General features: G+C 40.7%; 3 protein-coding genes and 1 long non-coding RNA gene across 9 annotated transcripts; 2 read left to right on the plus strand and 2 right to left on the minus strand.

The window, feature by feature from the left end:
• Positions 1 to 5,187: 5,187 nt before the first annotated feature.
• Positions 5,188 to 17,906, minus strand: SMIM19 (small integral membrane protein 19). 5 transcript variants are annotated; one of them, XM_038559929.1, is made up of 4 exons: positions 17,753 to 17,906; positions 13,213 to 13,350; positions 11,184 to 11,308; positions 5,188 to 6,706 (listed from the first exon to the last, which is right to left on the minus strand). In XM_038559929.1, exons 2-4 carry the CDS (start codon positions 13,344 to 13,346, stop codon positions 6,642 to 6,644), a joined length of 324 nt encoding a protein of 107 aa, XP_038415857.1. In that variant the 5' UTR covers positions 13,347 to 13,350; positions 17,753 to 17,906; the 3' UTR covers positions 5,188 to 6,641. The 5 variants fall into 5 exon arrangements, with proteins under 5 accessions (XP_038415857.1, XP_038415856.1, XP_038415858.1 ...); XM_038559928.1 differs by having other exon boundaries at positions 17,653 to 17,848; XM_038559930.1 differs by lacking the exon at positions 17,753 to 17,906 and adding an exon at positions 17,324 to 17,460.
• Positions 17,686 to 118,336, plus strand: SLC20A2 (solute carrier family 20 member 2). The gene is given in 13 exon segments (XM_038559927.1): positions 17,686 to 17,818; positions 75,642 to 76,191; positions 80,868 to 81,008; positions 82,303 to 82,388; positions 86,093 to 86,189; positions 93,705 to 93,821; positions 98,046 to 98,249; positions 99,312 to 99,388; positions 99,390 to 99,551; positions 99,553 to 99,905; positions 107,302 to 107,487; positions 108,363 to 108,447; positions 116,887 to 118,336. Coding segments are annotated over 12 exon segments (1,962 nt in total). The 5' UTR covers positions 17,686 to 17,818; positions 75,642 to 75,902; the 3' UTR covers positions 117,052 to 118,336.
• An 8,663-nt stretch (positions 118,337 to 126,999) lies between these two features.
• Positions 127,000 to 140,010, minus strand: VDAC3 (voltage dependent anion channel 3). Of its 2 annotated transcripts, NM_001251965.2 has the most exon segments (10): positions 127,000 to 127,530; positions 127,972 to 128,029; positions 128,857 to 129,007; positions 130,310 to 130,537; positions 132,615 to 132,667; positions 133,500 to 133,652; positions 135,758 to 135,760; positions 136,723 to 136,772; positions 137,461 to 137,529; positions 139,933 to 140,010. In NM_001251965.2, coding segments are annotated over 9 exon segments (855 nt in total). In that variant the 5' UTR covers positions 137,528 to 137,529; positions 139,933 to 140,010; the 3' UTR covers positions 127,000 to 127,438.
• Positions 140,011 to 140,328: 318 nt separating this feature from the next.
• LOC102156835 lies at positions 140,329 to 143,938 on the plus strand. The gene is made up of 2 exons (XR_005371072.1): positions 140,329 to 140,548; positions 142,823 to 143,938. It is a non-coding gene; the product is annotated as an uncharacterized LOC102156835 (long non-coding RNA).
• The last annotated feature ends 241 nt before the right edge of the window (positions 143,939 to 144,179 follow it).

Below are 144,179 nucleotides of genomic sequence, written 5' to 3' on the forward strand. Positions count from 1 at the left end.
AATTTGTAAAAACAATATCATACACCAGGTCTATGCTTTCAAAAAAGAGAATTGATCCTCTCAAGAGTGTCTGAATACCAACTGGCAAATTTGTAGATTAGCTGTAACCTTGTCCCAGTCCCAGGCTAGTGCCTTTCCTTTGGAATTCAGATAGCTATGCACTTGCTGGTCATTATCATTAGGTATAATGAGTTTATGAGGTTGGAAACCAATTAAAGTACTGATACAGCAAAACTAATTTGGAAAGGCAAATGTATAACAAGCAAAAAAAAGTCAATATTTTTGAATTTTTTTTTAATTTTCCAGCTAATCACTTTCAACAGTGTAATGAATTGAGATTTAATTGCTGAAAAAAATTTTTTTAATAATTATTTATTTATTTGAGAGAGAGAGTGGGAGAGAGTGTGTGTGAGCAGCGAAGAGGCAGAGGAAGAGGGAGACAAGGAGACTCCCTATGCATGGGAAGTCCAACATGGAGCTCAATCCCAGGACCACTGAGGTCATGACGTGAGCCCAAGTCAAGATTCAGATGCCCACCTAACTGAGCCACGTAGGGACTCTTTGAAAAGTAATTATGTATTTTTAAGAAATTGTAATGCCTTAAGGATATAGGGTATATCATGTTCTGGAATATTGTAGAGAAAAAAATCCATCCTCCTTTTTCGCTTTATGGAGGGTATTAATATATACAGCTCACATGGCAGAGCACTGAGGTCTCCTGCCAATAGCCATGTGAGGGAGCCGTCTTAGGAACAGCGTCCACACCCTCAGCTGAATGCAGCCCCATCCTCATTGCAACTTCATGAGGGACCCACAGCCACCCAACTACACTACTCTTGATTTCTTCAGCTGTGGAATCATGTTGGTCGCTTTAAGCCACTAAAAGGAAAAAAAACTGATAAAATATGATGAGCTGTTGGGATTTAACCACTTTCACAAAGTATCCTGGACTTCTAGAAAGAGCTGCAAGAGTGGTAGAATCACTGTTGCTCTCTGTTGCACTGGAAAATTTTTTTTAAACTTTCAAAACAGTGTTATTTCAAAGGTCTGAGTCCTTTCTGGAAAGCACAACACTGGGTTCAACCTCATCTAATTAAGCAAATATTTGTTAAACATCTCATATTTGTAAGGCACTTTAGGAGATTACCAAAAAAAAAAAAAAAAAAAAAAGTTGACACCAAAGGAAAGGAAATCAGTCAGTGATTACTTGTATGTATGCTTTAAAAAAAAAAAAAAGTCCTACATCTAAAAAGTATTAATAAACACAGTATGTTTGTCAGAAATTCCCTTGCCCTTTTACATACCTGCCTTCATACCTCTCCTGTTTGCCCCTGGAGGTATTCTTCCCACCTAAGCTTTACATCTCTCAAAATTGCAAGGGTCCAGGACGGGGAGAATCATTTGCATTGTTCATGTTTACTCCTTGTAAGACAGTACTCAAAAGATCATTATCTGTTATCTGTCTTGCTACCTCACAGAGGAGACAATAAAGCAGAGTTGACTATCCTTGTTTTGACAGATACAATTTTTGGGGAAGGAGTTCCAATGCATTTAATCATTTTGACGGGGAAAGGGTGACCTTCTGATTGCTAAACTAAGATGATGAAGGAGGGCAGAACTGGAAATAGTAGCCAAATGAATAGGAGGAGTTGAGCTAAGTGCTCACATGATATGATTTCAGTGGCCATAAAGCCTTTTAGCCCTAAAAATTACCACTGCTCTGTAATGTCTGAAATCTTCATCTCTCTCCAGTTGAAGGCTCTGTTAAAATGCAAAACAAATGCCCTGTGAGAAGTAACATTTTAATTGTGATCATTTATTCCTTTGTGAAAGTGTGTATTAGATTGTTTCTTAGCAGTAGATTTTGATCGAGAACATTGAATGCTACTGTAGGATGAGGTAGAGAGTTCTAGGTATCTCAACTATTGGACTAGGAAATACCTTCTGGCAAAAACCCCATTTAAACACAAATCTCAACCAATGCAGTCTTTTTCTTTCAAGTGTCCTTTTCCTTCTGGTTTGTCTGCTTACAGTTACCTTCAAATAGTTGTTTTTTATGTTTGTTGTGAACTCATAATCATTATCTGTAACAGCCTTATACAGTTATTCTTCTATTACCAGAAGCAGAATACATTTTAAAAACCTAAAAATTAATACATCAATTCTACAAATTGTTACAAGTAAACTAATTAGATACCTGGGCGGCTTAGTGGTTGAACATCTGCCTTCGGCTCAGGGTGTGATCCCAGGTCTGGGGGTCGAGTCCCGCATTGGGCTCCCTGCGAGGAGCCTGTTTCTCCCTCTGCCTATGTCTCTGCTTCTCTCTCTGTGTCTCTCACGAATGAGTAGGTAAAATCTTAAAAAAAAAAAAAAAAAAAAAAAAAGATTGTAGTCCACTATAAATGGGCCTGGTTTTTAAAATATCAAAATAAAATGTTATCGAGATCATGCAATCACTTCCCCCCAAATGAATACACTAAATGTATATGTACTTGTTCTGTCATAGATACTTTACCCTTATAGGGTGCATTTAAAAAAAATCCTCAGAGGCCAGAAGCATTTGCAGTTAAGTTTAACAACACCAACAGTTGGTTGCAGTTAAAAACCTCCCCGTTTTCATCTTATTTTATTTTTCCTTCCCTTCCCCTATGTTCATCTGTTTCATTTCTTAAATTCTATACATGAGTGAAATCTTATGGTATTTGTCTTTTTCTGACTGATTTCACCTAGCTCTATCCATGTCATTGCAAATGACAAGATTTCATTCTTTTTGATGACTAAAGTAATATTCCATTATAATATATATGTATATTATATATATATATGGAGAGATAAGTATTCCATTATATTATATATATATATATATATATATATATATATATATATATATATGGACAGTCATCTGGGCTCTTTCCATAGTTTGGCTATTGTGGACATTGCTGCTATAAACATTGGGATACAGGTGTCCCTTTGAATCCCTATCTGTATCCTTTGGATAAATACCCCAGTAGTGCAATTGCTGGGTCATAAGTAAGCTCTCTCTCTCTCTCTCTCTCTTTTTTTAAAGATTTTATTTATTTAGTCATGAGAGGCAGAGAGAGGCAGAGACACAGGCAGAGAGAGAATCAGGATCCCTGCAAGGAGCCCAATATAGGACTCGATCCCGGATCCAGGGATCATGCCCTGAGCTGAAGGCAGACGCTCAACCACTGAGCCACACAAGCATCCCAGGGAGGCTCTCTTTTTAACTTCTTGAGGAAGCTCCATGCTGTTTTCTGGAGTGGCTGCACCAGTTTGCATTCCCACCAGCAGTGTAAGAGGGTTTCCCTTTCTCCACATTCTCACCATCTGTTATTTCCTGACTTGTTCATTTTAGCCATTCAGACCATGTGAGGTGATATCTCATTGTGATTTTAATTTGTAGACAAACCATAAGAGACTCTTAACTCTAGGAAACAGAGAGTTGCTGGAGGTGAGGTAGGTGGGGGGGTGGGGATGGGGTAACTGGGTGATGGGCATTAAGGAGGGCACTTCATGGAATGAGCACCAGGTGTTATATGCAACTGATGTATCACCAAATTCTACCCCTTGAAGCTAGGAAACAAGACAAAACCCAACTTTCTTCAGCTAGTTTGAAATGCATCAAATGTTTTTTCATAAACATCCCTGCAATGGAGCCACTCCTTCCTCATGGTGAAACCCCTGTAGTTTCTCTATTCGGAAGAGAAGACACTGGGGAACTAGAAATATCCAAATAAAAGTGAACCACACAGTGGGCCCTCAGCATCAAACCAGGGTCTAAACTACTACCAATAAGTCTGGACAGTGAGCAGCCAGCCCCCTCTTGGATTTCTCTCCCCTTCCTATCTAGAATGGGGCATGTTCCTAATCTCCATAATTGGCTTTTGTTTTTCACTATATCTGAATAAAATAAAGGTGGATAATGCATCGGTATGAAATCCAGTGCTAAATGCCATTCATTTACTTTGGGGTGAGAGGTCAAGGACAGAAGAGAAGCTGGGTTTCCATATGTGCCTCAGGACTGAGTAGGGTTTAATCACCTTGGTTCTGGAGCCTCTGGCCTCATCCTTATTCTCACATCCTCATGTAAGACTGTGCCACGCACAGACTTACGGGGGGCTGAAGAGGGACAAGAAGGGATGGAATTTTTTTTGCTTTGTATAGTTTTGTATAAGATTGGCTTTGGCTTTAGTGGGGGCTCCAGGGGGAAACTTTAAGCTCGAGTTCCTACTCTGTGATCCTCACAATTTTGCATACAGGTTGGAGGTGAGCCAAGTGTCCTTTCTATTTCCATTTAGTTTTTCAGCCCCTATTCCTGTTCTGATTCTGTTCGTAGACTAGAATAGCCTCTAGATCACATACAGCCAGCCTAGAGTCTATACTCCACAACTATTTGTTGAATGAAGTACTTGGCTCCATGTAATATACTTTTGTCCCTTCTTTCTTTAATTATATTTTCTAAGTTAAATTTATTCTTATCTTAATAACAGAAATTTTTTATTATGATGCTTTTACCTTTGATTTTTTTCTACTGCATACTTGAAATAGTTGACATTATAGCAATTCTATGATAAACTCTGTATTTCATTTATCAATCATAAATAACTCCACCTGAATAGGTCAAGAGCAAACATCTATACTCTCTGGAGGCGAACTTCTTCCTTTAGTGCAGCTGGCTGGCATTAGCTAAACATCCAATGATTTACCACAATGCAGCTGTGTACCAATAGAGGCTGCCCAGTGCTTACCACTGAAGATCTCATGCACTAAAAGATAGAAGAAATGAGGAAAAGAACACAAGTGCTGGTTAGCAGTTTATTAGTCATTTCAGTTTTCTTCCAAAGAAAATAGTTCCACTGAATCCATGGATGGTGCTGGTGTGGTGGGCAGAAGCAGGATAATCAGCTGGCGTGGCTTTGAAGTGTGGTGGCAGGGCTTCCACCCCTTTCCCAGCTCAGCTGTTGAAGCAGAGAGAAACTTCAAAGGCAGACTTGCTGTTGTTACTGCTGGTGGGGGGTTGTGATTCCCTTCAATTGGCTTTAGAGAAAAAATGAGGAGGAATTCATCCTCTTCCTTTTCAAGGTTTAATGCTCACCAAACGATATACAGCTTTTAGTTATGACTATCTCTATCTAATGGATGCAAATAAAAAACAACCACAGTCAATTTCATTGTGATGTACATTTATTTAGGAACAATATTTTTATAAATCATCTGAGATAGCCAGTTTCTGTAATTCGTCCAGATTGTGCAACACGTCAGTGATACAAGTAAACTCCTCCTAATTACATTTTCTGCTCACAGAAATATATGGTGGTTTTCCTAAGAGCAAAGCAAAGTGTAAGATCGGCCCCATGCTGTTATATACCCTGCCTGTAATTATGACTGTTTACAATCCTGTAGTCAGTTTTTCATTCTATTATCTGCAGTACACTCAAACTCTTCTGTGAGTCAAAAAAGAATTATTCCATTAGTCAGCAATTCACCTTGTACAAGAGAGACATTTTTGAATAATATAATTAAAATTTAAAAGCAAATGCAATTTCCCTCAATAATTTCATTTGGTCTAAACCTTTCCGTTTAAAATTTATGTTCTTTACTTCATAATTATAAAGGGAAAAGGAAACAATGCTTGAAATATTAACTCTAACTCTTAAAATTAGGAATGGCTTTGATTCAAAAACTTCTTGGACAGGGATGTGGACAGGGAAATTCCCTTGCCACTACCTCCCACCAACTTTTATCTAAAGAAATATGAAAAATTAGATAAAAACATTTCAGCGTAAGGTACAAGATATGAGAGTCTTCAGTGAAGCTTATTATGCTAAAAAAGTGTAAGTAACCAGACAGTTATATTAAACTTGAGAGTTACATGATCAAAAAAGCAAGTTGCCAACACCAATATAGACGTGTCCATTTATTCAGCAGCATGGCTCCAGTATGGTCCAAACAAGACTGTTCTGGTGGGAATAGAACTATGGGATTGAAAAAAAAAAAAAGAAAAAAGCAAACAAACTCTTGGGAACACAATGAAGGGAAAACATTCCAATCACAAAAAGCTTCCACAATTAGCAGATAGGAATGCTTCATGACAAGAGTAGAAAAGGCAGTCTCCTGTGCGAGTTCATTTGGAAGAAGCAAAGATCGTTAATTCAATTAAAGTGTGGTAACAACAGCAGTAAGAACACAAATTCATCCATTATCCATATGACATTTATCACAGAATACAACTGAAAAGGATGATATTCTTCCAATGACTGGATTTTTACTTTGTAATTTTGCAAAAACGTTTAAATCAAAGTGGCATAAGCTCCAGATTCTCACTTCCAAAGATGTATTTTTATTTCTGATTGTATCCTGAAGAAATGAAAGGTCCTAAGTATGTGCAGATGGCCTGCGTCCAGGTCTTTTGACCCTCCCCCCCACCTTTTTGGTATAACAAATAACGTGGTGATGCAATTTTAAAAAGCAAAATAACATACAAGGGAAAAAATGACAAGTAAAATGGTTCTATGAAGATAGGGTTTTAAAAGAAATGCTGTTCATGACTTAGTATATTTAGGAGCTTACTACCAGACTGTTGAACAATTACTTAGGTTGTTTGTTCATTTTCTGTGATTTCATTCCAACGAGAGTTGCACACTGTCAGCTTGGTTTTGTGGCTGCTGATAGTCATACTTCCTTGCTATTAAAAAACAAAACACAACAACAAAAAATAAAATTAATAAAAATAGCAAATAATTATTAGCTAACATCATTAAGTCACAGTCAAGTCATGATTCTCAGTAAAGAATTAGCTTAGAATTAAGTAATGTTTTTCATTAAAGGAAATGTATTATACTTTGTGATCCTCTAATTTCTCAACACTGTTGATATCCATTTTTATATATTTACTATTATTATTTGTATATCAGGCTTATTCAGAGCTTTAAAATAGAAGGTAAACATTAAGCTATTAAAGTTAAGAATTTTTTTAAAAAGATTTTTATTTATTTATTTGAGAGAAGAGTGCATGTGCATAAGGGGAGGGGAGCAGAGAGAGAAGGACGAGCGGACTCTGCTCTGAGCACAGAGCCCATACAGGGCTCGACCTCATGACCCTGAGATCATGACCTGAGCTGAAATCAAGAGTCAGATGCTTAACCACCTGAGCCACCAAGTGCCCCAAGTTAAATTAACATTTTATCATTTCCTTCTTTCTTATTTCCCACTTCCACCTTAAGTAAATAGTAATGCTTTTGTTCATAGCATAAGGAATCTGTATTTCTACTTTTCAGTCTAAGAGACCTATTATTGAACGTTGTCTTTGATATAAACTAGAAGAAAAGACCAATATGCATTCTGTATTTTTTTTTAAACATTTTTTTCTTTTTTTTAAATTTATTTATTCATGATAGTCACACGGAGAGAGAGAGAGAGGCAGAGACACAGGCAGAGGGAGAAGCAGGCTCCAAGCACCGGGAGCCCGATGTGGGATTCGATCCCGGGTCTCCAGGATCACGCCCTGGGCCAAAGGCAGGCGCCAAACCGCTGCGCCACCCAGGGATCCCTGCATTCTGTATTTTTTTTGTACTTCTCAGAAATGTTTATTGAAGAAGCATGGTTTTAACCTGCAACTAGAGAAAGTACATGGTTAAAATCTTTGTGAAAGTGATTCACTACCTAGAGTTAAAACTTTCACTCTCTTCCTTAAGTTTTCACTGGCCAAGAAAGAGATACTATTTATTTATGCTACTCAGGGTGCATCCACAAATTTTTGTGGACTAAAGTTTATACAATTTTGGGAGTCCTCTTTAAGAAAAAGAACTTTGTTTGCTATTTCCTCTTGAACCACCAGATTGTCAGGACTACCTAGGTCACAAAACACTAAGAGTGATCCAATGTGATGGGAGTCATTAAATGTGCAATTCCACACATATAGTATTTATAAGAAAAATGGCTTTTTAAAAAAGATTTTATTTATTTATTCATGAGAGACACAGACAGAGAGAGAGAGAGAGAGAGAGAGGCAGAGGGAGAAGCAGGATCCACACAGGGAGCCCAACGTGGGACTCGATCCCGGGTCTCCAGGATCCCGCCCCGGGCTGAAGGCAGCACTAAGTCGCTGAGCCACCCAGGCTGCCCAGAAAAACGGCTTCTAAAGATGTTTGCATCCTAACCCCCAAAATCTGTGACTACATTATTTCATAGGACAAACAGGACTTTGAGATGTGATTAAGGTAAAGACATTTCGAGTGGGAGATTAGCTTGTACTATCTAGCCCAACCTAATCACATGGGCCTTAAAAATTAGAGAACCTTTCCTGAGTTCAGAGAAAAGACTAAGAAATAAAAAAGGAAGAATGATCTGAAAGATTAAATGCTGCTGGCTCCCAAGATGCAGACCATAAACAGAGGAATGGGGGTGGCCTCTGGCAGCTGGAAAAGGCAAAGTCACAGGCTCTCTTCTAGAACCTCCAGAAAAGGAACGTCTGGATGGTTCAGTCAGTTAAGCATCTGCCTTCGGTTCAGATCATGATTTCGGGGTCCTGGAATCGAGTCCTGAGTAGGGCTCCCTGCTCAGCAGAGAGTCTGTACAGCTCCCTGCTCAGCAGAGGGTCTGCTTCTCCCTCTGCCTTTCCTCCCCGCCCCTTCGTGGTCACTCCCTCACATACTCTCCAGCTCTGTCTCCCTTAAATAGATAGATAGATAAAATCTTAAAAAAAGAACAAACTTCCAGACCTTCAGAAAGAAAAAGTACGCTGCTGACACCTTGGTTTCAGCCCTGTAAGGCTGTTCTAGGACTTTTATGCTATGAAATTGTAAGATCATACATTTGTTTTAAGCCACAGGATTTGTGGTAATTTGTTATAGCAGCAGTAGAAAACTGACATGCCTTACAAACACAGGAATTCTGATAAATTATATTTTATGGCATTCCCATCAAAGAAAAAACCTGTGCACTTGGATTATATGTTTATATGATATGTTACTGAGTGTATTACTGATAGGAAATAGCTTTGTTTTGGCTAGGCATCAATGGAAACTTGATTCTTCATAATTTTCCATATAGAGCTTGTAGCTTTGCACTTTTGTTGTTTAGTATTTATATTTTTTAAAGAATTTTTTATTGTAGTAAAACCAAGTGCCCCAACTCCATACCCATTAAACAATAATTCCCCACTCCCTCCTCCTCAGGCCCCTGGCAACCACCATTCTATTTTCTATCTCTATGAATTTGCCTCCTATAAGTAAAATATTTGTTCTTTTGTGATTGGTGTATCTCCCTTCATAGTAAGAATAATTATGAGACATAAGGTCCTCGGGTTCATCTGTGCTGTATACCATGTGTCAGAATTTCCTTCCTCTTAAAGATTGACTAACATCCTATTGTATTTCTATACCACATTTTGTGTATCTGTCAGGGACACTTGGGTTGTTTCCGCCTTTTGGCTATTGTGAACAATGCTGCTGTGTTAAATTTTACTTCTTATTGGGAACTGGTAACATATGCAAAAGGTACAAGGAGGAAACAGTAAAAAGCGTATCTTCCTCCTACCTGATCAATCCTGCAGCTACCCAATTCCTTCTCCTAAAGGAAGAGGTTCTTAGGAGAAAACTTATGCTTAAGACTTTAGAGGTTCTTGTAAAAAAAAAAAAAAAGACTTTAGAGGTTCTACTTGTGTTTATTCATGTATATATATGTGTGTGTGTGTATATACATAGGTGTATATACATACACATACATTTTTCTATTTTTAACCTGAAATTCTATTCTACCCAAGACATATACTAGTGATATCTTGCCATTCTTTCTTGCTTTTTTCTATGCACGCACACATGTATACACACACTTAAGTTTTTACTGTAGGCATTCTTTAAAAAATGTCCAGTATTTTCCCCTTAAATCCCACACAGTCCCATCAATTTAAGGAATGTTAATAATCTGATGCATAACTTTCCAAGCCCTCCTCCATGCTTACATAATTACATAAAATATTATATTACACATAGATTAAACAAGGGATACTTTGGTCATTTGATTTTAAAAGAATAGCATCCTGGTATATATACTATTTTATCTTATTCTTCTCATTTAATAATACACCTTGGAAACCACAACTCATTCTTTTACAAGACCAGTGCTCTAACCCCTGAGCAATGGAGCCAACCACTACTCACTCTTTTAAATGGTGGCATAAAAAGCTGTGACTTAGATGTACAATTCATTCTGGCTCCATACATTTTAAACTTTATTTCTTCTCCCTGACATACATACTCATAGTGTTCGGTACTATATGACATATGAATATTGAGACATGACCTCTGGCTTGTACATTGATATCACATGCCATATTCCTGAAAGCCATTTTTTCTTTCTATTTTTTTTTAAAGTAGGCTCCATGCCTAGTGTAGAGCTCAATGTGAGGCTTGAACTCACAATCCTGAGGTCAAGACCTGAACTGAGATCAAGAGTTGAATGCTTATCAGTCTGAGCCACCTAGGTGCCCCTGGAAGCCATTCTTTTTTTTTTTTTTTTTTTTTTATGATAGTCACACAGAGAGAGAGAGAGGCAGAGACACAGGCAGAGGGAGAAGCAGGCTCCATGCACTGGGAGCCCGACGTGGGATTCGATCCTGGGTCTCCAGGATTGTGCCCTGGGCCAAAGGCAGGCGCCAAACCGCTGCACCACCCAGGGATCCCCCTGGAAGCCATTCTTATATTGTTTTTGCTTACAGTAATTTAATTATACTAGAAATGACTGCAAACCCCATAAATACAAGATTCAAACCCAAACTAAAGGCAGCTCCAACCCAGCTACCCCTCAGCCAGATCCCCAAATGCTTTTGGTCACTTCAATGCTACTCCACATGAGGGGATGTGTAGAGGAGGGCAAATTAGAGCAAAAAGAGATAGCAGTCTTAACTGATGGTTAAAATAGCTAATTTTTGCAAAATTTATAAAAGTATCATCATATGAACACTTTGCCAGGCTGTATAAGCAGAGAGGGTCTTGAAGCTTCAACTTCACGGCAGATCTACTTTTTGCTAATGCTGTGCTAAGTATCTAAAAAAGGCATTAAGTTTTCATTACCAATTATTTCTGATAACCTTTTGCTAATTGAACTCAATTCCAAAAAAATCTATTTTAAATATGACTATATTCAACACAAAACATACTTACAAATGGAGTACATTTCCAGTTGCTGTCTTAAACGAATTTTGCTTATTGTATCATAAAAGCTGCTCTCTGATAAAGTTTCTGCTGTTGGTGGCACACTGAATATTCTCATAATTTTCCTTTTATTCCTTAGACACAAAACCAATAGGGAAGATAGATTTACATTAATATCTATAGGACTGTTAATGGACTTGTGACTATAGTAATCAGAAGCTACATTGAAAGGATGTAAGTAACAATGAGCTTATCTCTTTTGTCTCTGTGAGATGCTTTCTTGGTTCAAGTGTTCTTGCTTTCACTACAAAGTATGACGCTGTACATGTATGGCCACAGGGCTCAAAGAAAGAAAAGAAAGCTGAATACAGCCACTTAATACAACCACATGAAGTACCTCTGTCATGCTTTCACTCCTATCCCCCATCAAAAGCCAAGTATTATACAGAAAAATGCACAAACAAGAAAACATCTTATTTTTCTCCTCCCTCTGGTGTCATCCAAATAAAGCCAAATTACTGGGTTAGAGAATAAACAGAATGTGAGGAGATCTTAATTTTGGAAAATAATGAATCATCACATTTCTTAAATACAATAGCATGGCCTTAGTGGGCCCCTCTACTTAAAATTAACAACAGTGTGTCTCTGTTTTTAAAACAGGAGGGTGGAGAGGAGGTGGTGGCTATTTTTGGAGAAAAGCTGTTACCTGCAAGTGGATGGGGGATGATATATGGAGCCCTCTCTCAGCCACCCCTGAGTCCAGGCTGCCAGTGGGCCAGCTGTTCCAGGGGTCACACGGCCTGGAAGGGGAAACCTGCTTGTCTGATGGCAGGTGCTCTCCAAGCCAAACATCAGTTATTTTTCAATTACTAATTACTTTGAACTAATGCTTTTTTAACCTTGGTAGAGAATACCAAGAAGCACATGGCTATAAGGAGAAGCAGTTCAGTCCAACTAATACTGCTTTTCCCCTCTCTCTCTCTCTTTGGAAAAGAATAGTTAAACTATGCTACAACATTTGGAATTAAAGCAGGAAATACTTATTGAGGATTTACATGATGTGACACAGCAGGGACACAAAGGTTAAAGGTTAAAGTCCTTGTTCTGAAGGAACTAAGGTTTTTGTGGGATGGACAAATAGTCAGATAATACCATTATTATTCAATAAGGGCTATGATATGGTCGTGTATAAGAATCAGAAAGGAAAACTTAAATGTGTGAAGAGGGAATTGCTAAATACATAGGAATTGGTGTTTCTGCATTTCACAGACATGGGCCAAAAAAATATGTTCATCCAAGAGTGACAGTGAACCCAGGCTGGATGATAAAATTGAGCTATACTAGAAATGATAGGAAGGGGGTTACCTGGGTGACTCAGTGGCTTAAGTATCTGCCTTTGGCTCAGGTGGTAATCCCAGGGTCCTGGAATGGAGTCCCACATTGGGCTCCCCACTCAGTGGGGAGTCTGCTTCTCCTTGTATCCCTATGCCCTGCTTGTGATCTCTTGCTCTCTCTCTCTCAAATATATATATAATCTTAGAAAAGAAAAGAAAAGAAAAGAAAAGAAAAAAAAGAAAAGAAAAGAAATAGAATGAAAAGGCAAAACCAGAGTGCCCAGAACTGCACTTAAATCTCCAACTCTTTTTTTTTTTTTTTTTAAGATTTTATTTATTTATGATAGACATAGAGAGAGAGAGAGGCAGAGACACAGGCAGAGGGAGAAGCAGGCTCCATGCCGGGAGCCTGACGTGGGACTCGATCCCGGGACTCCAGGATCGTGCCCTGGGCCAAAGGCAGGAGGCTCACTAAACCAGTGAGCCACCCAGGGATCCCCTAAATCTCCAACTCTTAAAACAACAGTCTCTTCAAAGCCAAATGGTGTCCAGAGCTCCAGAACAGACCCGAGTAGACAGTGCTTTCATAGCAGAAACAAAAATGCTGATGAAATTATTTTTGTGCATTTAATTCGGAACAAACAAAAATGTGACCTTTTTAAAAGCCCAGTTTCTTATCAATCCCCAAATACTAAAAACTTTACCTCTTGGCGTACATGAAGAGAACAAAGCTAACAAGAATCACTACCAAGTAAACATTGGTGGCTTCATTCCAGGCCTCATGAACACTGTAATCCATAGAGCCATCGTCACCCATCACCCCGTAACCTCCAGGCATGGGGCTGGAAGAAAGAAAAGAGAGCAGGGGTTTTCTTAGTTAGGGGTGGTACCACTGTCTGAAGAGAAGGGCTGGCAAACATATGGCCTTCTGGCCAACTCTAGCATGCTACCTGTTTTTGGATGGCCCAGGAGCTAGGAATGGTTTTACATTTATAAACAGATACATTTTGAGTGATTTTAAGACCTGTATAATATCCTTGATTTTTGCTTCCAGCTCTCAAAGCCTAAAATATTTACAATCTGGCCCTTTAAGAAAAAGTTTGCCAACTCTGGCTTAGATAACTAGGGCGTGTAACATATTTCCCCTTACTTTTGATTTTGAAACATTTTACCTTCTCCATGAAGGTGAAAACTAGAGTTTAAAGATAATATTACAAAAGGGATATATGGTTGAAATGTTTTGTACAGTTTCTAAACTGTAACTATCACCCAGATGAAAGCACCCAAGTATTTTAAAACACATATCCAGACAACTGGCTATGATGTTAAAAAAATCATGTCGTGCTCACAACAGCAGCTTAGAAAAGATGAGACCGGCATCGCAATGTTTCTCCCACTGGCCTCCCATGCAAGTGGAAAATGTCTGGAGCTTTATCTAGTTTTGGCCTCCTAGCCAAATGTGGTTGAGAGAAGGTATGGGATAAAAAGTTACTTTCTGCTATTTACACAGCTGTGACTTCAAGGAAATGCATTCTTTGAACATTCCCACAGAAAATAAGAGTAGTAAGAGCAAGTGTTATCAAATAGCAAGTAAAAGAGTAATGGTGTCCTCTCTGTATTTGAGAGGTAGTTGAATTTCTCCTTAAAGAGAAAGTTACCTCTTGTGTTGGATATAAAAGTTAAGTCTATGGGATCCCTGGGTGGCTCAGTGGTTTGGCGCCTGCCTTTGGCCCAGGGCACGATCCTGGAGTCCCGGGATCGAGTCCCACATCAGGCTCCAGGCATGGAGTCTGCTTCTCCCCCCTCCTGTGTTTCTGCCTCTCTCTCTCTCTCTATCATAAATAAATAAATAAATCTTTTTTAAAAAAAAGGTAAATCTAATAAGTCAAATGACCTAATATGAGAAAGAAAACCAAAAGCATTGTTTTAGACATTCTATAAGAGGGAGAAAAACTGAACAAGTGATAGGTGATAAATGTACTGTAGTTTCTAGGAATAAGGCAGTCATTTTTTAACTCCAAGAAAAAGAGTATCTGAAATTGTCCAAGAAATTATTTTGCAATTTTTCTCTAGACATCCTAGAACAATGAAGGCCTAACAGATATTCTTGCACTAAAATATCTTCCAACCTCCTGTGAGCCTCCAAAATATTCTGTAATGTAGATCTGGCTTAGTAATAAGTAAACTTATTAAACTTAAAATAAAAATAAGTTTAATAAAACTTACTAAATTTTATTTTACCTCTGCATGAAAATCAAATGTTCCCATAACTCTACTCCTAAGCCAGGTGGCATGTTTTCCCTGTTCTGACTCGGAAGTTTTTGTCAGATGTAGAGGACATGTCGTATTTCATTTACAACAAAGTGAGTATCATGAATGATCATGATACTTAACTTTAGACACTGAGGTCAAGAGTGAGCTCTCTAAAAAGATCTATTAGTATCTAAGGAATATAAAGACTGGTCTTGTAAAATTAGCCAACTAGTAATAAAAACAGAACTTACTTAAAATCATAAAAATTTATAGATGCAAGATCTAAATATTATTTAAACATTATACCATATCCAATTCCTTGATATTAAAGACTGGCTATGGATTTTTTTTTTTAAGTGAGTAAGAGACACAGGGAGATTTTTCATTGTTATTTAATTCTTATTTCTTAAAACTGAACTCCAGAGTTTCTCTGAAAGTAACATTATGATTCATAGTAAGTAATCAGCCTATTTTAGAAATGGAAACTTTTGAAAGACAACAGACTATAATTGTCTTTATGATTTATGGAATCTAGAATTTTGCTGGTGCTGAAAAAGTAACAACGAATGTGTTTTTGGCAAAAAGAGATAACTTCAGGTGTCTGATTTGAGATGCTGTAGAAGACCATGGACAATCATGCCACAGGGTGGTAGGTTTCAGGATTGGGAGCTATTAAGACTTTGAGAAGAAACAGGGAACATACAGCAATAGCCACTAGAACATTTTGCAGGTATCCTTTTCCTGACAAATTACAGAAGTGTTTCCTACCTGTTTTCTAATACCTGAATGGATCTGAGCCAGGTTAATTTCTTGCTTTGATTTCTCACAAAATTCATGGGCCACTTGATAAGTGGTATATTCCTACCAAGCTTGTCTTCATCCTGCCACAAATATGCCAGTCTTTAATTGTATCTAGAGAAGGATTTTGTCATTACTACTGACCCAGAGTGTTAAAATTTTAACGTGTATTAAATAACATGTATTATACAACATCATTGGTATGCAATGAGACTACCATTCCAGTTTCAGGGACACGCACTTGAGTTATTTTTAGTACTGTAGTTGTGAAAGATTTGCACCACGGGTAGGCCTTTCCTGCTCAGTTCTCCACCATGGCCAATGGTGTGACTTTGCAAGACTGCCAGGAATAAGAAATGGCCTTGTCCAGAGTCATAGCACAGACCCATGGCCCACATGTGGCATGAACTATGACCGTCACCTCCCAGCACGCTAGTCTAACCAAGCCTACACACATACCAGTTACTTCATACCACACTGCCGTCTACAGCGAAATGCCCAGGGGCGTTACAATGTTTCTTTTTCTTTTTTCTTTTTTTTTAAGATTTTATTTATTTATTCATAGACACAGAGAGAGAGGGGCAGAGACACAGGCAGAGGGAGAAGCAGGCTCCACGCAGGGAGCCCGATGTGGGACTCGATCCTGGGTCTTCAGGATCACACCCCAGGCTGCAGGCGGCGCCAAACCGCTGTGCCACCTGGCAAGTTAATATTTCAGCAAGATCACCAATGTAGCTGGCCACATGCTTGGATCCTCACTCAGGGCTCTTTTAAGAAAAACTTATTTTTTTTTTTTATTTTTTACATATTTCTCCTGGAGGCGAATGCTTAAACAATTTTGGTGAGGAGATTCTAGGATGAGCTTAATTAAGTCCCAAGTAAAACATTATTATCCAGAGACAGAGTTCCCAAAAAATGGCAACTAGAGTTTGGTTTTAGTTTGATGAAGTTTTAAGTTGAGAACTAGGAGAGGTTTTCCAGGGATCAAGTGACTACATTATACGTTTCAAAATTAGTTTCCTGATTTTAGGTTCCTGATACCATGTCTAAAATTGAGTATCGCTTGTCATTATGCCTCCAAGGTTATCATATTTGTCTCTTAGAGCTTTGCTATCTTGACACAAATTCAGGGTAGAATCACCCAACAGGGACCCCTGGGGGGCTCAGTGATTGAGCATCTATGTGCCTTTGGCTCAGGTCATGATCCTGGGTTCCTGGGAGTCCTTCATCAGGCTCCCCGCAGGGAGCCTGCTTCTCCCTCTCCCTGTCTCTGCCTCTGTCTCTCATGAATAAATAAATAAAAATCTTTTAAAAAAAATCACTCATACAGTTCCTTACAACACGATTCACAGCATTCTTGTGATTTCCTTTTTCTGTCCTCTGAAACACTGGAGGTTTGGGTTCCTAAAGCGGAAAGGTTCTAAGCAACAGGCCTTCCACCGAGAGGAAGGCAGTCTGAGGACTCATGATGGGCAGCGCACACGCTGAATTTCTGCACCCCGCCTGCTGGGAGGCACCGAAGTTCCATTTCACGGAAGGAACCGGGAAGGTGGTGGTAGTTACGTAACGCGGCCGAAGTAGCGCGGGCTCGGGAGGGGGCGGCCGCACCGCTGTCCGTGCACCTGACGCCCAAACCCGCGCCCCTCCCGTGGGGACGCCGGTGCCGTGACCCCGGCCCTCCGGTCGCGCGGGTATGAAGTACACCCCCCCTCCCCCCCCCGGCCCCGGGAGTGGCCACCGGCAGCCTCCCGACCGCCGGCACACCTGCCTCCCCGCCGCCCGCAGGCTGTGGCGTCTGGAACCCCTCGCCCCGCGCCGCCTCTCCCCTCCTGCGCCCGCGCGGCCCACACGGCGGCTCCGGGGCTCTATCCTCGTGACCCCGAAGGGCTCGAAGCGGCGCAGGCGTGCGGCAGCCGCGGGGGCCGGGGGGCGGGGGGCGGGGCGGCCCCTTCGGCCCCTTCCCCTCTCTCCCCTCCCCGGAGGGGCCCGGCGGGGCGGGGCGGGGCGGGGCGGCGCCCAGGCCGAGGGGGGCGGGGCCGGGTGACGCGGTCCCGCCCCGGGCCCGGGAGGCGCGGAGACGCGGGGCCACTCACGCTGCTGGCTCCCGAGGCGGCGCGCGGCCAGGCTGCTCCGCGCGGGGCGCTTTCCCCCCGAGTCGGGGCCGCACGCGAGGGACCCGGTCACCGAACGGACCTGCACGACCTCTGCCTTCGTCATTTCCTGCCGGCCCGCCGGTTTCCGGATGGAACGAGGAGCCAGGTCTTTCCCCCCGCCCCCGTCCCCCTTTCAGTCTGGGAACGCGAGCGACGCTGCGAAGGCCCCGGTGCCGCCCCCGGCGCGTGAGTGCAGCCGGGCTCCCTCCCCCCGCGCCCGCCCGCCGCCCGCCGCGCGCCCCCGGCCCCGGCCCCGCGGGAGGGTCCCGCCGCCCCGCCGGCCCGTCCTCGCGGGCGTCGCCGCGGTGCGCCCGGACCGGCGGCAGCAGCGGGGACCGGTCGTTCCCGGAGCCGTGCTCGTCCCGCCCCGCGTCTGCGCGCCCGGCCGTGACTCAGAGCGCGGGAGGGGGTGCGCATAGTCCCACGCGCCGGCAGGGAGCTGGAGACACCAGCGTGTCTGCTGTCATGACGAGGACGTAGACCGACTTTAATAATTACTCTGGTAACTCCTTAGGAAGGCGTAGGCTCTCCGAATGGTCTTTCCAGTCCCACCGGCATCACGCGATCAAGTGATGCGTGGCCGGGGCTGTTGAGGTGTCCTAAAAACGGAATGTGCCCAGGATGCTGCAGAATTGTCCGTTGAAGTGATTTTTGTGTATCTTTAAAAAAACATCGTGTATAGGGACTTGAACAGTATCTTTTCTAGCAGGAGACAGATAATGAACTTATGCAGGGTTTCAGCATCAGTGTGGACGTCCTGAGATTTCACTGGTTGGTAGCAGCCTTGAGAATAAATGATCCCTTGTCCACGTGCTTGAGGTCTTAACTGTTTATGTCGAACTAGTTCCCTAGGGTCAGCTGGCTGTTCATTGTAATTCATACTAGACCTGGTAGAAGTTGTATTCTTTTTTTGTTTTTGTTTTTGTTTTTGCTTTTGCATCGGGCCGCTTTATTTAAGGGCTGGTGACTGACAGCTATCCCCGGCCCCGCCCCTTCCTCCTCTAAAAAGCAACTACACGTGAAAGGGGCTGTTCGCCAGGGCCCAAGGGGACTGTGGGATTATTCTTAATTAATAGGCAGAGGTAAGACCTAACGTTTAACCCAAAGCCCTTAGCAAGTTTTCCCTGCCTTTTTTCATGGCTCTGTTCTGTTACAATTAAGCTCACGTTTGTCTGAAGAGACTTACTTAGTACAATAAGGTACTAACTTTACTTACAGTATTAGTTTCTTATGTATTATAGATACATAATCACGACCATACTTTATAACCTTATAGTTTTGACTCTGAAGTTGGAAAATTAGAAACAATGATAAGGTTGATGTTGAGTACTGTTTGCCAGGCGTGTGCCCAGTGGTACCTGGTTTATTTCATTTAATCTCCTGGGATAGCTTTCACATAGGCATAGGTTGCTCAGAAATTTTTGAATAGATGGGTTTGATTTGAATGTCTTAAATGTGGAGTATGTACATTAATTACTTCTGTTTCTACTTTTGTGAAAAAGAGTGTTGGCAATATAAAATGACTCAGTAAATTAAAGTGTTTTTCAAGCCTGAAGATGTCTCTAAAATTGCATACAACAGCAATTGGTCCCTTTATTTGGGTGTTCAGTAGTTTCTAAAGCACTGTGTCTCATTTATCCAAGTTCCCATAACACGTCATCATCACCCGATGAGCAGGCTATTGGACCTTGAAAGAAGAGAAATGTTGGGGAAGTCGTAATGACCGTTCTGCAGGGCCCCCTCTTACCATATTTTTCTAAGTGACATTCCTGATTAGGTTGACAAATGACAGTGAAACAGGAAGAGTAATTTTTCAATACCGAACCAAGGAAATACAAATCAGTGGGTTGGTTATTACTTTGTTGATAAGTCTAACATTCATGGGTATATGAATGTTAAGAATGTTGGGTTATCTGTATTGTAGGGTCTCTACCTAATTTTTCAGTTTGCCTTTAAATATCGTAAGCACTTTGTGCTTTATGCATTAAGCACATAAATCTAGTACTTTGTGCATTAAGAAGTTAGCATTTTTGATTGAGTAGTACTCAATTAAACTGAGTAGTTTGACTTCCTTAGTCAAGAAGTTTCTTTTGACAGTGTTTCCAAAAATGCAATATAGAGATTTGTAGAGACATAACAGTGATGAGATTAATAGTGAAGTCTAACAATTTGCATCTTGTGAGAGTAGAAGTAGTTGAAAAGGATGGGAGAGGACAGCAGAGGGGCTTGGAAATGTGTCTTAGTTTGTGATGAAAGTATATTGGACTTAACCTGTCTCCTGATCCTAGTGGTCCATCGTTGGAGAGAAAGAGATTGGGATGGGGGAGATTGGGAGAGGAAGAGATTAGGGGCCGGGCCACTCCAGCTTTGACTTCTCCACAGAATCTGCAGCCCACAATAAGCCCTTTGAATGTTAGCTGCTTATGTGACACAATTTGGCATTTAATCCTTTATGGCCTTATACTGTTGCATAAGCATTTCTGTGTTTTGTCTTGGTTTGTGATGAAAGTATATTGGACTTAACCTGTCTCCTGATCCTAGTGGTCCATCGTTGGAGAGGAAGAGATTAGGAATGCTTTGCCAGTCAGTATTTATAAGAAGGTTCCTTTAACTCCAGGCCTTTTCTTTGGGGGAGGGGATGAGTGGAGAGTTGTCTTCAATGGAAGGATAGAAGAAAAAAATGCACACATTTTCTTTTGGAGTTAATACTTCCACCCATCATGACTAATTGATTCGTGTCATCTTGTTACCACATGCATCTTCAGGCATTTTCACGGTAGATATTTGATATTTGTGGGCAGCTGCTAGTAGATCGAGTAAAGAAAGGGAAAAGAGTGGATTGAGGTAGAGACAGAGCACAAGGGTATATGCAGCAAAACATTAATAGGCTTTTCATTTGGGGAAAATGGAAACTGGGGCTCTGGTGGCCTCTTATGAAAAATCATTCCAATAGTATTAACTTTGTGTGTTTAAAATCTCTTATATGTTATTTGTATCCAGAAATATGGAGAATATCCCTTTGATGTGTTTTATAAACAACAGAACATTTAGAACGCAGTACATGAGAGTTACTGAATTTTTCATGGCAGCCGTTTCTGTATGTTTGTCATCATTAGAAAGTCAGAGCAACCATGATGCCAGCATTGGCTCCTATGTGTAAGGCATTTAATCATTTTGGAAAACAAGTTCTTCTCATTCCTTACTTCAAAATGTGGCTCTCACATGGAGTGCCCTAAAGCTCCAGAGTGCAGAGATCTTTTCTATCACTCATTGCCATATTTCCAGAGCCTAGAACAGGACCTGGCATATGGAAGGTACTCAGTAACTATTTGTGGAATAAACAAAAATACATTGGAATCCTCTTTTCTTTCCACTGCTGAAGATCCTACTTAACTTTAGGGAAGTTTTAGCATTTTTTATTGGATTTAATTGAGTAGTTTTGACTTCCTTAATCAGGAAGTTTCTTTTGACAGTGTTTCCAAAAATGCAATGTAGAGATTTGTAGAGACATAACAGTGATGAGATTGATAGTGAAGTCTAACAATTTGCATCTTGTGAGAGTAGAAGTAGTTGAAAAGGATGGGAGAGGACAGCAGAGGGGCTTGGAAATGTGTCTTAGTTTGTGATGAAAGTATATTGGACTTAACCTGTCTCCTGATCCTAGTGTTCCATCGTTGAAGAGAAAGAGATTGGGATGGGGGAGATTGGGAGAGGAAGAGATTAGGGGCCGGGCCACTCCAGCTTTGACTTCTCCACAGAATCTGCAGCCCACAATAAGCCCTTTGAATGTTAGCTGCTTATGTGACACAATTTGGCATTTAATCCTTTATGGCCTTATACTATTACATAAGCATTTCCGTGTTTTGTTTCTCCACCTAAAATAGAGGCTGCTTGAGGGCAGAGAATATGTATTTATAAGGTACTATGTTTCTTTGTTTATCCAGTATGATAATAAATGCAGAGTAGGTTTATGTATATTTATTGAGTTGATGTTAGATACCATAGGGGAAATGTCAGAGATACCGAAAATGTGGTTCCAATCTTCAAGTAGATAATATTTTAGTGGGGCAAATGTATACAGTAGGAGAATTTGTAGCTAAATAAAATAAAAATGATAGCTAACATTTATGTAGTGCTTAAAATGTGCAGATACACTCCTGTTCCAGGAGCCTTTGGCTGTTAATTTATTATGAATCTCTCATAACAGTCTTTTGAAGTAGTTGGTACGGTTAGAATCCCATTTTTAAGGTGAGGAAATTGAGGCACAGTAGGGTAATTAAGTCACTTGCCCCAGGAATGCCACAATGCAAATAGTGAGGGAGACTGGATATGAACTCAGGTAGTCTATCCCCCAAGTTAGGGTCAATTTCTGTGGGGAATTTACTTCAAAGAGGAGAGATCTAAAATTGACACTATTTTTTTCAAGTGTAAAAGGCTCTCTTTCTCAGATTTCAAAGTAGCATAAAAGATTGCAGTGATTGCGCTACAGAAACAGGGGTACTGTGTTTTGAAATGACCAAAGGCAAGGGGAGAGAAACTGAATTTTGAGTCTCAGAGCTGAATGAGGATTATAACTCTTTATAGGTATTGAATCCTAGTACAGTGATTCACTGGGACATAGGACAATAACTGTTTATTAATTTAGTGTCAAAAAACTTACAAAATATAATATTTTTTTTTTACAAAATATAATATTGAATGATACTTGATGTCTTACTGCTTTTCTTTTTTAAACAGTTACTAGATTTAATCCCTAATGATAACAATTTACCAGGAAGTGAGTGTTACTGGACATTTCCTGTGTACTTCTATCCATTTGCTTTGTCCTTACGTGGAACACTGTTGGGGCCAGGAGGAAACCAAGAAATACTTCTTTGGTGGAAAAAAATGTAAAATGGTGCTGTTGGTTGGGTGACAGACCTGCAGTGAAGTTGTTTTGAAACTGTGTGGAATTAGATGAGGGACTGCAAACAAAATCCAGCAAGATGAAGAAAAATGGGATTCTTCGAAAACCCACTCTTGTGTCCCTTTTGTCAGGAGCTGACACTATTATTTTGGGGGTGTTGGGCATCAACAGAGTCACTGAATCTAAACGACTGCAGAGATAGGCGAGTACATACATCAACATACCCACTGTCCAGGAATCAGAGGAGGAAGTGCCCTTGAATGAAGCATGGGCCACAAACCTGGTTAGCAGCCAGGGAGGACACACACGCTACAGGTATAGTATTCTGTGTTATAGATTGTTTCTGCTGGGCAGGTGGTCATGTCTGTCGTTTGTCTTGGGGGTAGCTGTATAATTTGAGTCAGTAGGTCATCGATGACCTACTAACGTCATTTTAATATCAGCACATACTTGGAGATGGCCTGTCAGAGAAGCAGCTTATAACTACAGATACTGGCATACCCTTGCATTCTTTTTAAACATCCCAGAAAATAATTGGAGTTAAAATAATCTATGTTGAAGTGTTTATACAATTGTCACATTAGCTTTAATCTTAATTTCAGGTTCTTCTCTGAATGGGAGGTTTTAGGGAAAGAGAAAATGAAGCACAGATTTATTTAGTTCTGTGCTTTTATTTTAGTTCTATCAGTATGGGATAATTTCATGAAATCTGTACTGACCCATTTAATGAATTTTAGGGTTGCACAGCTGAATCCTCAACGTGATCTAGTGTGATAGTTCTTTATGTAGGAGTGTTCATCAGAATGACCCAGGGTTTTTTAATGAAAGTAACAGCTTAGCCTAACCCTAGAGATTCAAATTCTTTAGACCTGGGCCTGGGCATCTGCATTTTAAACTATCCTCAAGTGCCCTCCTCCCCCTGTAAGTACCAGCTTTGTGCTTTATAGATAAGAAAATTAGGGCAAAGTTAGATGACTTGCCTAGAGCTGGTTCAGTGGTACCAAGATTGTATCATCAGATAACATGTAATTTCAGAATTTTATGGATGAAAGAAATTTTCCAAGTCAACTCAGTAGTTCATTTTACAGCTTAACGTAAACCATACTTGTTCATAGAATTTCCAAGTAATATATGAATGCAGAAAAATTATGTTTTCTCAGGGACTGTCTTTTATCCTGGCCATGGTAAAGATTAAAGTGTCAATCACCAGAATTCCTTTGCAATTTTAACAGATGTTTTTGTATTAATTTCAGGAGCTGCCCATTATTTGCAGTATTTTTATTGTGTACTTTGTGATACTGTTAAAGTTTTTTGAGAATAGAGTATGTATATTTAAAACTGAAGTGAAAGTTAATATTTTTTTATTTGAATTATTTTTCAATCTTAGATAAGATGTAGTATTGTGTGAGAATGTGTGCTGCTTTATTAGAGTTTTGTGTTTTTAAAACTTGGTTGATTTTTAACTTAAAAAAATTTTTTTTTTTAAGGCGTCTTGTTTTGGAAACAGCACAGTTTGGCTTCCATGTCATCTCTGAGTATGAGAGAGAATCGTAGTTTGAACATGTCCTCAAAAGAGATCAAAGAACCAGGTTTGTTCCTTCAAGAAGTCTCCTAAAGCCTGTGGAGCAGCATCTGTTTCCAGAAGTCGATAATGATGTGTTCGTGATGCCTGTGAATGGACTATATGGCCAAGCGACTCATTAAGATATTCATGGAAGAATGGTAAAAAAAAAAAAAAAAGAGAGAGAGAGAGAGAGAGAAGAAAAGGCAAATTTCAAGAAGCAACCCAAATATCATTTAGGATTTTTGAGGAATTGAAAGAAGATAGTTCTGAAAATACGAGTGACAAGACTCTAACACATGTCTTTACATGTTTCTTACAAGACTTCTGTTCACCCAGCTTATTTTGTATATAATTTGAGTTATTTTCCTCTACTACAATAGCTGGTAGTCCCCTCACAATCAGAGTTTTATTTTGGTTGGATAGAGCTACAGTAGGAGAAATGGGAACGGTTCATTGGGATGTTGGCCCCAGAAACCAGCTCTGGCTAGATAATTACTAAAGTGATAGGACGTTGGTGAATTGCTTCTTCATAATGTACTACTGCTTGTTCACAGCGTTTGTGGCTTTAGATTCATCTTCTTTTATGTACTCTCAGCCTCTCTATGTGCCCCTTTTTTCTTGTACAATTTTTTAGCCTGAAGATATAATGACCATATTTTTTCGATTTAAAAAGTAAGAATTATTATCTTCATAAATAGACCTTTGGTATAGTTCTCTCCTACCCTAAGTTATTTTCTAAGATCAAGAATAGAATATTTCCATTCATTTTCACATTTGCTTTCCTTTATTACTTTTATATTCTTGCTCAGAGTTTCATTTCCCTCTATTCTTTTTGGGTGGAGATGAAGGATGATCTCTGTATTGTGCTTTTAATTATCTAGGAGACCAGAATAACATAGGTCATAGAAATTTATAGGAAATTTACAACATCCTTTAACCATTACTGTTTTCAACTTGTTTTAAACCTCCATCACACTTCTTTTAAGCAATGTTGATGGAGATGTGACCTTCTTACTCTGCTCTTTCCTTTTTGGGGGAAGCAGTGAGAAGCAGGGATTTCTCCAAATGCTGATAAGTGCAGAAAGAAAGAGAGAGAGAAAGCTTTTGTACCTAACAAATGAAGCATTTGGTCATTAATGTGTATATATACACATTGTCAGTATAAAAATTAGTTTGTGGCTTAGAACTAAGATTGTTAAGTAATAGTAAATTTTATTGTTTTCAACTCTTTTTACTTTGGTGACTGAGTCAGTTGACCTGATCCATAATTTTCTTCTTTGTACATTAAGGACAACTCTGTTCTTACGAATCAATTTGTACTCAACAAAGAGAAATATAAGCAAAAGAGCAGCTTTTAAATTTTAATTTAATAAAATGAAATTCCAGAAACCATTTTTTATAAGTATTTCCTTCCTTAGTAGGCTGTTTACTTCACCCTTTTATCTCCTTTTTACCCTGTCTTCTTATCACCTAGTGTCAGTTCTACATTTTTTTTCATCTCTCCAGAAGTTCTTGCTTAGTACCTGTGTTTTGCCTACTGTCTTTTCCGTGATTCAGCCTTCCATTAAAAGTGATTTCTGGGGCAGCCCGGGTGGCTCAGCGGTTTAGGGCCGCCTTCAGGCCAGGGCGTGATCCTGGAGACCCAGGATCGAGTCCCACATTGGGCTCCCTGCATGGAGCCTGCTTCTCCCTCTGCCTGTGTCTCTGCCTCTCTCTTTCTCTGTGTCTCTCATGGATAAATAAATAAAATCTTAAAAAAATAAATAAAAGTAATTTCTGTTCTCCTTACCATCTATTTCCTTGGGTGAGCCTCCTTCCTAGTCACTGCCTCCAGTGTTCTGTTGTTATATCTCTTGTAATTCAACTCCTATGATCTCTAGCTCCTGCCTGTGTTACCCCTTATCTCGTCTATCTCACTTCCTGTCCACTTGCATCCCACTGTCATCTCCCAGCAGTGGTGATCTCGTCACTTCCACTGCCTCGGTCTGTCTATCTGTAAGAAGCTTACTGATCTATTGTGTTTCGTGCAACTCTGATCCCTTCTCATCTCTTAATTGCTGATGTTTTCTTTCTGTTCTCTATGGTCATTGTGTATTTGCCCTGTGAGCTCTTTTTCTATTTTTTTTTGTCACAGGGTGATAGGTACTACTAGATGGATTTGTTGTCAGTATTTGCATAGAACACAGATCTTTGCTGTGTATTTCCTGGGTAGCCAAGATGAATCAATTATTATTAACTTTTCTCGGAACATCGAGCTTCCTGTGTCTTCTGCCTCTCAGAATTAGATTGGTATTCTAGAAGACTAATATTACTTTAGAGAGAGTCAGGATAGTCATGTGATGCTATCACTTTAACTCTTTATTCCAGAGTTCATGACATTTGAAGTCACTCCCTTGTTTTGAAAGGTTAAAGAAGATATCTAAACCAGATTTGGAGTAGGAGTAGGTAGAAGGAGGGAAGAGAAAGATAAATACCAGAAAAGGATTCATAGTCAATTTCTAGAACTGGAAAGAAAACTGAAAACACCACATGCTTTAACATTTATTAAGTAAAAGATCCCCTAACAGACTGAAAAATATAAGTAATTCTGTCATCTGTATATTTACATTTCCATTTAAGTTCTAATACCTTTATTTAATGTTTAACAAAAACTTGATCTTGTAGATACTCATTTTATTTTGAGAGACTTGATGTCACCTTAAATATTAACCTGTGTCATTTTATAATTAGACTGTAACATTCTCAAAATGCCATTAACATCTGACTGTTAGTTTCTTGTGGGGGGAAAGCATATAAATTGGATGGTTTTCCACCTCTGGACTCTGTAGTCATGTTGTAATGAAAAGGTAGCTTATTGGCAAACTTTTATTTTATGCTGTTGATGATTTATGTTGTTTTATGTTTTCCTGTAATTCTTGTATATACTATGAATATGGAGTGATCCTGTAATTGAAGTTTTCTATGTGCACAAGCTACTGGAAGTAGACTAATGTAAGTGTAGATACAGCTTTATGAAACTTAAAAATGAAGAGCTTTCTACTGCATATAAGGTAGTGCTTCAGATTTTAAGAATAACCATACAAACTAGGGTTGATCACATTGAACATTCTTTCTGCCTGAGCCTTCTCTGATTGTGGCGGTGGTTGTTGGGCATCTTGAAGCCAAAGGAATGGCTAATGGTCCAATGTTTCTGTAATGTTCACCACCTGTGAGCAGCTAATAAAAATAACATCAGAACCCTAGATAAGCTACTAAGAAGAAATTTATGTAGATGTACTAAGTACAGGACTGTGTTCTGGGATGACAGAGATGAATATAGTCCGTTCTCTCTGGAAGCTCATAATTGAGTAGGGAAAATTGGTAAGTAAACAGTTGCATTACAGTGTGGCAAATGCTAAAGTACACATATGTAGCAGCTATTATAGGAACAGGCTAATTGTGTAAGTCAAAAACCTAAAAAAGCTATAATACATATATAATTGTGTGTATATATATATATCATATAAAAATTCTGACTGTGATGTAATTGCTGGTGTATTCCTTATTACCTGGGCAGTTTACTTAAATCACTCACACTCAGAATCTTCCCCTTAAAATGGTGATAATTATCTAGGATTGTTACATGGATTAAATGAGATAATATATAGGAGATACTAGTATGGTCCCTTATTCAAGTATTTAGAATTTGGAGAACATGATCTAGGATTATACTCTCATTGCATAGATAGTATAGCTACTCACAATGCTTGGAATTCATATTTTAAAATTGCTTTCAATAGTTTTTAAGAAAACTAAACTTCTTTAAAACCTTGTAGTCAGTCTCCCTTTTCTTAAGCCAAAAGAGGTTTATTTTATCTGTCTGCCAGTTGTAGTTCTCAGTGATGGTTGTGTATTCCCATAAATCCAGTCTATTCTCAGAGAATTTAAAATTTGCTACAATTAAACCTATTTGATGAAAGTGTGCCACAGGCCTCTAAAGTATTTAGGAAGGTGACAATATCATTGGAATAGGTCTTTGTAATGACTGCTTTCGGGAAAGTTGGGATAAGACTTATTAGAGAGGGCAGCCCCAGTGGCGCAGCGGTTTAGCGCCGCCTGCAGCCCCGGGTGTGATCCTGGAGAACCAGAATCGAGTCCCATGTCGGGCTCCCTGCATGGAGCCTGCTTCTCTCTCTGCCTGTGTCTCTGCCTCTCTTTCGCTCTCTCTGAATAAATAAATAAATAAATAAATCTTAAAAAAAAAAAAAAAGACTTATTAGAGAGAAAAGCTTTTGAATATGTTATAAAATCAGGCTTTGTAGCCCTACTGGATTATAATATATATAATATAATCCCACACTGGATTATATACACCAACCTGAATATATTTCCTGAATTGTATCTATGTTTTTGTTATTTAAAAAGGTGTTTAACTTCTTTTAACAGTACCAAACTGAACAATCTGCATTTTCTTATGTAGCAGAAGAAATTGGCACAGTAATTTGATATTATTTTGTTAGTGGTTGATTAATTTCCTCCTAAATTAACAGTTCTTTAAAGGTCTGTGTCCTAGACTGTATGATAAATCAGGTCGGGTAAACTTTTCACTTGATGAAACAAATTGATCTTTGGTTCTGGGTCATTTTGCCTTGTTATAAAAGTCCCATTAGGTTATAGCGTGATTAGACTTGTCTATCATTGTGATTTAAAGATGCCGGTATTGAGATAACACAACCAGCCAAGAATTTTGTTACAGATCAAAATATATGTCTTTGTTTAGAGCTTCTTTATTAAAGCTCATTATTTACAATCAAGAGATTTTTCTTTAAGATTTATTTAAATTTTTATTTATTTGAGAGAGTGAGCAAGGGAGCAAGAGAGAGTGAGAGTGAATGCATAAGCACAGAGGGAGAGGGAGAAGCAGACTCCCCACTGAGCAGGGAGTCCGACATGGGACTCGAGCCCAGGATCCTGGGATCATGACCTGAGCTGAAGGCAGACACTTTACCGACTGAGCCCCCCAGGGGCTCAATCAAGAGATTTAAATCAAGAGATTTAAATAAGTTTAGTTTGTATCTTACAGCTGGTATTTCTTTTTATTGACATTACAGTCATGGATAGGAAAACTGTTTCCATAGAAAGGGAAACTTGATGTATTAATATTTCAAAGCTTAGTTTAAGCTGGTTATGATTAGAAAAATGACTTTCACTTGTATTCTCTGGAAGATTCTCAGGTCTATGGGCATGTTACCAATGACATTTTTAACGCCCATAATAAATATTTAGTTAGCAGAAATGTTTGGGGAATTGCTGCAGATGACATAGAATGAGCTAAGGTATGGTTTTGTCTTTTACTGTTTTGTCCCTGTTATGTTCTTAGAGAAACAAAATTTTTCTAATAGTATTTTATTTCTTTCTTGGCTTTTTATTTATCATTACCAATAAGAATAATGGCTGCCATTATGGATCCTCAGTAGGGCCAGACTCTTGACATCATTGAACTCTTTGCTACTATTAATGTAATTCTTTCTAATAAGATTTGATATCATGAAATACATTTTATATAAGAACTATATGTTCTTATATAGTATATAATTTGTGATTATATTGATAAGTAGATAAGCGTTAGGGCAGTTCTGCAGAAAGTAGGTTTATTAAAAAAAAAAAAAAAGTAGGTTTATTGTGTTAACATATTTCCCACCGTAAAATGAGAACATTAAGAGTTATTGAACTGCCCAAGAGTGAAACCAGGAATATAAGTGAAGTCCAGTTAAATCTCATGCTTTCATTCTTCTACACTGACTTTTAAATTATTTCCCCTTGGGGCACCTGGGTGACTCAGTCACTTAAGGATAGACACTTGAGACTCTTCGTTTAGACTCAGATCATGATCTCAGGGTCCTGGGAAAGAGCCTCAAGTAGGCTCCATGCTCAGTGGGAAGTCAGCTTATCTTCCTCTCTCTCTCTTTCTCTCTCCCCACCTCCCCCTGCTCATGCGTATGCTCTATCTCTCTCAAATCTTTAAAAAATAAAATATTTCCCCTTGGAAAAGTAAAATTTATTCTTTTATAAGTGCATGTTATTTTGGACTAAGGAGCACTTAATTCTGTACTGTATGCCGAATTTTTTCCTAAAATCAAAGAACTTTGTTTATAGTTTATAAACAAGGAAGGCTCAATATTCAAAGTAATCAATGCTTAGTGGAAAGAACAAAGTGAGATAATACAGAAAAGTATAAAGGGGGTGGTGAAAGTCACTGCTGATTCTACCACCCAGAGGCGTTAACATTTTGATGTATCATCATGCAGACATTTTGGTAATAAAATACATATATGTATATTTTTATTTTTTTTTAAGATTTTATTTATTTATTCATGAGAGACACAGAGAGAAGCAGAGACACAGGCAGAGGGAGAAGCAGGCTCCATGCAGGAAGCCCGATGTGGGACTCGATCCTAGGATTTCAGGATCACGCCCTGAGCCAAAGACAGAGCTTCAACCACTGAGCCACCCAGGGACCCCATATATGTATATTTTTAAAACAAAAATAGGTTAATAGCATGGATATTGTCTAGTAATATTTTTGTTTATTATATATCAACCATCCACATCATTGTAAGTTTGTATCTTACTAAATTTTTTTTCATTTTTTAAAGATAATCTTTTTATTTTAGCACAGTTTGGATCTATAGAGAAATTGCAAAGATGATAGAGTTCCCAAATTCCCTATTATGAACCTCTTGCATTAGTGTCGTGCATTTGTTTCAGTTAATGAACCAAACCTGATTCTGAAGTTCTTGCTTTATTGAGATTTCCCTAGTGTTTACCTCATGACTTTTTCTGTTTCAGGGTCTCATCCACAATTCTACACTACATTCAGTCGTCATATCTCCTTAGGTTCTCTGTGGCTGTAATAGTTTTTCAGACTTCCCTTGTTTTATATGCCTTGACAGTTTTGAGGACTGATCAGATATCGTAGAATGCCTCTTGGCTGGGTTTGTTTGATATTTTTTCTCATGGTTAGAATGGGGTTATGTGGGGTTAGACTGGAGGAGTCCACAGAGGCAAAATGCTATTTTTATCACATTGTTTCAAGGGTGCATCCTATCTGTGTGACTTTACTGTTGATACTGACCTTGGTGTCCTGGCCAAGGTAGTGTTTGTCAAGTGTCTCTGTTGTGAAGTTACTTTTTTTTCCCTACACTTTCCATCTTGTGCTCTCTGGGGGAAAGGCAGTCCACACTTCAGGAGCGGGAGTTATGTTCCACCTTAGGAAGGGCAGAAGCAGAGCTTCTGCATATATTCTTTGGAATACTTCTGCACAAGAGATTTATCTACCCTCTCCCATTTAACTGTTGAATCATTTATTTGTATCAGTGTGGACTAGTGGATATTGATACTTTGAGTTAAATCCAGTATAACTTTATTGCTCTAATTTTTCTAGCTGTGGCCACTGGGAGTCTTTCAGTTGGTTCCTGTACCCCTTTTCCGTACTCCTATCATTGTGGGGTAGTATCTTCATATTTTGCATAGCTGCATGGTATTCCATTTTAAGATGTACAATGATACATTTCACTAAAATCTGACTGATGGTAATCTGTGTATCAGATGTTTCACTGGTATCATCAATACTGTGTTGAGAAGTCTTCAAAATCTATTTACAAAAGTAATATTTGATAATTACTCAGGAAAAATTGCTGTATTAAAGTGACTGCCACTTATAGCCTTATCTGAGGCAAATTTCTGAAGTATGAGCATTTTCACCTGGCCTATGGAGAACAGTGCTATACTTATTGTGATTGCCTCCCTGTTTTTTTTTTTTTTTTAAGATTTTATTTATATCGAGAGAGAGAGAGAGAGGGAGAGCACAAATGGGGTGGGGGGTAGGCACACAGAGAGAAGCAGACTCCCCACTGAGCAGGGAATCTGATGTGGGGCTCGATCTCAGGACCCTGGGGTCATGCCCTGAGCTGAAGGCAGATGCATAACTAACTAAGCCTCTCAAGTGCCCTGATGGCAGGGGTGGCACCTCTGGTCCTAAAGAGCTGCTCTGAGATCACATCTTGTCTTCAGACACCTGTGCCTTCTCAGTGTAGAACCAGTTACTGCGACAATTAGCAAGATGAATCTAAACTCTGTTCAGAAGAACAGAACAGCATTCTCAGTAAAAAACTTAAGAACTAGAAGCAACCTTAGAAATAATGTTCCATCTCTGCATTTTAGAAATTGGGAACTGTAGTAACATGGAGTGAGGTGGTTTGTCTGGGATTTTGCCATAACAGAAGAGTCCAAGAACCTGAATTTCTGGGGCGCCTGGGTGACTCAGGTGGTTAGGTGTCCAAGTCTCAGTTTCAGCTCAGGTCATGATCTCAGGGTTGTGAGATCTGTACTGGGCATGGAATCAGCTTAAGACTCTTTTCCTTTCCCCTGCACATCTTCTCCACCCCCCACCTGCATTCTCTCTCCCTCTCTCAAAAAATTAACAACAAAAGAACCTGAATTTCTGCTTAGAATTCCTTGTTACATGAGTATATTTTATATCCTATTGCAAGGATATACACAGTTTTTATGTTGGAAAATTTCAAACATGTACCAAAGAAAAGATAGAATAATTCATCCCCATATCCCCATATCTCAGCTTTACTTGCCAGTTTGTGGCCAGTGTTGTTTAAACTCCCATCCACTGCCCCCACCTCCCTATTATTTTAAAGCATATCTCAGGGGCAGCCCTGGTGGTGCAGCAGTTTAGTGCTGCCTTCAGCCCAGGGCATTATCCTGGAGTCCCGGGATCGAGTCCCACGTCAGGCTCCCTGCCTAGAGCCTGCTTCTCCCTCTGCTTGTGTCTCTGCCTCTCTCTCTCTCTCTCTCTCTGTCTGTCTCTCATGAATGAATAAATAAAATCTTAAAAAAAAATAAAGCATATCTCAGATATTATTCATCTGTAAACATTTCAATATGTTCAAGAAATCTTTTTCAAAACACAACGGCAATACCATTATCATACCTTAAAAATGTTTCTATTGAAGGATATTTAGTTGTAAGAACTTAAAAATTTTATATTCACCATGGATTAGAATCTGGCATTACTGAAAATAGGTTTCCTTGGTATGATCCCCCAAAATTAAAGTGAGATTTTTTTTAAAAAAGATTTATTTATTTTAGAGAGAACACACAAACATGTGCAAGCATGGGGAGAGGCAGAGGGAGAGGGAAAAGTGGGCTCCCCGTTGAGCATGAAGCCCAATGTGGGTCTCAGTCCCACAACCCCAAGATAATGACCTGAACCAAAATCAAGAGTGGGATGCTTAACTGGTGCCCCTAGAGAGATTTTAATGTATGTCTGTACACCCTACAAAATGGCCTAGGTTATGACTTTTATAAAAAACGTAGTAGGGTTTAACTGGAAAAAATAAGTTACTCTCTCATGAGATTTCTTTAGAGCCCAGAAATCCATAAAGAATGTATGATAGATATCCCCCAATTGTACACATTTGCTTTTTGGCCCTTCTTTACTCTTTATCTGTGCATGGGAAAGAAATGCCAAGGATAAAATCTTTTTCAGATTTTATCATATTAACTGAAGCCATGGATAAGAATATAGTGGTATGGCCATTCTGTTCCACATCTGCTGTAGAGAGATTTTTGAATGTCGAGTAAAATTCCTGTGTATTACTTCCTGAATTAGGAGTTTACAAAGCTTCTAAGAGAACCACCGTGTTGACATCATCACTGCACTTTCACTTGCTTTTAAGAAGGTAATTTAAGAGGAAAGAGAACCTTTTATATTAGAGATGATCCTACAGGCAGAACCAACTGCAATCATCTATTTACTTTGAGCAGCACACTAAGTGGAATTACTTGACTGTCTACAATTTAAAAAGATGGCTAATACTCCCAATATTTTATTTTTTATTTTTTTCCAATATTTTAAATACCATATTTTCTTGGGGTTTCACTGATCTTTAAAATTAAAATTGCAGTGTTATTTTCCTCTAGAAAGACAGCCCTGTCTCAGAGGCTTTACAACCGGAATAGGAAACTTCCTCTTAAATACCCATTTACTTGCATTGAATTTATCCTAGAATGGCTTCTGAATTTGATGTGCTGTGAAAATATGCAGTGTTCTAAATTGAAGATGGAATGAAAAAGAGGGCTGAAATTTTCCTTCTGCTTTTTCTAAGCCAGACTGAAACCAATCCTAACAGCATAATTTTATTTAAAACTATTTTATTGGTAATAAATACTCATGTTGCTAGCCCATATTGTTTATTATATGCAGATTCATATTTTATTCTAACCTAATTTAAACTTTTCTGCCTTGCATTTGACAGTGTTATAGCCTTTGCATTTTCTTTCGTGAACAGGCTTTGTTATAGTCAATCCGTTTAATTTTCTTTCCATTTTGAGTGCTCTATTTGTCTTACTTCTGAATTTTGGCCTACTTTATCTACTTGTTTTCATTCCGTGCACATTTTTAAAGAAGAGAAAGCATTGTTACTTTTCTTCTCATTTCTAAGCAAAAGTTGAAAGATTAATAAAAAATAACCAGTTTCAAATACATCTGGTCAAATGCATGATTCAGTTTTCCTAGGCTAATGTGTGTTACAGAATTTAAGTTCTTGGAGGACATAGTAGTCAGCATCCTGTGCTGTGGTTTACCATAGCATTTTATCTACTCTGTCTGTTTTAAGCTACTTAATAAACCTCTTCTTGATACATAAAGGATATTTTTTTCTTAAAATCCTCTTTGCTTTGAAATGGTCTTTTCTTGACATCTTTGCTACTTGTCAGCATGTGATCTTAAATGGATTTCTTATCTTCCGGTTTTCTCATCTGAGAAGTGAGGATATTAATCAGCAGTTACCTGATTGGATTGTTGAGTTAAATGAGATAAGCTGTGGTGCCTGGCACATAATAAATACTCCAAAGTTACTATTTAAGCCATCCTTTTCTTTCCAGCCATCCTTATTATATCTTTCTCCCTTATTTGTTTATGTCTTCACTTCGATTAGGGAAAATGGTGTACATATCTTAAATAAGTGACCACCTTTACATTTTCCTTGAACTTTTACTCTTTTCCTCAAACTTGTAAGAAAGCTTTTAGTTTCGAATGATTACAGATTGATAGGAAATTGCAAAAATACAGAGAGGTACCATTTTCCCCCAAAGGTAGCTCTAGTACAAGATCAAAACCAGAAAATTGACACTGGTGCCTCCAGAGCTTATATTTATTTAGGTTTCTGCAGTTTTACATGCACTCATTTTTGTGTGTGTGGTGTGTATAGTTTTGTGCAGTTCGATCACATGTGTGTTAGTGTAACCACCATCATAATCAAGAAACAGGAGATTGTATCCCTGACCCATCAAACAACCCTTGGTTTCCTCTTGCTCTCCTTTAGAATTTCCTTAAACCCTTGGAGTCATGCTACATGTGATCTTTAGAGATTGGCTTGTTTTACTCAGCCAAATGCTTGTGAGAGCCATTCAAGTTATTGTGTTGTGTTTTATTGCTGAGTTCTGTTCCATGGTGAGGATGCACCACAGTTTAATGATTTGTCCAGTAGAAGGAAATTTGGGTTGTTTACAGTTCTGGGTTATTACGAATAAAGCTGCTGTGAACATTTGTCTACAGGTGTTCTGTATAGATGTAAGTTTTCATTTCACTGGGATAAATGGTTAGGAGTATAGTTCCTGGATCAGAACTTTTTCAATGGACCACTGTAAACTTCTTTGAAAATATATACTAATGTCACATGCAGATATAGAAAAGCAGTTATTTCGTATGCCAGCCATTATAAATAATATACAGTGTCCTTTGTTTTAAAATATGTTTCTGTAAAATTTGCAGCATCAGTCCAAAGTATTGAATCCTGTCTTTTTGTACTGTAATATATTTTTTAATTTTAATTTTTTAATTTAAACTCCTCAGTTAATTAACATACAGTGTATTATTAGTTTGGGGTCTTTTTGTACTGTAAAACAATATGTACTAAATAAATATTTCATTTTGTTAATGAATCCCCTTTCATATTGTATTGACATTTTTCTTTGGTATATTACTGTTTTCAGATACTAAGTTCGAGTGGGGGAGATACTTCAAGTAACATTTTTTCTCTTTATCAATTCTTTGCAATGCGGTAGATGTTGAAATTTTGAAATACTTGTAAAGGCGAGCATGAAATTTCAAGAAGTCCATTAATTAATATCCAGAAATATTTCAAATAGTAATGTTGGACTTTCGTTTACCAACATAATGTTTAAAGTCTAAAGATGTTTTGTAAATTCATGGTCTCCAAGGTTAGTAATAAACGATGTCATTACTAAGGCGAAGAAGCTACAAATACTGTTGATATGTGAAGAGCTCCTAATGAGAATACATTATTGAAGTTGGGCATCAAAAGTCAGCAGAAGGACAATATAAATTATGTGTGGTGGATAGATATTAACTGGTTGATCAGTTTTGGCTTTCCCAAATAGATCTAATAGCCTTAAAATAACTGAGAAAGGGAAAGCTCTGTAAAACTTGATAGAAGGAAAGAAAATGAAATGTAGAAAACAGTGATTCTCAACTCTGCTCATTAGAATAATCTAGAAAACCTTTAAAGTGAAACAAGCACCTTTCCCTGAGCCAGTTAAATAGACTCTGGAAGTGGTGCCAGGCATTGGTATTTTTAAAATGTTTCCAGGTAGTTTTAATGTTTAGCCAATGTTGAGAACCACTAATCCAACAGGAATGGCTTCCGTGCTCATATTTCTTTACCTTAAAATTTGATAGTGTTTGTGCTGCAAGCATCCCTCTCTTATGTATTGGACTAATGTGGGTGCCACATACCTTTTTTATGGCTCTGTGGAGATACCAGTTTTCCTAAGGAGGGGGACCACACTTGTGAATTGTGGACACACTGAAACTGTAACACAACTTTAACATATGTAAGAGAAGGGTGCCTATGTTTGGAATGAAATACCCCAAACAGTGAGTCATTGAGAAGTTGAAAGGAAACTAGGTTTCATCTGGGGGCGTATTATGGGTGGGACACTTGTGGGGAAATTGGGCATTTAGAAAATCTGCATGGGATGTTGGGGTGAGAGGTCTGTTTTTATTGATAGATCCTATTGTCAAGCCTTATTTAGATTTTCTTTTTTTCTTTTAATCTTTACTTGGCAAAAGTAATATTTACTTGTAGGAAGTGAGAGTGTGCAAAGATGAATACAGGTAAGAAGAATCAATCCTCCACCAATGTTCACAGCCCAGTGTGAATTCTTCTATACCTTTCTCTATATTTGTAAAAGTATGTTTAACAACAGGTTTATGAGTTTTTTGCTTTTAAAACAGGGTCATACTCTATACATTATTATGAAGTATTTCTTCCTTAAAATATCACGGATGTTTCTTTAGCTCAATATAGATCTAACTCTTGTTTTCAAAAAAATGAATGACATTTTCAGCATGCCATAATTTATTGAGCAAATCCATTTGCCTGTGAATGGACATTCAGAATGTTCTCTCTCTCTCTTAATTTACCACAAACAAGGGTGAGTCTTTGCGTACATAAGCTTAGATACTGTTGTTTTTGTTTTTAAAGTATTCTTATAATCCATGGTTTGGTTTCGGTCAGATTTCTTAGTTTCTGGATACTTACTTTGATACTGAGAAATAGCTAATAATGTCAATTGGTTTCCAGTTAATTGGTTCCTGGGTATTAAGTTGGGCATTAGATAGGACAGTGGATCAGAAATTTTATTTTAGAAATGAATATTAGTAAACCTAGTGACCAGAAATGTTTTTCATAGGTCCTAGAATCCCTCAGGTAGAGCTCCGTAATGGGAGGTCAACAGATGGGCTTCACAGGGGTCCATGAACCATCTGATATTGATTGAAAAATTGTGTATAAACTGTACATTTTATAGTTATATCATATTTTCAAGGGTTCTTTATTGCCCCTCAGCATGTTAAAAATTGGTATTAACAGGTGTCAGAGAGTAGTACATAGTCTACAGAATCTGTAAAGTACTGAGTTGCCCTTGAGAGCTCATTTTTAATCACAGTGTCTTCTTAAAGATCTAGATTGAAATAAGTTTCTAATTTTCAGATGACGTAAGCCTAGGAGAGATGGCTCATGCCATAGCTAGCGGGACTCCAGACTCAGAATAACACAAATAGTTCATAATAACCTTCTAAAATCAGCAAGATGAAAGATAATAAGGATAAACATCAGGAGCCAAGGAACGCTCAGGCATGGAGGGCAATCTCCGATGTACCTAAGATGAGAAAGAGCTGCTCGTTGATTTGCCTTCAGGCTGGTGTGAGCTGTCTCCGCCATGGGGCTCTTGCAAATATGAGCAAGTCAGACCACTTTTGATGCGTCCTGTTTGCATCTGAAAACGACATTTGAGGTGGGATGCAAACAAAGAAGGGAGACAAGTATAGTAGTGGATTGAGTCACACAAGTATAGTAGTGGATTGAGTCACGTGAGGAACCACTGCCAGAGGAGTTTGGTTGTTGGATCTGAAGGAAAAGGTATAAAAGAACAATGGTGGCAACCCTTGTAGGTTAAGGAACCGGAAGACAAGAGAATATGCCCAGTAAATGTTTGAATGAATGAATGGATGGATGAATGAATGAAAATTACAGGCAGAGGATTCTGACTTGACCTAAGCTCTGGTACAAGTTATCCAGTAGTGGTCTGGGCTACTTTAGAAAGCAGTGAGTTCCACGCGGAGCCCTTCAGTCCCAGTGGTGGTTGGCTGGGGTCGGGCCATAAAAGGTGTCCTGGTTCTTCATGACAGACTGTAGAACAGGACTTCAAAACTCTGTTAATTGGAATTTTATATTTCTCTTAGGTACTTTAATTCTAAAACAAGAGCCAATTTCCAGGTAATATTGTAGGCTCTTTAAAAGTACTTTTATAGAAGGAGTGTTTTTGACTCAGACTCCATGATTGTCCATATAGGTGCTGCCATGTTGAACTCTGATAGGTTTTTATCTGAAACCATGACATAGGAGTTACTCTGTTGTTAAGCCTGAAGCAGCTAGTCTAGAGTTGTAGAGGGAGTGTAGTTGAAGATTTTATTTTTGTGACTTTAAAGAGAAGAAAAACCACATTCTTTTCAAACTTCAAAAAGAGTAAAAAAATAAAAAGGAAATTTCACCACTTCCCGTGACCTCAGGAAACAGGCACAGTATCTCCATTAGACTAATTGTCTGAATTCTGACTCAGATAATAGTAACACACCAGAGAATTGGTGTCCTGCTATATCATTTACATAGGTTTGCTCCTCAGTGTGTATATTGCCCTGCGAAAATGGATCTCTATTATTTTGTTTAAGTGGATTAATACAGAGATATCTCTTATTACCCCTCAAATAGTCAATATAAAAGACGTTTAGGTTATAGAAATGGATAAATATCATCCACATTTTATTTTATTTTTTTAATTTTTTAAAAAGATTTTATTTATTCATGAGAAACACACAGACACAGGCAGAGGGAGAAGCAGGCTCCATGCAGGGAGCCTGATGTGGGACTCGATCCTGGGTCTCCAGGATCAGGCCCTGGGCCGAAGGCGGTGCTAAACCACTGAGCCACCTGGGCTGCCCCACATTTTTTTTCTACAAAGCTTTTTAAAATAAATAAACCCTGTGTATCCCACTAGCAATTTTAAAAGAGGTTGGAGGCTACTGCCATGTAGGACACCATGGTTTACACTTATTTTTATAGGCCCTAGAAATTTAGGTCAGGGGTTAAGGTGGGCTCCACCATTCAGTGGCTGTGGGGCCTCGACTTCCATGTCTGCTTCCCACTCGCAAAGGATAGATACTGATGGTGCTTAGAGCATCATGACAAGCATGGTTCTGGGTGCATCAGGAAAACTTCGTACCCGTTCTGTTCCTGTCTCTTCTGCTCTCACCTCGTGATCTCCTTTCTGTTTTTCCCAATTCAGCAGATACTGTCATCTGTATGTCTTGTACTGTCTTGACATAGCACATCTAAAATTTATTCTTTTGTATCCCTACTCCACCCCTTCCTCTTCTCAGGCTACAGGATAACGGACGGACTTGTGAGCATGACCCTTCAGGCCTCAGCCACCCTGTGCTCATCCGCCTTGCCAGCCTGGTCTTCTGCCTTCTGTCCTATTCGTAGCCCATCCTACTCTATCCTCCTGTCTCTCTTTCATCCATGGGTATCACTTACCAGAAGTAGCACTGAAGGAGGCTAACACCGCAAGCTCTGGAGTCCTATTGTCTTGGATTAAATTCCAGCTCTACCACTATTGCCATGTGGCGTTGGACAAGTACTTATTTCCTGTCTCTGAATCTGTTTCTTCAATTAGAAAATCAGTACGGCAGCAATCTGCCTTAGAGAATAGGGAAAATTCCTTGAGATGCATACATGTTAGTACTCAGGATGATTGCTGATGGGTGAGTGCACAATATGCATTTCTTATTTATAACTCAGACTAGAAGTGGTGATGTCATCCTTAATTCTTCTTCTCTTCCTTCACCTAAGTGTCCGACCTCAGGAGTCTTTCCTCTTTCTCATCACTGGTTTTAGGTCAGGGTTTTTAATTTGAATTTAGCGTACTTAAAGAAGTTCATAATCCCTTGAAATTACATGTACATCTTTTGACATATGTGTGCTTTCCCCAAGGAGAGGGCCTTTAGCCTTTATCATTGACTTTCACATAGGTCAGTGACCCACAAAAATTACTAACTACTGACTTCAATTCTTATCTCTAGCCTGTATCCAGCAGCATATACACTGACATTCGTCCTCTAGTCTCTGTGCCTGTAATCTCTTCACACTGATGCCCAGTTAACTTTTTTTTTTTTTTTTAACGATTTTACATCACCATCCTGCTTACACGGTTGTGTTGACTCCCTGTTGCCCACAGCAGTGGTTCTCCCCACAGACCACATACAAGAATCACATGGGAAGCTTTTAAAAATTACCCAGAACCCATCCTAGATCAGTTCATTGAAACTGACAAATACCTGGCATCAATATTTTGTTTTAAAGCTTCCCAGGAGATTTTAATGTGCAGCCAGACTTAAGAGCTTCAGGCTACAGGATAATGGACGGACTTGTGAGCATGGCCCTTCAGGCCCCAGCCACCCCATGCTCATCCGCCTTGCCGGCCTGGTCTTCTGCCTTCTCTCCTGTTCGTAGCCCATCACTGGCTCTCTGGATATGTACTACTGCTTTTCCCAGAACAGCCTTTGTGGTTTCCTCCCCCTGGGCTTTTGCCTGTACTGCTCACTCTGCCTCAGATAACTTTCACCCTTGCTCTGCCGGGTCATTTTAATCATAAGACCTTCCCCCTACCCTCAAAGAGAATTGCAGTCCTACTTTCGTACAAACTTCTATTATAGGGCTTAAACTGTATTATAATTACTTGTCTATCCATCTTCCATGTTACACTGAATTCCTAGAAGGTAGGGTCCTTTTTTATTTCATTTCTCTAGTGTTGACATAGGTTTAAGAAACTCCCTGAAAGTCTAGTGAATGAGCAAATGAGTGAACAAACAGCAGCCTGCTTGGGAACCTGGAAATCCGTGCATTTGGGGAAAGGAAGTAAATATGGTATGCTAGCTGTGGTAAGGAATGCTCAGCAGAACTTTTATTCTCTACTGTTGCTCTTCCATGCCCTTTATAAGAATGAAAGATTCAAATCTTCCATTTGAAAGATTTCAATGAAATCTATATATGGTGTTTGTCATCTAGGACTTGGATAGTTGAGATCAGCTTTCAAAATATCTCCAAACACTATTGAACATTATCAAATGTAATAGCTTAAAGTTGTATCATGTTTGTCTCCTGAGACTCTCTAGGGATTTCTGAATGAGAGATGGAGAATCAACCATAATTATGATCATGGCAACTTTATTTTTCCCAGTGGATTATCCTAACTTAGTTACTGATTTAAAGATACCCTTATAAGGACACTTCTTCAGACATTATATGTTTCTAATTTTGATCTCACCCATGGCCTTTATGTTTATTGACTGCCTAGTCCTTCTGTTGGCTATTTTTAATACTTTTTTTCTCTGTGTGTCTCAGAATTGTCCAATACATTTTAAAGGACAGTAACTTAAACGTGATTTATTCTTCCTGTTTCTTCAGTGCCCAGGATTAATTTAATGGTGATTTCGGAAGAGATTACTTTAGTAAAAGATCAGAGACAGATTCTTTTGGATGTTTTTTGGAGAATGTCTTGGGTTGTTTATTTGCCTTTTATCTTAATTATTTTTCCTGAACACTGACCCACCACTACACTCATAGAAGAAGAGATGGCTTATTTAACACTTACACAAAGAACAGTGAGTACTAGTCTGATGTCATGAATTGGGTGTACATCGTTCTGATATGCTGTGTATAAACAACTAGAATACCCTTTGTCTAACTGGCTTCTTATTATTTTATAATCTTAACAGGCTTGAATAATAAGGACGAGATTGTTCTTATTCAAGATCAGAATGTCAGTTGGAATGAATTAAAATGCCCTTTTATGCTTCCATTCATCTTATTTAAAAAATATTTTCAAAAGCCTTAAAGAAATGTGGATCAAGAGCCCTTCTTTTAAATATGTTCACATAAAAGAATCTCAATCTGTGAAACTAAAAAGAGTAATTTTTAGTCATTTTTAAGAGCATTTTTAGGAAGAGATGTGAGTCAAAGAATTGGGAAATTCACCCTTTCCTGGCAACTGGAAAGACAGGAAAATATAATGTCAAGAAAAAGAAGAAGCCAACCCTTACAATGACCACATTAAGGTCTAAAATGGATAATTGTCTATTATTTTACAGTCTACAATCAACCACAGATATCCTGGTACTGTTTGCCCACTCTTTTTTTGGTGAGCCAGGGCCTACAGAGGGGAGCTAGTCTCTGGTGTTTCTGAGAATGGCTTCTTGGATTATTATAATTACTAGGCTATTATAATTCTTAGAGCTGAGTTGTTAATCCTCTGGTTTTTTGCTGCTTTGAAAAGTGAGCACTCATTGGAGCACTGTTTTAAATGAACTATTTAGTGCTTAAAAGATATAATTATGTATGTCTGTCATTAAGAGACTTCCCCTGCCAGGGAAGAAACTAGCCACCTACTGGGTTCTTACAGCCGAGTGAAATTAGAATCTCTTATGAATATATCAACAAACCATATCCATTGACAGCAGAGCTATCAAAAGTTAGAGAATATATTTTTGATTTCCCAAGTCTCTTGGTAAATTGGTACCAAGTGTTGTGTCCTACCACACACTTGAGCATTTTCCCTTCAAACAAACCTTACAAATGCTCAGATACCCATGAAAACATATTTGAAATTATTAATAATAAAACAGTGGCCTGGGACTGTTACTATGAGGATCCTTTCATTCTTATCCTGCAAGTTCCCTGTTCATCCGAAATAAAATAGAGAGGGAACTTCAAAATCCAGAACCTCAACATATAAGTGATTTAACCTGGAATTCCCCTTCATTGTTACTTTATATACCTAAAAATATATATATATAAATTATATATAAACATATTTTACATATATAAATCTGTGCTGTGTACTATTCTGAGTGCTGTATGTGCATTAACTCATTTTCTCAACAATCCTTGGAAGTGGATTCTTGTCCTCATCTCACAGGTGGGTGGAGAGAATTCTGTTAGGTAACTTACCAATGGTCGCAAAGCTAGTAAACTTTGATTTGGATGATCTTAGCAATACAGCTCTGTGAAGTGGGTTCCTTACAAAGTCTTAAATCTCAAGTCAGAAAGTGGAGTAGCTCTTACTCTAAAACGATTCTTACATGCTTTTGAAGTCAGCTTGGTTGCCATGAAGCAGTGTGAAATGGAATAACAAAAATTAATATTTTTTGCTAATGTTCCAATAGCTTTTGGAGGTCAGTAGCTTGTTGCCTGATTCTTAATAGTTTTCTTATAATTGGACTAAATAAATGGAGAAGTGGGTGTTTATGATCAAGTTCAGCACAGCGCATTAATTCACATGGTGGTCACCAACACTAGAGTGGCAACAAAGTGTGATTTCTGATGGGTGAAATTTGCCTGCAAATTATCTGTGAGAAAGAGGTTTCTAAACAAATAAGTAGTATGAGATTGCAGAACATTTTTACTTATTTTGACATAGACTATTCTCAAGTACTTTTAGCAGTAATTTTTTTAGTATGTTTAACTATCTTTAGTACTTTCACCTTAAAAATGAACTCAGTTTAACATTTTGTTAATAGATTCAAGGAGTAAGACTGTGTAAAGTATTTTCAATGTGGATATATGCCTACCTTGAAGCCAAATTAGAGTAGTATTAGTAAGATTTTGTTAACCTACCTTTTGAAATACCTGTAGCTTTAAATCTAATGTTGTTTTTCCTAAGATCTCAAATTACAGTACATTTGTTTGCTGTTTTAGGTTAGCCTGAATACTACAAATTTTACAAATTTTAGAAGTTCAGATTGTACTTAATAAGCTTATGCTTATTTTTTCCATTTAAGGTGTATAAAGTAAGATTTGTTCAAATTTGGCAGCTGGGCTGTTTCTGTGTAGCACTTTCAAGCAGAGCATCTTCTATCAGCAAGCGCGGAAGTGCTGCCCCAAGAGAAAGGAGGAAACTCCTAGTTTCGAAGTAGAGGAGGGAGGGTCTCTGTTCTTTTAACTGAATGGAGGTTAATATTGGGGCACATGAAAACATGTCTGACCCTGTGCTCTGGAGTGATTCTTCATGTCCATACAAAGGGAAAACAAAAGTATATTTAGTGCCTACTACATACCAGGTTACTCTTGTTAATGGAACAGCTATATCTTATATTCATGCACATTTGTCTATCTTCCTTGCTGTGTATGCATAAATACGTGAACTTATTCAATAAAATATGAAGCTCCAGTGTTTTTATGTGCTTTACAAACATAAACTTGTTTAATCTTCATAATAACCATATGAAGTGTGTATTACTATCCCCATTTTAAATATGGTGAAACTAAGGCACTGTTGCCCAAGGTCAATGACTACTGATGATAAAGCCAGAATTTGCACCCAGACGTATAGAGATGAATTCTGAATCCAGTCTATTCCCCAGATACACATCGTAGCTTCCATTTTTCTTTATTTATTTAGGTCATTGTTTCTGTGTAGTGTTCTTTCAACTCCTTTTGCTCTTAAAAGCTCACCAGCGTGCAAAGGCTCAATTCAGATGTCACTTCCTCCAAGATGCCTTTTTCGATTAACCCAACTGGAAGCCTCTAATTAGATTCCTAATGGAATGAAATTTTACCCGAGACACTTACTGATTACTCTCTTCTGTGGTAGAAAAACTTATATTTATTGTCATGTCTTATACCAGATGATAAGACTCTTGAAGGCAGAATTGTCACTCACACTATTTTCTGGCTAGCAGAAATTTTCTGGCTAGCCAGAAAATAGTATGGGCATCCTGACATTCATATAAATGTTGCAGATGCTTGGGAGTTTCGTGATGGCAGGAACCAGCTGTTCAACAAATGTTTGTTAAATGAATGACCATTAAGAATGTATGCAGAGGGTAAAATTACCCTGTGTTATTCTAAGATACTTTAAAAAATCAACTATGTTAAAAATAAGTATTCAAATAACAGCAGTAATAATACTGCTTTTAAGTTCACAGTCCTGATGTAAATTATGTTACAAAATCATGCTGAATAGGGCTGTCTGGTTGGCTTAGTCTGTTCAGCATCTGACTCTTGATTTCGGCTTAGGTTATGATTTCAGGGTCTTGAGATTGAGCCCTGCTTCAGGCTCTGTGCTTGGTGGGGAGTCTACCTGAGGATTCCCTCCCTCTGCACCCCCACCTCGGCTTGTGCTTGCATGCTCTGTTTCTCAAATAAATAAATCTTAAAAAAAATAAAACCATGCTGAGTTAACCACATACCAAGGTTTTAAAAAGAACTGTCTTTAAGAGTTTGCTACTATGTATGTCCTTTTTTGTTTGTTTGTTTAGCTTACAAAAAAATAAATACTGAAGAGAAAATTTTTTTTCTTTTGAAGTTAGATTTTTCTGTTCATGTGTGGGTAAATTGGTACTCTAATCCATTTCTGAAGTATTAAGACAGATTGAATAGCTATGAACTATGCCAATATAATCACTCATAAACTTAGGATGAAAGAATCATCTCTTTAGCATGTATGTGTAGTTGTAGCGTTGAAGCCCACATCTATTTGTTTCAAATTATAGGATGGAATAAATAGAGAACTTCGCATTTTAGCAGTTTTATAATCAGACCATATCACTGTTTGTTTTTAGTTCGATTAACATAATAGTTGCTATGACAAAGTAAATATAGTAATCAGAATTAGGAATTTTAAGAATAACACATCAATTAGTCTTAAAAGGTTTAATTTGGAGATATACAGATGGAAGTTTACAGACTTTTTGAAGATATGTATATTAGTAAGATTTTGCTGTGTAACTAATCACCTAATACTAGTGACTTAGCAAAATGAGCATATTTATGTCTTACAATTCCATAGGTCACCTAGGTGGTTCTTTTGGTTTGGGCTGGCCTGGCTGGTCTCTGCAATCAGCTGGCAGCTTGGCTGGGGCCACATGGTCTAGCATGGCCTCCCTCACATATAGGTGGTTTTCATGCTGGCTGGTGTGGAGGCCTTGGCAGCAGATGGTGCATCGTTGTTCCATATGGTCTTCTTATCCTCAGTAGGCTAGCCAGGGCCTCTTCATGTAGTGTTCCAGGGGTTCCACGGTACAGCAAGAGAGGGCAAGCCCCAGTGGGTCAGCACTTTTCAAGTTTGCTCTTGTCCTGCTGGCCAAACCAGAGTCAGTGTGGAAAGGGACTACCCAAGGGTAGATACAGGGAAGCAAGAACAAATAGGGGGTCATTACTATAACAGGTTGCCAAGATGCAGAATTCATATGTACTTAGTATCCTTAAGCTCTGATGTGACTTTAGGCCAGCAGCATGAGGTGATCGGATAGAGAGCACACAAGCAGGCTGTCAAAGCTGCAGTTTTCAGAGAGAAAATTTATAGACTGTAGGTTCCCCTGAAATACTTAATAATCATTTGAGGCCCCTTTCAGCTTTTTATTCTTTGAAACTTTGAGCTATAAAAGTGGGGAGCGTCATCCTCCCTCAGTAAATATCTCAAACTGAGGTTCAGCAAGGGCCACACTGCTGGTAGAAGCAGTACGATTGTGATGGCTACAGTCCCATAGAGCTCCCGGGTGCTGGTGCGTGTGGCACCTCGCAGAGCTCTAAAACTGGCCCTTGAGGTAGGCCTTGTTTGTCACAGGTGAGGAAGCAGACCTGCAGAGGTCAGCTGCCTGAAGTCATACGACTGGTACATGGGAAGCTACATTTTGAACCTGGGTCTTTCTCACTCTGCAGCTACTTCTAAAGAATAATTGGATTATTAGTGGGTTGATCATGGGTTTTTCTTTTCCAGCCTGAAGGCTTTGAGTATTTTATGTCATTCCTGAAAAACTGGGAACTCTGGAGAAACAGGAGGGGTTCTTTTTCCCCCCTTTCTACTCTTTCTCTACTCTGCAACCTTCATTTGTTGGACCAAATACCCAGTTTAATTTGAAGATGATAAAAAGCTTAGAATGGAAATTTTACTGCTGGCTCCAAATGTAATTTTTAAATATTTCATGTCACCATGACTCTTCTAAGTTTCCAAAGTAAAATTCAGAATCCTGAGATATTCTAGAACATATATTTAAAATTTCATTAGAAAATAACCTTCATTTAAAAAACCAGCTGCCCCTCTCTCCTACCCTACCCCCATGTGTGCTCTCAGAACACCGTGCATACAACCATGTCTTCATACTTACCAGAATGTTGTTTGCGTAGGTGAGTCTGTTTTCCTCACCAGAATATGAGCTTCTTAAATGTAGAGCCCTGTCTGTCCTCTCTGTATCAGCAGCACCTAATCCTGAATGGGAGCATTCCAATATCTGCTGTGTGAATTTATAACTGAATTCCATGCCTGGGGAGGAATTATTTTCTTCTCCCTCCTTCAGGTTTGTTTGTCCTCCTTTGCTCCTGTCTTTCTTCTTTCTAGATTTTTCCTTCTCTTTCAAGCTGCCTCTGGTCTTCAGCTTTTCTCAGCTTCCTGTTTCTCCCACTAGCTCATTAGTCATTATTATATTCATTTCATGTTGAAATGATAGTATGTTGGGTATATTGAGTTCAATAAAACATTATTAAAATTAATTCCCCCTGTTATTTTTACTTTTTTAACCTTACTATGAGAAAGTTTAAAACCATAAATCTGGCTACTCTAGAGGGTTGATATAGCCAGGTGAATTCATTACAGCAAGTTCATAAAAACAGTTGTTTTGGGTTTTGTTTCAAGTGGATGGCTCTGTTGCACTAAAGATCCCATAGGTCACTGTCTTCCACTCACATAGTGCTGTTTCTGCTTCCTCCTCTACCACCAAAAATTCATGAGAACATATGGAGAGAATTTACCTTGCTTTTTACGATGCACACAGACTTTTCTCTACTGTCTTAAGTATGCCTGGAACAAAAGTACACTTGACTCTTAAATTATTTTCACTAATGAAAAGGAAGCAGCAGAGTGACTAATGTAAATTGGAGGATACACTATTTTCTTTGGAATGTTCTGGTTCTTCCATTTTAGAACAGGTGTGGCCACAGTTGAAAGACACAGTGGAGTCATGCTCAGCGTATTTGATACATGAGGAACTGGAAAACTGCTCAGCGTTTGGTGCCTTCCATATAATTGATATAGGATTCATCGTATTGTTCCTCTGTGGTGCAAACTCCAGTGCCTAAGTAAAGTTGGTATATTTGCTTTTTTCTTTCTGGTTTAAGGAAGAAATAATGGTCTAGCTTAGCAACTCTTCCTTGGATCTGTGACATAATTGGATAATTGTGTCAAAAATAGCCTTACAACATCCTCTTTGGGCATTAAGAATTCCAGAATTGCTGTGGGTCACTAAGAATTCATTATTTTGATCAGAGGTTAGTCATCTTTGATTAGTGGCAACTTCTTTCCTTTTGGCATGGAGTGGGCAATTACCAACCTCCTCCAGGGACTTTGGGTTGGGGTGGTGGTGAGTGCACCATCAGCTACCATCTTGTGAGGCTGAAGCAAGTGCTGCTTACAGTTGGGCAGTGGGGGTGGAATCCTGGTTTAGCAGCTTAGCAGTTTTTGTAAACAACCGGTGGAGGAGGTGGGGGGATTGTGCTGGTAGGTTACCAGCTCATGCCTGTGGGAATCAACCTGTTTACCTTTGGGTATTTGTGCCATTGTGGATAGTGCTTCATAAGATCCATATTGTAGGATGCCTGCCTATTATAGAGAGTCAAGGAGCCAGCCTCTAGAGCACAGCCTTGGGATTTGGGAGTTGAGTAGAAAAAAAAAAAATCTCTTGAATTCTAAACTGACACATTTTAAAATCAGGGAAACAAACAGCTCTGAAAAGATCTATACAATAATAGGTAAATGGTCGATATGGAAGATGTGTCCTAGAGAGGTTAGGAGGGGGATGCGATAATCCAGCATTGATTTGGAGTAAAACTTTGGACAAGTTATTGAATTTCCCTGTTTTACCCATCTCTTTAAAAAAAGGCAGGGAGGGGGATAATATCTCCCAGAGGTGTTTGGAGATTTGATTGATGTGTATAATATGTTTTGATATCTTTTAGAAAATGACCAGTCAGACCAGAGTATGTCATCAGAACTCATATGTCTAAAACAAACTAATCTGAACCATCTTGAGTAGATGTTAAGCAGATAAAAGTTGTACGTATTAAGGAAGTGTTATCAAAGGAAAAGTTATCAAAGTGGCTTTGATAAAAGTTGTACGTATTAAGGAAGTGTGTATATATTGGAAAGAAAGTTCTGTGTTCCTTCGAATTTTCTTGTGAATATCAGGTGTGTGCTTGGGGTCTTTAGCTGTTAACTTGAGTTTCAACATGCTTTGTAGATGGCCAGCCACCTAGAGAGGACAACTTACCAGTTCCAGCCACCCAGGCAGTTAAATGCACTTCAAAGTGCCTCTCGCCAAGGACGATGCCTTTTGCAAATATTTGAGATGTTTGTTCTCATTTGTAATTTATTAATGAACCTGTACCCTCATGGCAACTCCTTGGGAGGTGGAAAAGACAAAGCCAGAAAGCAAGTAAATGATGTTAGTTCGTTATATATCAAGAAAAAAGCTTTCATTGAAGGGAACTTGTTGGCAGACTTATTTGTATGTATATTTGATGCCTATTTAATTTAACATCGTACCACATCTAATCACACGATTGTAAAGAATCAGACAGAATGTCCTTTTACTTTGCCTTTTCTTGTGAGGAGTATACAGCACTGCCACCTTGTTGTCCAAGTTCTGTCTGATTTGAATGTGCTTAAATATCAAGAGAATGCCTGTTGTGAAAAAGAGCTTACTCTTCTCTTTGTCAGTACTTGCAAAAACAACTTAAAAGAAGTTAGTATTATTGGGCTGAATTCAGTAATTAGCATAATCATGATGCTATGTATTGTTCAGCAGAGCACGCCCCTTGGCCGAATTTCCCATTAAGAGGACACCAATGTTGTCCTAGTGAATAAATCCCGGCACACATGATGCAAATCAGCGAGTTCCTGCCTGCTGTGCCGGTGCGGTTAATTTTAGCCAGCGTTTGTTCTATGAGTTGTAAAACTGTTTACCCAAGTAGAAGTTAGTAAGCTGAAATGTGACTTCTCGGCCTAATGTGATAGGATATCTATTTTAGACTTCAGATTGTGTTTATGGTCCGGAGAGCGGTCTCCAGAAGAATTGCGGCTCAGATTTCCTTTGAAAGTGCTTGTAAGTAGTGGGTGGATTTTTAAGATTTCTCTTTGTTCTTTTCTCCTTAAATCTTCCTATAGTAATTTTTTAATCTCTTGGGGAAACTGGAAACTTTGAGGTGGGAGCTTCAGAGGATTCTAAGAATGGTGGCATAGGTTTTTCTTTACGTGTATCCTACTGCAAGGAACCTGTCTTACTTGGTTTTTCCAAGAGAGAGTGCTTGATTCTTACTGTTTTATCTTTGCAAAAGCAGTCTGTAGATTATCCCTTATTTTTATCTATTAGAATATTTGATTAATGGAATGGTTGTCTCATTGAGCTTTATTTCTTTTTTTATTTTTATTTTACTTATTTTTTTGAGCTTTATTTCTACGGTACCCTAACTCTTAGGGGAAAAAAAGTTGAAAGATTCGTGTTATACTTACTGTGTGACCTACAAGTTTATATAGAGAAATAATGGGAGTGTCATATAACTTTGTAAAATGTATAGATGGACAGTTTTAATTTTTTAGAGGATTATATATTTAAAAATAGACCCATATACCCCTAAAGAGAAGCACTTAAAAAATTAATTTAGGAAGAAGGTTCTCCAAAGTAATTGAAAGCATCCTCTGGAAGATAGTTACCAAAAAAAACCAAAGGTCATGAAATTTTTAAAATCTTAACTGCTCTTAATTTAACAGGTCATTGTCAACTTAAATGTAGACTGAAGAAAACTAAAGATTAATTAAACTTGAAGCAACCTTCTTAGTTTGAGATGTGTTTTAATTCTGAGTACACTGACTTCATGCCAAACAACATGCTTATAACAGAACTAGACAGGACATTTTTTAAATCAGTTAACACATAAATCACATGCCCTGTAGGAATATTGGTTTTACTGAAACAATTCTAATAAGTTGGGTGGTAGCTGCTCCCCAGGCATCCACGTCCAGATCAACTCTGTGAGCAGAGGGAGGCATTCCCTCAAATACCACTTTCCCATTTTGCAGGCTTTATTCAAAGACTTCTTTGTTATTATGTATAGTCTGATTTTTAAATCCAAATGACCTAAGGTGTCAACAATGAAAGGAAATGTTTCAGTGGTACATTTAGTAGGAAAAGAATGTAAGAAGGGAAAACAGAACTGAGTACTTGAGCTATTTTTAGAAAGAAACTCCTATTAAAACAAGTTTTTTTGTTGAGCAGAAGAGAAATTTGCAGTCCAGATTCATTGTAATTATAACAGAAAAGTCTATAATAATCGTCCTTAGCAGTAAAAGGGACTTTGTTCCAGTACTGGCTTCATAATACATACTTTCCTCCAAAGAAAGAAAAGAACCCGGGTCTTATTCTTACTTTTGATTGTCAGTGAGGCGCCATCAGCATCTCAGTGGAGTGTTTGTAAAGGTACACCCTTGCTAGTACTAGATGGTTTGCAAGCTGTTCTTCATTCCCTCCCTTGGAGTTTAGTCCTGTGAAAAAGAAGGGCTGTTCAAAACATAACCATTTTTAAATTTTGACAGAAAGAAGTTTCCATAGGTATTTTTACTAGAGGAAGCGTGTGTTCTAGGAGGAGTTGCTAAAATGCCATAAACAATTTCTGAGTGTTGGTTTTCGTGATTTATGTGCTGTGAGAGTGTGATATAGGTGAATGGAAGAGATCATTCTAATGATGTAAGCGCCAGTGTGGGAATTTCTTGTGTTTGCTGGGGCATTGATTCCCTTTACTCCTTATCTTGTGTGCCTGGTAAAGTGATACTGGTTATGGTTCCCTCATTAGTAGAGTCCCTGTGACTAGTTAGGACGTTGGTGTGACACATCACAGTGAGCTCAGCTCAGGGTCAAGAGGAGGTGTCCAGGTGCTGAGCAGCAGGGGCAGCTGTGGGGCTGCAGGAAGGGCCAAGCAGCCCATGGCCCCACACGTGTGCTGGGTACACCTGCAGTTGACTTTGTGTTTCTGTTCTTCAGTCCTGTTTAAGCTGTTTTCCCTGGGCCTGCCCTTGCCTCCTAGCCCTTTGCCTCTTAAAATAGAGACCCAGAGGCTCTGACAGATCCAGAGGGTCCTGATTGCAGCTGATTTATTTTACGGTTTCTCTGTTCTTAGAGAATTAGCCTTCTGCTCTGAAGCTTTAAGAGATTTTCAGGGAAGCAAAGAATCTTCTTTTTTGGGGGATCCCTTTCATTCACATGAAGTTTTTTTTTTTTTAAGATTTTATTTATTTATTCATGACAGACACGGTGTGTGTGTGGGGTGGGGGGGGGGGGCGTTGGGCAGAGACACAGGCAGAGGGAGAAGCAGGCTCCATGCAGGGAACCCGATATGGGATTCGATCCCCGGTCTCCAGGATCACACCCCGGGCTGAAGGCGGCGCTAAACCACTGAGCCACCGGGGCTGCCCCACATGAAGTTTTTAATATGTAGCTGGACTGACTGGTTATATGGGAACTTACATTATCTGACAGGTTGCCTTTTGGTTTGGAGCTGAACACAAGTGCACCGTGAGTACATCCCTAGAATGTTCTCTTTCAAAAGGAAATTTTGTAGGCTTAGGCTTTGTTATATTGAATTTCAACTCTTTTATCTAAAGCGAAAGGGACAGTGTGCAGAGGGATGCCTTGAGTTCTGCCTGCCTTGGACACAAGTAGATGGTAATAGGATTGGACCCTCTGCTGGAATTGTGATTTCTCCTGGAAATACTGGCACTCCTGTTATTGTTTAGCCTGTGTTAAGCATCCCCAGAGCACGTACAATGCACAAAGACAGCATAGTTCCTACTCATGAGGGACTCAACATGCTGATATTAGGCAGTGCACAGAAACTGGGCTCCCGACATAACACACTAAGTAAACTGGCAGAAAACAGTATGATAGGGAAGAAAAGGAAAACAAAATGGAGTGTGGGGAGGATGGAGGGTAGTTCGTGGGGTAGCTTTCAGATTGCCTGGGCTTCTGCCAAACAGTATAGACTGCAGAGCTCCCAGGATGCTCCTTCCCTTTCTTTTCCAGCAGCCATGGAAGTGGTGGAGATGGATGAGAGTGACCCCAGCAAGCACCTCCCCAACACCAGTTCCCTCTTAGAAGTCCCCACAAAAGGGAGGAGATTCACTAGTTTCCCTGTTCCTGGAATGCTTTCTATATGGAGGAGGTAAACTTAGTGTCTTATAAAGTCCAATAAATATAAGAAGCATCTTTCCCAATGTCATATATTTGGCTAGAAATCTGAATTTGTATTCCATGTTTTTCTTCTGAACTTATATGCACTCAAACTAGTTCCTGAGCCCTGTGCTGGGTTAGGATGTTGAGTCACCTGTTGAATTAGAGGAGTGCTTTGAGCTTCTCCACAGAAAGACATTACGAAGGTCACCTAGGCATTATTGCAGCTCATAAAGGAGTCAGAAGGACATGAATCAGAAGGGAGCTAATAAGACAAGCTTCGGGTATTGAAGATTAATAAATAGGAATATACTGTGTGAATCTGTGAGTCATTTTTCCCTTTATACACAGCCTCAGCCAGTCTCTGATTAAGGTTCTGGGTCTTATTCATGGCTCTACAACCAAGAGTCTTGGAGAAGACTCCACAAAGAACCTCACAAAAAGATTAAAGGGTTGAAAAATGATATCTATAATAAGATGTTAGGAAACTTCTATTATTTAGCCTGGAGGGAAAAAATGACCAGGAGACTCTTGAGTTGTTAGGCAAGTAAGTATATGCCTCAGAACCAAGGAATGATGACCAACTGGTGTCTATTTCCATTGAACATACAAAGTTCAATCCAGCAAAGGTTAGGTCAGCACCGTGGTACTCACAGTGCAGTGGTGGCATCCTCAGCATCAGCACCACCTGGAAACTTGTGAGAAATGCACCTTCTTAGGCCTTGCCCCAGATCTGTCCATTTGGCAGTGGGGCCCAGCAGCCTGTGTTGACAAGCCCTGCAAGTGATTCTGATGCACACTAATGTTGGAGGATGAGATAGAATGCAGGGTTTTATAAAACGGAGAGGTTGAATACTGGAAAATGTAAACCTTTTTCTGGAAGTTATCTAAAAATGGGTTTATATTTGTTTATGATGTTTTTAGTATTCTCTGTGAAGTCTAGAGATAAATGACCTCTCAAAGTCCCCTCGAGCCCTGACTTTGCTCTGGATTTCCTCTGTCACTTAGAGAAGATTAATAATTAACCAGGAAAATTTTGCAATTACTTTTCTGAACTCAGTAGTTAAGACTGCCCATTTCAAATGAGAATCAAATGAGAAAATGTGATGGTAATGTTGTGTTTTCAGATAATATCACAGTGTTATTCAGTAGACTCCCTCCTTCCAGTGTGACTTTTTTACAGCCACCCAAAGGGAAATTTAGGCAGAGGTCAAAACAAAGGGCCTTAGCTGGTGATCATTTTGTGTCACAGCCTGCTGGCTAGATTGGTCACTTCATGAAGCCCATGTCAGAATATAGGTGACTGTACCCCAGTTTTCCAACTCTGGGACTTCTACAGGAGGAGAACTTTATTGGTGAGCTGCTGTATCACCTGCAGGAATGCCATTCCTCATCCCTGCCACAGGGAATTACATCTGTCAGCCTAGATGTAGGGGCGAGGTGAGAGGACCTAAAGACAATGCAAGCACAGGATAATGGTACCAGCTTGGAGGGGCTCTGCTAGAGGTGAAGGATGGTAACCTATTTGATCTTGATGTTTTTATAGCTCTTGCAGTCAATAGTACACATGCTGGGCACTTAATGCAATTAAATGATTACTTAGTTGAAATGTTCAAGGCCACAGGTGTTTTGCCCTCTCCTGTGTAATAAATTATCTAGAGTTAGGAAGGTAGCAGTCCTTACCCTTCCCAATCAAAATAGTTACTCCTCCTACCAGTCCCTCTACTCAACCCTGCCCCCACTGCTTTGTGCTTTTGCCTGGAATTGTCCTGGGTTGAAAACACAAACTACTGAGAATGTGTCTATTTGTTATAACTTGTATAACATTTCATACAGTAAAAGCTTTCTGTGGTCATAGCAAAGGGTACTCTGCAGACGTGTTTGGCCAGTGCTGCTTAAAAAGCGGCACACGAGTAGCACACTGCTGTCTCCAAAGAAGACACACTCTGTCTTGGCCAGGGTATGGTGCCTCTAATATTTTAGCACTTAAAAATGGGATAGGTAGAATGCTTGACTTTTATAGCTATAGTTAATTACACATTTGCAGAGTATTAAAAGTTCCTTGAAGTGAGGAAAGACAAGTGAGAGCAGTCTGGCTCAAACTCCAGTTTGCCTTGTAATGGGAGACAGAGGGGAAAGGTGGCAAGTGTCTATACCAGTGTTGCACAATCTTCACACTGGGTTGTATTTGGAAAAACTGATCTCCCAGGCATTAAGCCGCATTCACTGTTACCTTTATATCTCTATTTACAGAGTGTATGAAGTCCGGTGAATCCTGGTTGGGCACTGATAAGATAATTGTATCTCACCAATCCATAGGGTAGACAGAGCTGATTTTTAACACCCTGAATTAGTCTGAATATAAAATGCTCTCTTTAAAACCAACAAACTCTCAATAACTATAAATCCAATAGAAAATTCAAATGTTTGGCCAGTTTGGTTCTTACTGATAGCAGGCAACAGGCTATTTTCATTTCTACACAAAAAGAAATGACTCATCATCCCCTTTGGTATTTCACCTTGGTAAAAATAATTTTGTTTTTAGAATCAAGCTTTTACCTAGTCCATATATGTTTCATTAAAAATGAGATTGGGGGGCAGCCTGGGTGGCTCAGCAATTTAGGCTCCCTGCATGGAGCCTGCTTCTCCCTCTGCCTGTGTCTCTGCCTCTCTCTCTCTCTCTCTCTCTCTCTCTCTCTTTCTCTCTCTCTCTCTGTGTCTCATGAATAAATAAATAAAATATTTTTTAAAAATGAGATTGGGTAAGTGGCTTGGGCTAAGCCTTTTTTCATTATAGTTATTCAGTCCAAAAAAATTAAACTTGAAGAGAAAGAAGGGGGGAAAGCTCCTTTGCTTATTATTATTAGACTACTGAAGAATTACTGACCTAATGATTCAATAAAACATCCCCAGAAACAACCTAATAAGGTACTAGTTAAATAATTGATGGTGCTGCCACATAATGCAACATTATGCAGCCATTTAAAATGATGCTCCATCTGTAGCCTTACAGATTACAGGTTACAAAATATATATTACAACCACTTTCTCAATGGAAGACATTTTTTTAATGGTTTAATGGCTTCATTTTCTTTTTCAAAAGGAAGGTACTTAAATGTACATGAAAAAAGAATGCTGTGCACCAAATATAAGCAGTGGTTATCTCAAGGAGGTGAGCTGATGTATGATGTTTTACCCTCTTTTTTGGCTATCTGTATGTTAGATTTTTTTCAGTGAGCTGTATTATGTAGTAATGAAAAACTTTCTTTTCAAAACATGCTATTATAATTCATTTTGATTTTGACTTTTATATTTTATTTAATTTGGCAGTGGCCTCACAGTGGCTTACATAAGTATCATGTACTCCAATAGGTAAAACTAGTACACCAAAATTGACACAAAACAATTATTATTTTTCAGTGATGAGCTAGCAGCATTTTTCCTTGTTTTCCTTTCTTGTGTGTTTATCAGATTTTTTAATATGAATTTGTATTATTCTTATAATGAGAAAATTTGACTTATTTTTAAGACAGACTTGAGACCTTGGCTCTTGGGAAGAGGCCCATACAAATGGATGCGTGGCTGTTATTGACAAAGGGTAATTTTGTGAATTCTGCAGCGTAAAAGGTATTCAGCAAGAATCTGCTTTCACTACTTACAGCTGTGGATGTTCAAGGAACTCTAATATCCCAAATTGAATAAGCTCTCAGGTTCAATATTATATAAAGAAAGGGAGCTGGGGAATCCAGCATTTGTTAAGTATTAAAATAATACTTTGTATTAGGATTATCCATTTAAACTTTGTAAGGGACCATCATTCTTGAGCTTAGATATAAAGTAGTGAATGGTGGAACCATATGTTACAGACCTCAGATGATATTTTTGAGTGACAGTGATGAGGGATGATGGAAAGAACAAGTCACCTAGCTAGTATTTCCAAAGCACTTCTCTTTGTAGTATCAGAGTGTATCTCACCAGTGTTTATTAAAAGTGATAGCACTTAAGAGAGTACTGGCTCCCTCAATTATTTCTGCCAAATGCTGCTAGGATGTTCTTGTGGCCTTACTCAGAAGGTTATTTGGGGTAACTATTTGGTACTGGTGGCAGTTGATTTAAGAAAATCATGAGCAAAAACAACAGGCCTCCCTTTCAATCCATTTTGTGTGGTAACCTGTGAGAGTAAGTACTTTTTCGCAGTTAAAGGGACTCTCTTTGAAGTGTCTTCCTATGTTTGGGCCTAAATGAGTAGAAATCTGTCACCAGGTTTACTAGGCTTAGATTGAAACTGAATGGAATCCACCATCAACAGGACTGATACCTTAAACTTAATTTAGAGCCAGGATGCCTTGAGAAGCCAAAAGAAATCTAGTAGCATATATGAACTCCCATGTTTTGGCATAGCCTTTTTGTTTCAGGACCTTTGTTACTCATAGAAGGGTATTTCCTGGAATACTTGGAACTAAGAAAGCTGGTTTTTCAAGTTTCCTTCTTACCAGTTTTGATCCTTATAAGGAATGGTCTTCATTTCATCTTCTCCTTTGTTTCTTTATCATCTTCTCTCTCTCTCTCCTGTACTTACAAGATAAGGAATAATCGTGTAATTCCTCTCTGCACTGTTGCCTCTTTGGGGAAGTAAAGACACATCCTACATGGGTTTATCTTCATTTCTTCTGGTTGGAAGAGGGGAGAAAGAGATGTTGATGAACTGTTTAACCCCAATAGTTAGATATGCAATGGATAGAGTACAATCGATCGCCGTATCAGTGTGTCCACACCGGCAGATGAGTACCAGCCCTCCCCACACAGCATCAGCACAACTGTGTGAAATGCCACATGCCCTATCAAGGTAGAATAAAATGGTTGGTTACGGTTTGATTGATCAAATGCTTTGCAGGTTGAGTGGCTCAAAGGAAAAATGAGAACATCTTTTTAAAAGCAATAGAACAGATAAAAATATTTCTAGACTATATTCTGAGATTCTGAGACTATAAACTTAAGTTAGAAACGGCAGAAAATGGGGATCCCTGGGTGGCTCAGTGGTTTAGCGCCTGGCCAAAGGCAGGGCATGATCCAAGGTCCCGGGATCGAGTCCTGCATCGGGCTCCCTGCATGGAGCCTGCTTCTCCCCCTGCCTGTGTCTCTGCCTCTGTCTCTTTCTCTCTCTGTGTCTCTCGTGAATAAATAAAATCTTTAAAAAAAAAAAAAAAAAGAAAGTAATGGCAGAAAAACTCTGTAGTTGCTGTCAAGAGAAAGGGTGGCTTTTGGAAGAGCAAGAGGAGACTAGATCTTAGCTTAAAGATTTGGCCTGAGTTTTTATTTTCTTTTTATTTTTTCATTTGTTCATTTATTTCTTGGTTTTGTTGGGTTTTGCCTTTACCTTACAGATTAAAAGCAAAAGTAGGAGGATAGGAATGTGTTCAGCATACTGAGGTAGTTGGGAGTTACAGATGAGCTTATCTATTATTATAAAGGTTTTAAAAAGAGACTTGAGTCTTGAGACTCAAACTGCTTGAGACTTGACTTGAAATTAAAGTGGTGGCTGGAGCAAGAAGAAAGAACTGCTGGGATGTCCCTACTGTGCAGAGTTCAGTGCCCTTTGGGACCTGGAGGGTAGAGCATCCAGCCCAGCGCATCTTTCTGTCAAACCTGGTTTTTGCCATCTCTCTTTTTGTTTACATTTTTTGGTTTTTCCTTGATCTTTAAATCATGGTGTCTTCAGCCTCTGTCAGACTTGTCAGTAACAATTAAATAATCTAGAATTTTTATTTGAAGAAGAAATGACCTAAAGCTTAATCCAGAAGAAACTTCTTCTGATCAGGTATAAAAACTTGACATTGCTATACGAATTATTAAGTATTACAATGATAAGTTTTTTAAGTTTTAATTTTTATTTTTATTCTGTTCTAAGAGGAAATAACCCTCAATTGGCAATAATATAATGAGAAAGATTTTGTTTTCTATGTCCTCATTAAACATTAAGTAGTGAACTTCTAAGAACTCAAATGATCCAATTGGATCCAACTATGGAAGAACAATATAGGTGAAGAAGTATCGTTTTCTAAAGGCAACTCATGGCCACCTCCAACAATAATTATATATCTTAAAATTCACTTTTTCTAGTGACACTGTGGTTCCATGAGTTTTTACACATAGGGTTTTGTGACCACCAGCACAGACACGATAAATAATAATTAAAACTTCCCAGAGGTTACCCTCGTGCTGATACCTTGCATTCAGACCTTCCCTCCATCCTTTACTCCCCAGACTATGAAAAGTAGTCTCTAAGTTCTGTATGCAGCCATGGTGAAGGGTGAAAATCTAATTAATTAAGGGGGCTTATGCACTACTTTGACCACTTAAGTGGCTTATGGGTGATTCTTAGGAAGCCAGACTAAAATGTAAAAATAGGGTGGGGGGGATGTGAGGAGAGACACCAACAGCTGTGCACTATGTGGAAAATTTACTTCACAGAATTAGATCAAATAAACAAATACCAACAACAAAACCTCTGGGGGCTAGGAATATCAGTAACCAGAGTTGCTGTGTTATGTAAAATGTCCAGTTTTCAACAAAAAATTATGGGACAAGTAAAAAAGTTGGAAATTGTGACACATACACAGGAGAAATAAACAATAGAGACTGCTTTTGAGGGGGCCTATAGATTGAACAAAGCAGACAAAGACTTTATTTTTTTATTTTTTAAAAAGATTTTATTTATTCATGAAAGAGATAGACAGAGACCTGGGCAGAGGGAGAAGCAGGCTCCCTGCGGGGAGCCTGATGTGGGTCTTGATTCCGGGACCCTGGGACCACAACCTGAGCCAAAGGCAGATGCTCAACCACTGAGTCACTCAGGCACCCCCAGACAAAGACTTTAAAGCAGCTATTATAAATATGTTCAAAGATGAAAAGAAACCATTCCTAGGGCAACCCCGGTGGCGCAGCAGTTTGGCACCGCCTGCAGCCTGGGGTGTGATCCTGGAAACCCCGGGTTGAGTCCCACGTCGGGCTCCCTGCGTGGAGCCTGCTTCTCCCTCTGCCTGTGTCTCTGCCTCTCTCTCTCTGTGTCTATGAATAAATAAATAAAATCTTAAAAAAAAAAGAAAAGAAAGGAAAGAAACCATTCCTAAAGAATTAAAGGAAGGTGTAGTGGCAGTGAATCATCAAATAGAGACTATTTTTAAAGAGATGGAAAAGATAAAAAATAAAACAAAACACCCAAATGCAGATGTGGAACCAAAAGCACAAACAACAGAAGTAAAAATAGATAAATTGGAGTACATCAACATTAAAAGCTCTGCACAACAAAAGACACAATCAATAGAATGAAAAGACAACCTTTGGAAAGGGAGAATATGTTTATAAATCATTTATCTAGTAAGAGGTTAGTATCCAGAATATATAAAGAACTCCTACCACTCAACAGCCAAGAGCAACTCAATTTAAAAATGGATAGAGAACTTGAATAGACATTTATCCAAGGAAGACATACAAATGGCCAATAAGCCCATGGAAGGCTGTTCTATCACTAATCATTATGGAAATGCAAGTCAAAACCACTGTGAGATATCACCTGACACCCATTAGAATGGCTACTGTTAAAAAACAAAACAAAACAGAAAATAACAAGTGTTGGTGAGGATGCGGAGAAATTGGAACCTTTGTCCATTGTTGGTAGGAATATAAAATGGTGTGCATGCTGTGCAGGACAGTACAGTAGTTTCTCAAAAAATTAAAAACAAAATTACCACATGACCCAGCAATTCCACTTCTGCATATACACCCAAAAAAGAACTGAAAGCAGCAGAGACATGGACAGATATTTGGACACCCATTAAATTTAAATTAATCTATTTTTAGAGAGGGAGAGAAAGGGGGAAGGGGCGGAGGGAAAGGAAGAGAGAGAATCTTAAGCAGACTCCTCTCCCAGCATGGAGCCTGACGAGGGTCTTGGTCTCAAACCCTGAGATCATGATCTGAGTCTAAATGAAGAGTTGGATACTTAACTGACTGAGCAGCCAAGGTGCCCCTGTACACCCATTTTAATAGCCTTATTCACAGTAGCCAAAAAGCAGAAGCAACCCAAGTGTGTATCAATGGATGAGTAAACAAAATGTGTTATATCTGTACAATGGAATATTATTCAGCCTGGAAAAGGCAGGAAATTCTGACACATGCTACAATGTGGATGAACTTTGAAGACATTTATGCCAAGTATAATAAGGCAGTCACAAAAACACCCTCATCTCACTCATATGGATGTACTTAAAGCAGTCAAACTCATAGGGACGGAGGGTAGAATGGTTGCCAGGGATTGGGGTGAAAAGGAATGGGAAATTACTTTTTAATGAGTACAGAGTTTCAGTTCTGTAAGGTGAAGTGTATTGCAGATGGATAGTGGTGATGTTTGCATAACAACACAAATGTACATAATGCCACTGTACACTTAAAAGTAGTTAAATGGTAATTTTATGTTTATTTTACCATAGTTAAAAAAATTGAACATGGAAATTCTGGAATTGAAAACTATAACAAAATAAAAAACTCATTAGAGGGATCAACAGTAGATTTGGATTATCAGAAGAAAGAATCCGGGATCCCTGGGTGGTGCAGTGGTTTAGCGCCTGCCTTTGGCCCAGGGCGTGATCCTGGAGACCCGGGATCAGATCCCACGTCGGGCTCCCGGTGCATGGAGCCTGCTTCTCCCTCTGCCTGTGTCTCTGCCTCTCTCTCTGTGTGTGTGACTATCATAAATAAATAAAAAATTAAAAAAAAATTTTTTTTAAAAAAAAGAAGAAAGAATCCATAAACTTGAAGAGAGAGCAGAGCCATGGAGATAATGCAGTCTGAAGAACAGAAAGAATGACAAAGACATGTAGTCAAAATTTTGAAAGACAAAAAAAAAAAAAAAAAAAAAAAGATGTGGAAAGAGGCAAGAGAGAACTGACTCAATTATAGAGGAACTACAGTAAAATTAACACCTGACTTCTCATGAGGAACAGTGGGGGCCAGACTGCAGTGAGAGGCAATGTTCAAGTGCGGAGAGCATCTTCTGCCTTACAAAACAGTCTTTTTAAATGAAGGCAAAATAAAAACATTGTCAAGTAAATGAAAACAATCCATTGCTAGCAGATTTGCTTTACAAGAAACACTAAAAGAGGTTCACTAGGCTGAAAGCAAACAACACTAGACAGTAATTGAAATACACACACATACACACACATGAGCTCCAGTAGAGGTAGTTCAGTAGGTAATGACAAGACTGTATAATTACATATTTCTTCTTTCTTCTCATAACTGATTTCAAACATTACTAAAGAGCAGCTTCTATCTAGTTACTTTCTAGTGATTATAATAAAGCTCATTATGTTCACATCAAGGCATCCCCCCTACTTCCTAGTTTTCTAAAGGAAAAACAGCCAAAGGGAGCCAGCCAGTGGCTTGCCCAAGAAAGTTCATCTCAATCATTCATAAGGAATTAAGTACCAGGAGGAGCACTCTCAGAATCGGGAAATAATATTCAAAGAAATCTTAAAAACATGCCTCTCTGATATTTTTAAACTGCTATTTTCATCATTCTTTGAAGGTGATATCAAGTAAATGTTTATGGTTTCTTAATTTAGTAAACAGATTTCAATTTCAGTTGTCTCAGCAATAGGAAAAAGTGCTAAATTTTCACCTGACTTCCTGACCAGATGAACAGTTTTTTGGACTTATTGCCACGTTTAGACTGTTCATATCACTAATTTGGGTGGAATTGAATCATGTTTGCAGACTTCTGATGAAGCACTTCAGAGACTTGAACCAACTTTCCTCCACTGCATAGAGGAAAGGTCTCACTGAATCAATTTAGTAATTTGTTCCTTCTTGCTTTTTTCTACTGCCTAAGAACTATTATTACTTAAGAACCTTTGGAATGAGAATAAGAACTATGGAGCTGTAAGTTGAGCATGGAAAATAGTTAAGATAATGATCTCCACCTATCGACTCTTCTATTTATATTAAAGTCCTATTAATAGAAAGGATATGTAGTAATATCAGGAATCTGTGTTTTTATAAGTATCGTTCATATTTCTATTGAGCTTCTACTGGAATCAGAACAAAATCAGCAAATAAATATGTAAGAACCAAGGTATCTATTTACATACATAGTTCCATTTTAAACTGTGGCTGAAGAGAAAGCATTTCCCTAATATAGCTCTTGGAGCTTAGCCAAACAGTCCAGCGCTTCAAGGATGCAGAATCAGAACAAGTGCTTCTGGGTTTACCATGTGATGGAAGTGATGTTAAGTGATTTGCTCGTGAAAACGAATCTATTTTTGGTTATGACTGAGAAAAAAAATTATGTAGAATATTGGAGGGGATATCTGTAGTGTACACAGAAAGGGAAAAATGTTTAGAAGCTATTTCTGTCGTAGAGGGGAATAAATGTATAAAGCCCATCTCTTCTTGTCCCATGCCTTCAAGCAGTGTTGTACCTACAACACTCTAGCAAGGTGGTCATAATCATGAAAAAAAATCTCTATGCAGGCTAATTCCACATTTTTTAAAAAGATTTTATTTATTTATTTATTTATTTATTTATTTATTTTTATTTGAGACAAAGAGAGAGAGAGGCAGAGACACAGGCAGAAGGAGAAGCAGGCTCCATGCAGGGAGCCTGATGTGGGATCCCAGGTCTCCAGGATCACACCCCGGGCTGAAGGTGGTGCTAAACCGCTGAGCCACCTGGGGATTACCCCTAATTCCACATTTCTAATGGGAGTGCATTGCAGTGTGCAGTAAGCCGTTCAGCTATAAATTTTTTCTTCCCTTCCAAGTGCAGTCTTAGTACAATGAAAGGCTATTTGCTACATCTCCAAAGTTGATGAAGAGTGGCCAACATGTATTTCCTTATAGTAATTTTTTCATGATATCATCAAAATATAAAATTGAAATAGAAGTGACAGGGGTACTTGTCTGGCTTAGTTGAAAGAGCAGTGACTCTTGATCTGGGGTTGTAGGACAGCCCCACATTGGGTATAGAGATTACTTCAAAATAAAACCTTCAGGAGCACCTGGGTGGCTCAAGTGGTTAAGTGCCTGACTCTTGATTTCAGCTCAGGTCATGATCTCAGGATTGTGAGATCAAGGCCCACATTGAGTTCTGCGCTTAGTGCAGAGCCTGCTTGTCCCTCCCCCCAAATAAAATCTTTTTTAAAATACATAAAATCTTTTTAAAATAAGTAAATAAAATAAAAAGATAGAAACAAATTAAAGTTTCTGAAAATAATTGCTCATACAGTCATTTAGATTCCATTTGAACATCTCCAAGGAAATGGCATTTCCATATCCTGATGCAGTCTTTCAGTTTTTTTTTTTTTAAGATTGTATTTATTTATTCATGAGAGACACAAAGAGAGAGAGGCAGAGACATACGCAGAGGGAGAAGGAGGCTCCCTGCAGGGAGCCCGATGTAGGACTTGATCCCAGGACCCCTGGATCACACCTTGAGCCGAAGGTAGATGTTCAACTGCTGAGCCACCCAGGCATCCCAGTCTTTCAGTTTTTAAAAACTGTTTTTTTTGTTTTTTTTTTTTTTAGAAAAAAAAAACAAGCTATTTTTCACTTAGGTTCTGTAGGGCCTTCTCCATCTTCTCTTCTTCAGGCCAAATTGTCATGATTCCTTTAACTTTATCTCCTTTTCATTATTGTTGCTGTTTCTTTCTTTATCCTTTTTTTTTTTTTTTGTTTTTGTTTTTGTTTTTTGTTTTTTTTTTTTTCTTTATCCTTTTAAAAACATATTTACTTAATAGATTCATACAATGCCTTCCCAAAAGCAAAAGGCTACTGGAAGACCTCTAAATAACACACATGCTTTATGAGCCAAAAAAGAAACTTAAATGTCAGAATGACAAAAATGCAGAAGAGAGAGTGAATACAACAGGAATGAGGCCTGGAAAAGAAATAGGGTCCAGAGGGGCTGAGCCCAGGGTCTGCAGTGGAAACTTTACATAGAGGGCTAAAATGAGTTTGTGCAATGTTCCAAAATTCATGAAGATCGTTGACTGCATTGTTCTAGAAAGGATCAGGAATTTCCACCTCCTCTCCCCACAGCACAATCCTGTGGTTCACAGTTGTAGACTACACTGCTCCGTCTTAGTCCTGTGGTCTCTGGTTGATACAGAATAATTGAGCTGGACAGGACTGGAAGATATCTGATTCTGAACATTTCCAAGGACCGCAGCTCTGTGGCCTTTGAAACCCACTCTCTTTTTCACCCTTTCCTTTTTCCCTGTTCCCTGTTTCCTGTTTCCCTGTTGTCCCTGCCTCCCCATCCCCAACATAGGCCAGGACCCCAGAGAATCTCAGCTCCCCAAATAGGAGCTGTTATCATTAAGATGGCCTGGTGAATGCCAACCAGGAACACCACTCACATTGCTTCATTTGAGCATCTTCCGTACAGTAAGTTGATAACACTTGTAGGGAATAATCATCTCACCTCTACTTTCAGTTATGGCTGTCACATCTTCAAAATGATCAAAATTGGACCGGATGACTTCTTGGGTCTTTTCAAACCCTGATGTTGTCTGATTCTCTAATTCTGTGAACCAAAATAGGAATAAGAGACCAATCATAGGTTGTTTCTTGTAAGCATTAACCTCAAATACTGTTTCAGTAAAAAGGCTTGCAGGGTGCTTGGTACCATCAGGACATTTTCTTGCTCTCTGGGTAACGTCTGGTTCTGATGGCCAGTCCTTAAGAAAAGCTTACAAAAGACAAAGAATTCTAAAGCAGGAACAGATGTGACTGAGGATGCACTTTAGAAACCTGTACATGGGAATATGATAGAAGGCTCCAAACCATGCAGCAACTTGTTCACCCAGTGCTCAGACACCAGACAAAGGGATGTTCTTGAAAGTGAAAAATAAAGATAAGATAAAAAGTATAGCAGATATATTTATATCTTAAATTGTGGGTCATAAGTAAGTTTGAAGGAAGAATTGTCTGAGAGGCCTGGGCTGAAAACAGACTCATGATAAATTCATTTTATCAGCAAAAGCGAAGATATTTTGGTGGTACATTCCTAACTTCTCAAAAAAGTGTACTTTCCTTGGTAGTGTTTGGAAAGGTTTTTCCGATGCTAAAAGTAGTAATTGCTTATGGTGGGAAGTTTTGGCTAATAGAAAAAAAAATGTCAAGAGCACCTAGAGACAGCCACTTTTAACTTTGGGTGTATTTCTTTAAAGTCTCATTGCTGGTGCATTCTCAAACATAGTTGAGAACATATGGCACACACCATTTGCATGCTGATTTTTCCCTTTGCAGGTTATGTTCCAGTGCCATGAATAACTCAAATAACATCATTTTAAAATTTTATTTTATTTTATTTTATTTTATTTTTTATTTGAGAGAGCATGAGCATGTGTGTGCATGAGCAGAGGGAAAGGCAGAGGGAGAAGCAGGCTGCTCACTGAGCAGGGAGCCCAACACGGGGCTCTGTCCCAGGCCCCTGGGTTCATGACCTGAGCTGAAGGCAGATGCTTAGCTGACTGAGCCACCCAGGCGCCCTTCAAGTTATATCATTTTAGCGACTATATAATAATTCTCTTTAGATGTCACAAAATTTCCTTGGCCTTTCCTCCTGTCAGGGACAGTTAAACGGTTTCCCTTTTTTCATGATCATAATAAATGACATCTTTGTACATCTGTATTTGTTCACATTTCAAATTATTTCCTTATTTTCTTGAACTTGTGAGGTTAATGTCATAAAGACACCCATATCTTCCCTGAGTACTTCTTGTTCAAGACAGAGTACTGGGACTGCCATGCATCTGACCCAGCCTGGCACATTAACAAGCACCATTTCCCATAGGAAAAATAAATGCTCCTACTTAGAACTGTTTAAATCATTTCCAGCTGTACTTAGGAGAGAAAACATTTCAGAACTGATTTTAAAGTCAGTATTGGAGTAGTAGAACAAGGTGACACTTTTATTTATAGTTTGCTTATACTCTAACTTATTTTAATTGACCTCCTTGAAGCTTTTGGTATGTGAAGTGTCCACACGTCCAAAGTTAAACTGTCTTTAATCTGTGGGCCTCCATAGGAGTGATATTCAGCTGAAGTGTTTATATTTGCCCTAAACCTGAAATCTAATGAATGGGTTTCCATCCTTTAGATCCTGGAAAAGCGAGGTTGAAGACCCTGCTTTTCTTTTTCTGTGGAAATAGTATGGGCCTGGTTGGAAGAAAGGTCACTAGCTTGTCCCCATAGGCCTTCCGCTTTCATCTCTGGCCTGGAGAAAGTTGTGTCTGAGTCCCTTTCTATGAACTTAGAATTGGCAGTTCTAAGCCACCCACCTCCTCTCATTGATCTGTGTTTGTTCTTTGCTTCTTGACGCCATTGTTTTAGACAAGGTGTGGCACTTTGTCCCCGAGGCCTCCCTCAAGTGGTCAGACTGGCTGCTTTTGCTGTGTCTGAGTGGAATGTGCCTTCTGTCATTGAATAAGGGAGCTACTCTTCCTTTCTTTCTTTTCTTTTTAACTAACTTTTATAACTTATCCTAGGGGGCTTGAGAGTGGGGGAAGGCAATGCTGGCAATATAGGACGGGAAAAACAGAAAGTGAATATTACCTTTTATAACCAGTATTGTACTGGTTTTTTACCTCAGCTTTACTGAGGTATAATTGACCAACAAAATTGTCAGATATCTGAAGTGCACACCGTGATGATTTTATATACATATATATTACAAAAGGTTTCCTCCCATCTAGTTAATGAATACATCCATCACTTCACATATTTATATATTCCAGTGTTATTTATAGTCAGTTTTATTGAGGTATAATTTATATAGAATAAAATTAACCAATTGCAAGTGTACAGTTTCATGAATTCTGACACACATGTCCAGTAGTATAGCCACCACCATACTCAGAATATAGAATAAAAAGTTCCCTGTGTAGACATATGTTTTCATTTCTCTTGGGTGAATATGCCTCAGAATGGGACTGCTGATTTATGTGATGAGCATGTTTTATAGGAAACCACCAACCTCTTGTCCACAATGGCTTTACCATTTTGCATAATATTTTATTCTTAGCACTTTTTAGAGATATCTTCATTTCCCTCTTCACCTCCCTCTGCCCCTCAAAACTGTTCTTGCGCTTCACACTGTACACTGATCTTTAATCAAAGACAAGGCCAGAGTCTGTTCATTGAGGAAGAAGAGCAGGATTAGAGGGAGGGGGGGCTATGGGAGGAGAAAGATCCTTCTAGAAGGATTCTGGAGCCTCAAGTGTTGTTCCTGTGTCGGTAGTGGTACTGATTGCTTCAGGTTGCTTGAGGCTAACTGCAAGTATAGAACACGCATACTTTAGGTTTGATGTCAAGTACATGTGGTACTACCGTTTTACAGGTGAAACGGGACTCAGAAGGTGTACCTGCCTTACCCAAGGTCACACTGCTAGTTAATAACAGAGCCAGGATCGGGCCCTGGGTTCTACCTGCTAACAATGATAACAGTCATCATGCAGTGCTCCCTGGCCCTGAGCTAGGGCCTTTACGCCAACACCACATGGTGTATCCTGATTCCCACTTCCTGGATGCGTCATTTAAATGACTTGCCCCCAAAAATAAATAAATGACTTGCCCAGTTGTGTAGCCAGTGGCCAATTGAACTGGAATGGACCTGGAACCCCTGATCACAGGTCCTGTGCTCTTTTCCTTTCTTCATGCAGAAGGAACCAATGTTCCTTTTTTAACAAGAGAAAAGGAGAAGGTGAAGAACATGCAGTGCCGGGAACAGGCCACAGGGTGTTAGTAAATGTCCTTGCCATTTATTTCCAGTTTACATCAGTTTTAAATCTACAGCTTGTTCACTTTGAATGTCTTTAATAAAGATTATCAGGCTTTACACTCATGTTCTTTGTCCCCATTGAGTAAACCTGCTACTACTTGCTTCTGTTATCTATGTCCCCGTGTTCCGAGCTGGGTCTAGCATTTGGCTTGATTGTCTTGCCTTCCCTTTGCATGTTTTCCCCCTTCTCCCTCCCTCTTTCTCTCTCTCCCCTTTCCCTCTTCTCTACCCCTTCCTTTCTTGCTTCTGCTTCAGTCACAGTGTCATCTGCCTTTCTTCAGTTTCCTGTGCTCCCATAGACTGCTTTGCATATTTGTAAATATGCCATTTAAAAGTAGTTAAAGCAAGTTTCGGAGCCGTTCTTATCACTTTTCCATTTTTTATCATTAGTGTGAAAATAGGAAACTCAGTTGCTTTTTTTAATCATGAATATGATATTTTTAAAGTAATTTTAAGATTTGGGATCCCTGGGTGGCGCAGCGGTTTGGCGCCTGCCTTTGACCCAGGGTGCGATCCTGGAGACCCGGGATCGAATCCCATGTCGGGCTCCCGGTGCATGGAGCCTGCTTCTCCCTCTGCCTATGTCTCTGCCTCTCCTTCTCTCTCTCAGACTATCATAAATAAGTAAAAATTTTTTAAAAAGTAATTTTAAGATTTAAGAGTGTAAAGTAGATGTTTTCATGAGCTATTCAAAAATGATGGTGTTGATAAAAACTCTATATGAAAAAAAAAAAAGAAACTCCATATGACAAGACCTACATCCTGAGTGTTGAAAAGAAAAACTGCTTCTGCTGTTCTATTCTGTAAGTAAGATTTCAAAAAGGAATCTTCCATTTTATTTAAATATTATCAGGAAAAGCTAATCGTTTTTATGGCTGAGTAGTCAAGTTTACCCACAAGTAGCAGAGAGTCATTAGATTTTGTCAACCATTGAAAAGATTATCTGTCTTCAAATTTCTACCTAAGTGTCAAAATTCAAGATTCAACCCCAGCTTCCAAGAATGTTTTATGTTTTTAGAGGGTGGGTATGAGGCACTTTGGGTCTTAGTGGAAGTGTTGGAAAATGACTTGAGAGTATCAGAGTCCTCTGCATGGGGGACCTGGCTCCTTCCCTTTACCTGTTGGAGGGAGAACTTGGCCTGGCTGCAGTCTGTGAAATCTCTGGGGAAAGCTCAGCATAGACCAGAAGCAAACCCAAGGAAGGGAGACTGGCTGTGGGCCAGGCCTTTAAAACCACACGGTTCCAGGGAGGGAGTCATAAGTAAGCCACAGTCCACTACAGATCTGACTGTCTGGTATGGGCCATGCCAGCTGAGGAGCTGATGAGAGAGGAGGGCAGATGGAGGGCTAGAACAGGCATCCCCTCAGTGCATTTGCTTGGGAAGGCCTGGGGTCATCGTGGATGTTACCTTTAGCTACATTTCAGAACAGGGAGCCTACTACCCAAGCTTTTTTTCCCATTGATGTCTATTAAGTGCTATAGCACAGCCACATTCCTATTTTTAAACAGTGTAAAGTTCATCTAGAAATATTCTGAGAATGTTTGTTTCCACTTTTCCTTCAACATACAGATTTCTAGTGTAGATAAGTGAGTATGAGGTAGAGCTGAAGCAGATGCTCACAGAGGAAATTCTAGAGAGAGAATCTATAAACACTTGGGAGTCCTGCCAGTTTGTTCACTGGACCTGGTGAAGGAAGCAGGGCTGGTTCAGAGGTTAAGGGACAGAAGTGATGGTGGGCGGGACTCAGAGTTGAGAAGCTTGCTCAGAAGACATGGAGGGCACCAAGAAAAGAGAGTAAGGATTTTGTTAACATCACAGGTTTGGGAGGTAGAACTTACGAAACCCCTCAGTACCTCCTCCAATGATTCAAAACATTCTAAGATACTCTGTTCCTCAAACGAAGGGGTCGGTGGCATTTGAAAATTGGACAATGTTTTGGAACGTTCAGTCCTGTAAATCACAGCCATATGGGGGCTTTCATACCAGGGGAAGGAAGAGAGCGTTAGGAAGCTTGTTCTGACCCTCCTTCACATTCTGACCCTTTTCAGAAAAGCCTTCACAGGAGAGAGAAGAGAACCAAGGCATTAGCTGGAAGTTCTAAATGCTGTTGCTGAGGAGGAGAGGGGGCATTGCCATGCGATGTCTCCCCACATCAGGCCTTTCCGTCTCCCAGCTACATGATTTCTATGAACGCAAATGAGCTGGTGATTCTTCAGTATTAGGTCCAGGCTCCCCCATCCCAATATTAAGTATATATTCACCTGTGCTTTTCTTATTTTCTTCAGGTTTTAGTTTTTACATTTCTGTCTTCAATTTATTTTGGCTTGAGGGAGGGATGTAATGTTTTTCTTCCTTCCAGATAGATAGTTCTCTCTCTCATAATTTTTTTTTTTATTAAAATAAAAGCTTCCCCAAGCCACATCGGGCTGAGGACATACCTGCTTTGATGCTCCTGTACTTTACCTCTGTGCTCAGCCTGTTCCGGAGTGAACCTGAGGGCAAACCTCGCCCTAACGTATAAAAACAAAATGAGAGGGGCACACGGGTGGCTCAGTCGGTTAAGCGTCTGCCTTCGGCTGAGGTCATGATCCCAGGTCCCGGGGTCAAGCCTTGCATTGGGCTCCCTGCTCAGTGGGTCTGCTTCTCCCTCTCTGCCTGCCATGTGCTCTCTCTCTCTCTTTCTTTCTTCCTGCCAAATAAATAAATAAAATAATAAAACTAGAAACAGTGCAAAAGAGAAAACATTAAAATCCTACTCGGCTGTTTTTCAGCCCAGTTCTGTGAGTCAGTGACCATCTGTGTCTTTCAGTCCCCGCACCCAGGACTTGAGCCACTGACGCCTCTGTAAGTGTCCTTTCTCCTCCATGGGTGCCAGGCCAGGCCTCGCTGGGGCCTCCATGGGTCATGCCCAAGCTCTGTGGCAGCCTGGCCTCTGTCACAGCGCACTCTGCTCATGTTCCTCCCATTCTGCACCTGGTGGCTGGGGGACCTGTCCAGGGTGGAGGTCTGATTGTGTGGGCATCCACCTGTCTGTGGCTAGGGGACTTGTCCAGGGTGGAGGTCTGATCGTGTGGGCACCCACCTGTCTGTGACTGGGGGACTTGTCCAGGGTGGAGATCTGATCATGTGGGCACCTTCCTGTCCATGGCCGGGGAACCTGTCCAGGATGGAGGTCTGACCGTGTGGGCACCCACCTGTCTACCTGCCCAGGGTAGAGGTCTGATCTTGTGGGCACCTGCCTGTCCACGGGGTGGCCACGACCTGCAGCAGGGACCACCTCAGCTCACAGACCTGTCTGTCCACCCCATGCCACCCCTTCCCACATGGACACTGCCTCGATGTAACCCCCATCCCACAGGTGGCCCTGCCAGGCCCCACCTGGCCCTGTCCTGGCCCTGACACCTTCTGCCACAGCTGAGTCTTATCCATTTGTGAGTTTCTGTGATCAGCATCTGTTGTCCTTATGGAACAGCAGGCCCCACATCCATTTCCACTGTGGTCCTGTTCCCAGTGACTGACACAAGGGAGCTTCTCGGTAAATACTCGTTGAATGTCCTTGTTTGTCCTGTTGGCAGGCTTACCTGACAAACAAGATTTCATCAAGAAGTCTATTTTAGGATTAGATAATATAAATCCTAAATATTTCTAGTTTGTATTTTCACTTCTAGTTTTAATGTGTCCATGATGTCAATAAAATACTCTTTTTAGTCGAATATTCTCCTTTGGTTCTAGGATGGTCTTTTCATTTGTCTCAGATGGTATCTAAATCTCCAGAATTATATAGGCTTCAAATCTTAACACATGGTAAAATCTATCAGCATATGTTTACTGTTTCATTATATGCCTATAGCATTGCATGTATAGATGGCTCTCAGTATGTGCTTATGGATTTATTATATACTATTTTGATTTGAAAAGCAGGCAACCCAGTTTACAGTTTTTGGTAGAAAGAAAGTTTTTGGTAGAAAGGCATCGCATGGCAATGCCCCCTCTCCTCCTCAGCAACGGCATTTAGAACTTCCAGCTAATGCCTTGGTTCTCTTCTCTATCCTGTGAAGGCTTTTCTGAAAAGGGTCAGAATGTGAAGGAGGGTCAGAACAAGCTTCCTATCTCTAGAAAGATAGAAAGTATCTATAATACTACCACTCAAACTTAGCCATTTTTCTGATCTTAGTGTATTACTTGCCCCTCTTTTTATATGTAATTTAACATCACCATAATCACAAGGTACATAAAATTTGGTGTCCTGTTTTTCCCCCTGAATATTCTTAATGTCGATTGATCATTATATGGTCTCTGACATGGCTTATGAGCCTAATTTATCCAGTTTAAATCACTAAACATCTATGAAGAACCACACTGTGGTAGGCACCATTCTCTATGCCTAATACCATTCAAAGAAAATATAGACTTGGTACCTTGACTATATAATAATAGAATACCACAGTTCCAAAGCTTCTAGTGACATTTTTACTTCATGGATATATTAATTTTATGACATCACTTCTTTAGTTTGGCAGACTTTTCTACATGTTTAATAGCTTTTCTTCTCGTGTATTCATCAAATTGATTAGGGCTTCCCACATGCCAGGCACTATTCTATATCCTACAGATAGAGCAGTGAATCCAACAACGTCCCTGTGCCCTCCTGAAAGGAGACAGACAAGAATGAATGAATGAATGAATGAATGAATGCAGTGACAAGTAGAACGGACATAAAGTAGCGTGAGAAGGATGGATAATGGCATAGGAGAAGGGGCTGCTCTTTCACGAGGTCAGGGAAGGCCTCTCTGATGGTGACATTTGAGCAGAGACCTAAATAGCATAAGGAGTAGCTACACAGCTGTCGGGGAGATTTTCTCTGGCATAAGGATCAGCAGGTGCAAAGGCCCAGAGGTGAGAGCTCTTGGTGTTTTCAAGGAATAGCAGGAGCCTATGAAGGAAGGAGGAATAAGAGCTGAGGACAGTGGGCTGGGGCATAGCTCTCAGGGGACCTTGGAGGGTCTTCCCAGCCTGGTGAGCCTCTAGCCTTCCCTCTGAGTGAGGTATGGGTAGTCATGGAAGAGTGACATGATCCGAATTATGTTTCAATAGAATGTGGCAGCTTTCCGTGTTCCTTCTATGTGAGCCTTCAGTTTCCACCTTTGTCACCCTCTGGATAAGTCACTTTATACTAGAATCAATAAGCTTTCTTTCAGACACCTGCATGGTGTGCTCCTAAATTGTACATTCTTTATCTGTAAATGTGCAGGTGGATCATTAGCCATACTCTGTGGTGTCACAGAATCATATTTGGTCATCACTGGTCCAAGAAATTAAGGAACTTCCACATATTTGAAAAAAGTCTGTAACTGAATTTCTCATTTCTTTACTTTTGCCCATTTGAAGCATTTTTTTTTCTATCTGAAAATAATGGCCAAGTGTATTTTTCAGATTGCATAAAGTCATATCCTATTAAGGCTTGTTGTCAGCCTGTAATTATAAAGCCTACTTCAACTTCTGATATTCTAGAGACCAGCTTTTTTTGGTGGGGGTGGGGGTGGGTGGGCAGTTAACCTAATTATAATCTTCCTAGAGTTGCTTTATGGTTAGATCTGTCACATGCCAAAGTTAGATCCCATTAGTAGGCTTAAAACATTTATTTCTGAAAGAACAAACTGTTACAGGTTGCTTAGGATAATTGATTTCTTTTGTTTTCTTTTCTGTTATAGGAGGAGACATCACAGCTTTCCCAGATTGGGAGGAAAAATATGGAATGTGTTTTCCCGCTGACTGAACACAACCAAATGAACTGTACTGACAGTATGAAAACCAGCAGTTAGCAGTTTGTTCAGGCTCTAACATTGTCCAGCACTTTCCAGAGCAAACTCACTGTTTACAAGAACTCTCGGCCTTACGACGTTTATCACCTCAAGCTTTGTTTATTTAAACTATTTCTGCAAAAGAAAAGTACCCAGAGCCCACTTTCCAAAATGGCCATGGACGAGTATTTGTGGATGGTCATTTTGGGTTTTATCATAGCTTTTATCTTGGCGTTTTCTGTTGGTGCAAATGATGTTGCCAATTCATTCGGTACTGCTGTGGGCTCTGGCGTAGTGACCTTGAGGCAGGCCTGCATTTTGGCTTCAATATTTGAAACTACCGGTTCAGTGTTATTGGGAGCCAAAGTAGGAGAAACTATTCGAAAAGGTATCATTGATGTGAACCTATACAACGAGACAGTAGAAACACTCATGGCTGGGGAAGTTAGTGCAATGGTTGGTAAGTAACATTATTCTTTCCATCAATGGGAAATGTGTCCACTGGCCTACTTCCCTACAATACTTCTGTCATGTCCATAAGTGTGACTTTTGCTTTAACTTCAAACTGGCTTGATGTTTCATATTTACTACATTTTATTTTTGCTTTCTGCATTTTAATTTTATTTTTTTTCTAGCATCCAAATATCAAGCAAACACTTTCTCAAATTTTTGGCAAACTTTGGTGTTAAAATTGATTTGGCTAAGAGTACTTTTTATAAAGTACAGACAAAGGTACTTATATAATAACTGCCATTTTAAAGTGGTTTGAGAGTTATTAAAGAAATAACGGGTCTCAGTGAACGTGTTTGTAAGGTTGACTTATAAGATATCCTCGATAGTTGATTTCTATTTTTCTGTAGATTTTTCATCAGTTAGGATGCAATGTTTTGAAAATGTAGGTGCCAAAAACCAGTATTTATTGAAAAGTTTTATATCAGTTTAAGTTTTTCAGCAGTTACCAAATGAATTTCAAGTGCTTGTGTTTCAGGAAACCTAGTCTTCTATGTTATTTGTAATCCTTTTGTTGGCTTTTGTTTTGATTTTCTGATTCTACCTCTGGGAGCCCCACTTGGGTTGTTTGTTTTGTTCTCTGGCCAGAAAACCATTTGTGTATCACTAACGTGTTTAGAGTATGACCTTATATTGGTAGTTTCAAGTTGTCTAGATGAGAGAGAAATGTTGAGAGCAGTGAAATTTGTTAATAAGCAGACTGTCCAGACAGTGTGATTTCTCCATTGGCCAAGGTGACCATCAACATGAAGGCACTTCCCTTACTGCCCTTGCTGCTGCTGGAAACAAGATCCGGGCAAGGACGCTTAAGTGCTGCTGACTGGACTCTTTCTCTGCTTGCCTCTAGGTAGACCTGATGTTCCAGCAGACAGCTGATCTCTATGGATAATGTGGTTAGGGAGAAGAGGGTTAGAGAGGAATCCTACCACCTTCTGCTCTCAATAGGACTTATCCTTTGTAGGAAGAGTCCTGCGTTGGGAGGTAAGATGCTGGTGTATCAGGAACACAGCCACATTCCAAGGCCCCTAGTTATTTACTATTACTGGTATTGCTGAAGCACCCAGAATGTGGACATTGTTTGCCAAGTGTAAGATGGTGACCGCAAGTTAGAGAAGTTGTTGAGGTGTTTGATGCATATCCAGTACCGATGTTCTAAGGTATTAAATACTGAGCACAGTATGCTGGTGATACATGCTCAGGAGTTCCTGTTTCTCAACATTTTGTTTTAAAGACGTAAGGTTCACAATTGCTTTAATTTCAACAGCTCTTACAGTGATTGAATTTGACTTTGCTTCATGGGATACCTGTTTCTCATCATAGTCCAGTAAAAGTGAAATTTCCCTTAGAAAAATTACAATTATTTGTAAAAATCACCTTTGGTTGTCGTGATAGGTGTCTAAGATTTAATCATACTGAGCTGAAATTAAGATTTCTCCAGTCAGAACGATATGGGCAAAAAATATTGAAGTAGGGGAGAGATAAAGAAAAGCACTTAGAAAATTAAATCTTCATAGCAACTTCTCCTTTCATTGGATCAAACTTCTGAGGAATGGTTGTGGGTTTTTTTTTAAATATGTGTGTGTGTGTGTGTGTGTGTGTATACACATATGTATATATATATACACACACATATATTTATATATTAATTAATTAGAGTGTGAGTGAGAAAGAGAGCACAAGCTGGGGGAGAGAGGCTGAGGGAGAAGCAGGCTCCCTGCTAAGCAGGGAACCTGATGTGTGTGGGACTCGATCCCAGGACCCTGAGATCCTGACTTGAGCTAAAGGCAGATGCTTAACCAGCTGAGCCACCCAGGCACCCCAGAATGGTTGTGTTTATCAAAGAGATTTGTTAGTGAGGCCACACAGAGGCCCCAGCTTAGGCAGAAAGCCTTGTGAGTTGAGAGCTTCATGTCACTCCTCACTTTTTGTGTGGGCAGTCTGACTTGTCCAGTTTTTCAGTTCTCCCACTCCTGGCCTTTGGCTCTTCACTGAAAGAATGAAAAATACTTACCTCAACTAGAATTTAGGTTAACCAAAGCAATTTGAGGTTTCACTTGAATAACTTGATTTTGTTTGCTTTGGTTTCTTTCTTTTAGTCTTTCTTTTTTTTCTTTCTTTCTCTTTTGATGTGTGGGTAGATGAATCTCAAAGCCAGTTTTGTTGGGAATTTGTGTACGTTACCTAGATTTTTAAAATTGGGATCCCTGGAGATGAGAGCTTTGTTAATTTAAGATTATGGTATAATTATTATTGGCCAGAACCAAAGCTGATTCTTTTCCGATGCCTGAGTGTCCCCTTCTCCCTCTTCTAAATTCAATATCCATTTCTTCTATTTTTCTCCGCCTGTCCCTTTATTCTATTCTGGTTTTTCTTTTCTTTAGAAATGTCTCCCCAAGCCCTTGGATCTCTGTGCTTTGATGGAGTTGTGGTAGCATTGGGTTGGTTGGGTGGAAGAAATTATTTATGCCAGCTAACCTTCCAGAACAAGTTCCCTTTTGAAAACTAAGCTCAGCCCTAAAGGAATAGCCAGTCCACTTAGTAAGAAACCACCAGTGATTCAAAAAATCTACTGAGAATTCAGAACTCACCATCTTCTCACAGCAATACCCACAATAGTGTGAACAAGCCATCTCCTTGAACCAAACTACAAAGCGCCCCTAACTGCCGAGCCTTCTCTGCACTGAGAGCCCACATACTGCCCCTCTGCTTCCAGGAGGCCCCTGCACCTGTGTCCTGCCAGGCTCCCATCTTCCCAGGATTATTGCCTCAGAGATGCCCACCTTCCCCCTATTTTCCCTAGGTTTTGTCTTACACCCTTATTCCATACTTAATCCCTTCCTCTTTATAAGATATCATTACCTTAAGTTAAAATATCTCTATCTTTTTTCTCACTGTTTTTCTTAACATTAACGTAATCCCATTGGCCTTCAGAAATTCCCAAGGCTTAGGAGGCCTCACCGCACTCTGACTTTGCCAGGCACCCTGCAAATACCTGCCTCCTCCTTCTCCTCCTTTCCTCTGTCCCTCCCCTTTTGCCCACTGGCCCCCTTCCTGGCCTGGCAGCCCTGTCCTCCCGACCTTTCCTTACAAACCCTGCTGCTCCAGGGCATATGTTATAAAGTCTGCCAGAGAAGGGATAGCAGCTTTCAGGAAGGAAAAGCTCATGGTCTGAATTCATGTGGGTGAATTTATACTATTCTGTTAACATCATTAGATTATTTTAATTTTGTAAGAATAGAAATCATAAAGTTTGTTTTTCAAGTTACAGTTCTGTGCCACGTAACATGCTCCAAACTCTGGCTCTATTTTTAAAACGAGCTAGTCAGTCACTCAGGAGCTCAGGGCTTAGATGTGAAGGCTTAAGGAATTGTCCAGGGGGAGGCCTGGCTGCTGCCACAAAGCCTGTCACCAGTTTGGCAGCACGAGGCTGGCCCCTCCTCCCAGCACATACTTGCAGAGAGACACACACAGGGTCCGAGCCTCGTTTGGCTCACGGGTGGGCATGCCCAGCTCTCACGGAGCAGTTGTCAGCATTCCTGTACAAACTAGGGCCTCTACAGCTAGTAATGATCCTCTGTAACTCAGATGTTTTTGAAGAAAATGCCAGGGATCTGCTTAAAAGTGCTGCTGCCAAGCAACGAGATTCCCAGAATTAACATTTGGGATTAATAACGTGCCCTGCTTATCAGCCAAGCCCTTTGTTCCCTTACAGTTCTATATAAGCTTGTCAACAACTGTTTCTGAAAGTGATCTCGCCCAGCTGATGCTTTTAATACGCCCTGCAAAATTTGATCTGCTTATGAAAATATCTGGAGTGAACTGTAGCCTAGAAAAACAGTAAGCCTGGAAAAGGAGGTGAAATTGAGGTAAAAGGACACAAAGCCAAAGCTAAGGATCTTCTTAACTGGTAAGAATTAGAAGACTCAAGGAAGCATACAAAGGAAATGCCTGGCATTCTGGCCAGGGCCTGAGAGCAGATGCCCACCTGTGGGTTCAGTTTCATTGTGATTTATCCTAGGAGAGGCAGAAATACAAAAAGCAATGTGGAATTACACACTCTCTCTTTCTATCAAGGTGTAGTTGGCATGTGACACTCTGTTAGTTTCAGGAGTACAATGTAATTATTCACTGCTTGTATATTGCAGTCTCTCTTATAGACTAATAGGACATGGCCAGTGTCTAGCCCTGCTCGTTCTGTGACTATAGGCATAACGACAGGGAAATCTCCAGTACACAGCCTTTCTTACTTCTTTGTGTTCACTAGAGTCTGTAATCTCTTGCTGGGCCTTGGCCACACTTCACATCAGAACAAGTTCATCGTCAAGCACCCATACTTAAATGTGACAAAGGCAGTTAATAACTGGCGTCAATAGACTTTTCTTTAAACACTTTCAAGAAGTCATCTTTATCCTTTCAGTGTTGAAGAATGTTCCTTTGACTAAAGTTAAGTGAGTGACTTTTTGTCAGGACTTTAGCACTCTGTAAAGAAATAATCCATAAAAAAATCAACCCTAGGTAGATATTGTTATGGAAAACAGAAATTTGAATTTCTTCCCTTTGTGGCTGTTTGACATACTGTATTCTATATCTGACCTTTTTTTTCCCCCCCAATCTTTCAACCTGTAGGTTCAGCTGTTTGGCAGCTGATTGCATCCTTCCTGAGACTTCCAATTTCAGGAACTCATTGCATTGTTGGTTCTACTATAGGATTCTCACTTGTTGCGATTGGTACACAAGGTGTGCAGTGGATGGAACTCGTCAAGATTGGTAATTGCCATTTTCTTTTACCTGTCAGAAGCAAAGTTTACATTCTCTAGAGTAAGTCTTATTAAAAAATCACCATTATAATGTATTTTTCCCTTCAGATGTTAAGGTTTAAAAAACAAGATCTATGTTGGTAACACATTTTCCCCTCAGATTTCTGCCAAAGGAGATTGTGAACTTCTGTGTGTTAGTTTCTCAACACTACTCTTTTCAGATGTCATCTGGCTTTGAAAAGTAGTATCTACCTGTTGTTCCCAGACAGAAAAGAAATTTATTGATTGAAATCAGTCCGTAGTCAGAAAAACTAGGTAGACTGTGGTGAAGAAGATACCTTCTGTGTCCAGGAAGCAGAGTTGGTGGTCATGGGGAAACCTTGGAGCATGCCCAGGCTTACTTACCTCATTGCATTCAAGAGGTCTCCTGAGTCTGCCCCCTCATAGGAGACACTCTAGCCCTAAGTTGTAGGTTGCACCCAAGGACTAGTCTGACTGGTCTAAACATCTGTCTCCTGGCTCTGGCTTTTAGCAAGAGGGAAATCCATTCAGCCCCCTATGTACAGACCCACCCATTCTGAATAGCATTCTCTCACCCCATCTCCATCCTCTGGGCTCCTCATCCATATAAGAATCACAATGACCTCAGGAGCTCTAGGTGAAACATGTCCCTGCATCCCTGACCTACCAAGCCAGGGACACAGATGGCCAGGAAAATCACTTTAGATCCCAGGAGGCTTCTAAAATAATGTCTCTCAATTCTGGAGCAGCAATTTAAAAATATCAATGCCCAGAACCAAACCTCTTAAATCAGAATTCTGGGGTTAGAACCAGAGCATAACTGGTGTTTGAAAACTCCCCCAGATATTTCCAGTATGCAGCCAGAGATGGGAACTGGGCCATAGGAGGGTAGTACCAGGCTGACCTAGGAAAATGAAATGGAAAGTGGCTCACCTTTTAAATAACCTTTACTGTTGGAGCAAGGACCAGCTCTCCATATGGATGGGTAAGAACGACAGACAGAATGGGCGCTATGGCATTCACAAGAGTCTGTCTTCTGAGACCAGGCCCAGGGATCCCTTACTTGACTGTGTGCTGGGAGTGTGCTCACTGGAAGTCTGTGTTTGTGTGTGAAGGTCAGCCCTGCCAGGGAAGTAGGGTTTATTAGGTTCTGAGTTAAGGTGAATAATTCCAGGAATATTTATTAATGTATGTACTGTATGTGGGCTATCATTATATTGTATAACTATGACTTGAGTTATTTAGAATTTTAACATTCATTAGATTTTTTTTTAATTATTCAGTTGCTTCTTGGTTTATATCTCCACTGTTGTCTGGTTTCATGTCTGGCGTGCTGTTTGTACTGATCAGAATTTTCATCTTAAAGAAGGTAAGTGAGGCTCTTAGGTTTTTATTAAGTTTTAAAACTGATTTTAGTTATATCCAATAGAAATTAGTAGGGAGTCAGAGGAATGATAGTATTTTTACATTAAGGCATGGCACCCTGCAGTCGAATTAGACTTTATTTTAAAGTAGGCAGAAAGGGGTGCTTGTCCAGCTCAGTCCATAGAACGTGTGATGCTTTATGTTGAGGTTATGGGTTTGAGCCCCACGTTTGGTGTAGAGATTACTTAAAAGTAAATTCTTATTTAAAAAAAATAATGAAGCAGGTCCAATGAGTTGAGGTAGAGTACCCAGGGGCTCCCTCAGGAAGCAGCATTGTAAATAGTATTTCATGCCCTGTGATCTCCTTAGTCAGCTCTCCCAGGCATTGCACACAGACCTGAAAAAAGGAAGAGTAATTATTTCCTGAATGTTCAACAGAACACAATGTGATAGTGTAAGGATTTTGAAGTAGACTTTCATGAAACACAACTGGAAAACTTCTTTTCCCAAATATAAAGTGTTTTCTATATTTGAATGGAGAAAGCAAACTTGAAATACTGACTTTCTCTCCTGAGGAAAGGATAAAAAGAAGAAAACATACCTATTGGGGGTACATTTTATCAAAAATGAAATGAGATTGAAATTAGAAATTACTGAAATCCCTATTCTAGGGAAAAAACCTGATTGTATTTTTCTGACCCTTAAGGGTTTGTCTCAGTATCTCCTGCACCCTAAAGCATGCCCTGATGGCTGTGTCCTGGCACACACTGAGTTTCTGGGGGACAGGCCTTCCTCCAACTGGATCCTCTTGTGGAGTTACCGCTGTTTACCCTTGGCACTGCCTCGCAGTCTGTTGGAGGGCTCCTTCTCTTGGATTTGTACAAAGCTACATTCCTTCTCTTGGGATTTCTCCATACTAATATTTATTTACATCTTGGAAGGTGCCACCCTCTCTTGCCTGCTTGACTTCACTTTCCTGACTTTTTTGCCTGGAACCCATCCTTGCACGGCAAACTCTTGCTCTACTCAGCCTTCACAGGCCACTTCCTTGAAAGCCTTTCTTTTTCCACACGATTCTGGTTGCTTTACTTCTCTCATGCTTCTGCAATGGTCAGTGCTTTCTCACCAGGGCACTGTTGTGCTGTGTGGCGTTTTATTTCTTGCATGGTGGCCTGGTTGCCATCCAACTATAAGATATGTAAGAGCAGAACCATGACTGTCCTGTGTACTTTGGTATTCCAGTGATCAGCATTGTGCTTGGGAAGACACTTGTGGAGCATCTAAGAGGGAATAATGGATGCTTAGATAGGTGGCAGATGACGGATGGAGGGAGGGTGGGAGGGAAGGAAGGAAGAAGGCAGATGATGGATGGATGGATCAATGGATGGAGGGAGGGAGGGAAGGGAGAGAGGGAAAGAAGGAGGTAGTAGAGGGAGACAGGAGGGAGGAGAGAAGTCAGGTCTTGAGACAATTGGCATTTGAGTTTTAAGAAGTTATTTGGGGGACACCTGGGTGGCTTAGTTGGTTAAGCATCTGCCTTTGGCTGAGGCTGTGATCCTGGGGTTCTGGAATCAAGCCCCACGTCAGGCTCCCTGCTCAGTAGGGAGTCTGCTTCTCCGTCTGCCTCTGCCCCTCCCCTACCCCTATTCATGCTCTGTCACTCATTCTCTCTCAAATAAAATATATTTTTAAAAGATTTTATTTATTTATTCATGAGAGACACAGAGAGAGAGGCAGAGACATAGGCAGAGGGAGAAGCAGGCTCCCTATGGGGAGCCTGATGCGAGACTCGATCCTGGGACCTTGGGATCACACCCTGAGCCAAAGGCAGATATTCAACCACTGAGCCACCCAGGTGCCCAATAAAATATATATATATTTTTAAAAGAATAAGTTATTTGAGAAAACATAAGGTGATTCAATGAAAAAAACCCCATAAACTTAGCACTTGTACACCTTTAGAAGTTGCTGGGTGGGACTCTTTCTTTAGTAACTCTTGTCCTGAGAAAACATTTTGGAAACCAGGGGCCATAGACATTTGAGCACCTGTAAGTGTTTCGTTTGTCTTGGGGCCTAGGTTCTTGTCATGTGGTATGTGACAGGTTAGAAGACCACTGTGTCTCATCCGCAGCTCCTGCCCTGGATCCTGGCTTCTTTGTGTTCGTCTTTCTGCTCTTCTTTCTGCTCTTCTTTCTGCTCTTCTTCTTCCCCACTGGTCTGGCTATGACTTTCCTGCAGTTGAATCACTTACTCACCTGCTCTTACTGGCCCTTATACCTCATTATGCTCTACACTGGCCCTTACATCTCATTACTTTCAACTAAAGCCTCTTAACAAGTGCCAAGTGCCAATGGCTACTTAAGACATTCTAGAATAGGTTCTTAATGGGTTGTATTGTTCTGCTAACACACTTGATTTCCATACGTGTTTGCATTTGACAGTAGGAATCTTTGACAGTCTCTGTTTATCCTTACTCCTTAGCCCAAGCAACCTTTAAATTTCATTCTCCCATGGGTAGGTGGCAGACTCATCTACATGTACCAGTGTCTTAACATGCTTATTAGAAATTAGTCCCTTTTTTTAATTATTCAAGTGACATCTTTGTGTTGGTGCTGTATTGAGGAATTCCCAGTCCATATTTTTCTTAAGAATCTTCTGTAGATCTGCTTAAAACTCTCAATTTCAAATATTCTCTCAGCTGTTAGTTAGTGTAAAACATATGTGGTACCATTCTTGTTGAAGTATTAGGTTTAGGGAATGTGCCAGAAGCCTAAAGTCGTAAATAAATGGTTTTCTTATTTAAAGATTTTATGTATTCATTTGACAGAGAGAGAGAGAGAAAGAGAGAGAGAGAGAGAGAAAGATAAAACAAGCAGGGGGAGGGGCAGAGGGAGAGGGAGAAGCAGGCTCCCTGCTGAACGGGGAGAGGGATGCTGGACGCTGGATGCTGGCTCTATCCCAGGACCCTGAGATCATGAGCTGAGCCACAGGCAGACACTTAACCGACTGAGTCACCTAGGCACCCCTAAATATTTTATTAGACAAAGGACCCACAGTTCTTTTAACTTTCAGTTGTTGAAGGTTAAATACTATGCCTTATGAAAAGATCTTAAAAATCAGCACATGGTAATATATTTGCTTTATACATTTTAATAGAGCTAAAATGTATTATGTAATAGAGCAAAGTAAAATCTCATAGTAATGCAGTGGTATTGAAGTAACTTGGCTCTCTTAAAGTGTACTCTGTGGGCCAAGTTCCAAAATACTGGTTGCAAGTGGATTTTCAGGGCCAAGCCTGAACTTAGCAGGAGTAGCAAGCACCACCGGTTTTGAGGTAGATGCTGAGCTCTGGGCTCCAGTCCCCAGGGACTGGCCTAAACTCACATTTCTTCTCTATTTCTACACTTGATCTTAGCCAAAAGGCCGAGAAGCGATTTCTTCTCTATTTCTAAATTTGACAGCAGCTCATGTGATTCTAGCATTTCAACGTGTCTGCCGGCCATAATAGTGCTCTTTGAAATAGTGTTTGTGTAGGAAACACAGCCTACACTGATGTGCAACAGATCACATGGCAGTGGCACAGCCCGCCCTTTGGTCCACACTGCTGTTTGAAAGGCTGTCTCTGACAGTGTTTTATAGCATTTTGCCTGTGTTGGCTCCAGATGCTTTCTGAATTCTGACCTTCCTCTTTATCTCATTACCATACAGGAGGACCCTGTTCCCAATGGCCTCCGGGCACTCCCAGTGTTCTATGCTGCTACAATAGCAATAAACGTGTTTTCCATCATGTACACAGGAGCGCCAGGTAAGAAGCCATTGGAAGCTTCAATCCAGCAGGCAAGGTGTATCCTCACAGCATTGGTTAGTGGTACCAGCACTGCAGTAGGCAGACAGTCAGAAGCCTTATCTATGTCCATTATGGAGTAGTACAAAGAGTAGTAATGCAGGGGGAGCACAAAGGCAACAAATAAACTTTCAAGTGAAAAAAAGAAATTTGAAATTCTCGTTCTGCTTTTTGCCTCACTGTGTAGCCGTAGCAGCCTTCTTGTGCTGAGTCTCAGAACAGGATCTAACACCGGGTGCCCCCCTGAGCTGCAGAGGAGTCTGGGGAGGGACATGGGGGCCCCCAGACCAGCAGCCTCCACACATCTGTGCCATGCAGGGGAGGCTCTCACGTGGCTGGTGGCACTAATGCCAAACTCTTTGGCATTTTCAGACCAAAAGGTCTAGTGAGTAGAAGCTACCCTCCACCTTTTTAAGATACTGAAACCAGTGGTGATTTTATTTTCAGAATTCTTCTTCCCATTCTGGTGGCTTTTGTTCTTTCTTATAAGGTTTTAGAGGCTTGGGGTTTTAGGGTTAAAAGTTGTTTTCTTTTGTATTTTGGATGGCTAAAGAAAAACAAATATGGTATTCCTGTTGCAAACATTTCGGTATTAGTGAGCATTCTCATTAAATACTTCTATACATGTTTGGGTAGAGAGGATTCCTCCTGTTTCTCCTTGTAGTGGCCTACAGTGAGATCCTGAATATACCCATTATTGTGCAGATATCTGCAGTCAGCAGATACGTTACATTGTATTCGTTTGTATTTTTCTTCTTGTTAATGTTCTTTATGGATTAAGATTCAGTTACAGGCCTGACAAAAATCTCCCTTTTTGTTCAAAAGAGAAATGGCATATCACGTGACCATTGAGACATGCCCTCTTCCCAAATGAGGAAATGGCCTTATTAATTCCTCAAACTAGGTGTCAAGGCCATGTCTCTCAGATTTTATTAGACTTATCTAATTGTGTTTGTGTACAGAGTACTGCAAATAAAAAAACCTACTTCTGAATGAATGATAACATTATGTAACTTTCTGCTTTGGCATCTCTGCAGCTTTCAAAATGTTGATCTTCAGGGTTTAAATTCCCATGGTCAGGACTCCCAGGCTTTGGGTGGGAGCCCTGGGGTAGAGCATCTTGCTGCCTTCAGTTCCATGGAAAGCGCAAAGCCAACAGTCACCTGATGGTCACATGGACAAGGAGAGCCAGAGAGGGATGGCAACGGTAGGCTCAGCAGCCTGGTAGCCCTGAAGGTTGTGTCATTCGTGGACTGGGGAGTGTTTGTCACAGGCTGTCTCCTCAATACATACGACAGTTGGAGGCAGGGAGCGCACAGCTCCACCCCACAAAGTTAACCCACTACCCTGAATGTCCCAAAGCATCCACCGAGTGCTGGGCAGGCCCCAGAGCTCCAGGATGGCAGAGAGCTGCTGTGGGGCCGCTGTGTGTCTCCTGTCTCCCTGCTCCTCCAAAGTCTTGTTCGTAATTACATGCTGGCTCCCAAAGCATAAGGTAATCGAACAAAAAGCTCAGCCAGTGTCAGCAGCCGCCTCTTGGCTTAGTAATTTCAGGGACTGGACAAGGAGGCTGGGGGTATCTTAGTCATACCAAGTCCTAGAAATAAGAATCAGTATAAATAAGGATGATTTATTTTTATTTCTCCATTTTGTTTTTTTCTACCCTCTATTCTTCTTGCTCTTAGTGGTCCTTCTGAATGTCAGAAGTCAGCTGTGGGATATTTATTAAAATTTGCCCTTTTCCTGCACTTGGCCTCATGTTTTCCATCTCTTCTTTATTGTTTCCACATCATTTGCTGCAGTTTTACTGCAGATTTGCCGAAAGAATCATCAGACTGGAGGAGCAAATATTCTAGAGAAAATTAAACTATACTTCATAGAGAGGTTGTAAGAAATAAATGATATAAATTAATGCTAAGTCATAGTGAGCTGAGTTACACATGAATTAATCCTTTTGGTTTCCTGAGCTCCTCTGAGAAAGTGGCCATGCTGAGTCTCCAAGGGCATTTTACCTAGGAAGGTGGAGAATCCTAGTCCAGCCCCACTGCAGGGTGCCAATAGTGACACATGACAGCACGGGTGAGACACACTTGGTATACAGTACCTGGCCCCTCATGTCACCATTAATGACAGTCCATGCTGCACATGGAGCCTACTTAAAAAAAGAAAATACACCAACCTTAATACATCCTTTCCCTTCTTTTCACTCTCTTTGCAAATGGGTTCTAATAGGGGCACCTGAGTGGCTCAGTTGGTTAAGCATCTGACTCTTGATTTCGACTCAGGTCATAATCTCAGTGCCATGAGATCAAGCTTCTCGGTGGCCTCTTTACTGGGCGTGGAGCCTGCTCAGAATTCTCTCCCTCCCCCAGCTCATACACATGAGCGTTCTCTCTCAATCTCTCAAAAAAAAAAACAAACAAACAAACAAAAAAAACAAAAAAAAACCCCACAAAAACAAAAAAAACAACTTCTAATACATTTAAAAACGTGGTTCTATGTTTTTTGTATACATTTAGTATGTAGGTAGTGTAAAGAGGGTAGCTACCTCTTTAATTAGGGATATTTAAAAATCTGTACAAGAATCTTGAAGATATCCCTCATTTGAACGCACAGACATTTTTTTTTTGTATATTTTTGTATTGTAGTTTGATTTGCCAACATACAGTATAACACCCAGTGTTCATCCCGTCCAGTGCCCCCCTCAATGCCCGGCATCCAGTGACCCCATCAGACAGCATTCCCAGTGCTGGAGTTAATGTTAAGGACTTTGGTTGGGGAGCTGTGCTGTCAGGAATGTCACGTCTCACCTCTCTGAGCCTCTGTGCATCATGATAAAGTAAGGACAGGAGGAGGACTTCTGTGGAGGGGCCACCACATTATGTGAGATAGTGCTGAACACAGTGCCTGGCCCGCAGTAACTCCCAGTGCATCTTAGGGGCTCTTTTATTACCATCCATCTATCATAAGTAGTCTCATCTTTTCCGCCTTACGTTGCCAGCATGTCCTGAGTCATCCTATCTTTTTATTTTTTCCACACATGTTGGTTTGGAAAGCTTCTTACTTGAAGTTTTCCGGAGGGGGCAGGGGCTTGCCTACAGGAGAAGGAAAGAGAAGGTTGTTTTGTTTCCCCACTAGGTCAGAAAAGGACTTTACTAATATTTTGGTTCCTGGGGCACACTTCTAGAATATCCAGTAGGTGCGTCCAGGTCTTCTGTTTATTTAAACAAAAGTTAACTTTTGCCCTTCAAACCAGGATTGCATTGCCTACTCCCTCCCGTGGGGGCTCTTGGCCTGAGGGCGCTGCTGTCATGTTTGGTGAGACTGAGCTGAGGAGGGTCCCTTCAGCCTTGACTCCGTTAACTTCCCCTCAAAGTACGTCTGCTTCCTGCTGGTCTGGAACTTACTCCTCCTGCATCCCTTTCCTCCTTTGAACATGTCCGTTCAGTAAATAGGTGCCTCAGAGGTAGAAGGAAGGAGTGAAATTCTCTAGCAGAAATGAGTGGCAGCATTAATCTTACCCTGTTTTCAGCTGTAAGAGCTTTTGATAAATAGCATTTTCTACACACGGTCTTCAGTGGGACTGGTTGGCTGTTGAGCTCCAGTGCTGTGTTTTGATTTCATCTGCTCCTCCTTTCTAAATTATTTTGAAGTTGTTTATGTCTTAGGCTGCATCTGATTTGTTTTACTTTGCATTGACTTGACTTTTCTCAAATAAAAGTCATTCTTCCACTTCAAAGACTGAGTACTTTTAAAAATTGTCTCTGTGTGTTTTACTTGTACTTAAAAAAATAATTTGCAAGAGGCAAAAAATAACTTTAGGAAATAAAGTGCTCACTTGGGTTGGATACAAGCCTGAGGTTTATTTGTAATGAAAAAGTCCTCAGTTGTGCGGGACTTGGTTTTGTTCAGTTTTGAAAGAATGAGTGCTGAAATTCATTGCCTGCTGCTTTGAGCTGCCAGGGCTCATAGCCTGAGCACGCCTCTGGTGGTTGGTCAGACTTCTGAGTCAAAGTGTGGTCCCAAGCCCAGCAGCACCAGCACCTGCAGATGAGCTAAAGGGGTGTGTGTGTGTCTGTGAAAAGATGTCCACAATATGATGTATGGGGAAAATGAAATCACAGGACAGTATATACAGTATGATTCTATGTCTGTTCTTTTTTTAAAAAAAAGATTTTATTTTATTTATTTTCGTGAGCCACAGAGAGAGAGTCAGAGACATAGGCTGAGGGAGAAGCAGGCTCCCTGCAGGGAGCCCAATGTGGGACTTGATCCCAGAACCCCAGGATACGCCACTGAGCCACCCAGGTGCCCCTGTTAATTTTTTTTTAAAGGAAGAAAAAGATTCTCACAAACATTCTACACTGTATGTTTATATTTAGAAAATACTTGGAAAGAAGCTCGAAATAATTAACAGTTTCTCTAGAAAGGTTCACTAGGGAAGAGTATGAGGAAGTTTCATATTTGTGCATCATATATACTGATATTTTCACAGTAAGCAGGTATTATTTATAAAATTAAAGCAGCAGCAGAAGAAAGGCTATAGAGAAACGCTGAGGAGTGGGGGTATAAGGGAAGTAATATAGTTAATGTCCCATTGGTTTTATAGGAGCTGTATTTATTCTATAGATGCTTATAATGACTGTCAGGTGAAAAACGAGAGGCTGTTCTTTTGCTGCCCTGTTACATTACTAAATTGCTGGAATAATTTGTTCAGATCCAAATTCTGTCCTCATTCTATTCCACTTTGCTCTCATTATCAATGACTTTTCACCATTTTCCTGCATTCCTTTGTTTTTTTATTTTCCTTGATTTTTTACTCTCTCTTCTCTGCTTCCACCCTCAGTGATGTGTTTATCCTCTACTCTCCCTTCCAGTTTCTTGTGACTTAGGAGGGTGACTTCAGAGCTTTCTGGCCACTTCCCAGGCCAAACTGATGGCAGAGGAGGTTGTGATGATAGAGCTACAAGGGGCAGGTGGTATTGTGGCTTATTGTCTCTGCCAAAGATCAAGAGAGTCTTGTAACAAACCTCAGTTTTTCTCTTATGAATGTTGGTCCTGACACCTGCAGAATCCTATGGGACTTGAACAGAATGCATGGAGATGGACTTGGAAGGAATACATAAAGCAGCCCTTCTCTGCTTTTGTTGTAGGCTGTGCTCAGCATGGATGGGAAAAAATAGTGCCTGAGAGCAAATGTGTTCACTCATTAAAAATAGATAGATGGATAGATTATAGATAGATATATATAAAAACTATGAAGATATCTATATAAATCTATATATCTATATATCTATATATATCTACATATCTATATATATCTCCAAATTGTTTCTCTCTTGCCACAGTATCCAGAGCCTGCCTCTCTTAGATCAGATTAACACATGAAGCTAAAAGCAGCACAGTTAACAATTTTATCATCAGCTAAACCAGAAGGCATGAAGGAAACCTCTTCAGAAACTAAATACTTTTAAGCTATAAGAGTGATGGGTATTGATGTCACTTGATCAATTTGATGTTGCTAATTAACAGTCACTACTCAGTTTGGCAAGAAACAGCTTTGGTGTGATCTTTTATCACATGTATTAAGACATTGACGTGAAGTGGTAAAGTAGAAGCCAGGAAGCCTGGCCATAGGCACAGCCTAGTAAGGTGAGCCTGAGTGGTTTTACGAGTGTCAGATTGAGGGGCAGAAACAGAGCTGGAGCCGAGCTGTCAGCTAACGGGGCCCAGCCCCACCTGAGTCCACAGCTTTCTGATGTCAGAGCAAGTAGTGGGAATCGTCTGGCCCTAAGTGTCTGCACTCCCACTGGTGACACCTTAGCTATAATTAAGCTAGGGGATTCTGGTTTTTTGTTTTTCCTATTTACATATGCTAATCCTGGCTCTCACTTATAGTACTACCTACCTATTCTACCTCTTAGAGTTACCAAAATGTTTAATAATACCTTAGTTGAGGGACGCCTGGGTGGCTTAGCGGTTGAGCATCTGCCTTCAGCCCAGGCGTGATCCTGGAGTCCGGGATGGAGTCCCACATCGGGCTCCCTGCATGGAGCCTGCTTCTCCCTCTGCCTGTGTCTCTGCCTCTCTCTCTGTGTCTCTCATGAATAAATAAATAAAATCTTTAAACAAAAAATAATAATACCTTAGTTGAATAACTTTGAGTGGGTTTGTATGTATAAAATCGTTAACAGGGTAACAAAGTCTGCATCATTAAAGATTTATTTAATCCAAGAGCAAAGGGCAGAGTTTTAAGTAGTTCATTCCTTTAAAACTTTTAAAACATGTTTAACAGTTTACAAAAGTCACATGCTTATTATGTGTTTTCCAAGTCAACAGTACAAAAATATATGTAGTGAGAAGTGAGAGCCCTTCCAATTTCCTGTCTCTCTACAGAGGTAGCCATTGTATCATTCCAGAGCTTTTTCATACATTTGTGTGTATGGTAGGAGTTTTATTTTTTATATGGGGTTTTATTTTTTAACATAAATTGGATTGTGGTACACATCCAGGCAGCCTTTCTTACTTACTAGATCGTGGGCCTCTTCCCTTATCTATAGATGTAGATCTGCCTCATTTTTATGACTCTGTCCTATAATTATTTCACATCTTCATCATGACGCACATACTCATCCTGCACATTCTCACTGTTACAAGTAATGCCATGGGAGTATTCTCGTACATGCCTGTTCCTTTCTGTGCAAGCATGCTTGTGTAAGCTGCGAACCTGTGAGTGCAGGTTAAGTGTTGCCTGTTGCCACCCATGACAACCCGTGATGTACAAAATGCAGAGTGATGAGTTCTGGAGACAGTACAGTGCCAGGAAAATGTGATGTTCCTAAGCCGCGTGCGCTTCTGTCCTATCGGCTAATGTAATTGCAACCTAGTGTGCATTATTGAATTTTAATGAAAAGGTCTCCTCTGTTGTGATGCCACAAGTTAACACTTCAAAGAAGAGCGGAGTTTGAAGGTTACATGTCCTTTTAGAAGACTTTTGTTTCCATGCAGACTTTAAAAAGGAGCATGTGTGTGGTCAGAGTGTCACGGCCACTTAAAGCAGGGCTGCTGACCCCTGAGACGGCCAGACGGGCAGCAGGCAGCAGTGTGCGGTGAGGGCTGAGGGGCTGGCGGCAGGCAGCAGGTGGCAGAGTCCTCTCTGTGCGTCCACTCCTGCATCTTGATGTTGAGACGATGGGTGAATGGGTTTATTCCAACGTAATACACTGTTGGTGCCACATTGGAGAAATGGGACTAGTTGGCTCACTATTCAGTTTAACCACATAGCGACAAGGTGTAGGAAGTCTTGAACACACAGCTTCCCACCCCCAAAAACTGTAGCACTTTTTTTGGTTGAGACTTTTATTAAATACAAAATCCAGGTGATTTTTTTGGATTTAGGAAATGTAAAGTATGTTGGCATGAGGCTTGACCTTTCAGAACATATCCACTGACACCACCGCTGTCCTTTCTCCCCAGTGCTTGGTCTGGTCCTTCCCATATGGGCAATAGCACTCATCTCGTTTGGTGTCGCGCTGCTGTTTGCCCTTTTTGTATGGCTCTTTGTGTGTCCATGGATGCGGAGGAAAATAGCAGGTAAGGGCTTTTTTATTCTCCTGATTTACAAAATCCCTCATTCCTGGGGGCTTCAGGTATAATCCACAGGTACCTTTACTAACACGGGAAACTGGAACATAGCACGGAGTTACTTGCCCCATCCTCCTCTCTCGGCTCCTGACTGCTTTCCAGCTCAGACTTTTCTGACAGCAGGTGCTTAACTAACTGAGCCACCCAGGTGCCCCCTCAGACTTTTCTTAGTAGCTTGTGACTTGGGTCGGCAATACAGTCCTGGTTGCCTCGGATAATTGGAACTTAACTATTCAGTCAGGTTCTACCAGCCCGATGAAAAACAGTAGTCTTCAGGGAAATGCAAATTCACACCAGAATGAGTGCCATTTCATACCCACACAAATGGCCGAAAGTATGGAGACTAGTATTTCAAAGCATTGATGAATAAGTGGAGTAACTAGAATTTTCATGCATTTATGGTGAAATGGAAAATGGTACAACCACTCCAGAAATGAGAAATTTCCTGTAAAGTTAAGCATATCTTTACCACATGACCCAGTAATTTCAAGAAAAATGAAAACACACATTCATAAAAAGAGTTGTATGCAAACAATCCAAATGTTCCTAAATAGGCGAAAAGGTAACCAAATTGTGGTATATTCATACAGTAGAAGCCTGCTTAGCACTAAAGAGAATGAACTGCCCATAATATAAAGAATTTCACAGACATTATTTTGAGCAAAAGAAGCCAGATTACAAAAGAGTATGCACCAGGTCAGAAAGCTGCCAGAGTTGTTTTTCTGTCATTAACAACATAATTCCAGGGCTTGAGGCCACATGTTTTTAATAAGGGCTCTCAAAAGAAAAGAAGTATTTACTTTTGGCCTCAGCGTGTGCCTTACAGTGTGTTTAGTGTGGACATATCTGAATTTGAAAACCCACATTTCAAAGCAGAGCAAAACAAATGAGACCCCGTATAGTTATGATGCCAGTTCTTACCAGATTGCTTTCTAGACTTAACACAATATAAATTAAAAATTCCAGCAAGATATTTTGTAGATTTAGACAAGCTGCTTTTAAAATCTGTATGGAGGGACGCCTGGGTGGCTCAGTGGTTGAGCATCTGCCTTTGGTTCAGGGCGTGATCCTGGGGTCCTGGGATCAAGTCCCACATCGGGCTCCCCACAGGGAGCCTGCTTCTCCCTCTGCCTGTGTGTCTCTGCCTCTTTCTTTGAGTTTCTCATGAATAAATAAATAAAATCTTTAAAAATAATAATAAATTTTAATTTAAAAAATAAAACCTATATGGAAAAGTAAAGGAACTAGGATAGCCAGAAACAATTCTGAAGAAGAGCAAGTGGGATGATTCATACTACTCAACTCAGGCTTAATATAAAGCCACCAGACTGTGTGGTATCAATGAGAGATAGAAGCCCACGTTACTAGAACAGACGAGTCCAGAAACAGGCCCGCACAAATACGGCACACTGATTCTCACCAAAGTCAGAGGCACTGCAGTGGAGAAAGTTGTCTTTCAACAAATGGCATTAGAACATTTGGACATCTGGATACGAGAAAAAGAACCTTAACTTAAGCCTCACACCTGTAAAAAACAGTTAAAGCACATCATAGATTTAAATGAAAATAGATTTAAAAAATAGTAGTAAGAGTTTTAGGGAAAAAAAATAAAATGTATAATATTTGTCCATATTTTTTGAGCCACTCAAATTGGTGTATTTTGATATCTCGTGATTTTATTTATTTTTTTAAATATTTTATTCATAGAGATGCAGAGAGAGAGAGAGAGAGAGGCAGAGACACAGGTAGAGGGAGAAGCAGGCTCCATGCAGGGAGCCCAATGTGGGACTCGGTCCAGGGTCTCCAGGATCACGCCCTGGGCTGCAGGCAGTGCTAAACCACTGCGCCACTGGGGCTGCCCATATCTCATAATTTTAATGTACACTTCTGTGATGACCAGAGACATGGAGTACCTTTCCATGGACTTATTTGCCATTTGTATAGCTTACTGATGGAGTAGGTGTTCAGGTTTTTTGCTCATTTTATAACCACTCTTTTCAGAGATTTCTCTTTATGTTCTGAATACAAGTCCTTTGTCAGGGGATTTGCAAATACTTCCTCCCAATCTTAGCTTGTCTTTTCATTCCCTTTATAGTTTTTCTCACAGAGCAAAATGCTGTTAAGTTTTTAATCTTGATGAAGCACAGTCTATCAACTTCTTTTTTTGTAAATTGTATTTTGGGTATCACATCTAAAAACTCTTTGTTTCACTCACAAAAGTTTTTTCCCTTTTTAAAATTTTTATAAAAATTATAAATGTTATAGTTTCACTTATATGACATTCTGAACAAGACCACACTACAGGTACAGAGACCAGGTCTGTGGCTCCCAAGGAGCTGGGCAGGGGATCTCACTACACGGGCAGCTTTGGGAGGTGATAGAACCTCTTTGTATCCTGATCCAAGTAGGGGTTGCACAGGTATAAACATGTCTGAGGATCAGGACGGACAAGCATATGCACATAGTCAACTTACTATGTGTAAATTTAAAAGTTAATAGTAGGGCAGCCCAGGTGGCTCAGTGGTTTAGTGCCGCCTTCAGCCCAGGGTATGATCCTGGAGACCCCAGATCAAGTCCCGCGTCAGGCTCCCTGCACAGAGCCTGCTTCTCCCTCTGCCTGTGTCTCTGCCTCTCTCTCGCTCTCTCTCTCTCTCTCTCTCTGTGTATTCTCATGAATAAATAAAAAAAATCTTTTTTAAAAAAAGTTAATAGTAAAGAGATCCACATTAATGCATACTACTTCAGACTGGATAGTAAAGCCACATCAATAATGGATTGAAAACTAGCTGCTGGCTTCCCTCAAGTTAACCCCGCCCCCTGCTCTCTGCTGAGAATAAATATCACCTCCTCCATTCAGACAGAGTAACAGCCTAAGGCGAGCCCCTTAAAACATACGCTTGTCTGATTTAACCACATACTTAAATGCTTTGACTTTTAAAGGCTTTTCCTAATAACAGAACATTCCCATCAAAGACAAGATAAAAATCTTTGCATTCCAGCTTCAGGCTATACTGTGACAGGAAAACTAATATTGTTCCCCATTCTGGCTTCCCAAGAGTTTTTTAGTTTTTAGTTTTTAGTTTTTTTCAATCAATGCCATATTTTGATATTTCAGTATATATTTCTTGTTTGGTTATTTCAAGTACACATTAGTGATTAAGGACACAGACCATAAGCTAACCTGCCTGCATTTTACCCCCTTGGTGACTCTGGGCAAATGACTTCATCTGTCTGTACCTCAGTGTGCCCATTAATAAAAAGCAGAAAATAATGAAACCTGTCTCTTGTAAGTGTTAACATTTTTTGCTTATTTATTATTGTATCTTTATAAATATTATCTTCTCTCATTTTGATTATAAGCACCTTGTGGTCAGAGATCTGTGTGTACCTTTTTTTTTCCTGTAGTGCATAACAGAAATGTAGTGTTAGAAGGTCTGTATTTCTGAGAGAGAGAGAGAGAGAGAGAGAGAGAGAGAGAGGTGTGATAGAGATTCTGTGAATGTATCCAGCAGAAGAACTGAGAAGATAGTTCACTTTAGTTCTATACATGAGAGCTTAGAAATTTGCCCAGGAGAATTTACAAGCAGCGAGATCATTAAATTAGCCGTACCATATCTCAGATCTGATTTAAAAGAATACTGTAGATCTTTAAAGCAGCTTTAAAAAAAAAGTCTCTTCTCTTTGAAAGTAAAGGATTTTCAAAAGTGAGTAGAATCTCTCTGTTCCTTTTTGGAAAATGATTTACTTGTTTTCTGATATTTGGTGACCTGAAGAAGTCAGAGATCAATAATTTATTGAATGGAAGAAAACCAAAGATTATAACTAATATCTCTGAAGATAAAAAAGGATAAATATTTCAGTGATTTTGAGGTTAGTTTAAGAAAATAGAAGACCAGTCCAGATGGTTGTAGGATTACAGAATGTTAGCCCTGGAAGGGACCATGGGGACTGGATCTAGCTCTCTCTGTTGGTTTTGGAGGAGATAGCTGAGGCCTGAGCCCCACTCTTGTCCTCAGTAGCTGAATTTTCTGGCTTGCATTTCCCAGATAATTGAACTCTACAGTTTATTTTTTCTATCTAGCTATAACTATTTTTTTCATTTCCAAAGTAAGTACTAAAGATAAATATTCATTTTTATTTTAAAACTTGCAGTTATGACTATATTTTCTTTAGGCAAATTACAAAAAGAAGCTGCTTTATCACGAGTGTCTGATGAAAGCCTCAATAAAATTCAGGAAGTGGAGTCCCCAGTATTTAAAGAGCTACCAGGTGCCAAGGCCAATGATGACAGCACCGTCCCTCTCACAGGGCTGGCTGAGGAGCCGGCTGGGACCTCGGAAGGCACAACAGTGGGAAACCACCCCCGGGCCTCCTACGGTAAGATGTTTGCAGAGGACCTGGGTTTGCATGGTGGCAGAGAGCAGGTCCTAGGGGCTGCTGGCGGGGAGGAGCTGGCAGGGGGTGGGGTCCTGCCTCCAGATAGCTAGGTTTTAATGCACAAAAGCGTTCCCCAGTTTTGTTTTGGGAGAACCCAGGGCCTAAAGAAGTGTCAGGAGACCATGCAGTCAACAGAACAGGCTCACTCTGGTCCTGTGCTTTTCTTCCAAGACCTCTGTGTAGTCTCATCAGTGGCACCAGGGGCCTGTGCACCACCCTGCACACTGCCCCACGCACCTCCTGGGTTGCAGGCACCCAGCTGCTGGAGGTTGGCCCTTCCAGTTTGCTAATAAGCTTGCCTCCCTCCTGGAAGACACAAGGAGAAACTGAAATTGAACCAAGGAGGTCGTCCTGCTGTAGAATCACAGACACCTCAGGAAACATCTACTATTGTCCTGCAGGTTCAGGGGGAGAAGGGGGTCTTTCATCTTCTAACATTTGTGGATACCGATTGGCGAGTGCCAGCCTCTGCCAGGCCTGTCTGGGCCTGCCCACTTCCCTGCAAGATGGGGACCTGGCACCTACTTCCACTTCCCGTAGGTGTGGTCTCACACTTGGCCCAAAGAAAGCAGATGAATTTTGCTCCACTGAACTTAATTAGCCTTTAAGGAGCACCTAGAGTATCTGTCTCACAGTGAACTGGATTTTGCCCCTCATTTATGAAGTTTGCCCAAAATAAGTTCCTTCTAAGGATTCTCCCTTTGTTGGGCACTAGAACCAGGAAAAAAGGGCTGTGGTCATTTTTGGAAGATACTTTTTAGGAGAAAAATCACATCATTTTCAAAAGCCATATTATTCCTACGTTACCAAGTTTCCTTTATTTCAACCATATTACATGTCCTTTATAGTTAATTTGGAAAAGAAAGCATGTGAAAAAATTGAGAGTGCCCCATAACCCACATCTCCAGAGATAACCAATACCACAAGGAGGGAGGAGTGATTCCTCCCGGAAGCGGGGTATATTTGGAAGGCGAGACAGGCAGCCTCTCATTAACCTTCCAGGCCGGGCGCTGTCCATGACCCACGGCTCCGCACGCTCGCCCATCTCCAACGGCACCTTCGGCTTCGACGGGCACGCCGAGGGGCGACGCGCACGTGTACCACACGGTCCACAAGGACTCGGGGCTCTACAAGGACTTGCTGCACAGGATGCACGCGGACAGGGGCCCCGAGGAGAGGCCCACCCAGGAGAGCAGCGCCCGGCTGCTGCGCCGCAACAACAGCTACACCTGCTACACCGCCTGCCATCTGTGGGCTGCCCGTGCACGCCACCTTCAAGGCCGCCGAGTCGTCCTCGGCTGCAGAGGACAGCGAGAAGCTGGTGGGTGACGCCGTGTCCTACTCGAAGAAGAGGCTTCGCTACGACAGCTACTCGAGCTACTGCAACGCCGTAGCGGAGGCCGAGATCGAGGCGGATGAGGGAGGCGTGGAAATGAAGCTGGCGTCCGAGCTGGCGGATCCCGACCAGCCCCGAGAGGACCCTGCGGAGGACGAGAAGGAGGAGAAGGACACAGCCGAGGTCCACCTCCTGTTCCACTTCCTGCAGGTCCTCACCGCCTGCTTCGGGTCCTTCGCGCACGGTGGCAATGATGTAAGGTAGGTCCGCCTGTGGCTCCGCAGCGTGTGCCAGGTGCCGTCCTGGGTGTCGGGGTGCCGAGCCCGCCCCGGAAGTGCGCAGGTAGGGAGTAGGTGGGGTGCCGGGCCGGGTCAGCGTGGGCATCTGTGGGAGCATGGGCCGAGGACAACTGTGCACAGGCCGGAGGCAGGAGGGAGACAGCATGGACAGTAAAGGCAGCGGGTCATAGGGGACTGAAATATGTAGTCTCTGTTCTCTTCGTACAGGCTGAGAAGCCCTAGTCAGGTCATTTGTTTTCTGAAAACCTCTGTATCCCAATCTGTAAAACGGGAGTAAAACTACTACTGGCCTCAGGTAGTTTCTATGGGGATTAAGTGAGATGCTTTATTTAATGTGCTTACCACAGTGCTCCTCCCATGGTCAGGATCCACGTATTTTCTTCATTACTATTACTCTTACTATGATTATCATCAGGCCTCATGTTTCTGTCCAAATCAAGAAAATGTGCTGTTGTTGTATTTCTTATTGCCTAGATACAAGAGTCTCCATTTAATAGCTGTGGGTTTCCATGCACTGCCTAGCCACGTGCAGTTCAATTTCTATTCTTCTTAAAAGAAGTTGTCCTACCAGACAAGAGGCACCGACATCTTAGGTGCCACTCACTGTTACATAGGTGTTGCCATATTACTGTATTTGACGCATTGTATTCTGTCCTTTGTTTTTCGACTGCCCCCACACACACCTAGCACCACCGCATTTCCTCCTCCTGATCTAAAATTCTTCATTGGGGGGCGCCTGGGGGGCTCCATCAGTGAAGCATCTGCCTTTGACTTGGATCTTGATCCCCAGGGTCCTGGGATCGAGTCCCTCATCAGGCTCCTTGCTCAGTGGGGAGCCTGCTTCTCCCTCTCCCACTGCCTGCTGCTCCCCCTGCTTGTGCTTGCTCTCTCTTTCTCTCTCCCCTCCCTCTTCCTCTCCCTCTCCCTAGAGCAATGTAGACACCAACCCATAGGTCCAGGAAGCTCAGAGTAGCAAGTAGGATAAATGCCCCCAAGAAACTATACCTAAGCATATCATTTTCAAACTAGAGTATCAGATTGGAACACTTGGGTGGCTCAGTGGTTGAGCATCTGCCTTTGGCTCTGGGCGTGATCCTGGAGTCCTGGGATCAAGTCCCACATTGGGCTCCCTGCAGGGAGCCTGCTTCTCCTTCTGCCTATGTCTCTGCCTCTCTGTGTGTATCTCTTGTGAATGGATAAATAAAATCTTTAAAGAAAAAAAAAGAAGGAAGGAAAATGAAAGATAAATTCCTGTAAGAAGCCAGAGGAAAAAAAACTTACAGAGGAACAAAGATAAGAATTACATCCATCTTCTCCTCAAAACCATGCAGTTGAGAATAGGGGGAAATATTCAAAGTGTTGAGGGAAAAAAAATCCACCAACCTAGAATTACATACCCTGTGAAATTGTTCTTCAGAAGTGAAGGGAAAAAAGAGACCTTCTAAAGTGAGCAAAAACTAAGGGAGTTTGTTGCCAGAGAAATATCTTGCCTTGCAAGAAATGCTCGGAGAAATTCTTCAGAGAAAAGAAAAATAATATAGCTCAGAAACTCAGATTTACATAAAGATAGGAAGAACATCACGGAAGGATTAAGTTAAAGGCAAAAATAAGTGTTTTTCTTATTCCTAATTGGTATAAAAGATAACATTTCAAAATGATTCTAACAGTGTATCAATTATTCAGTTATGTATGCTAATATGTATTATGTATACAGTTACCTAAATATAGTTTAATATATAAACATACCTCAACAAATTAAAAAGAAGAGAAATAATACAATGTCTGCTCTCAGACCACAATTGAATAAACTATACACACACACACACATCCATACATACATACACACAACTGTATATGTATATATGTACCTACATAGATAACTATATATGTATGTATGTATATATAATTGATCTTCGAACAACATGAGTTTGAACTGTTCAAGAGGAGAGAAAATGAAATCATACAAAATGCTCAATTAAAGGGCAAAAAAAATTGGAAGACAAAAATAGGAAACAATAAATAGAACAACAAATAGAAAAGAGTAACAGATTTGGTAGATATTGATCCTCCTACATCAGTAATCATTTTGAATGTCAGTCGTCTAAATGCATCTATTAAAAGACAGAAATTGTTGGACTGTGTCAAAAAACAAGACCCAAATATATGTTGCCATAAGAAATCCACTTTAAATATAAAGACACATTCTGGGGATCCCAGGTGGCTCAGCAGTTTAGCGCCTGCCTTCAGCCCAGGGCATGATCCTAGAGTCCCGGGATTGAGTCCCACATCAGGCTCCTTGCATGGAGCCTGCTCCTCCCTCTACCTGTGTCTCTGCTTCTCTCTCTGTGTGTGTCTCTCATGAGTAAATGAATAAAATCTTAAATATATATATATATATATATATATATATAAAGACACATTCAGTTTAAAAGAAAATGGAAGGAGGAAAATGTACCATGCTAACACTAATCAAAGGAAAACAGAAGTTACTATATTAATTTCAGACAGAACAGACACAGAAAATTAGTAAGGATATAGTTGAATTCAATAAACTCATCAAATCAACTGGATATAACTGACATCTGTGGACTACTACTTCACCTAACAAAGCAGAATTCACATTCTTTTTAAGCTTATATGGAACATTCAGCAAGATAGGCTATATTTTGGACCATAAAACACACCTGAACCCATTTAAAAGAACAGAGCTAATACAGTGTCTGCTCTCAGAGTACAATGGAATTAAACTAGAAATCCATAACAGAAAGATAATTGGAAGATCCCAGAATACAAGAAGAGGAGGTAACACACTTCTAAATAATACATGGATCAGAGGAGAAATTTTTAAATATTTTAAACTAAATTAAAATGAAAACACATCAAAATTGGTGGGATGCAGCAAAAACAGTGGTTAGAAATTTATAGCATTGGATGTATATATTAGAAAAGAACAAATATATAAAATCAGTAGTCTAAATTCCTATCTAAGGAACCTAGAAAAAGAGGAGAAAATTAAATCCAAAGTAAGCAGAGGAAATAATTAGAAATCAGTGAGATTGCAATCAGGAAATCAAAAGAGAAAATAAGTGAAACCATAGGCTAATTCTTTGAATAGATTAATAAAGTTGATAAGCCTCTAGCCAGGCTAAGACAAAAAGAGAGAGGATACAAATTACTAATATCAGAAATGAAAAAGCAGACTTCAGTAATGAGCCACTCTGCCCCATTAATTTGATAGTCTAGATGAAAAAGACTAATTCCTTGAATGACACCATTTGTCAGAACTCACGAAAGAAGAAACAGACTATCTGAAAAGGCCTGTATCTATTAAAGAACTTAAATAAATCGTATAATAACTTTCCAAAACAGAAAGCTCCACGCCAAATGAAAAAATAAAAAATTAAATAAATATATAAAAATAAAAAATAAAAAAATTAAATTAAGAAAAAAAAAAGCTCCGTGCCCAGATGGGTTCACTGGTGAATTCTGCCAAACATTTAAGGAAGAAATTATGCCAATTCTCTACAGTCTACTTCAGAATATAGAAGGAGAGGGAGTACTTCCTAACTTATTCTATAAGGCCAGTATTACCTTATTACCAAAGCCAGAAAAGACATTGACATAAGAGAAAACTACAGACTAGTGTCTGTCACAAACATGGATGTACAAATCCTCAACAAAATATTAGCAAACTGAATCCGGCAGTGTATAAAAAGAATTAAATGCCATGACCAAATGCTGTTTATCCCAGGTATGCAAGTCTGGTTCACCATTCAGAAATCAGTTAATGTAATCCATCACATCAATAGGCTAAAAAGGAAAAATCACATGATCATATCAATAGATGCAGAAAAATCATTTAACAAAATTCACCACTTATTCATGGTAAAAACTCTCAGTAAGAATAAAGGGGAACTTCCTCAACTTGATAAAGAATATCCACAGAAGACCTACAGCCCACATTATAATTAATGACGACAAACTGAAAGCTTTCCCACTAAGATCAGGAGCAAGGCAAGGATGTCTCCTTTCACCGCTCCTTTTCAACATGTACTCTAAGTTCTAGATGATGCAATAAGAGATGAAAAGGTATACATACAAGGATTACAGACCGGGAAGAAAGAAAATGGTCTTTGTTTGCTGATGACATAATTATGTAAAAAAATGGAAAAGAATCAACAGACTCCTGAAATGTATAAGCAGTTATAGCAAGGTTGCAGGACACAAGGTTAATAGACAAAAGTCAGTTGCTTTCCAACATTCCAGGAATGAACAGGTGGCATTTGAAATTAAAAACAGAGTACTGGGTGCACCTGGGTGGCTCAGTCAAGTAAGTGCCTGCCGTTGGCTCAGGTCATGATCCCAGGGTCCCAGGATTGAGCCCGGCATCAGGCTCCCCATGAGACGAGTGAGGAGTCTGCTTCTCCCTCTGACCTTCCCCTCTCTCATGCTCTCTTTCTCACTCTCTGTCTCTCTCAAGTAAATAAAACCTTAACAGCAACAACAAAATCAAGAATACTGTTTATATAATGAAATGCTCAGGTATAAATCTAACAAAATATGTATAAGATCTAGATGCAGAAAACTACAAACCTAATGAATAAAATCAAAGAATTAAATGGGGAGATTTTCCACATTTAAGGATAGAAAGGTGTTAAGGTGTCAGTTCTTCCCATCTTGATCTATAAATTCATTACAATCCCAGCAAGTTATTTTGTGGATATCAACAAACAGTAAAGTTTATAAGGAAAGGCAATAGACACGCCGCACGCCCCTGCAGCATGAGGCACTGCTCTGGATGGACCAGCTCTGCACCCTTTCTTAGCGACATGACCCACATCCTCTGAGGGCACCTTTACTGTCCACAGCAGGTCCTAACCCCTCCTGTCCCACCCACACTGGGCTCCAGCCCAGGGTGGGCAATAAAAGTGGTCTCCCCCTTGCTCCTGAAAAAAAAAAAAAAAAAGGCAATAGACTCTGATTAGCCAACACCTTACTGAAGGAATGGGACAGAGTTGAAGGACCAATACTACCCAACATCAAGACTTATTAGAATATAGCTACAGTAATCAAGACTGTGTGGTATTTTTTAAAAAGATTTATTTATTTATTCATGATAGAGAGACAGAAAGAGGCAGAGTCGCAGGCAGAAGGAGAAGCAGGCTCCATGCCGGGAGCCCGACGTGGAACTCGGTCCCGGGACTCCAGGATCGCGCCCTGGGCTAAAGGCAGGCGCTAAACCGCTGAGCCACCCAGGGATCCCCAATTGTATGGTATTGGTAAAAAGAATAGTTAGTTAAATCAGTGAAACAGAATAGAGCTCAGAAATAGGCCCCCATAAATATAGTCAGTTGATTTTTAATAAAGGAAGAGCAAAGGAGATAGAGTGGAGCAAAGAGAGTCTTTTCAACAAACGGTGCTGGAACAACTAGACATCCATGTGCAAAAAAAAAACCTATCTGGACATAAACCTTACAGCCTTGAGAAAAAGTAACTCAAAATGGATCACAAGCCTAAACGTAAAGTGAAAAACTATAAAACTCCTAGTAAGATAACACAGGAGAAGACATAGATGACTGTGGGTATGGAGATGACTCTTTAGATAAAACACCAGTGGCACAGTCAATAAAAGAAATACTAGATAAACTGGGCTTTATTAAAATTGGAAACTTGTGTGTTGTGGAAGACGACATCAAGAGAATAAGAACCTGAAAGAAAACATTTACAAAAGACATATCTGCTAGAATAGTAATATACAAAGAACTCTTAAAACTCCACAATAAGGGCACCTGGGTGGCTCAGTCTGTTCAGTGTGCCTGCAGCTCAGGTCCTGGGATTGAGCCCCATGTCCGGCCCCCTGCTCAGTGGGAGTCTGCTTCTCCCTCTCCCTCTGCAGCTCCCCTTGCTTGTGTTCTCTGTCAAATAAATAAAATAAATAAAATTTAAAAAAAAACCCACAACAATAAGAAAACAAACAACCCAATTAAAAAATGGGCCAAACACCTTACCAGACACCTCACCAAAGAATGCAGTACCCGAGTGGCTTGGTCAGCTAAGCATCCAACTCTTGGTCTCAGCTCAGGTGTTGATCTCAGGGACATGAGCTGAAGCCCCTAGTTGGGCTCCACACTGGGCGTGGAGCCTACTTTAAAAAAAACAAAACTGTGGCGTCCCCCAAAACAGTCCACGTGTGCCTGCTAAGGGCCTGAGTGACAGTGGGTTGAGAGGAAAGAACATGAGCACCTGAGTCCTGCCTCGCTGCTGACAAGACTTTGGCATCCATTTGCTCCAGTAAAATGGAAGCAACAATACCTAGTTGCAGGGTGGGTGTGAGGAGTCACGGTTAGAGATGGTGTTTGCAGTCCGTCGCATGGGTGCTGACACAGCTGCCCAACTGGTAGCCAGTATTAGTAGCAATGCTGGTAATGACAATGGAAATAGAGGAAAAATGGAAGAGAAAAAAGAACTGAGTTTTTGTATCCACTTGTGCTATTTCAGTACTTTAAAAAATTAGTAAGTCACACACCCAGGAAGGGGGCTACTGTAAAAAAAAAACAGAATGACAAGTGTTGGCGAGGATATGGAGACACTGGAGGTCTCGTGCCCTGTTGGTGGGTGTGTAAATCGGTGCAGCTGCTGTGGTAAACAGTCTGGAGCTTCCTCAAAATATGAAAAGTAGAACCACTGAAAGATCCAGCAAGCTTACTTCTGAGTATGTCCCCAGAAGAACTACAGGCAGGGTCTTGAGGAGGTATCGGCACCCCCGGGTCCATGCGGCATCATTCACAGTAACCAAGGGGTGGGAGTGAGCCAGGTGTGCGTGGCAGGTGACACTGCACAAGATGCCGCTGTACATCCAGTGAGTGTTTGGCCTTGAAAGGGGACTTGTGCTACCACATGGATGAGCTCTGAGGACATCATCAGAGTGAAATAAGCCTGTCACCAAAAGGCACGTACTGAACCCTTCTACTTCTGTGGGGTACCGAGAGTAGTCTGGCCCCTAGAAACAGAAAGGTGGTGGTGAGCCGCCAGGGGAAGGGGCCAAGGGACCAGCTGTTCTGTGGGTGCCAGATTCTAGATTTGCAAGGTGAGGGGGTCCTAGAGATCCACTGCACAATGGTGTGCACTGCTTACCATGACTCCACTGTGCACTTAAAAATGGTTAAAGTAGTAAGTCCAGGGTTTTTTTCACCATAATAAAAAAGTTAATAAACCATTTCAGTCAGCACTAGGTTGCCTGGGCGGTGCACAGACACAGTCAGATGGACTTTCCTCCAGCCCGACAGCCACCATGTGTCATGCACAGGGCCTTGTGCGCCGCCACATGTGTGTCACTCGTCTCTTTTTTCCCTCCCAGTAATGCCATTGGTCCCCTGGTGGCTTTGTGGCTGATTTACGAGCAAGGCGCAGTCCTGCAAGAGGCAGTTACCCCTGTTTGGCTGCTGTTTTATGGAGGAGTTGGCATCTGTACAGGCCTGTGGGTCTGGGGCAGAAGAGTGATCCAGACCATGGGCAAGGACCTCACGCCCATCACACCCTCCAGGTAAGCTGAGGGCTGGCAGGATGGCAGGGCCACCGTCCTGTCTGAGGCCCCAGGCCGAGGTCCCAGTGAGGCAAGGGCTCAGCACCGTGATCACCCCCGCTGCACCGCACACCCCCTCCGTCCACAGGGGCAGGTCAGGGAGAGAGTGCGAGGTGGGGAGAGCAGGAGGGAGAGCCTTTGGGGAGCAGGAGGGAAGGGGTAGAGAAGCCCCAGGCCTGGCCCAGGCCAGGCTCCCCTCCAGTGTCACCCCTTGGGAGGGGGAGGCCATGGGGATGCACACTGCCCTGTGCCCAGGGTCTGCATTTCCTGAAAGTTCCCTGCCACGCCAGCTTCACGTGCAGGATGGAAGCAGCTCAGAGCCCCGGAGGGCACACACACAGGACAACTTGGAGAATACAGTGAAACTTGGAACTACCTGTCCTAAGAAGTCTTTTCCCCTTTGAAATCCACTGTAATGAAAGACTCTTTTTAAGATTGATTTGAAGAAAAATGAGCTGAGAACAAAATTCCCTTTTTTGCAATAAGTACACATTGAAAAAATGGGAGGACATTTTTTTTCTCTACCGCTTTAGAAATGACTAATTTAGCATTTTGTACACAGCAGGGATTTCTGACCCAGTTACTACAGTGTGTGCTTTTTGAAAACCTATCAGAAAAAGGCGGCTTTTTAGGGCTGTAAACAGTATACTGCACAGTTTTAGTGTGAATTGTTGCCCTGATGCAGCAGTTCCTTTTCTGTTAATGTCATCTGGCCCAGTCAGCAGCCAACAGTCATCCCAAAGAATGTTCTGGTGAGACTCTGGCCCTGGGGTGTCAGTGGGGCTGATACAGAGAGTGCCTGTGACTGTGATGTGTCTCTTGTGCCCCTCCCGCAGCGGCTTCACCATCGAGCTGGCCTCTGCCTTCACAGTCGTGATCGCCTCCAACGTCGGGCTTCCCGTCAGCACCACGCACTGCAAGGTAGGTGTGTCCGTCGGGCTGCTGGGGCTGGTACACAGTCGCCCAGCAGATCTGAGAAGATCTGGAGGTGCCTGGTGTAGGGTTGGTTGTGCAAATGCAGGATGGAATTCCTTAGAATGGGGAGTGTTGGAGCTGCAAGGAACTCAAAATATTAAGGAAGAGGAAACGGTTTTGGTACCATTTCTGGGATTTATCTGGGGTCACCCAGGAAGGAGCCAGGACTAGAACTCAGGTCTGCCCAGTATCTGGAGAGAATGGTCATACATACCCAGTGGGCCTCCTACATACAAAAATATTCACTAACTTCAACAAAGCAAAAGGCACTTCCAGATTTTTCCTAGGTTCATTTGTTCATGTCATTCGTACCTGCTCTGTGTGAGGCACTATGGTAGGTACTGCAGTGACCTAGACAGAGACAGCCATCTGCATTCACACACAGTTTAAAAATGCCAACCAATTTTATTATATTATTATAATAAACCATGTTTATTATAAACAAATACTATGAAATGTGAAAGGCTTGGTGCTTCAAATATTAAAATGTCAGGTGGTGTTTATGGGGATATTTTAAGCGGGCCAGCTGACAAATCTGGAGCCTGTTGCATGGAGAATCAGCCTCATTGAAAAGAGGCTTTTTGTTTCCGTGTTTTTTCCTTTTTTGCTAACAGTGTATAGAAAATCCTCAATTTCCACAAATTTTCATTATGAAAATCACCAGCACTTACTGAGTACTTGGGATATGCCAAGCACTGTGTTTAGGGCTTCCTACATGTGCAATAAATACATCATTTAATCCCACAGCAACCCTATGAGATTGGTAGTCATTACCAATTTACAGATGAGAAAACTGAGGCCTCCCGAGTTAGGTCACTCTCCCAAGATCATGCATTTAGTGTATGCTCGAGCCAGGATTCAGACCTTGACCTCATGCTCTGTGCCTCCTAGTTGTCACAGTGATCTTGGTAACGGTGACCAAGCACAGCTAGGACATGTGGGGTGGGTGCTGTTTTAAGTGCCCTGTGAATATTAACTTGTTTAATCCTCCCAAGAACCTTTTGAGGTGAGTGCTAACATGACCTCAGTTTCACCAATGAGGAAACTGAAGACAAGTGACGTCCCCAAGATCGAACAAGCAGGGAGGGGCCCAGACTGCGGTCCTGACCTGGCAGGGTGGCCCCCACCATGCTCTCCAGCAGCCTGCCCTGCACACCTGTCAAGTACAAAGAAGGAAGGCAGGAAAAGTGTGGTGTGCTCCTCCCCTCCCGCCACTGTGGCTGTTCTGATTTCAGTTATTGAAAAGTTAGTTGTAAGAAGCACATGTTCGATGAAATATCTCAAACAATACAAAACTCTGGAATGAAAAGTGATCATCTTCCGCCTTATTCGACATCAACTTCAATCCACTGGTGCATGGGAGCATAGAGGAAATGCCCCTTAAAAATATATTTTCTCTCCCAAAGAAATAGGCTATGAACTTTTCTGCAGGTGTGAAGAGTCTTTGGGGCTGCTTTTAAATCAATGTTACTGTCTTTTTAATCATTAACCCTGCATGTCAGCAAGCCTAGTGAGGGCCACCTCTTTCACACCAGTTGAAAGATCTCTTGAAAACCCAAGTTTGGTTTCCCTGGACCGTTACCTATCAGCAGTCTAACCTATATGAATGTATAAAGTGTTATAACTGACAATACTTCTCTTGCTAAAACACTAAACTTAAAAAAAAAACACTAAACTTTATAATAAATTTATAGAAATAGATGAAAAGTATAATGAGCCCATAAAAACCTATACTCTCTGTTTTTACCTTTGTCATTCCCCCAATATTTATATTTATACTATAATGAGGAGATGCTCCTAAGGGATTTATATTCAGTTTGTCCAGGACCTTAATGAATAAATGCATATGTCATCATTATCCTAAAATATCTACATAAATCACATGATAGGTTTTGTTTCCTAAGAGTTGATGGTAAGTTGAGTTAGGATAGTTGGTTGGCACTTAAAATGAAGTCTCCTTGACATGAGACCACAGTTGATGTCAGCTGTCAAGTAGACAGGAGCCAGACCTCAACTTGGATCCTGACCAGTCTCACCACTGTCACCTGTCATGGACTGGCGGACAAAGCACAGAGCTAGGCGCCACAGTAGCTTGACTAAAGTCAGGGTCTTAGCTCTCCAGACCTCACCACAGATGGGAGCCTGAAGCCCAGGTGGTGAGACGCTGAGAAGGGCTTGGGGCTGCCCTCAAGGGGAGTACCCGGCCTCCTGGGAGCACTCGGCCCCCCCACAGAACACCCGGCCTTCCAGGATCACCGGGCCTCCCGCAGAGTGGCCTCCCGGGATCACGTGGCTCCCCACCCCTGGGATCACCCCCACCCCATCACCAGGCCTCCCACAGAGCACCCGATCTCCTGCAGCACCAGCTCAGCCCTCCCTGAGCCCCACGCAGCAGGTGCAGGGGGGAATATGAGCGATACGGCGTGGCGCTAGGAACAAGGCTTGTGTGTGCGACACCGTGATTCTGGAAACATCCAGAGGGCGCTGACCTCCACGTAAAGTCTCGACTGAAAGCCGTTGTGTTTTCAGGGAATAATCACACCACGTGTTGGATTTTTCCAGCTTCCTGCTTCCTCTCCTAGCTGCGTGTTAGGTTTTTTGCCTAGAGCCACCTTCTGCAGAAGGGGGGCAAACATTAAGAACTTGGCAGGAAAAAAGATGGAAACCATTGCTGAAAATAAGCTTTTGAATGTATCTGAGTGCATTTTAATTCATTCTTGTTTTTTCCTAAGTGTACTACATAGCTAAGAGCATAGTTTAAACTTTTATTTTCCCCCTTTTAAAACATTTATAAACCTCCACTAAGTGATACAGATGTTAGTCAAATGTTTCATTTGGAAAAGATAATTAGAAAAGTCTTGTTATCCAGAAAAATGTAATAGTATAATATATTTCAGAAGGCACAGGTAAGACGAGTTTTGCTCTCTATAAATTTCTCGGTGTCATGCCTTTCTGCATGTTACATCAGAGAGTTCAGTTCACTAGATATTTTCCTGGGACAGTACCCCAGGTTGAAGTTAAAAGCCTTAGTTAAAAAAAATAGAAACAACTCTTGAAAATAAAAGTATCCATAGATGTATGTTTCTGTACGTGTTCATTGCTCTTCCCTTTGGTGAGCCTTGATCAGCTTTGGTCTTCAGCCCTGGCTACAGCAGACAGCAGCCACTGTTGAACACATTTGTGAGCTTTTTTTTTTCTTTAAAGATTTTATTTATTTATTTATTTGGCCGGCGGGGCAGGGGAGGGGGGATGTACAAGTGGGTGAAGGGGCAGAGGAAGAAGCAGACTGCCCACTGTACAGGGAACGGGACATGGGGCTCAATCCCAGGACCTGAGTTGAAGGCAAGCACTTAACCGACTGAGCCACCCAAGTGCTCCATTTGTGAGCTTTTTTTTTTTTTAAAGATTTTATTTATTTATTCATGGGAGACACAGAGAGAGAGAGAGAGAGAAAGAGAGAGAGAGAGGCAGAGACACAGGCAGAGGGAGAAGCAGGCTCCATGCAGGGAGCCCAATGTAGGACCCAATCCCGGGACTCCAGGATCACACCCTGGGCCAAAGGCAGGCACCAAACTGCTGAGCCACCCAGGAATCCCCCACATTTGTGAGCTTTTTAACAGTGATTCAGAGTGGTGTTATCCAAAAAATGTCTTAATTCCATGGGAGGTGGTTTGGGATTATTCTTTTCTGTGAATTAACCACATTGTTCATTTATATTGATGACATAAATAATTACTTAGCCAGCCTTTGGACAGGAATTGCTTTTAGGAAACACTACTGATTTTAACTTAATATTATAATTTCTAATCTAATTTTCTAATTCTTACCCTTTGGTTTCCCTGCTCCTCAATAATTCTATTGCTCCTGGTGCCAATGATGGCCTTAAGCTGGAAACACATTTGATGAAATTCAGCATGTATCTCTAAAACACTGCTAGAAATCTGTAAAGATGACCAAACCCACCATAAAAATACAGAACTATAGAGCTTGTCTGTCAGCAATAGCTAGCACAAAAATGTAATAAGAACAAGAACACCTCCAGAATTGCAGCAAAAAGATATTTCTGAATAATGCTAATAAATGTGAGTGGATATATGAAAAAAAGACACGAAACTTTGGAAAGAAGACTTGAAGATGAGACAAGCAAGCTAAATGGGAAAACTAAGTTTATTGGATGGAAAAACTAAATTTTATAAAGATAGGAGTTCCCTGCAGGGCACCTGCTAGCTCAGTCCGAAGAGCATGTGGCTCTTGATTTCAGGATCATGAATTCAAGCCCCACGTTGGCTGTACGGATTACTTAAAAAAATATAAATAAAAAATAAAAATTTATGTTCCCCGCAAACACAACCCCAACCAAATTTTTCTTCTAATTTTACAAAAGGAGACCAAAGTGAATTTGGTAGGTTAAATTAGCAAGAACATAAAGTGACCTAAAAACATAGTGAGGAAGGACTAACCTAACCAGAGAGAAAGTTGAAAGTACATGGAGGCAGGATAACAGTGTGGATGAGAACAGTTTGATCTGGGGAAGATGACAAAGTTCTAAAGATGGACGGTGCTGATGGTTGCAAAACAATGTGAAAATATGCCACTCAGTTGTACACTTAAAGATGGCTAAAATGATAAATGTTATTTTATATGTATTTTATCACAATGAAAATATTTGATATTTCTATAAAAACAGTAGATAGTCCAGAGATAGAACCTATTATATAGAAGCATATAGTTTGATGATGTTGGGTAAATGATGTTGGGTAGCTGGCTGTCAATCTAGAAAAACAAAGTTGGAAACACAACTCTCAAAATATGTATCTGATGGCATAGATAGCATTTTTAAAACATTTTAAAATTTAGAATAAAACAATCTTATTTTAGAAAATTTACAGTAAAATGGAATTAAATATTTGTCAAATATTCAAGGATAGATCACAAGACAAAAGTGCAGCATACTTTGTCGTATGGAATTAGAAACTTGAAACAAAGCAAAATAGTGATTGAGAAAATATTTGCATTAAATAAGAATTAATATTATCATTCAATAAAGACCCCACATAATTAAGGAGACACATTTAGATTCCAGTTGGTCAAAATACATGGAGAGATAATTTTATATACAGTAAAGTGTACAATTGGTGTACAATTGGAAAAATAAAAGTTCAGCCTAGGAGTAATTAGAGATGCAAATTAAAGTAACAGTAACACGTTTTTGTTGATTGGTTAGCAAAACAGAATAATTTGCAGGATTATTACAGTGTGCTGAAATTCACAAATTATGAATGACCTTGTACATTTACAACTGTTTCTAAAACTGTTTGGCAATATGTAATAAGATCCTGTTGTTCCTCTAAGCAGCACTCCATCTGATACATGGCAGGGAATTGGCAAATTACCATTTTGCAACCATCGTAGTAAAGACAGGAATTGCTGAGTCTTTGGCAGAGGTGGGGAGGGAGGTTGAGGAGGAACAGGGTATTTTAATAGTATGAAAATGTTTCTTCATAGATTGTGACAGAAGGTTAAAAACTGAATTTGGGTAAAGGGTATATGGAGTTGCTACAACTTTCCTCCAAGTTTCAAATTATTTCAAAGCTAATTTCCAAATGCACCCTTTAAGTTGTTGAATCACTCTATTATACACCTAAAATTAATATAACTGTGTATGCTAACTATGTTGGAATTAAAATAATAAAAACTAAATAAAAGCCCCCTTAATAATCCATTTCAGGGAATATTATTTTTTAAGCCCAAATATAAGCTATATGAATGAATACATTGATCATGGAACCATTTTCTAATAGAGAAAAATTGGAAGCAAATGAGAAGTGGTTGAATTAAGGTATATCCATCTAAAGGGCATGCTGCTTTTTGTGATAATCATAAAGACTGTGAACACTATGGGAAGGTGCCTGTAATATAATGTTAATTTTTAAAAATTTTTATTTATTCATTCATGAGAGACAGAGAGAGAGAGAGAGGCAGAGACACAGGCAGAGGGAGAAGCAGGCTCCATGCAGGGAGCCCGACGTGGGACTCGTTCCTGGGTCTCCAGGATCATGCCCTGGGCTGAAGGCGGTACTAAACCGCTGAGCCACCCAGGCTGCCCTAATGTTAATTTTTTTAATAAAAGAAATAATGTGCTCTATTATTTACAAATAAAAGTATATTGATAAAGAAATACAAGAAAGGAATATATAAATAGGACAATAAGTGTCTGGGGATCTGGATAATTGTCCATTCCTCCTAGTACATAAACTTGCTATATTATTATTCTAACTTTATGCTTTTTAAAAAAGCATTGTAAGAAAGGAAGAGGGAAGAGATAACATGGAAACTTGAGCGTGTCCTCCCTAAGGGAGTCCAGAACAACCAGAGGGGCACTAAAACCTGCTCCCGGGAGACAATGCTGCATAACAGCAGCTGGTGCCTGTGGACTTGACCGTGTTAGGGGACCAGCAGGAACCAGCTGATCCCTTAGGCAGCAGAAAAACCTCGGTTGTCTCTCATGCTGTAGGAACTGCTAAGCCGGATTATCAGGTTCAGACAGGGTACTGGTTAGCGCCAAAGACTCTTAATACAGTAATCACTTTGAAGGCCCCTCCTGCATGTTAGTTACTGTCCTGGATGTGTTGTTGGCTTATCATGGCTTGGGTCGGCACATGTCAGATTAACTGCCTTTCAATATACTGCTGGTTTTGGTGTTGTAGTTTGCATCCATAAACAATCTAAAGTGTTGGATTTTGTTTTTTCTGGTGGTTAGACCTGGTTGCTCTTTGAACCTTATTGGCCACTGAGGACTCTGGAGTATTTGAAGATCCATAGAAACAAAGCCTGTTCTATGGAGATATTAAAAATGCAGCCCACAGAAAGGCATTCTGTTGAACTCTGAGCCCCACCAGAGCCTAAGTGAGACATGAGATGTTACAGGCATTATACTTTCTTACAATTTTCATTTTTACAGATACTTAAAGTTGAGTCTTTTTTACTTTTTAAACTTTCAACAAACTGTAAAATGAATGGTGAATGTTTAGGAAAAGATTTGAATCAGTATTAACATTGTGATTTTCAAGTATCTATACCTGTCATTTCGTGACACATGAGTTCAGATCCAACAATATTTGTGCTCCATTTTATTTTATTTTACTTTGCTTTTTACTTTTTTAATACACTTGACACTAGCAAAAGTACAAAGATGGCCAGGCAGTTTGAGAGAGAGGACAAAACAAGTTTAAAATCAAAAGGCCAGGGATGCCTGGGTGGCTTGGCGGTTGAGTGTCTGCCTTTGGCCCAGGGCATGATCCTGGAGTCCTGGGATCGAGTCCCACATCGGGCTCCCTGCATGGAGTCTGCTTCTCCCTCTGCCTGTGTCTCTGCCTCTCTCTCTCTCTGTGTTTCTTATGAATAAATAAATAAAATCTTAAAAAAAAAAAAATGAAGAGCCCACGGGCATCTGGGTGGCTCAGTTGAGCATCTGCTTTCAGCTCAGGTCATGATCCTGGGTCTGGGATCCAGCCCTACATCTGGCTCCCTGCTCAGCAGAATCTGCTTCTCCCTTTCCCTCTGCCACACCTGCCCCCACTTTTGCTCTCTCGCTGTCAAATAAGTAAATAAAATATTAAAAAAAAAAAAAAAGAAATCAAGAGGCCTGAGTTCTACTTTTCGGTCTGCTGTGATTTATAGGACCTGCTCATGCCCCTGAATCATTTCGGGATCTGTTTTATCCTCTGAAGAATGAATGATGTGGGTTGGATATTCTCAAAGGTCTTCTCCAGCTCCAACATTTACGATGATGTTATAAGGGTACATTATTGTCGTTCCATCATGTAATTAAAGCAGTTTTATACATTGTGGTAAGCGGTATCCTCACTGTGGAATATTTAGAACAAGAACATTTAGTTTAGGGCAGCCCGGGTGGCTCAGCGGTTTAGCGCCGCCTTCAGCCCGGGGCCTGAACCTGGAGACCCGGGATCGAGTCCCACATCGGGCTCCCTGCATGGAGCCTGCTTCTCCCTCTGTCTGTGTCTCTGCCTCTCTCTCTCTGTGTCTCTCATGAATAAATAAATAAAAGCTTTAAAAAATTTAGTTTATAAGCCGTGGAGAGAAGAGAATCGTGTAATTGGCTGATGTTCCACTTAAATAGAGCAGAATATAGGTGGGAAGCCATATGGGAGCTATATGTTGAGGAGAATAATCCTAAGGTAATTATACATAAAATCGAAATTATTTTAAAACTTTTTAACAAATTGAGGGGAAAGAATTGGTGACTTTATTAAACTCAGTTTCCTTCTGAGATCAGCCAGTTTACATTGGTTGAATATAGATCGTGTGTCTCACTTTTAAACTTGCGACATCTGTTCTTACACTGCAATGTCTGTGCTCCCACAGGTGGGCTCAGTGGTGGCCGTGGGCTGGATCCGCTCCCGGAAGGCTGTGGACTGGCGCCTCTTCCGGAACATCTTCGTGGCCTGGTTTGTGACTGTGCCTGTGGCTGGGTTGTTCAGTGCTGCTATCATGGCTCTCCTCATGTACGGGATCCTTCCATACGTGTGATCTGTTGTCTTCCACCCAGTGCACAAGGGGTAGTCTGGTGAGGGGACGAGTGGGTGGCATTGACACACGCCCTGCCCATGCACGGGCTGCCTCCCCGCCAGCCTCTCCATGTCCCTTTCATATGGTTCCAGGCCACACTGCTCACCTGCACTGTAGAGAGTCATCCTCCAGAGCTAACTTAACTACTGTACATAATGATGTGCATTAAACTGGTATTGTGGTGACATAACGTGGTGCAGTTACTTATATGTTAAATATATATGTATACATAGCATAGCTAGCATTATTTCAAACATACTCAAAATGGGAGTGGAGATGTATTGCCTAGAATTCAATATTCAACAAATCTTTGTACATAATGATTTCAGTGGCAAATCGTAAGAACCTTTTAAAAGGAGAGTATAGATTGGAAAGTGATACTTTTCCCATTGAACATACTAGAACTGAGAATTGGGATGGATGGTGCCCATTTGGGAAGGTGTACGTCGTAGGTGTGCTCTTGAATAATATGTGGCAGGAGTTCACAAGTGCTTTCACTGAGGAATCTGTTCATAAACTGTGTATTGATTATGTAATATATCAGAATTGCTTCTGTAAATACTTAAAGCTATAATTTTTTAATGGCGTGCTTCCCTTACACTTTTTTGATCAGAGAATTTTTGGAAAGTACCAAAGAAGCAGGGGAATAGTTTGCCAGTATTATATTTTCATATCGTCTGTCTCCCCTTCTCATTAACCCTGCCGCTAATCTGTGCCACAGCGACACGGCCGGGTCCCTGAGCACCAGCGCCTGGTCACGGTGTGTCCCACTCTGGGGCCCGTGCGCCACGCCAGACACCGACAAGCCCTGTGTGGCCGTCCGTGGCCATCTGTGCAGAGGATGTACGTGCGTGACGTGTCATCAGGCACCACATATCAAGTCCAGTTTAAATTCTCACCCCTGTACTCCCCCAGCAGCCTGAAGAACAGAATTCTTGTCTCAAACACTAAGGCGAGTGATGGGACAGTCTAGGAATTCAGGAGCAGGGAGAGTTGAAATATTAGACAATACACTGGATTTGAGGATTTCCTTGAGGCCTTTACTAAGCTGAACATCTTGATGCTCTACTGTAGTCCCATTGGATTCTTTTTTGATAGCGGGAGGAAGTATGACTAATGTTAGAGCCTGAAACTATGGAAATGCTGCTAAAATTTTTATATTGACAAACGTTTTCTTGGTACTTCATTGTGATTTTTCATTAATCAACCATATTAAATTTATAATAAAAAATGCCCCTCAAAAGTTTGCCTCTGAAGTATTTTTCTAAGTATCTTTATCGTGGTTTGTTCAAGTTCCACAAAAATAAAAGCCACATAATTTGTTGACTTCGATTTTTCAAATAACTTTCTTATTTTACCACTTTTACATGTTTGTGCACAGGATACACGTGAGCAAGAGAAGGAAGGAATGAGGGACACAGCCCAGCATCCTGAAATCCCCTGTTAGCACACACACTGATTCTTCCGCAAAGAACTGACAGGAGAGGGTTCGCCCCAGGATGGGATTTCTGTTAAAGGACGTATCCCACTCCAGTGCTCAGCCTTTCCCACCTGACTCTGAACCTGCCCCCTCGAGGGCAGTGGGGGGCCGCGGGTCCACATGTCCAGGACTAAGGGCCTAGCAGAAAAATGCACATCCTCCTTCTTCATGGCTCAAGCAGCTCCAAAGCACACACACACCTACTTGGAGCTTCAGAAGCGAACTTCCCCAGCCTCTGCAGCAGAGGGTGCAGCCTCCGTTTCCTTCTGGAGCCTGGAGGGTGACAGAATGAGGGATGACCAGGGATGAAAAGGTCTTCATCTCCACAAAGACATTTGCTCTCTCTGATTTTTAAAGTGGCATTCCCCACTTCTGATAAAACCATAGATTCAAGAAGTTTGATTTCCTCCTAAATTTGTTATAAGAACAATGACAGTTGGACAGCCCTAGTGGCTCAGCGGTTTAGCGCCGCCTTCAGCCAAGGGTGTGATCCTGCAGACCCGGGATCGAGTCCCACATCGGGCTCCCTGCAGGGAGCCTGCTTCTCCCTCTGCCTGTGTCTCTGCCTCTCTCTTGTGTGTGTCTCTCATGAATAAATCTTAAAAAAAAAAAACAGTGACAGCTAACGGGTGTCAGCTGACAAGCTGTGGGGGCCACCGCTTCTGCCCAAGTGTGGCCCTGGCAGCCAGGCTGCAGCCAGGCTGCAGGGGACAGAGGCCCAGGGGACAGTGGACAAAGGTCACACACACACTGAGCCTTCGAGTGACTAAGCAGCCGCATCACCGGGGCTATGGGGCTAGAGGCCTTGCCCAGGGCACCCCTCCCAGGCCTGTCCCACAGAGAAGCTCCCACCCCTGCCCTGCCCCAGCCTTTCCCCCAAGGGCGGGTTGGTGAGCTCCAGCAGAGGATGGGTCACCTGGGGGGGTGAGCTCATCATCGTCAGCCACCTCCTCGAAAGCTACAAATACCCCTCAGACCAGGGTGACTGACGACGCAGGTACCCTAACTGGGTCGGGTCACATGGCCCTGCGCAGGGGGCAGCCAGGCTGAGGAGCTCGCCGGAGACCTTCCATGCCGGCAGCAGAGGCAGCCAGAGGCCAGCACCCAAGTTGCTCCTGGGACCACGTGCTTTGACTTCACTTTTCGCCTTTCCAAAAGGACTGAGCTTTTGAGCAAATCTGGAAACACGTTTAAGATAATTCTTTGAGGTGAGGCCTCCTGTCTCCTCAGAATCAGCTGCAGAATAAAAACCCATCCCATCCTTCAGAGAATGGTGGGACATATGGCTCTGGGGCATCGGTGAGCTCAGTTCCGCAGTGGGTGGGGAAGGGGGCCTGGGCGGTCGTGTTCGGAGGGGGGGGCCTCACCCCCACCCCGTGGGAGGCTGCCTTTGCCCACCGCCCTCAAGTGCTCCCACGGGAGAGGCTCCTGGAGCGGGGGGCGGAGGGGGAGCGCCCTTCCCCCGTCAGCTGGGGTCCTGGCCCAGGACCGGGGCCTCCCACGGGGCTGAGGGGGATTCCAGGGACGGGGTCGCAGAGGGGCCGCTCTGGGCCTGGCCCAGAGTAGGGCTCCAGACGCTAATGTTCTGGGAACTTTCTGTGGATGTTTCCCATCAAGCGGACTGCTCGGAGGAAAACATTCAATTAGATGATGGAGAAAAGGAATAGAAAATAAGCCACAGTTAGCTGAACAAGACAAAACAGCCAGAGACTCAGAGAAACTGGAGGAAGAATGATTGGTGAGACCTGGAGAATCCAGTTAAATTCTCATGAAGGGGAAATGTAGCCCTGTCCTTAGATTGTCAGCCTTTTATTTTTTTTTTTTAATTTATTTATGATAGTCACACAGAGAGAGAGAGAGAGAGTAAGAGACATAGGCAGAGGGAGAAGCAGGCTCCATGCAGGGAGCCCGACGTGGGACTCGATCCCGGGTCTCCAGGATCGTGCCCTGGGCCAAAGGCAGGCGCCAAACCGCTGTGCCACCCAGGGATCCCGATTGTCAGCCTTTTAAATATTCTCCTAGCACTTCATCCTTTACTATTGAAGAGACAACGAAACAACCCTGAAGCATATTATGAAAAAAAGGGAAAAGTCACCTACACACCATCATCCCCCCACACTGAGACACCAGTCTTCGGAATGCCTGGAGCTGGCCCGGCACTGGGGATACTAAGGCACAAATGGTCAGGCTTCCCGACCTCTCAGCCTCTCCCTCTGAGCAGCTGTCAGGCTGTGTCCACAACTATGGTCTCCAGAGAAAGGACTGTGCCTGAGGCCCGGGATGAGGGTGCCAGAAGGAACACTGGTAGGGGATTAAGAACCTGGAAGCCCTGCATGGAATGGAGCCTGCTACTCCCTCTGCCCGTCTGTCTGTCTCTCTCTCTCTGTGTCTTTCATGAATAAATAAATTAAATCTTAAAAAAAAAAAACCTGGAAGTCTTGGGAGAAAGGGTGAGAGGTTTCTTCTGTTTTTATAAAGGAAATGTGTGAATGCCATCTGATTTAAAGTAACGAGTTTCAGACTCAGCAAAGGTAGCCAGCTCTTCTCTGATCTCTACCAACCGGAACAAATTGAGGACCTAACAGAGAGAAAGGGATTTGGGCTACAGCAGGATGGACCATTCCTTGGCTTTCCCTGAGGCTTGACGTGTGGAGGTTCAAACAAACCCCGAATGTAGACATTCCTGACAGGCGTCGGTAGATATTGGGGAAGGGAGTGAGGTCAAAGGGAAGCCTGCCTGGCCTGCGGGCCAGAAGGCATGGACTCCACAGCAAGGCCATCTTATTCTCTTGGCAGTGACAACAGCGACATCCCGTGGGGTCAAGTGCAATTGCAATCGTGACTATCTTCCCAGAACCTTTTTAAAACTCCAGCTGTGAAGTCACCTCCCAGAATAATTACTCATAACTCAGAGAGTTGCTAGAAATGTCAATTGTTTCTTTGATGGCCACAGGAAAATATGAGGACTTGCCAAAGGAGAACCTGTCGGTATGCAGAAAGCCCCAGGACTGGGAAGCCAAACCAGGCCCACCTGCCTGATGGCTCATTTGCATCATTCAGGAAACACCTATTGGGTCCAAGTGTTGGCTTGGCCACTGGACATAGGAAGACATACAGGCCCCTAGGAGGTCACAGGCAGGAGGGGAGGTGGGTAAGCAAAAGTGCAATACCATGTGATTGCTGCCACCCCGAGAATGTTTGCACAGAGCGGATGAGCCTTGGGGAAACTTTCACGGAAGAGGCAGAGATTTGGCTGAAACTTCAAGTGCCGAGTGGACAGTGAGAGCATAGGTTCAGTGTAGGAACTGGAGTTTTAGATGCAGGCAGACTAGGCAAGAAGAGGGTCTGGCAGGCAGCCTGCAGGAAAAGCTGGAGGTCAGGAGGGCCAACTTAGACGGCGCTAAGCATTGGAACAGCTTGCAGAGGCAGCTGTCAGGAAGACAAGAACAGGCATGTTCGAGGGCCAAGTGCAGTGGGTCTGTGGGGATCCCCAAGGGGCTGCACCGAAGCACATACTCCCTCACCCCAGCACCTCGAGGTCAGCATACATTTCCTCAGTGGACAAACCCAATCTCTGGGAGGGGGTGAGGGTTGATCATGGTTAAAAGCACACACGCTATGAACGCTGTATTCTGTTCTTAAGGTTGGTCTCTGTCCACATGACAGGCCCACCATCAGCATCGCACTCTGGCCTCTCCTTACCCAGAGCCAAGGAGTACATATGAACAGGACCTCTGGGAAAACTGAACTGGGAATGTTGGAGTTAGTTCCTCCCATCCTCCTTTTGGAAGCACTCGAAATCTCCCTTCTCCACTCCACCCAAACTTGTGCCAGAGAGAGGCCTGCCTTGGCCCAACACTGCTGTCACTCACTCTAAGCGAGTATGAAGCAGCCTTCATCAAAAGATGCAGCTTTCGGCTTCTATCCACTGACACCGTGTCCTAATTTACAATTTGTTTAAAACCTGAGTGAAGAAGAATGGTGCTATTATCTGACCACCTTTATTCCCAGAAGGCCTGTGAGGCTATCAGAATCTCCGAGGGCAGACACGTCATCTGAAAAAGCTACTCACACCAACATAACACCTGGGTGTAGAATTAGAGAAGGCTGGGGTTAGAATCTCCCCATTTGAGTGAGGGCAAAAGAAAAGAGGAATTTGATTCTTAAAGGGAAACAGGCAGAGGGAGCAGACCCAGAGTGCCCAAAGCATGCACAATCAGAGGCTATCGTCTCAAAGGGAGGAGGTCCTCACGTGCAGAACACACAGCAACCCTCGTGAGTGTAGACGAGCATGGCAGGGCAGCCCAGGAACGGCCTCCACTGTCCTAGAGCTCCTCCTTCCAAGGTTCTAGAACCTGAGGCTTGGCCATGTTACTGGTGAGCTTCCAAGGTACAGACACTTAGTGACTGAACGAAACTTTGGGCTGTTTCATCCTCCTCTGTTCCTTAAGCAGTGATGCTCAGAATGTGCTGATGCATTAGCAATGCACTGCGCTGTCTTCCTGACCTCTTGAACAACTAATATTTAAAATATGACGTATAAACTTTAATCTCTCAAAATCTGATAAAAAAAATCTCATGCCTATTAGTTTTTTATCACAAGAAACACCAGTACTTTGGTCTATTTAGGTAACTGTCCTAAGGGCGGCAGGAGCCCCTAGTGTTTCCTGCCTTGGCCAATGCCTTGTGCTCACTGTGCCCGGAGACAAGGGGACGCTTCATCTGCTGAGCTGCACACACACAGACCATCCATGAGACGCGCTACATCTGATGATTTAAAATCAATTTAAAATTTAAATAAATAAAACCAAATCAATGATTGCCCTAGGAGTAATAGGCTAATTGAGGGGAAAGCAGAGAGGACCAGGAAAAATGAGAAAGCTGGAGGGTGAAGGGGAGAGAGGGAGAAAGCACAACGGACTGCTCTAGCCTAAGACATCTCTCAGGGCTTTCTTTCCCAGATTACTGGACTCCAAGTATCTGCAGTTACTGTTCCAAGGATTAAGATGATGTCACACATGGTGACCACTACAGTACCTGGCACATAAGCTCAAGAAGTGTGCCCTCCTTTCTGCTACAAGTTATGGCTTCCACAATGATAAGAGTACTTAGAAGAGCCCAGGCAGCCACAGGATTCAATACAACTACTGAATAAAGGCTGAATTTAAGCCACCTCTGTTCATATCTGGATTAATCGACCAACACCAAATTTGGCTCCTTAGCTTTGCAATAATGAATAATTTAAAAGGGAAAGATAGCACAAGAAGGGAAAACAACCTTCAGCAATCCCCTTCCCACCTAATTCATCAGATAAATAACTAAAGAATTAGAGGTGCATCTCATAGGTATTTCCTTGAATCTCCTTATGCCCCTAACCCCCCATTTCCTCACCCACCCTTAGCACTAGACTGAAAGGAAATTCCCAGGAGCTACACTAACACTCAGCAGTTAGCTCCCGCCCCACTCCGCTCCATAACACAGAGGAGCTCCACCTGCAGCCCACCTTGGGGCCCCACCAGTGCTCACATTCAGCAGCTGGAACAGATTCATTGTGTACTCTCCACTCCCTTTCCTGTGGTACTTTATCTCCTGTAATGGTGGCTCAACCCACAAAGATAATGAGAAAATCAAATTACATTATGTGTTGGTATCACAGATATTTTCCAACATAAGGAGTGCTGGTTGGAATTTGGGTGCAAGTAAAGATGATCTCTGGTGATGGCAGGGAAAAATATCTTGCAGCACTAACATTTTTCAAAAAGCAACCGTGTCTAGTTGTTTTTAAGATGACTCATTTGTAAACTGAGCAAGGAATCTGAACAGGCAAATCAGAGAATTATAAATGATCAGTAAACACATGAAAACTCACTGACAATTAGGGAAATACAAATTAAAATAAGATACCATTTTTCATTTCTAAACCTGGTAAAAATTTTGAAGTTTAGTTCAATGCTATGGAGAAAGTGGAAAATGGACACTCTTGACCACCAGTGGTAGAAAATTAACTTGGTATAAAATTTCCAAAGGACAATGGTGTACTGCTTATTAAATGTGCATGCCCTATGATTTAGCAATCTCTTAAATTTAGTTAAAATGAAATAGAATTAAAAATTAAGTGCTTGAATCAAAACCACAATGAGATGCCACCTCACACTATCAGAATGGCTAAAACTAACCATTCTGATTAAGTCAGGAAACCACAGACGTTGGTGAGGATGTGGAGAAAAGCGAACCGTCTTACACTGTTAGTGGGAATGCAAGCTGGTGCAGCCACTCTGGAAAACAGTATGGAGGTTCCTCAGAAAGTTGAAAATAGAGCTGCCCTATGACCTAGCAATTGCACTACTGGATATTTACCCCAAAGATACAGATGTAGTGATCCGAAGGGGTACCTGCACCCCAATGTTCACAGCAGCAATGTCCACAATGGCCAAACTGTGGGAAGAGCCCAGATGTCCTTCAACAGATGAAGGGATAAAGAAGATATGGTTTATAGATAGAATGGAATATTACTCGGCCATCAAAAAAATCTTGCCATTTGCAATGACATGGATGGAACTAGAGGATATTATGTTAAGTGAAATAAGTCAGTCAGAGAAAGACAATTATATGATCTCAGTCATGTGGAATTTAAGAAACAAAACAGGATCATAGGGGAAGGGAAGGAAAAAATAAAACAAAGACAAAATCAGAGAGGGAGACACACTACAAGAAACTCTTAATTATAGAAAACCAACTGAGGGTTGCTCCTGGGTGACGGACATGAAGGAGGGCACGTGATATAATGAGCACTGGGTGTTATACAAGACAGATGAATCACTGACTCTACCTATGAAACCAGTAATATATGTTTAACTGAACTTAAATAAAATTTCTTAAAAGTGGAGTTCTTCCTGTCTCAGTCGATAGAGCATGTGACTCTTGATCTTGGGGTTCTGAGTTCAAGCCTATGCTGGGTGCAGAGATTACTTAAAACAATTTTTTTTGAGTTTTTCCACTGACCTAGTTACATTTCAAGTGCTCAACAGCCACATGTGTCTACTGGCTACCATATGACACAATAAAGACAGATCATTTTCATCATTAAAGAAAGATCTACTGGGCAGTGCTGCTATGGAAATATTTTTTTTTTAATTTTTATTTATTTATGATAGTCACACAGAGAGAAAGAGTGAGAGGCAGAGACACAGGCAGAGGGAGAAGCAGGCTCCACGCACCAGGAGCCCGATGTGGGATTCGATCCCGGGTCTCCAGGATCGCGCCCTGGGCCAAAGGCAGGCGCCAAACCGCTGCGCCACCCAGGGATCCCTGCTATGGAAATATTTACAGAAGATGACAAAGATAATCAATGCAGCATTGTTTATAAAGCAAAAAATTCAATACAGTAGAAAGCAGAAAGTTAATATCACATTTATAGTCAAGTAGAATAAAAAAAGGTGAGGCAGATCTATATGAACAAACAGAAAGACGACCCTGATATGTTAAATTTAAACATACATTGCAGGGTGCCTGGCTGGCTCAGGCAGTTGGAGCATGCCACTCTTGATCTTGGGGTTTTAAGTTCAAACCTCATGTTGGGTATAGAAATCACTTAAAAATAAAATCTTTAATAAATAAAAATATATAGCAAAACAAGATGTGCTTTTTCACATTCTATATATAAAAAGATACTTCTCTAATCTCTAAAGACACTGAAAAATCTCTGCAAGGATATACATCAAACTGCTGGAGGTGGCAGAAAGGAGGACTGGAGAGAGAAATGGGAATTTTCACTCACTTTTTTTAATGTCTGACTGAATTTGTTGCAACCAGCATATATTGTTTTTAGATGAAGACTTCAAAGAATTCTACTTTTAGAAAGGAAGATGTTTACCAGTAAGCCCTGAAGGTATTACAGCCTACTCATTTCTTTTCTAAGCTAGTATCTCCATTCTTTAGTTATCTTTTCTCTAGATCCCAGTACTCGAAAGCACTTTCCCGAGGTCCTGAGGGGAGCCACAGCTGGGCCTCCTCCAGCACTGGCCTCCTCCTACCAATCTTTTCCCACAGTATTTCCCCAATTATACTCTTCCCTTTGCCCATCTTTCTGCCCACTTACCCCCCCACACACACACGCTCTCTCAGCCACTTGCACAACTACCCGCATGATCCTGCTCTACCACAGAGCAAGCACCCAGACAAATGTGCTTCTGCCCAGTGGAGCAAAACTCATGGTTTCACTCCACGGCCTGAGAGCAGAAGAGCAGTCAGAATGACAAGAGAGGAAGGGATGGGCACAGGTATTTCTTTCTTTCTTTTTTTTTTTTTTTGGCACAGGTATTTCAGACATACCATTTTAGATCCCACCCATCACCTACGAGAGTATTTTTCAAAACAAAACCTATCATGCCAAGTGTAAGAAAACCACCACTAGCAAATCAGATAAGCGATTATGTTCCAAATGTGATGGGTTTATTTTATTTTACTCTGATGCAAAACCAAAGATTTCCACTACAGCACAGAGACCAATATATTATTAAAAGGTCATGAAAAAGTGGTGTGGGACATGCAGGACGTGATGTACAAACTGGAGGGTTGGGTCATTTCCTTTGTAACGTGACACTACATTGTCGCTGAGGAACACATTTAAAATAACACTGCGGAACTCAACTGAAATGTGGCACAAACATGACAACTTCCAGGCATGCCTTCAAGTACCTCCCTCAGGATGCACTTGCGATCTCTAGACTTCACTGTGGGGAGGATTACAATTCTTTGGAAGAATAAAAAGTTCACACTTTTGAAATTTCACAGAAGAATTTTAAGGCCAAAACATAGTGGGTTCTCTTCACCTCCGGGGACAAATCGGATGCTTTACTCAAAACCACATTAAGCTTCTAGTTCAAATCCCAACCCAACCTTGTGACCTCCTGCATTGAAGTTCTTTCCGTCGATTAAAGCTGATAGGGTCAGTTTGACTCCTAGGAAGAAGAAGACACCACAATCTTACTCATAACAAGTATTACAATCAGATCTTCATTTTCAAGAAACAATGGATAGAGTCAAGGGCATGGATTACAGCTGAGTATAAGAGTTACAAGCGTTCAGGTACCACTAAGTCAACACAGGGTTATCTAGAATCATCTGATCTGCAATGAGCAAAGCATAATCACAGCAAACTTCCATTTGGAGTTCAGGGTTAAGAATAATGAGTGACCAAATAAACTTACTAGCCAGAGTGACCAAATTATAGTTAGAAACCTATAAATACTTTTTAAGCAAAAGCACCTGATCTGCTTTGCTTTAACCAACTGTGAATGGTCTGAATCGACCTGCTGTTGACTGTAGGTTTTATAGGTTTATTTTCAGTATTCCTCCATCACCTCCTACCCATGCCCATTGTTATTAATTCCTTTACTCACCTGGTCGAAGAGTCTGAGTATAACCCAGTCCAATCAGGCTGGCATTGTTTACTTTAGCCTAAGATTAGGAGAGGAAATAGAAATAGTTAGAAAAAAATCAATTTCATAATATGTAAGTTCAGTACAACCACTATTTCATGCATCAGCTTTCCAAAACTAAAGCAACTGCAGGCCAATCTAGAACTACCAAAACTGCAAATTTAATTAACACAAAGGTAAGTCTCTTCAGTTAAGAGGACTGGTACGGATAGCAGAGTACTCAAAAATGCATTCTTAAAGGCCTCAAACAAAGTTTTTAAAATACTGTGCAGCCAAACACCCCTGGTGAACTAAACTCTTTGAGATGCCAGTTTACAACTTCTGACAGTGGTTAGAACATGAATTCTTAGTGAGAGAAGATCTGGATTCAAATTTTGACACTGACACTTATTTTGTGACTTTGGGCAAATTACCTGACCTCTCCAAGTCTCAGTTCCCTCATCCATAAAATGGGCATGAGGATACTACTCACACCACATGGAGTATTTGGGAGGATTAAATGAGATATTACACATTAAGCCCTTAGCACAGTACCTGAAATTTAAGAGCTCAATTAGTGTCATTATTGATAAGAATTACTAATAGCAACAGGAATAGTAATCAAATCCCACGAATTTACAGATAAGCAAATTCTGAGGCCAAAGAGATAAAATGACTCCAGAAGGTCAACAGCCAATTAGAAGAGGAACTAGGACTAGAATTCACATTCTCGGACTTGAGGTATAATACTCTTTTCACTATACAATGACCAGCTCACTAAAGTTAATAAAGAACATGCACACAACAACCAAATCACAACATTCATTTACAACTTAGCTGAAACCCTAAGAGTAGATCCAATCTTACAGATAGGGAAGTTCTACAATCCAGCTTGTATTTAGCAGCGATGCCAAAACGGGTATTGTTACTGCCGGCTGTCCAAGCAAGGTTTATTGATGTTTCAATCTTCTCATTAACCTTCTGGTAGATAGACCCTCCAAATTCAGTGCCATCATTCCTATTTTCATAGTATAAGAAAAAGTCATAAATATCTAGTTTGTGCAATTCTTATGATATGGAAACCAAATTCTAAGACTGTCTAGACAAGGATCTTATTTTGCAACTACCTATTTCAACAAACTTCTAGTATAAATGACTACCAAACAAGGAATTACATCCAGTTATGTAATTTATTAGTAGCTAATTAAAATGTAGTTAACATGTGATTCATGTACTCAGCTCTTCCATAATGTAAATCTCTTAGACATAATTATGCACAAAGGGCATCAATGGTATGCCTCAGGTAAATATGATCTATACGTCTTTGAGATGCTCAGAGAATTTAGAAACTTAGAAGTAAAGATAAATATTCTGCAAAACAAAAAAACCCAGCAGCACAAGTACAGGAATAAATCCAATTCTGGATTTCATTTTAAACAACCCTAGAGTCAGAAAGCACTACCCCACAATACCTAGGGTGTCCTGCTCTAGAGAAGTGCCTACATTATTGCTTAAAAGCATCCCAGAACTTAGTCCTTGAATTTTCATGGTTTTCCTGATCATTCTGTTTCATCAATTTTAATGCCACTGTCTATACCACTGCTTGACTTTATTTCACACATCATAGTGAACTGGAATAGCTAGTGAAGAGCAATCTCTAACACTTCAAAAACACGTAGTTCACCCTGTGCTTTTTCTTCCTGGTATAGTAACAGTGCCCAGTAGGTCAAGACATAAAATACAATTTAACAGTTCAAATACAGTTAACCAATAGAATGCAGCCTACAGAACTGAATCCAGGATTGCTTTGAGGACTTTTGCTTCTTCTGAATGCAACATGGGTGGTTAGGTTTCAACCAAGGGTACCTGAAAACCTCCACAGAATTACTGGGGATGTTCAGATCAATTAGGTGGTTGATCCTCATGATCCAGACCTGCTTCCAGATACTGCCAAAATAACTAAGGCACCAGAGGAAGCAGAAATATCTTCAAAGGATCCCTTTTATCAGGAAGTAACCTATGCCCAGGCTCTCTCCCTCCCAGGGGTTCTTGTACAGATTCTAGACCTTCCTAAAGTTTGGGGTACAGGCTGAGAGGCCAGTAACTACCAGTAGCACAGTACAATGCCCCAAGTGCACTAACCTCTGGCAATGTTTTGCTAACTAGGAAAATAGTACAGTGAGGCTGGATGTCCACCAAAACATATTAAATGCAAGTACCATCATTTCTAACCTGCTAATAGCTACCAACATGCTAACAGCTACCATCTTTTTGGGCGACTGCACTAGTACTAAAGGAGGAATGAATTATAAACACTCACACATGAGTGTGCAGCTGGAAGTCTGCAGCCTTGTAACCCAGGGCGAAATTATTCTGTGACAGTTTGGATTTGGCTGTGTCAAAACTCATCTGATAGCCAGCAAGCCAACCTTCAAAGGCTAACACAGCCCAGCCATAGATGGTTGGTCCAGAAAAATCTATATCAACATTACTGCCAACACTGAAACAATCTCGTTTATAGGAAGCCTTCAATTTTCCACTCTTCTTTCTGTAAGAAATAAAACAACACAATGAAAACAACACGAGTTTCTACTACTGCCCAGAAATCTCTTAAGTTAAGATTCCCTCTCTCCCAATGTGAATATTATTTTGATAGATGGCATACATAAAGTTTCAAACGACAGCTCTACACATATAACATTATTAGGATTAGAAATGCATATACTGGGGCCTGCGTAGTTCGGTTAGTTAAGCGTCTGCCATCAGCTCAGGTCATGATCCTGGAGTCCTGAGACCAAGCCTCATGTTGGGCTCCCTGCTCAGTGGGGAGTCTGCTTCTCCCTCTCTCCCGGGCCCTCCCCCACTGCTGGTGCTCTGTCTCATGCTCTCCCTTATAAAGAAAATCTAAAAAAAAAAAAAAAAAAAAAATGCATATACTATTTTTTGCCTATTCTTCACTATAGTTCAAATGACAGGATATTTCATGATTAATATCATGAAGGCATGGGATCCCTGGGTGGCGCAGCGGTTTGGCGCCTGCCTTTGGCCCAGGGCACGATCCTGGAGACCAGGGATCGAGTCCCACGTCGGGCTCCCGGTGCATGGAGCCTGCTTCTCCCTCTGCCTGTGTCTCTGCCTCTCTATGTCTATCATAAATAAATAAATATTTAAAAAAAAAATATCATGAAGGCATGACAAAAGTATAAAAAGGAGTGTACTTCAGTGCCAAATTAATAATCTGAATATGTACGTATTCATGAGAACCCAAAAAATTTTTAAAGATTTTATTTATTTATTCATGAGAGACATAGTGAGAGAGGCAGAGACATAGGCAGAGGGAGAAGCAGGCTCCCTGTGGGGAGCCCAATACAGGACTCAATCCCAGGACCCTGGGATCACAACCTGAGCCAAAGTCAGATTCTCAACCACTGAGTCACTCAAACATCCCCCAAATTTCTGTAAATGTTTTTAAATGCCCAAATGCTACAAAACGTTAACACCTGACACACTGCACACTTCTAAGTTATTAATCTATCATGAAGAGAAGAGTATTTTTTTTAAAGGATACAGTCCTTTAGTAAACATATTTATTTTCTTTAGGGTGTTTTCTCCCTGGACATTAGATGAATGGAAGACAAGTGTACACTTTTCAAGGACAATACTGAGAACATGAAATTGGTTCTTAATAATCCTTGTCCTATTTAATTAGGGTTCTTCTGAAAATATTTGTCTGGAAGAAAACTAAGTGTGTGGCAAGAATGACATACACAGCAAAGAAAAATTCCACTTTGCCTTTTTCTAGCACTGCCCGTGTGAGGCAGATAAGAAACAACATGATCTCCATTTTTTAGATGAAGAAACTGAAGCAGAGAGGTTGGGGGATTTTTAAAAGCTAAGAAAACACATCAGTAGCAGAACTACTGCTTATAGTGTTCCACAGTCAAGAGATTACACTGTTTTCTTATGAAATTAACTTCTCAGCAAAATACCACAACCATGTAAGAACAGTTTAAGAATAAGAAATACCTAGTCTCGGGACCCCTGGCTGGCTTGGAGTGTGTGACTCTTGGTCTCAGGGTTGTGAGTTCGAACACCACGATGGATATAGAGATTACTTAAAAATAAAATCTTAGGAAAAGAAAAAGAAATATCTAGTCTCAAACCTTTCTAGCTCCTAAACTTTTCCTCTTACATGCCTCTTTGGACTAGCTTTTTTTTTTTTTTTTTAAGATTTTATTTATTTATTCATAAAAAACAGAGAGAGAGGCAGAGACACAGGCAGAGGAAGAAGCAGTCTCCACACAGGGAGCCCGACATGGGACTTGATCCCAGGTCTCCAGAATCACGCCCTGGGCTAAAGGTGGCACTAAACCGCTGAGCCACCCGAGCTGTCCATGGACTAGCTTCATATTTTTGTTCATCTGTTCAATTTTCAAATCAAAAGTTTAACCTGCTTCAAGGAGTCCTCCTTTCTCTTTACTACATATACAAGATCTCCGGTATTCCTAACAGCAACCTCCTAAGTTCTCCCTGCACCTAAATTTTTATTTGCAATTCCCTAGTCTAAAGCTCTCTATCCCTACAAGCAACAAAAACATTTCAGAAAATGGGGTTTGGATAATTACCCTGTGTTCGGTACAAATATGGTATCAAGAGTCAGTTTCAACCCTTCAGCCAACTGAAAAACAAAGATTTAAAATAAACAGTTAGTAATTTTCTATTTTTTTGACCCAAAAACCAATTCTAAAGTTTTTTCTAACTGCCTAACAACAACAACAAAAAAAAGGGGAGTCATTAAAGAAAGCCAAATATTAAGTTACTTACTAAATTACATCTTTATCCTCCCTTATCCCAGGTTTCCTCTACTCTCTCACCAAAAACCAGGTTTAAATGTGTAGGTCAAATTCTATCACAGCCAATAATATTAATTACAGTAAAAAAACAATAAAATTCCAATACAACCAAGTAATCTTGATATTCTCTTGAAATTACTGTAATGAGATACCCTGACATTTAACAAGCCAACCGAAAGAATTTACTCAGCTACACATATATATTATCTATCTATGGTAATGTGCATGTAGACATGCCTCAAAAAAACAGTGCCCTGTACATAGCAGATACTTCACAAATACCTGCTGATCATTTTTCCCTTTGAAGACATTATTTCTAAATTCTAAATAGAATTTAGAAACATTTTTCTATGGAGCCAGTTTTGCAACGATTACAAATTAAAATCAAACTACCTCACTGTAAACAGCTTGGTTTACCTAGGAAAGGCTCAGTTAACAAGCAGAACTGGTCAGAACAAAGATATAAGGTGATAATCATGGACTCATAAAGCTTTACTTTCTAGAAATGTAAGACATATCAAGAAGGCCACATGCAGAGAAAAACTATGGCTACTATAGAGGTTCTAAGATCTCATTCACATTGTAGTTGGGGTTTACAGATAATTTTATCTGCAAGATAAATTTAACCCACACATAACTTCTAATCCTTTCTCTTACCTTATTCTCCAAAGAGATTTCTGTTCCAAGAGTATTGTCTGTGTTCCATTTCTGGGTGAAAGTAAGTCCATAGTTACAGACCTTATATTTGGTCTCTAGGTTGCCTGACGCTTTCCCTGTATCAGTGTAAGCATGACCAGAAGTAGAAAATTCCTGATAAGCAAGAAAAATATTGACTTTAAAATCACCTCATCAAACAGAAAATACTCATTTCAGAAAGTAATGTTCAATGCATCAGAAACCAATACAGTTTACTTTTTACCACAACCTATTTCCTGCTTTCTTATTTCTAAAGTTTAACCAGTTTCAAATCTTTCCATTATTCCATCTCTCTCATTGATACTTCTGGTTCCGTGTACTCTCTTACTAAAATGGGAATCTTAAATTCTCTCCTTTAAAAGAGAAATATCTTTACTTAAAATAAATGCCTGTACTAAAAACACAAAAATATTGAATCTTAAACATTTTACTTTCATGACCTGAAAAAGATTATTCATTCTCTATCATATCATTCAAACTATTAGTTAATTTTAAGATCTTTAAAATCCCCAAACACTAGAAAGGACTACGTTACCCTCTTTTTTTTTTTTTTTTTTTTTAAGATTTTATTTATTTGAAGCGGGGGGAGAGAGGGAAAGAAGCAGACTCCTTGGTGAGCAGGTGCCCAATGTGGGGCTCAATCCCAGAACTCCAGAACTCAGGGATCATGACCTGAGTCTAAGGCAGACACTTAACCAATTAAGTCACCCAGCCCTATCCTCTTTTAATAAAACTTCAGTGCATCAAAAAAATTTTTTTATTTTTATTGTGGTAAAATACACCTAACAAAATTTACAATTTTTAAGTGTGCAGTTCAACTGCACTAAGTACAGTTACACTGTCATGAAAACTTTATTGCTTTAGTCCACAAAACTGTCTGTAGAACTTTAGGTATACACAGTATTTGGAACTATGTACCCATTTTTCACAACAAAATGGAATGTTATACTTGCCCCTTTCTCCCTTCTCCCCATCTACCTTTTAAAGTGCTTTCTATCAAATAGTTACTATGAACACCTTAAAATATATCCTTCTTAGGTAGGTGTCCCTTCAGTCATATGACAATGAGCAATAGGAAACAGATCTCCCTCTAAAAGGAAGCAAACAGTCAACACCTGTCACTGACAATCTATGAACTGTCAAGGAAAAAACCTTCTGATTGGCCCCGTTTTTAGGGAACATTTCTAGAACACTGCCAACAGTCATTAAGTGCTGCCAGGCCTAAGCAATTCTGTTTCACTGCCCGCAATATGAACCCTCCCTTTACCAAACAGCCTGCTCCCTACCTCTAGCTCTACAGGCTGATGAAACAACTGGGAAACTATGATCTGTTTATCAACACCATGCAAGAAGTTTTCCAAGAGAGTATCATGCTGCACATTTTAGGGCAAGGCCTCAGTACAAAATGACAGAATGCTAGTCATGTTTAACAGTCCACACAATTATTTAATGAGAGCATCGCTTTCTTTTAGTAGATCAAACTATCCAGTGTTTTATTTTTTACATATACCTCTCATAAACTTGGAAGTATAACATAGATAAACCTCAATTTTAGTGTCAGGAAAATTTCACACACAAAATTAAGGTAAAAGTGTATTTAGTCTACACTTTTTCCTTGTTACCATCATTTCTTACTTTGAAGCTCTTCCAAAAGTCTAAAATACCAGAGGTATAAAGCTAAAAGAAAAGCCCAGAATATTCTCTAAGTTAAAAAATCAGGGATGCCTGGGTGGCTCAGCAGTTTAGCGCCTGCCTTCAGCCCAGGGTGTGATCCTGGAGTCCCAGGATCGAGTCCCACACTGGGCTCCCTGCATGGAGTTTGCTTCTCCCCCTGCCTATGTCTCTGCCTCTCTCTCTCTCTCTCTCTCTCTCTCTGTGTGTGTGTGTGTGTCTCTCATGAATAAATAAATAAAATCTTCAAAAAATAAATAATAAAAAATTAGAACTAGCTCACAATGCTTCAGTTTTTCTCTAATTTCATCATTAGATCAAATAGTGCAAAATACATTTATAACATGCATATAACATCTACAGCTTTACAATGAATGCTAGTAAGCAACAAAACCACCATAAATATGTTAAATAGATGGCATATGGTAAAAATATTAAGTGCAATCTAAGAACTGCTTGGAGCAATGTATGAAATTTATCCTAAGTTAATACCAGAGACCAAAAGCAGCCATAAAAAGACGCACACAAATATGCTCTGTTTTTCTTACCATCTGAATGAATAGCCCCACACCACAGCAGCATGGAAGGGAGATAAAATTTTAGTCGATTTTTGCAACACAAACCTAACTTGAACAAATTCTGAAACCCTACTGAAAGTTAGTATAATTTTTCTATTTTAACAGAACATATAACAATATGCCCACCCTAGTAGGTAGCTGCATATATGTTTATTTACCATTAGAAAACCCAGGGAAAAATGATAGTGACAAACCAGGATTACGTGGCATATGAAACAAAGACAAAGTATCATACGAATTCCACATTCCTTTAGACCTTCTAATTAAATTATTATATCTGGAAATAAAATTTGCATTGGTTTGGATAGGTAGATACCAAAAAGATATGCTCCCAATGAGTAGAAATAAGAGAATAAGGTGAATGTAAAGTTACTCTATCTGCCAGATTTAGTGAATAAAAGTCCTGGTTAATGACACTTTCAAAATATGCTTATATCCTTTACTATATTCTTAACTTTCAATAAAAAAAGACATTATGAACATCAATAAAAACTTTAGATTAATCTTTTACATGTATTTTTATTTCTACATTTGTTTTGATCAATGCTGAAGGGATAGAGACTAAAATTAATTTGTTTTTTGTAAGGGCAATAAAACTTACATGAACCCATTATAACAGAACTAAAGTTTTTAGTACCCATATATGTATTCATGAAAGCATAAAGATATATACTGGTCAAAAATATATGTGTATTTTATATATCCTGAGAGTAAGACTCAGTATATTCTTTTATGAAAGACACAAGGTTCTCCACCAAAATTTAACTGCATTGTCTAGGGCTAACAGGAAGAGGCTCACTGAAATCTAAGAGTATGACAAAGCTAGGGAAGATAGCATAGTGCCAAATGTACGCTGACTCACATAACTAGACAAAACAATTTTAACAGGTTAAGTTAATTATGCTACATCTCTTAAAAATATATTGGGTACTCACCACTCCACTACAAGACTTGGTTCTCAGGTCTATTTTGACCATGCCGAATCCTAGATAAAAATAAAAACAATGCACAAAATGTGACATTCACTCCAGTTTTTCCAACTTAGAGATTATGAAAGCAGTCCACACTATCTTCCATATGGAAATTACAGAGTATCCTGATTAGGTAAGAGTTCCACTAAAAACTGAATTATAATGAAATAAATATAATTTTTAAGCTCTCAAAGAACAAAAATTATCAGAAAACATGCTTATATAACTATAAACTTAAGTAATTATACAGTTAATAAGAAAATTCAAATGTATATAACACAAAAATTAAAATTTAAAAACTAAAAAATGACCATTCAGGATCAAGAATATGTTACTCCAAAGAAGTCAAAAGTTGTGTCTCATGAAAACACTGTCATTATTTGGAGGAGGAAAAAACGTACCACCCACTTTAACTGTCTCTAGGGCTAGCCAGAGGAGACGTAAGTACTACAGATTTATATTGCTTCATCTTAGAGATAACATTAAATATGTATATGTATGTACGTATGTATATAATTGCTTTTAATGCTTGTAAGGCATTCTACCTCTAAAGAGCCAATTCTAATAACCTGTTGACAGTTATCCCCTTAAATCTTGTGAAGTAGATTAACATTAACCTCATTATACTAGCACAGCATCTACATATAGTAAGCATTCAAGACTAACCCTACCCAAATTGGAAATGTACAATAGCATACTTACCATATCCTTTATTGAAGACATCCTTGGCAGCCTTTCCTAGGTCACAGTAAGTCGGTGTGTTACACATCTCTTATAAAGACAAAGGAATAAAAACAGCCATTTAATATTTATTTACCCACAGTCCCAGTATTTAGTTCAGTAAGAAGAGGTAGACAGTTTTCTCTTCCTTTGCATCCTTTATACCCTAATGCAAGCAAAGTTAGGAGAAGGCGTTCTGTTTCTTTACAAAGAACTTTCCAGAACACTGGATAATAAAAGGGTTTTTTTTTTTTCACGAGATTCAGAGATCATCTTTCTGAATACATTTCAAAGAAAAGAAATTTCTGGGCAGCCTGGGTGGCTCAGGGGTTTAGCGCCTACCTTTGGCCCACAGCATGCTCCTGGAGTTCCGGGATCGAGTCCCACATCAGGCTCCCTGCATGGAGCCTGCTTCTCCCTCTGCCTGTGTCTCTGCCTCTCTGTGTCTCTCATGAATAAATAAATAAAATCTTTTAAAAATAAAATAAAATTATATAATCTTACCCATTAACCACACACAGGATAAATTCTACCTGCAGTAATTCTGCTTACCAAAAATTGGTGAATACTCTAAAGTTAAAGCCTTCAAAACCCAAAGGTGCCTTCACTTTTCATTCTTTTTTTTTTTTTAAAGATTTTATTTATTTATTTATGAGAGACAGAGAGAGGCAGAGACACAGGCAGAGGGAGAAGCAGGCTCCATGCAGGAAGCCTGATGTGGGACTTGATCCCAGGACTCCAGGATCATGCCCTGCACGGAAGGCAGGTGCTAAACCACTGAGCCACCCAGGGATTCCCCTCACTTTTCATTCTTGCCTACTTGGTATTCACACAGTTTTTCTACTGCTGATACAGTCCTCACATTAAAGTTCTCAGGAGCTCTAACATCATGAATAAACATACCACTCTTCTGCCCTCTTTGTATAATGGGAAACCTCTTCCTGCAGCAGCTTCAATGGCCATGTCTAACCAACTATAGAACCATCTCAAGCAGTCTCATTAGCCAATTAATATACCAGAAAAACCCAGAGCACCAGCTAGCCCATGCAATAACTATGCCTGAACTATCCACACCATCAAACTAGTATCTACTTCTATTTAGCCTGGCTCTTAACCTGGCCTTCTACTAAGTTTCTGCCTATACCATAATATCTGAAACAACACACGCTTATGATGCACTTTTTAACTGTAAACTCATTTAAAATTTGTTCCTTAGTGTAAACCTATCAAATACGACAGACATTATATGTTAAGAGGGCAGCGTATAATATAAAAATATATATAAAGAGAAAAGAGTAGAGGTGAAAAACAGTATAAACGTCGACTCATACCACAATAAAACTGTTCTCAGCCATAGGGTGTCAGAGTTCACTTCCAGGGCCATTATTTTACAACTCAATTCCCTACATTCAAATGATCAATTCTAGACCATTTACACACTGCCAACTGCAATTTGATATTACTGTTTATTATTTCAACCAATGCTGGTATCTGTTGAAATTCTGCCAGAAGTCTCAATGTGGGGATGTTAGTATAAAAATGCAGGAACACTATATTCCAAGAGAAACGTTCAGCCTTTACCGTCTGGGTTTTCATCTGCTGACAAGAGAAAAGATATACTTAAATGTTCAGAAACATCCATCTACTAAGTCTTTTAGCATTCTGCTTTATTTTTCAAAACCACTGCTAGACACTGCCAAAGTGCAGCCGGTTGAGTTTACTACCTGATCTCAATTCTGCCTAGTTCAAGCTTCCTTTCTCAGGCCCACGGTTCTGATGGGTATGATCAAGCAAAAACTAAAGACGACCAGAGACTTCAGGTCACTCGAGAGTAAAGCTATCATCATACATTTCTGTCGGCTCTACAAATGCACTTGTTTGTTGGCATGCAAGACGCCCGAGGTGGCTTCAGATGCGAGGGCGAAGGGGGAGCGTTAACTGGGTTAATACTGCTTGACACAGTTACTGACTTGACAGTCAAGGCCCCCTTTGTCCCTCGCCTCGCCTTTTTCAGGTGCACCTACAGCTTCCTCCCCTCGGCGGCGAGGAGTGCTAGGAGCGCCCCGATACTGGACAATTCCAGAGAGGAAGCTGGGGGCGGGGGGTGGGGTGGGTTTGGGGTTCGAGGGTCCAACTTCCCTCGAAACCAACCTCCTTCTGGCCCGACGCCTAGCAAGGACAGTCCAGTGGGGCCTCAGGAAGGGAGCGGCCGCGGGCGGGCGCCCCGAGCGCTGCCCCCAGGCCGGCGCCGCGGCTCCATCCCCGGAGGTGCCAGGAGAGCAGGGTCCCGGGTCGTCCGCGCCCCCCCCCCTCGGGCCCGCGCCCCGTTACGCTGCTCTCACCCTGCCGAGCCCTCCGTTAGGCCCGCCTCTCGCGGGACCCCCGCTCAGGGGCCGACCGCCACCCACCCCGGCTCGGCGCGGCCCCCGCCGCCCGGCCCCTGCCCCGGCTCACCTCGCCTCCAACCAGAGGGCCTGTCTCCGCTCCGCCAGGGCAACGCTGAAGGTCTTCTTCAAACCAACGCCGTCCGCGCCTGCGCGGCCTCACTGCCCCCGCGGCGCCTGCGCGCCCCTACCCGCCCCCCGCGCACGACGTTTGCGCCGTAGAGACGCGCCGGGGTCGCGCGCCGCGGGTCTCAGTGCGGACAGGAACAGCTGGAGCGAACCCAACTGCCTGGCTCGGAGTGCGCGCGTGCGCGGGACGGCCCAGCCAGCAGGGGGCGGGGGCGGGGGCGGGGGCGGAGGCGGGGGCGGGGGCGGGGCGGGGCGGGGCGGGGCTTGACGTGGGCGGAGAGGCCTACGGACCGCACCATCGTGCCTGGAGGGGTCCTCTCGCGAGAACGCCCGGAGCTTACTAGTTACTGTTGCTATGGGAGGGGCCGCGGGTGAGGCTGGAGGGAGAGGACCCGGGACGCAGCTGATGGATGCTGTGGCGTAGCACGTCAGACCTATTCGTCCCGTTCCGGTGCCCAGCAGATCTTTAAGGGAACTTCGTTCCCGACCCACTACAGTTCAGGAATGTGTCCTTAGGTCATCCCATCTTCAGGATGAGTAAACGTGGGTTCCCAGAGGTGAGTGACGTGCTATTCGGGATCACACAGGTAGCAATAGATTTAGGAGATGGAGCAGAGAAAACTCTTCTTTAGAGGACAATACCAACGAATAAATATAGAAGAAATTATAGAAATATAGATAGACAGATCCACCGATTTCAGGCGAAAATTATCAATAGATGCTAGACATTTGAAGATAGTCATACAGTTCCAAAGTACCAGCCCACAGATTCCTTATTAAGTAGAAGAGTACCTTCCCATCAAAGAGTCATCCTTACCCAAGTGTCAAACTTAACATCACCAGGGATGGTACAGACCCACGTCATGTGCTCCTCTATGTGATGCAGAGGACACAAAGGTCATATTCTTACTAAAGATGCATCTCTATTCATGAGGAAACAATCAGACAAACCCAAATTGATGAACATTTTGTGAAACCACTCCTAGATCTCTTCTAAAATGTAAGTGTCATGAAAGATTAAGAAAAAGGCTAATGAATTGTTCTAGATTAAAAGAGACAAAGGAAAGTTTTGGCACCACAAAGCAATGTGACCCTAAACTGAACCCTGGGTCAGAAAAACAAGAAACCACTGTTGAGAAACATTATTGGCATAATTGAGGAAATTTGACTTTGTTATATTAGTATTAGTATTGCAACAATGTATGATTTTCTGGTGTTGATAATTGTATCTTGGTGATGCAGAAATGGCCTTCTTTGTAGGAGAGGTATGCTTAAGTACTTAGGAGTGAAAAAGGATGTATCTGCAACTAACTCTCAAATGGTTAAGGAAAAAAAAGACAAAAACATACCATGTACAAAACACTAACAGTTGGTGAAGATATATGGTTGTTCGTTACATTATTCCTGAAACTTTCCTGCAAGTTTTAAATTTTTCAAAATAAAAAGTTGGGGAGAAAAAAGCCCCACAGAGTTATTGACGTTCAGTCTACAAGTTGCTTCTTGAATCAATAGGCAGATATCATTATTTGCCTGGTGTGTTTAAGGCATTTCAGGCTAATAAGAGATGAGTAAGGTGAATGTTCCCAAAGGATTCATAATGTAGGACTTGGACAATACCTGCCAAATGAAGCAGAATATGATAAATATCATAAGCAAAGCAGTATAACTTAGTAGGCTAAATAAAATGAGCTTGAGAATCCAAAGAGGCTGAGTTTCTATCCCAGATCTGCCAAGACTTTGGTCTTAGGCAAGCAACTTACCCTCACCATGCCTCAGTCTCTCCCTCTGTGAAATATAAATAAATAGTATCTACTTCAGAGGATTGAGTGGATAGTAAACAAAAGAATGTCTCTTTAGCACATAACAATCTACCTGGCATATAGAAAATGTTCATTAGTTAGTAACATGAAAATAAATATGCTCTAAGAGTTTAACAGTTATACAGATATTTTATACACACACACATATATATACATCTATGCATACATACATATATTAGAGCCACTCTTCACCCAGTACTTTGGCACAGACCTGACCTTTCTCAAATACAGCAGGCCATTAAAGACTATTATAAAGAGCACTTGAATGGGAATTTGGCAACATTTCTTCCCCCAGTTTCTGTTATTCAAAGATCTTTCTTCTGAAAGGACCTAACAATACCAGTCCTAGGTCATGCAGAGAGACTTTGTCAGGAAGGTGATGAAGGAAAGTGTTAGGAAAACAGCTGCCACCAAAGAAAACCTTCCTTTGCTTCATGTCCCTCTGGCCCTGTCAACTCAGCTGGATCCAGGTTCATGCTCAATGTCCATAGCAAGACCCTGACCTTGACCACCTTGAAACTACAGCGAGTTTCCATTCCCCTACTCACACTGGGTTCTAAACCCTTGGGACCTTTTCAATCCAAATGCTAGTAACGTGACATTATTCTGTAAGATCTCTAGAAACAGGATTTCAGAGCAGGGAAGGGATTTTAAATTCCTTCATTTGTGAGACATTTGTTAAGTTCTCGCTCTGTGCAGGGCACCATGCTCAGAGCTGATGTCAGAGGAAACAGCCCCATGTGTCAGTGCTCTCTGGGTCCAGAGGCCCATGTCACATCAAGAGCAGTTTCCCAGCACAAGTCACTTGCTCTAGTCAAGACAGCCTGATAATCTGCCTCAGCTTCCTTATTGATAGAAGAATCTCTGAAGGTTAGTAATAGTTTTACTCTTAGAAATGAAAAACTGAGGGCAGAGGCCCCACTGTGAAGATTTAGTTGCTCAATTATGCTAAATGTAAAAAATATTCTGAAGCCAGCAGTATTACTTCATTCCCTGTTTATTTTTATTAAGGCAAAAGGGATCACTTGTTTATTTTCAAGGACTTCAAAATTCTGATGAGGAGTGAAGATTCCCTAGTTACTGAGCTGCTGAAGGCATCTTTGAAGAGGAGGAGGTGCAAACTTCATCCCTCGGCCTAGTTCTACACAGAGGCTGCAGAGCACAGGAGGACCCAGTGGTGAGAGGGCCTCAGTGAGCCAGGGGAGGAGGCTGAAGGCTGCTCCAAGGAAATGATGTCTCAGAATGGCTCGGGCTTCCAGCACAGAGGGACAGAGTGATCAAAGCCGTCAATACACGAAATTCCATGTCTAGGGGCTCATCTCGGGGAAACAATCATAGATGTGTCCAAAGACGTCTCTTAAACAACTTGAATGATTTAGAATAGCAAAAATGTAAAAACAATCTAAATAATCAACATTTAGAGGATTCATTAAATGAACTATAATACATTCATATTCTGGGTTATGGTACAGCCCGCTGTTCTGATTAATATTTGATGATCTGAGGAAGAGGTTCAGCAAAAAAGAGGAGTAAGCAAAAGTAAAAACAATGTAATCCCAAGTTGTGTTGTAATTTTATTTTAAGAAGAAGTAGTGGAATGATAACCATAAACATCAGTGCTGGGAGGCAGACAGGGAGACTGGCTAGGAGAGGTGCATGTGGAGAGGTGTAGACATTAGTAATGCTAGTTAACTACTGTGAGCTCTGGAGCTGGTAATAGATTAACTATATTGTATATTAAATAAACGCTTATATGTATGTGTGTATATGTAGCTGCATAGAAAGAAATTGAGAGAATTTATAAAAATTTGGTAGTGACTGTCTCTGCTGGGTCAAAGTATATGTGACGTTTTTTCTTTTTTTTTTTTTTTTTTTGTATTTTGCAAAATTTTTATTTGGAAATGTGCTTTTCGGCTATAATTAGAATAGCTAAGGTCACTTTCATAAGGTGGAGAAGTACGGAGGTTTATGAGAAGGGGAGTACTGCTCCATGAGGAATTTCCACCAAAAACTGGGAAATGCCTCTGGAATGGAGTACGGGAATTGACAGGGGGCTTTCTGAGCGCGCACATCACTCTTGACCATAAGAGGGCGCAAGGAATCAAAGTAAAAGCAAAGCTAAACCTGCTAGTGTGCACTAGACTTGGGTTGATGATGGTGATGATGAGGGTGATGAACCCTGCACTCTTCTCGCTCCCTAGGGCTTCATCCAAATTCTTCACAAGGATTGAACACAGTTATGAATCCTAGAGGATTGGATGGTGTGTCTGGGAGCTTCCCTATGAAAGTTAGGGACATTTGCCTCAAATGTCAAAAGGTCACCCTTAAATCTTTGCAAGTTGTCTTTATGAGGAAACCAGTTTTGTCA

This window comes from Canis lupus, chromosome 16 (genome assembly GCF_011100685.1).
Source record: "Canis lupus familiaris isolate Mischka breed German Shepherd chromosome 16, alternate assembly UU_Cfam_GSD_1.0, whole genome shotgun sequence".
Classification (NCBI taxonomy): domain Eukaryota; kingdom Metazoa; phylum Chordata; class Mammalia; order Carnivora; family Canidae; genus Canis; species Canis lupus.

Excerpts from the sequence above, each read along its gene's own strand:
- SMIM19 (XM_038559929.1), bottom strand. The coding sequence starts at position 13,346 with ATGCCTGGAGGTTACGGGGTGATGGGTGACGATGGCTCTATGGATTAC. Across the intron at positions 11,309-13,212 it reads CTCTTCATGTACGCCAAGAG|GAATAAAAGGAAAATTATGA; the intron begins GTAAAGTTTTTA and ends TTTGTGTCTAAG. Across the intron at positions 6,707-11,183 it reads ACTGGAAATGTACTCCATTT|CAAGGAAGTATGACTATCAG; the intron begins GTAAGTATGTTT and ends GTTTTTTAATAG.